Below are 144,179 nucleotides of genomic sequence, written 5' to 3'. Positions count from 1 at the left end.
CACATTAACAGGTTTTCTTTAAAAGATGGTTTTGGTTTTCTATCTCTCTCTCTATAAACAAAGAATGCAAAGAAAAAATATATATACTTTCAAGTGACCACATTTAAAGGGATCCGGTAACTTTGTCTTAGATCCTTTAGAAATAATCCTTGATTTAGCTCATGCTGCAATGATAATTATAAACCTTTAGGTCAGTCTGGAACTCCATGACTTTTACAAGCCGTTCGCCTGTCTGTTTATCAAGATATTAATGATTGGAATTACAAATTTTGCAAACTGTTCACCGAACGGTTTTCATAACACTACAGTCTATGGGGAAAAACGAGTATGGTAAAACCGGTCACTCAAAGATTTTTACTTTTTTGAGGCACTTCTTGATCATTTTTGAAGCGCGATCTTTTTAGGGCCTCAATATTACACCATATCACAGACACTGGTAACATGTAGGACCATGTATCTCAGATTTAACATTGTTAAACGATCCCTTTAATGTAATTATCATCAACACTACTAATCAAAGTACAGGGGAGTGTTTCACAAATATTAAGATCAACTTTAAGTTGGACTTAACAATGGCAGGCTGTTCATGCCACTGTTTGCTCTCACCATTATGATCTTTATGTAATATCTTTTCCTTCGATAATGAATTATCAAAAAATGTAAATTCTGTAGATAAATGACCATGAATTGTACGTCCCTTGAGAGACCAATGCCAGTAAATGTTGAAAGCAAACAGAGGCATGAACAGCCAGCCATAGTTAACTCCAACATAAAGTCGACTTTGTCTTTGTGAAACACTCCCCAGGTATATTTAAATCATGTACAATGTACATGCCTACTCTATTTGGTTAGATTGATTTTTGTAATTTAATATACTGCAGAAATCTAATGGGAGGAATGAACTCTGTGAGCATTTATCAATTATTTAGCTGATAAACGAGATTTTCATCAGCTATGATGTATTCTTTTCCTGAGAAAGATGGCAAAATTTTGCCAATAAAATTGTGATGGACATGATAGATGGGAACTCAAAACAGACTTTCAGTTAAAAAATATGCAAACTCGTGTGATACATTGCACTTCGCTTGTCAAAGCTAGAAACTAATATTCATTATTGATCTTTGGTTTCAATCCTTTTCAATCTTCTCAAATCCAACAAGCTCCTCTAACACAGTTTCTGTCGAACTTTCAAGTCTTTATTTCTGTAATCTGTTTCTCTGTTTCTCTTTCTCTCTTTCTTTCTCTCTCTCTCTCTCCTTTTTCCTGTTTTATATGTTTTATCTCTCTCTTTTTCTTCAGGGGATTTTCCCCCTACATGCACTGAGACTTTCAAAAACAAAGGAAATACAAGAGTGGGCAGGAGGGAAGAGTTTACAATAAATCATTTTGCCACACGCTGTATAGTACGCTTCTTACAGCATTTTTGAGACAAATTTATGCCAGTCACACAGAGAAACAAGACAGGAGACCGTCGAAAGACCCCAAATCAGAGTACATCATTCCAAATGGCCAGGATTTGTGACGTTTTGGTTGGTTTGTAGTCACTCTAGCGGAGTGACTATGATACTATGCACGATTCAACTAATTCAATTTTCTACTCAATACAGTAACATAAGATCAATAATAACGATAATAATAATGATGACAAGGACGAGGTCGGCGACAATAATAATAAAATTAATAATAATACTACTAATAATATAAGCTTCTTATACAGTGCATAGACATAACAAAATATACCCCAAATCTCTGAATAGGGCATCATTAGACAGAAAACAAGTTACTCTTTACCATGAAATAGATTTCAATTACACATTAATTATGACTTTTTAATTTTAAGCTTCCGAAGTTGGGAAAAACTTTTTTTGATAAGCACAGTATAGTGCTCATATGTGTAATGCTGTGATGCTCGTGACTCTTAGAAATCATTACCCAGGTTACAACAGAGCCCCCAAAGTAACTAGCACTCAAGCATATCAGGTACCCATTTACCTTATCTGGGTGGAGAGTGGCAAATGTACATTAATGTCTTGACGATGGATGTTAGAGCGGGGCTGGGATTTGAACCCAGTACCTTGTAATTCTACTAGTCTGGTGACTTATCCACTAGACCATAACACCTGAAATTAGGAAGAGAGGGTTGAGCATACATGTGTAACTTACATTTTTGGAGTCTGTTTCACACTGGAATATGACTGTTGTGACCACATCTTCTGTATTATCTTTTCCACAGCTCTTAGGTTTGGTGACTTCCATCTCCACTAATTCATCTAACATCAAAAAAACATTGGAAGAATTTTTTAAAATACTGCTGTCTTTAAAATTCATTTTCTCTTTCAACGAGTATTGTGTTTTGTGACATCAAATCCATGTCAACATCCATCATTTATCTACAATAAAACATCATGATCTTCTGAGTAATTGCATGCAAATTACCCTTTCCAGTAATCTAGGTTGATTAAGACACGTTCATAAGCTGACAGTCATTAGATACATGCGAAAAGTAATGCATCAATTTAATCTAGTGTGATCTGCATTGGTTCAAGAATCTTTGAGAAGATATATTGTATAAGTTTAAAAATTTAAAAATCTGAAGGAAGACACACTTCATTATGGTTTACTGGTTAATGATGAATTTGTGAAAGGAAAACTTGAGCTATGTACTTTTCATTTCAAAGCTCTAAATACTATAAATACACAAAATTAACATCCTTGCTTTTAAACCAATGTAGTCTTATGTTCCTAGGAGACTATATTTGCTAGCCAATACTAAACATTCAAAAATTCTGCAATTATCCTCAAATGATTTAGATCAAGAATCCTAGTCTACTTTGGTCTAAGACTTACCTTCTATGAAGAACTTCCTGCTGGATCTTGTTCCTACGTCCCTAAAGAACTGTTGGTCCGACTCTTTGGTCTGGCAGACGGCAGAGTCCTGACAGACGTGACTGACGTCGCCCGGGACATTGTCCTGGTTGTCGTTCATGTTGATGGAGTAGACGTACGATGAAGGATCTCCTGTGACCTCTTTGCGGTTATCACCTCGTGCTTCCCATGTTCTTCAAAAGAAAACAGGAAGATAAAAGAAAATGTGTTGTTTGACATGTGTGCAACTATGCACGCAATATCAGGTTTTATCTGGAGTGCGATTTTATTCAGCAGTGGTACTAAGTTTATTATTATTATTATAATTAATTTGGCGTCACCTGTGCCTGGGAGGCGAAAAGCAAACTGAATCACTGTAACCCTCAGGTCTCTCCTCCCAATATAACTGATTTGGGGTGTGCAGGTGGACCACTACACCGGGTTTCCCCCTTCTCTTATGCGAATAGTGCAGTGGGTTCTTAACGTGTAAAGGTGGTGCTTCTCCTCTACACAAACTGGTATCACAAATTACATTTTGTATGACAGGGATGGAATCACAATGCCACCTTCTCTCAATGTTTATCTTGAAAACATTGTATAATGATATCTCACTCCATATAAAACCAGATACTACATGCATAATCATTATAACCAGATCCTCAAAATCTGGACAAAATTGCCCAAAATTCAATACTGGATATTTGTTTGAACTTTTAAATCAATCTCAAACATAGTTCCTCAATACATCTCTTACAGCAGCAGAGAGCATCATATTCTTTTTTATCTACATCAGCTCATTCCTAAATCCCTCAACAGGCTGGTTTCAAATCTTTCAACCTGTTACGCCACGCTTATGGAACAAACTCCCTGCATTTTCGGACTACACATGACTTCTTCAAAAACATTTGAAAACATACCTCTATAATTCTTCTTAATAAGCCAGTTCACAGTTGCAGTCTGAGCATGAGCAGTTAAAGGTCATTGCAGAACAAATTGTGAAATACACGGAGACAAAATACTGGATACGTGCTCAGGAAAGTTATGTAATCATTATTCATTCATGCACAAGCAGTGCACTCCATGATACACAGGTGGAAGTATTCTTTGAAAAGGGGGAAACAAAGGCTATTCATGTGGCACCTCCATTGCTATAGAAGTGATTATTTCAAAATGTACAAAGTGGGACCTCTTCACGTTTTGAGGATCCGTGGATATTAGGGGTCATTGCAGCCATGTGCTAACCATGAACAGGTCTATGGTATCCTCAGGAACAGGTTATTTATAAATACAATTATTATAATCCTCAAAATTAACAAAATGATATCCTTGTAGTGGTCGAGGAGTTACTTACCCGTGGTCTATGATCTCAGTGAAATCCATGACGACGTTGGTCTCAGGGTCTGTGATCTTCTTTTCTACTAATGTTACAGGCACTCTAGATACAAGAACATATTAAGAAACAATGTCAACATCTGGGACCCGTTTCACAAAGCCTTTTTTCAGTGACTGCTGATAACCAATCAGAAGCAAGGATTTCAGTAGCTTATAACGAAAACTGTCATTTGTCACTGATGACAAGTTTTGTGAAACACCCCCCCTGGGCCCTGTTTCATAAAATTTGTTATAAAAAACAAATTCTTGGCCTTATTGAGATTAAAAAAAATAAAGAGCTATTTGCTCTTACATAGAAACATTTCAATCATGACAAATATTCCCTGCTACTGTATTTAGTATTTGTAACACAGAGAGTCATTCACGCTGTATGCGGTCTCCTCAAGAATACATGTAGGGGATAAATAGAGGCTGGGAAGAAGGAAGAAAAACAAAAACTAGATGGAATTTTGACTGCGCGCAGTCGAAAATGATGCCTCCGCCATAGAGCAATTTAAACAAGTTTGGAGTTTAAATCTCCAGTGGTTCTTGAGATATCATGATAACAATCTCAATGTATGGAATTTCATAAGTTGACCTCTGTGACCCTTGACCTTTGACCTACGTGCTCCAAAATCTAATCAGATTGTCTTCCTATGGTGATACACACTATCATTAAGTTTGAAGTTTAAATCTCCAGTGGTTCTTGAGATATTATGATATGGTGATACATACTATCATTAAGTTTGAAGTGAAAATTCTCCAGTGGTTCTTGAGATATCGCGATAACGATCTCAATGTATGGAATTTCATAAGTTGACCTCTGTGACCCTTGACCTTTGACCTACGTACTCCAAAATCTAATCAGATTGTCTTCCTATGATGATACACACTATCATTAAGTTTGAAGTTTAAATCTCCGGTGGTTCTTGAGATATTATGATAACAATCTCCATTGTTCACACTGTAATAGCGAGCAGGTCGAAGGGGTTGGGGTCATCTGGGTACAACTGAATTTTGTACGTCAATATATTCCAGATAATAATAGACGATAAACTTGCTCTATAAAATGTAATTGTCAAAGTAATTTTACAGCCTTGACATTCCTCTCCCTACCAATGTCAACCACTTACGTACTAAATGGCTACTAACTATAACTGCTTGCTTCAAAAATATTTGAGGACATGAATACTACATGCCTTTACCTGATACCTCCATTGTTCACACTGTAATAGCGGGCAGGGAAGTGGTTGGGGTCAGCTGGGTACAACTGAATCTTGTACGTCAATATATTCCAGATAATAACAGACGATAAACTGAAGCCGTTTATATTATGATTGTATAAATATCTATTGTATAACTTTTTTCTATGTACATTCCTAGGCACGGATTCTTCCATTCAACCTGTTTGTAGTGTTTTGCATGTGCGTAGGGCGAATGTTTTGCATACAAATTGTTGCAAACTGATACGCTCACAATTGTCTTTGCCCCTACAATTTTCTAAACATATGGGCCCGAGTTCGCAGAGGGGGTTTGTCGACAATCCAAGCCTCCTTTTGTTTCGACGCGTTTTTTGCAGATCAAGGTTTGTAAAGACGCGTCGAAACGCGTCATAATTATGACGCACATAAACATGGGTTTGTCGACGGGCCTCCTTTGTGAATTCGGGCCCAGGATTGGTGTCTGTTTGTTTACTTCGAGTGATAACACTCTGTCACGATTTTATGGTCACATTCAATACTCTAATCATAATTACATTTGGTGCTGGAAAAATTCACCTACTTTGGGGTACTTGCTTCAGTCAGTATGTTTGTATTATGTACATTTAATTCCTTGTTTCTTTTTTTTTTAATAAAACATTTTATTCATGAAAACCTGTTGTTTGGTCCTATGCATGGTGTACCCAATTATATATCTTTTCCTTAAGGGAGTAATGCCTTTTACGTGCTTCTTTTTTTTTTTTTTTGTTCTTTCTTTTCTTTCTTCTTCCTCTTGTTTACGTCATCATTAGTCAGTGCCCGTATAACAATTTTTTGTTTTGTCATGCCAAGATATTCTCATACTGTGCCCTTGTATGATTTGTCGTGTCTGTGTTTGTCAGTTGTCTCTATCTATCGTCCTGCTGCATACGTTTGTTCCGCTTTTATTTTTTTATTTTTTATTTTTTCCTTTCTTCTGCACCAACATACTAAGAGCGCCTCCAATGGCTTATTTTATTTTATACTTGATGCGCTTTCTCCATTTCAGGTACTGCTTCTGAACCCCGCATGGCTGATCTGGCTGATTTAGATCACAATTTACCTTTTGAGTCTGTGAGCGACGATGACCTTTTTGATTTATTGAGACCCAATCAAGCTAATAATCAACCCTTTGTTAATCTTCCAGGATCTTTTGATGAAATTGTTGTTGAAAAATTAAATTCATCATCCCAGGAGTTGAATTTGAATTTTGATCTCGAGGATCCAGCACAACATTCTTTTTCAAAGTATATAACAAATGCACAATTTCATGATATTATTAAAGATTTTAATAGTGATACATTATCTTTATTGCATTTCAACATACGAAGTTTAAATAAACATTTTGATGAATTGCAATCATTCTTAGATAACCCTTCCAATATACAGCTTTCTTTAATTGGACTGACAGAGACTTGGCTATCCCACGATTCTAATTTACCATTTTTTATCGAAAATTATGATTTTGTCTTTAAAAACAGGCAAGGTAGAGTCGGCGGTGGTGTTGCATTATATATGCTTAAAACTTTTAATTATGTTGTGCATGATAATATTTCAATAATTAATGATGTCTTTGAAACTCTTTTTATTGAAATTTTGAATCCTGGAGGTAAGAATATAATGGTTGGAGTAATTTATCGACCCCCCAACTCAAACCCAAGAGAATTTTTGCCGCAGTTATCTGACTTATTGAGAAGTCCAGTGTTAATTAATAAAGATTGTTTTTTAATGGGGGACTTTAATATAAATTTATTAGATCATGAACATAATAATGTGTCACAAGAGTTTCTTGAGACTCTATTTTCTGCCTCTTTTTTACCTCTTATTTCCAAGCCCACTCGCGTAACAAACTCCTCTGCCTCCTTAATAGATAATATTTTTTCAAATATAATTTCCCACCCTGATTCTTATATTGTTCTTTCTGACTTAACTGACCATTATCCCATTGTAACACATTATACTCTATCTAAATCAATTAACAATTATGACCCACGTTTATTTAAACGTAAAGTCACTCAGGCAAAGTTAACTAGCCTCGTTTCTAGTCTTGAACATGTAGATTGGTCTCCTGTTTATGGTGTTGATGATGCGAATTCCTCTTACGTCAATTTTTGTGATATTTTGAATAACCATTTAGATACTTGCATACCTAAACAAAGAGATAAAACTAATAATTATAAACAAACACCAAGGCTCCCTTGGATCACTAAATCAATATTACGTTCGATAAATAAGAAAAATAATCTTTTTTATAGATATAAATTAAAGGGCACTGAACGATCAAAAGTTAAATATACATCCTACAAAAATATTTTGACTAAGATTATTCGTTTGGAAAAGAAAAGATATTTTGAAAATATGTTGGTATTATACAAACATGATATGAAAAATACCTGGAAAATAATTAAACAGGCAATGAATGTTACTAAAAATAAATCTGACATAAACAAAATTTAATTTAATGATGAGATCGTTGAGGATCCTAGTGACATAGTTAATATTTTTAATAATTATTTTTCATCGATTGGTGAAAATCTTGCGGTTAACATTCCTCCATCAAACAAGCACTTTGTTGATTTTCTGGGCCAGCCCAATCAAAAGTCTATATTTTTTGTTCCTACTCACAGATGTGAAGTTTTAGATATTGTTTCGAAACTAAAGACTAAGAAAAGTTCAGGCCATGATGAAATAAACAATTTTATCTTAAAGGGCATTATATCTTCCGTTGTGGATCCTCTCGTCCATATTATTAATTTGTCTTTATTATATGGCCAGGTACCCACTTCAATGAAAGTTGCTAAGGTCCTTCCTTTGTTTAAAAAGGGTGATAAATTAGATATTAGTAATTATCGTCCCATTTCTTTATTATCCTCTTTTTCGAAAATTTTAGAAAAGATAATTTATATTCGGACAGTATGTTTTTTAAAAAATCATAATATTTTTTCTAATCTCCAATTTGGTTTCAGGGAAAAACATAATACTGTACACGCATTATTGTCTTTTATTGAAAAGGTAGCTCATTCCATCGACAAATCTTCCCATATGATTGGTATTTTCCTGGACTTCTCCAAGGCCTTCGACACGATTAACCACGATATTTTACTTTATAAACTTTCACATTATGGTGTACGTGGGAAGGCCTTGGAGTGGTTCAGGAGCTATCTTTCGGATAGAGAGCAATATGTTTTTTTAAATGACAACTCCTCAGATTTTCGTAAAATAAATTGCGGTGTTCCACAAGGTAGCATTTTAGGCCCGCTCTTATTTATTCTATATATTAATGACTTTTGTCGATCATCTGATATTTTGTCTTTCGTACTCTTTGCTGATGACACAAATTTATTTTTTTCTCACAAAGACCCTCATAGATTAGTTGAAATTATTAATATTGAAATGCGTAATATTTTATCGTGGATTAGAGCGAACAAATTATCTTTGAATATCCAGAAAACGAAGTATACGTTATTTAGTAAATCTATAAATTCATTGCCAGCAAACATAGTTTTTGAAAATACTCCATTGGAGTGTGTTTCATTTAATACATTTTTGGGTGTTACGGTTGACCAAAAGCTTTCTTGGAGAAATCACATCGACAATATTTGTAAAATTATTTCTCGAAATATTGGTATTATTTACAAAGTAAAGACATGTCTTCCTCTTAATTCCTTAATTATGCTTTATAGTTCTATGATACTCCCATACTTGAACTACGGTCTCTTAGTCTGGGGTAACACTCATCAAACGTTATTAGATAAAGTGTTTTTATTACAAAAGAAGATTATTCGTATTATTTGTAATTCCCCCTTTCGCTCCCATACAGACGCTCTATTCTTTAATAATAAAATACTTAAGGTAAAAGACTTATATTTTTTCCAACTTGGTCAATTTATGTATAATTATAATAATAATATGTTGCCATCTGTTTTTCAAGAAATGTTTTTTAAAAATAGCTCAGTTCATAATTACCCAACAAGACATTCAGATGATTTCCATTTACCTCTCTTGCGGACCCTCTCAGCTCAAAAAACATTTATATATGAAGGTCCAAAGTTTTGGAATTCATTAAGTGGTGAAATAAAAAATGCTCCATCGATTAATACTTTTAAGAAAAAATTGAAGTTGTTTTTATTAAAATCATATACACCTCATTGAATTATATGCCGTCATTGCTTTTTGCTTAATATACGATCATTCTCCGCTCACTGACTCAAGATGTAATTTGATATATTATATTGTTCCTTCTCATGCTTATTTCATTTCTAACGCGCACTTCTTTTTTCTTTTTCTTTTTTCTTTTTCCTTTCTCTTTCCTTATCTTCTTCTCAACCCCACATGCAGCTCATCTTTTAGTATTATTTTCTGTACCCTCGATCTCTCACTTCTTTTTTTCATTGTCTACTCTTTGTATTATGACCGTGTTCTTCTATCTTTGTCGTGTAAAGTATTGTTTTGTCCCTTTCTCGTCTCTGTTGGCATTCCCCTTTTTATTTCCCCTATTTTATAGTTCCTTTTGTAGTTACATATTAGATAATTTAATTACTCATTATTCCTAAGTTTCATTTGAGGTGTCCACACTTGTACAAGCATTGCTTTTTAGTGGACCCCTCTGTTTCCAACATGTATTTCTTAAATTTGTTTTAAATGCTTATAATTGATTTGTAATGTTTTGTTGGAAACATGAATAAATTTTGAATTTGAATTGAATTTGAATGTATGGAATTTCATAAGTTGACCTCTGTGACCCTTGACCTTTGACATACGTGCTCCAAAATGTAATCAGATCGTCTTCCTATGGTGATACATACTATCCTTAAGTTTGAAGTTTAAATCTCAAATGGTTCTTGAGATATCGCGCTAACAAACTCAATACAAGGAATTTCATAAGTTGACCTCTGTGACCTGTGACCTTTAACCTACGTACTCCAAAATCTAATCAGATCGTCTTCCTATGGTGATAAATACTATTCCCGAGTCTTAAGTTTAAATCTTAAATGGTTCTTGAGATATTGTGATAACGGTCAAATGGGACGGACGTACGGACGCACGGACGGACAACCCGAAAAGATGATGCCTCCGGCACCACCTTCGGTGGCGGAGGCATAAAAACAATGAAAAACTACCAAAAGACAGCAATGAAGGAGGAGGGAGATGTAAAAAGTATCGTACCTTTGTTCCTTGCAGGCTACCTTAGACTCCCATAGAAACTGGAATTGGCACTTGTTATCAATGAGCTCAGTCCTGTAGGAAAGCATTAAAAACACACCAAAATATATATATATATATATATGTTTCAGGCTGCATCATCATTCATATACACTGTATGTCACAAGTGGTATGCAAAAAACCTACTTGGTGCATTGTATTATGCTGGAGATATCTGTAATTGCCATTGTCTTTTTTTTTCCTTAATGTATGTATTTTATCTTTCACCACAATTAATCATTTTTATCTCCAGTAGTGTAAACAGTCATGACACTATTATCACATTGTATTGCTACTACCGTGTGAGTCAAAAAAAAGTTTACACCTGGAAAATTGCTAATTATTTTTAAAATCATCTATGAACAGTAAATTATTATACATCTGGTGAAAGAGTGTTATATCCCAAATCATTTGGTACCATTTTTGTGTGGTATGTGTTCACGCTTGGATGAACAGGTGGCATTGTTTGCGAGAGTGCAAAAATCGACTTGCGCCAAAGTGATGCCTTCAGTATGTATTATGTTGGGATTAGTGGAGTGAGAGAATGGATTGAATGTATCAAATGAAATGCATTGCATATATTTTTTGCAAAGGGCAAAGTCACACACACGCGCACAAATGTTCCTTGATATTTGATATTCGATATTTGATATGTGTGACATAATTGATTTTGTTAGGGGTGTTATTTGGATCTGCAAAGACCGAATTAACACCCAAATCCCAATTGTTTTATTAAAACATCACAAAGGCAACTTTGGCGCAAGTCGATTTTTGCACACTCGCAACAATGCCTCCTGTTCACCCAAGCGTGAACACATACCACACAAAAATGATACTGAATGATTCGGGATAAAACACTCTTTCATAAGATGTATAATAATTTACTGTCCATAGATGATTTATAAAATAATTAGCAATTTTCTAGGTGTAAACTTTTTTTTGACTCACTCTGTATATATCTATCTTGATCATCTTTGTATAAGCATATAGGATAGGGGTGTTTCACAGCGAGTTTGCAGCCCTCTTTCTATACCTCTTTAGATCTTTCTTTCCTGCTCTCTATCTCATATATTTTTGGATGTCAGTCTATCTGTTAGTCTGTTGTTTGTCTCTCCCCGTATCTGTAAGTCTGTCTGTCTGTTTATATCCCTCCCCTCTTCCTCCTTCCCTTTTTTTCTCTCTATCTCTAACTCTAAATCTCTCTCTCTCTCTCTAACACTCCATTCCCTTTCTCTCCCCTCCCCTTTCTCCTTCCCCCCCCCCCCCCCCCCCCTCTCTCTCTCTCTCTCTCTCTCTCTCTCATTTACCTTTGAAACAATGGGTTTCCCATTCCCTTTCTCTCCCCTCCCCCTTTCTCCTTCCCCTCTCTCTCTCTCTCTCTCTCTCTCTCTCATTTACCTTTGAAACAATGGGTTTCCCATTTTGTTGGCACACTTGAAAGTAATGGATGAAGAAGCTGGAATTGATGGAGAATCTGGCTGATCTGGACTACCGCAGTCATCAACCTGGGAACCTTCAAAAAAGGTCACTTCAATATCTGGAACATCTCCTGTAAAGCACAAAGGAAGATAAAATGGGAGAAAGAAGTAAGAAAATGGAGAATGTGAGGAAGAAGGAGAGAATGGAAGAGGGAGGAGAGAGAGAGAGAGAGAGAGAGAGAGGGGGGGGGGGGGTGGGAGAGAGAGAGAGAGGGGGGGGGAGAGAGAGAGGGGAGGGGAGCAAAGGAGTGGGGGGTGAGAGCAGGTTAGGGAGTGTCAGCAAATGAAAAAAAGAGCGGAGACAGGGACCAAAAAAAGATGTAAAAAATATTTAGGAAAGGAATGAAAGGGAGCATAACGGAGAGGAACAGAGTATTGTACATGAAAATATATGTCATTAATAGAAAATAAGAATATACAAAGAAATGCAAACATTCACACAATGGAAAGCAGTACAACAAAGTTATAACTGAACATAACCATCAGACAAACAGTATTTCTGACGTCTGTAAATATCATTTACAACTGTACTTTCATTACAATGCCTTAAAGGTGGTGTAGCATGACGAGACTATGTGTGTCTTTTGCGTGACCTGACTACGGACGACGCGACAACAGTAGGCCTACCCTGTTTTGCGAACGCTAGCACGCGCTGATCAAGTCTCTTCGTTTTCGCGCAGTTGTCCAAAAGAAGTCGTAGATGGATTTAACCAGTATTTGCCATGCTACACCTCCTTTTAACAGTCCCTTGTTAACCCCAAAGACCATCTCATACCTTTAGCGGTCAGCTGCTGAGTTCTGACCATTCCCAGGACGTCCACCTGACCATCGGGTCTCTGACGACACATGCTGGCCTCTGGAGGGCAGTCTTCAGGGGTCCCGTATGCTGGCTGACATAGATTCATGTAATACCTACAGAATGAAGATGGTGATGATTTTAATACAGCATTTTAATACACATGTGTATGGCACCATAATTCTTTTCAAAAAATTTCATTCAGATAATAATAATAATAATAATATAGAATATTTAGGAGCGCTAAAAACAATCAGTACCATAGGGCTTACAAATACATATCAAAAGAGGACAAAGATCACTGGGTAAAAAGGTCTTTTGAAGGTAGAAAAACAGATAGAGTAAAAACATGTTACAGAGATGAAAAAAAAGTGTTTGTCAATGATACTAAATTAAATATTTACATTTGATTTGAGCACAAATACTTATCGATTTAACAAAATCATTAAAATGATCGATGAGGATTTCTCTCTGTTTTGAGAAGACTTGACTCACATATTCTTACTGCTATCCTGGAACTGGAAGCTGCCGGTGATCTGAGAGAGAGGTGAAAGGTCATAGACGTTGCCCTGGTATGCAAGGTCACATGGTCTGGTATCAGCAGGGCACGCAGCAGCAGTCGCCCAGTGGAATGAGTAATGACAGTTTTCATCGGACTGAAAAAAAAAAACAATATTTTTCCAAGTCATCAATAAAAGAAATTGAAATGAAAACTTGAAATGAAGGTCAATGAATAGATAAAGTGATAAATTAAACCCGTCTTAATTGGAAAATAAAGTTGCGGTGACGTCCGGACGACTATTTACCCACTTCCAATTTAGACGAGCTAGGGGGATAGGAGGGTGACGTTGTCCGGACGACTTTCTGATAAATGGCCTATTAAGACGCTCGCGGAATGTTATCCGGGTAAATTTCGTCATTGCAGAGAAAAAATACATTTTTTCACGTCGATAAAGTAATTTACCCGTAATTTACGTGTCATGTACACAGCGCGCGCCAGCTGATTGCGATGAACAGGTGGCGGTTGTATGGTAACCTACCCGGGTGAGGTTTTTGCGGATAGCTGATTAAGACGGTGTCCAAAAGCTCACCACATGTTTTATGATCAGACCCCCCACTGTTTCTCATCCACATATCGCTCGTGTGAGATCGAAAAAGTTCTATTAAGACAGGCTTTACATATTATTACTTTAAAAAAGAGCAACAAACACTGATATACTAAAGCTTTTTGTCTTGCCCTCATTAGAGTAAATCGCAAAAATGAACAGAAAGCAAAAATCAGACAAAATAACCTACAACAACTGTAATAAGGAAAATTGTCCTCGACAACCGCCTCCTTAGATATCCTACCCTGCTCCCCCCCCCAAAAAAAAAAGAAAAAAGATATGTATATACATGTACATCTATATATATATATATATATATATATATATATATGTGTATAATAATAATATTAATATTGACAATAAGAATAATGATGAAATAAATAAATAAATATTAAATACAAATAATTCTAAAGAATAAACAAATGAAATAAAAAAATAAAAAATAATATAAAGATGACATCATAAGATAAAACAATAACAATAAATACCAATTACATGACAATGTATCTTCCCTCAGATGCGGTTTCTATACAAATGCACAAACTTATTGGGCAACTTACAGAAAAGAAGGTAGGCGATGTTTTACTAGGTTTCGGATCACAGCTAAGTATTATGGTGGTCTGCCTCTTCTTACCCTCAGCTGTAAGTATAAGAAAAGGAATACGGAATGGAGTATCATGGGCAAAATGATCCACTATATCTAGCAAACATATATTATTGATATAATGCATCATTAAACAAATTCCATTAGGAAAAAACATAGCATAATTCAATTCATATTGAATATTCTATTCATTATGAAATGTATATGATGGAATTTTCAAGAAAGATCACTGTATATTAAAATATTAACAAAGTTGCAGCATTTCTATGAATATTTCATTCTGAATAATTAAGAGAACATCTGAGAACATACCTCGATCTTCCAATAAAGATTTCTGTCCAATGGATATATTACTTTACAAATACAATCACTACAGTGTGTATTATAATTATTTCAGACTAGTTTCATAATCCCAAAATTAATATTTATGAGTTTGACAGTAATATGGTTTCCCTTTCAATATGTTAAAACCCCACTGCACTATTTATAGCTACTTGCGCCTTCTACATAGCAAAAATGCCTAATCGGTGACCATTGGTCCCCCATGGTCCCCTTTTTCTTATGTTAATTAAGAGCTGATTTGATGAGATACATGTAACCACCTGTCATTGAGGATGAAGGGAGGTCTAATCCCTTCTGGCCAAACTAGTCCAATAGGCTTTAACTTCAAAGTTGAGGGAGAAATATTACCATATGACTTACATTTAAAGTCTACACAATCTCATCACATTCATGAGTTAAATACAGGTTCCCTTCCAATTTCAGCCAAAGATTTTCAAAAAAAAGGAAGAAATTATTACATACATGAAGGGCACGTAGACCCGCCTGTGTATTCCACTTTGAAGATCTCTTCCTCCTGACTAATGGTCTGGGTGGACAGCTGCCCTAGGGAGTACTTGTCCTGCCCCGCCTGAAGACAGATGGCTGCCCCCTTGCACTCCCCTGATTGGTCTGATGACAGACCGCATAGCTTCAGCTTCATGGTCTTAGCCGATGAGGCAACAACCTGATGGAGATGAAGTTTAGGGGTCATCTTCAATATTTATGGGCTAAGCCTTTAAAGATATAATGTCACTTTTGCAGCCAACATCAAATTCTGTAGAACTTTGCAGAAATTATGAGTATGTCATGTATGTCCTATACATGAAATGTAAATGTTAGCAGTGTCCTAGTATTCATATTATACAAGAAAACCATTTTACTTTCTAGATTTCCCTGTCAGACACTATTGAGTGACTAACTGACATCTTTTTTTTCTTTGGTAATAACATTCATAAAATGAGCTGTAATAGGTACATGAGCATTTTTCTACATCAATAACCTACTACTTGTAATGGCCAAAATTAAACTGATTGAATCTTTGTGCAGCACAAAACTTACGACCATTCAGTACAAGGGTCTGAAAATCAGATTTTTTTTTTTTTTTTTTTTTTTGTAGTATTGTTTTATTGTATTCATTCAGTACAAAATATATAACAAACAAATATACAGCTTCATTGATTTACATATATCAAAATATAAAGAAAATTGTACATTTCTCCAAAAATACATAAGATAGTTTAATACACAGTACATAATGTTTACATTTAATTACACTGAACGAATATTATAAATCAAAGAGTTACCTACAGACAGACAGACACACCACACACGCTCACATACTCAGACACACATACAAACTGACATATCCCCCTTCCCCCCTTCATTCCAAAGCTTAACAAAATCCCCCCCTCCCTGCCCGAGCATTCACATCTACACATTTGTTGGAAATCCTGTCTCTTCCTTTTCCTTAAGACCAAAGTATATATTTAAACAAAAAAAAATGTCTGAGTCTGAAAAAGAAGTATTTGCCTCGCCGTCCTTAACTGTGGAAGTTGTCCCATTTTCTGAAGTGAAGTGTTAAAGTGCCTCTCTCCCCCGCTAATTCCTTTTCTTCTTGCCTATTTTCTATTATTCTTTTTTTAATTTCTTGAGGAATTGCTTAGAGGATTGCAATCACTTATGTCGATTTGACAGCTAATAATGGTCATTATTTTCCCACTTAAAGACATTTTCAAACCCTTATTTCAACGTAGTTCTAAATAAGTATTGTCTTTCAAATGCTGTTGGAATTTAACCGTTTCACTTTTTTGACCTGCAGACAGCACATACACAAAGACTGCCCAGGAGATACAAGAGAAGCAGTCTTTATCGGCAGGTGATGTCTACAATTGTACAGGTTCCTTTATAAATGTTTAAATCTAAAACTCTGTTCAGGGGATCTTTCCCAGCAGTTGGTCACTGTATAAAGTAGGTTCCACTGGATACATTTGAAAACAACATAACCATTAGGAAAAATTAAAACCAAGTGAAAATATTCCTCAAGAAATTAAAATTGCAAGGTACAATGGGCTTATATTTTACATGTACATGTAGGAGCATTTTGTGAAGATATTTGGAAGTCAAAGACACCCTGTAGTCATAGAATCTCTCTTAGAAAAAAGCAAATTACAACAGATCTATGCACAATAATAATAATAGGCATTTGTATAGCGCAGTCTATCTAGAAATTATATTCCGAGGCGCACTTATTATTACCCTGGCTTTAGCCTAGCTGCCATTACAGCGCTCCAGCATTTCAAGGAAATAATTCCTGCCAGGTACCCATTTACCTCACCTGGGTCGAGTGTGGCAAATGAAGATTAATGCCTTGCCAAAGGACATTAGTGCCAATACTTTAATGATTATTTGAAAAAGAAAAGACCATAGTTATTATGCTTACTGCTTGGTTTTCCTTAGAGAGAGCAGTGAAGTCAAATCTGTACTGGAGGGCCGTGTTGAAGAAGGTGCAGTCGTGGTCACTCTCCGGAGCGGTGGCTGGGCACACAACGTTGGTCCCCCAGGTGAACTGATAGATGCAGTCCTCAATGAACTCCAGGGTTGGGGTTCCCTGTGGGATAGAACAAGACAAAAGGTATGTCTTCATCAACTCGAGATTGCCAAATATTCCCGAAGTTACAAATCGCGTCTTCATCAGCTTGAGACTCAACCTCGAAACTTGAAACTCAAGCTCGAGCTCAAGATATTTTGCTCAGTGTTCACGCATAGTGCGAGTCTTCGGGCTGGTTGATCAAGACGCGCCGGACACATAACGGGATATTTTGCAAACTAGGCCAAGATATCTTGGGATGATTATCTCGACCACATATCCCGCTAATTGCAACTTCGGGCTGATGGAGACGCAAATTAACTAGATAATTTGTGATCAGGATAGTTATAATAGCGGGAAATTTGGCAATCGCGAGCTGATGAAGACAGGCCTAAAGAGGAGGGGTGATGGTTCAGTGGAGGAACAGTGGTCTCTCGAGCGGAAGGTCCAAGGTTCAAAGCCAAGATGATGCACTAGTATATTAATCCTCATTCCCAAGTCCTTTGGAGAGAACTTGGGGCATTAAAGTCAACCAGTTGCCTACATGCTAGCATTGTGTACTTTCTAAGCGGTCAGGTAAAATAAATAAATCATCAATCAAGGATATCACAAAGGGATTTGACCCTTTAATAAGCCCCACAACCTACAGAGTGTGTGCATTTCTCTAAAAAACCACAAAAAATGTATAGGTCCTTAACCACTTTTTACCAAAATGTACACGTACATCATCTCTCATATCAACATCACATTGCTAAATCCAAAATTACTAGTTTGTTTAATATAGAAAGAGCAATATCTGCAGTTTCATCTACACTTACACTGTAAAGGTACTTGATAAATAACAATTTGTCCAAATATGTAACGGTATGGGAAAAAAATATCAATGTTGTCAATTCTCGCTACCCCAAATAGCGATTCTGCCGAGATCCGGGGAAAATCCTGAAAACGCGCATTGCATTATGGGATAGCTTTTCGACATTACAGCTTCCTGTGCAGGCGCTATATTACTAGGCGCGATACCGCAAACGTAAAACGCCGTCGCCACACAACGTGTATGCACCGAATATGTCGTCTGCTCGGTCTTGTTTTTTTTTCGCAAATATTTCAACGTTTATTTGAACATTTCATTCGTTGTTTTTTGCGTCTTTTGACATCAGTGACGATGGTTTTCTTTTGTGAGGCTGCACAGTGCTGGGCTCATGATTCCAAGCGTAAGAACCCTGAAAAATGGGGGTGGATGAAGGCCGTGACTTGGGTGAAATTTCCCACCGAAGCTGGAACACGAGCGACATGGCTGCGCTTGATTCGCCGCAAGGACAAAGTGAATTTGACCAAAAAATCGCGGCTTTGTTCGAGACATTTCGATAAGGAGCAGATTGATCCAGATGGTTATGCCAAAGGCTATCCCAAATACTTTTTCTGGAATAATTTTGGTCTCATTGGAGAACACAGGCGCTAGCGCCAGCGGGATGGGACTCTATACCGGAAGTTGTAGTGACGACCCGAGAGAGTGAAAATTACCTCGTCTCGCGAATTTCGAGATTTTCGTACCTATTTAGGGTAGCGAGAATTTGTTGTTGATACTATTCAACTATATGTATAGTGACTTCCTACCTGAGTTACTCCTTGCTTGCAGAAGAACTTAATGACTGATGAGACGTTCTTTGTGCCGTCTGAGGAGCAATGATCTCCCTGTGTGTATGTGATGCTCAGTCTGCCGTCCGCTCCGATCTTAGGTCCCTCCGATACTCTGCCAAGATTCTAGAGGGGAGATACACGTATGTCAGGGTTATCTCATGCAGACTTAATGATGAAAATATTATTCAGTTACAGAAAATGACAGTAAAGGGGTTCTCTTATTCCCTATTCATGGTGAACTGTTTACCTCTCAAAAAAGAAACAGGCATGTACATGTACTTTGTGCTTAGAAAATTATGATGCTTGAAATGGAGTATCACAGGTTTTTAAGAGCAATCACCGTCTGGTAATTTTCTCAGATATTCAGTACAAAACAAAGTTTTTGAATAGAAATTTTAGTCACAGGATCCATTACAAGTACTGCTTATCCAGACCAAAGGTTGTTATATTTGCAGAACTGTGTTACACCTGCTCTACATATGAATTTTCCAGGTATTAATAACAAGGTTGTCATGTATAATTACGATCTGCAGCTAAATACCTGCTTGAGAGTCCTCAAACACACTCTCTTCTACGTGATCGATCATTTACAGCCTGTGCATCAAGATTGTCGAATGGTCTTCCCCAAATCCTTGAGCTCTTGTCACCAGTTATCCACTTTCAGAACACAACTAAAGACATACCTATTTCAGATGGCTTACAATTAGTCACTGCTTTTTTGTCTTTCCCAATTAGAATCATGAACAGACATTTTTGGTAGTTTTTCAGTCTGATCAGTACCTTTGATTCGGCAACTAGATATTGGCATTTTATAACTTCCTGGATTGGATTGGATGTACATGTATGTGGTGGCTATCTTTGAGATACTCACCACAGGGTCTCCTCCTTTGACCTGGCAAGCCGCCGAGTTGGGGTGACAGGTCAGGCCAGGGATAGGGTTCAAAGGTCGGCACAGGTTGATGTAGGTCAGGCTGCCGTCACCCAAGAGGGTAGTGGCAAGATGATAGCCCTGGTCGTTGATCAGGGGTGCCAAGCTGATGGTGTCTGACCCATTCACCACACTGCATTGGATCTATTAGACAAAGTCAAGGGAATAAACAATTCAGACACAGGATTCTTTTTATGTGGTCGTGAGTTCTATCTATATCACCATTATCAACATCGCCATCATCACTACCAGCACCGCTATCTTCATAGCCATTATCTTCACCATCACCACCATAATTATCATGATCATCATCACCATCAGCATCATAATCACTAACATCATTACCACCACCATCACCACAACTACCACCACCTTTACCATCAACACGAGAACCATCACCACCACCACCATCACCACTACCACCACCACCACCATCAACACCACCATTAAAAACACTACCACCACCATCACCAACACCAAAACCACTACCATCACCATTACCATCAACACCACCACCATCACCACTATCACCGCCACCATCAACACCACCACCACCACTACCACCTTCATCATCATCATCATCATCACTTCAAGGTTCCAAGGTGACTTACAAATTTCTCGCAGGCTAGGGAGGTGTGCCAGGAGAAGTAGTACGTGCAGTCGTCCGATTCTGCAATGAACACCGGCTCTCCCACCGTATCCTTCTGATGGGGACAAACAAAATTGATGACACTGCTCCTATTGAAGTGGTTGTTATGGCAGGCATGGCCAAAATCATAGCGCAGGAAGAGGATGCTGTCATCAAAGAAAAGATTCTTGTTGAAGACGCCGGCGTTGAAGTGGTTTCCCTGCACAACAAGTTCCTCTTGGCATGATCCTGTCATTGGTGAAATGGTTTACAAGTCTTTATTATTAACATTTAAAAACACAAATCAAAATGTACAAGAACAATGTATACGTCTGAACAGTTAAGATAAAGATGCATCATATCAGAATTTCTCTCTCTATCTTTCTCTCTCTTGTGATCATTCACAACAAAATGTTGTTATAGTAATGCCAGTGGGTTTTAACAACAAAATAATGAAGAAGAAAAACTATATTTCATATAGCCAATGAGATGTAAAACACATCTGTAAATCGTGCATTCAATTTACCATGTAAGGATGAACAAACTTTAATGCATCAGCGTAGAGACTACGTTTGAACACATTCTGAGCAAAACACATTTATCGTAAAGAAACACTACAATGCAAAATCTGCCAAGAGAAAATGTTCACAGTAAAAGTAATGGTACCAATGTTTGTCTCATACATGTAAGACAGATGTAATTGTTGGTCTACACAGATAGCAAACCTTGAAAATTAATTAACCAACAATAGCATAAAAATGGTTAAATTAGACAGAATGGATTAATATGAAACAGGAGGATCAGTGAGAGTTTTAAACGTACCGATATTGCTTCCATCACACACTGAGCTTGCAAGGGCATCACAAACATTGATCACGTATTTATGGCTGTCACTGCCCATCACGGTGTATCCAGCCTGCTTCTTCAAAGAGTTGAAGTCAAAACGGAACCCTGTGATACGGAAATTGAGAACCATCAAGACATTTCATTTTATTTCATATGTTAATTCCAGATAAAGATATAAATAATACTGTTTAATCTTCAAATTATGTATAATAAGATATCTGAATATACAGTAGGCTTGCGGTTGCACCCATTGAGAGAGGGGGGAAATTGGGGAGACCTAGAAAGGACTCTCGGTAATCTTTCTTTCTTGAGTGTATGTAGTCTTGAAAAGGACTCTCAGTAATCTTTCTTTCTTGAGTGTATGTAGTCTTGAAAAGGACTCTCGGTAATCTTTCTTTCTTGAGTGTATGTAGTCTTGAAAAGGACTCTCGATAATCTTTCTTTCTTGAGTGTATGTAGTCTTGAAAAGGACTCTCGGTAATCTTTCTTTCTTGAGTGTATGTAGTCTTGAAAAGGACTGTTGGTAATCTTTCTTTCTTGAGTGTATGTAGTCTTGAAAAGGACTCTCGATAATCTTTCTTTCTTGAGTGTATGTAGTCTTGAAAAGGACTCTCGGTAATCTTTCTTTCTTGAGTGTATGTAGTCTTGAAAAGGACTCTCGGTAATCTTTCTTTCTTGAGTGTATGTAGTCTTGAAAAGGACTGTTGGTAGTTTTCTGAAGTGGGAGGATCATTTAGATTGAGAGGAGTAAGGAGAGTGAAGGGAAAACAAGGGGGGGGGAGGAATAATAAATGAAGATCATGGTAGGAAGAATTGAAAGATATGTAGGAGAGAGAAAAGACAGAGGGGTTATAAACAGAATATACTGCAGCTTCCATCAACATTATCAACCTTTATGTTTACCCATTTATATCATCCAAAACTTGAAATCTCATGACATGACTATTGACTCTTGATTCTGTACTGGTATCACCAACATTATTGAGTCATCAAGACAATTTTCATTTTTAGATGAAATAATTGTTTTGATTTGATTTGATATGATTTATTGATAAAAACATACATTCAAATAGCAGCCAGTGGCTGAAACAAATTGAATTTACAAAAGATTTATACATACGAATGCATAACATTAAAAATCGAGTTGGTAAAATGCAATTATATTATATAACAACATATGAATGGCAATTCACAATGAATAATCAAGGATATAATGAAAGAAAAAAAAAGAGAGAAACAAGAGAAGAGATTGAAACGGATGACTAGAGGACAATATAAGGAGAACGAGTAACAGAAGGCAACAAGACAAATGTGGTAGAAGATTAGAAGGACTGATAAGCCAATAAAAGAGAGAGAGAGAGAGAGAGAGAGAGAAAGTGGAAAGAAATGAGTAAGGGAAACTGGAGAGGAGAAAAATGAAACAGGATACATTGTACAGAGTCTCCCTTTTTCATCCCACACTACATCCAGGCATCCATCTCTCACCTGATATGGGATTCATAGCAGTACAATCCCCTTTTGGTTTCACAATGTCTTCTGTAATGTCACATGCATAGTTGCTCAACCATAGGAAATGGTATTGACAGTCCCCGTCGACGTGGTCAAGCATTGGTGCGGTCCCCTGAAAAATAGGAAATATAAGACAGATTAAATGAAAACACCTAGATTTATTTCTTTGTTAGTCAATTGAAATACTGTTTTGTGTTATTGAGTCTAGAGTCTGATGCAAATTTACTGCAATGGCATAGTTAAAGGTCAATGGATGGGATTTTCGATGAGGGGATGTTGCAAATTCCTGAGATGAACAGTTTTACATGTACATACTTCCTCTTCGATCTAACAGAATATTGTTTGTAACACTTGAAATGGTGTTTTATCGATTAAATGTATTATTATCATTAATATTCATGAACAAGAATATTAAAGTCATTCTATTACCACTGATATAGTAATTATAAAATATGGCAGCTATGTGAAAGAGAAATCTTTCAATGACACTTGTTCAACTAATGGCTCTTTCGACACGATAAACTTTATCAGTATAGTGACCTATTATTTCTTTCAATTTTATCGATCCTCATCTATAAAATTGTTTCAATCGTGTTCATATATTTACAATGTAAAGAAGTATCTTTGTATTATCTAATTACCATGTACTTTTAACTACTGTGCGTGAATATTTATATAAATGTGAACCACAAACTTTCTCTTTTGAACCTTTTAAATGTATTTTAATGTTACATACACTCATTGTAGTGTATTTTTTAAAATTGTATTTCAATCAGGACCATGATGAAAAACAGCTTTTCTGATCATGTTTCTCCTGAATAAAGATGTTCAAATATATAAATAAATAAATGAATGAGTGTCATTCCATTTCTGTCGAATGGCATTGTGGAATCATATGTACAAACCCTAAAATAAATTTCTTCACATCAATCTGATCCTTAACACAAGCTATCAAACAATCAAACAAACAAGCGAAAAAGATTTCTTCTTCTGACCCTTACCCATCAAATGAATAGACAGACATTCAATTGACATATGGACAGACTGACATAGTGATCAATGCAGGACTCACCACAGAATTCTAATCAAACTGAATATTGGTCAATTAATTAACTGATCAATCAACCACTATATAAATAAACCAATCAATTAGTCAACTATAAAGTTATCATTATACTCACCAAAGAATTCTTTCCACACTGAATATTGATGACTGTAGTTCGTTTCCTGCCTGTCCCATACCGACAATTTCTCAATCATTCCACTGATCAATCAACTAATAAGTAAATTAATCAATCAATCTATCAGTCAAATATAGAGCTATCATTATACTCACCACTGAATTCTTATCACACTGGATGTTAATGACAGTGGTACGTTTCCTGCCTGTCTTATCGGGGCACGTAGCACCAGACTCATAGCGAAGAACAAGATGTCCATTCTCCATGGTCGGCCCTTGACCAACCTCACCTAAGCTGATGTAACTGTAGAATACAAAGAGAGAGAAGAAGCTTCCTTGAGTCACAGTAGGATTTTATGCCATGAGTCATTACCATTAATGTTACTGTCCGCAGCAAAATCTCTTCAAGAATTGCTACAACAACCTCTGTAACATCACGTGGAAATTTCATGATGTCATGTCGCTATTTATTCTGTGACTGTCAACAAAGTTTTGACAAGTTGTAGATATGATTTATAATAAAATGTTTAAGTTCTTTGTTTAAAATTTATGTCTTCATTATTCATAGGAGCAAAATCAAGATTGGCTAGCATTTTTTATTTCCAAAACTGATCACAATTAGTGGGAACAGACAACTGAAGTTTAGCATCCGCAATGTCACTTTTTGAATGATGATAGTGTTGAACATTGAACATTTTGGTGGAGGGTTGGGTGTCTTTTAGATTGTATTGTAAGATAGACTGTTACCTTTTCTTTCCAGTAGAATCAACAGTTTGGAGACAAGCAGCAGCATTGTTTGGACAAAACTCTCCTGAAATATTGAAAGAAATACATAATAGTAAGTCATTAACATAAATGCTGCAACTACCTTTGTCAGCACATCCATCATCATGATGATCCCCAGCACCTGTTTGGCATCATTTATCTGTTTTTCAGACATACAAACAATCATCATCGTCATCATCCCAATTACCATCAACAATATCATAATCACCATTGCCATCATCACTGTCACCATCACCACCACCCCCACCCCCACCACCACCACCACCACCACCACCACCACCACCACCACCACCACCACCACCACCACCACCACCACCACCACCACCACCACCACCACCACCACCACCACCACCACCACCACCACCACCACCACCACCACCACCACCACCATCGTCAATCCGTACCTTGTGCTCCTTGCCTGTGCCACAGCGACCTGCAGACATTGATGAAATAGGCATCACCATCTAGGTTATTCCCTGCTGCATTCACCCTGTAGTTATCGGTCATCTTGGAGAGCGGGGCCAGGTCGTACTGACTGGTTCCGTCCCGGTAGCTGCATTCCACCACCTTGAAAGGGGGGCAGGCAAGGGGCGTGGCCCACTCAAAGATATACGTACAGTCAGAGGTCTCCTGAATGTAGTGGGGTTCCCCCTTACCTGCGAGGAAAGAAAACAAGTTTGTTTTACATGATTTGCATAGTTACATTGAGATGATGATTTGGTTCACAGCCAATCACGATACTGCCCCTCTCCTGCACTCTAGAGCATCTACATGACTTATGACCTATAAGCTGAAGCCTAAAGTAAGCAATGTGAGTGCTTTCCAAAGTATTTTTTTTGATAATTCATCCATAATTTTCCCCATTTCTAAAAACTTGTTCTGAAAACTTCACCAACTGCTTTTAATAGCGACCATCTCCTTAGAAAGATCACCTGTCTATAGAGACCACATTATCTGTTCCCTTTTGGTATTGGAGCATGTCTTAAAAGAACCTGTACATAAAGACAACCTGCTTATAAAGACCGATTGAGTGGTCTTTATATACATGTTTCACTGTAGAATGATTTTCATATCAATCCTTGTAACTTGATATTGATAACTATTTCATCGTATAGGGCCGGGAAGTAGAGACTCACCAATCACATTTTCATCACAGTAGAAGTTGATGGCTGTTGATCTCTTATAGACAGTATGACATACTGAACCGGTCGTGTAGTTCAGCTTGAGTACTCCATTGGCGTATGTCAGGTTCTTGTTGAAAACACCTGCAAAAATAAAAGAAAATTGGTTATTGGTTTTATGTCCTTTGTTCAAATTCTGATCAAAAATCTTATCGATTTGGTATTGAGTGCTGTGGAAGTCTCATCCCTACATTAAAAAGCTGTGTTCAGAGCAGGAAAATAAGTTTTCTACTAACATATGGGGCACCTTACCCCTTCCCCTCAAAGTTAAATGCCTGCTCAAGATGTCATATTTCAGATTCTGTGCTATTGTCTGCACTACTTTAGCCAAGAGGGATAAGACCTCACTCGCAGCTCTCAATTAACATAAGATAAAGGGGACTATGGGGGACCAACAGGTACCGCTTAGGCACTGTTTGCTATATGGAGGGCGCAAGTAGCTATAAGTAGTGCAGTACCGCTTTTTTCCTATATATACATTGTGCATTTACGTTCTCACAATATATTTGATTTTGGATATTTCTAAATCAAATCTTCAAATTTGTATACTAGAAAAGCAAATAATTTCCTCAGTATCATTCTAAAAGAATTACTCAGAAATAGAGTCCTCGCGTTTCTTTTTACTACATGTTCATGTATAACCAAAAGGTATACATGAACAAGTATCAAAAACTTGAGCATTTATGGATCTATGACACGACACGTTTTCAGCCAAGAGGAGCAATCATCATCACCATCCACAGCTTTGAAAACTCACCTGCGTTCTTGTAGGTTCCATCTTGCAGCTTCTGACACGCCGCGACCCCATCGGACGAGGCACACTCTCCCATCGTGGTTGATAGAGGGCCGCAGACGTTGATGGTGTATTCATGCTCTGTGGAGGTCACTGTGTAGTCGTGGGTTTTGTTGTAGAGCGAGGACAAGTTGAACTGGAAACCAAATTCAGGTACCCGGACTGTGCAGTTCCCTTGACCGGTCACTCTCTGAAAAAGAAGAGATTAGTAGAACGAATTGTGACTGTGAGCCCTCTAATGTATTGTAACGAAACCAGAGCTCTGTCGAATACTCCCCAGCAGCTTATCTTGTCAGGATGCCTTCTGCTGGTATGTTTTCCTAGTCCGGTACCAATTTTGCCGTGGATCCGTTTGGCAGAGATATACTGCCCCGTTGACCTTGCACCACCTCTCGACCACCGTCCAGTCGAACCTACCAGACCGTTTACTGGTCTGTACTTCACCACCGTCTTCTACCAACCTTGTACCGTCGTGTACAACCAGCCGACTAAACCAGTCCGCTTCTGCACCTTTCAAACGTCTATACTAGTCTGCTTGTGCATGCAACTCCAATTGGCCGCACCAGTTTGCTTCATGCACCTTTCAGACGTCTATACCAGTCTGCTTGTGCATGCAACTTCCATTGGCCGCACCAGTTTGCTTCATGCATGCACCTTCAAACAACCAGACCGTCTGTCTTTGTACAGTCAGCTTACTCGACCATGCCACTGGCTCTGCTACGCAGTTAAGTCCCTACCAGCCGTCTACTCCAGACCACCGAAAGAGCAATCCCTGGTATCGTCTAATGCTAGAACGCAAAAGACCCAACAAACACAACCTAGATCCTAACCATGGTCGTCACCTAAGATCAGAAATCAATCTTAGGCTTCCTCATGGAAAGACATGCAAACGATCATCTCAATCATTTCGTTGCACGCAATACTTTATTGGGCAAATATCCAAACATAGCCTAATTGCCTTACAGTGTAAGTGTGCCCAGTGGGCGACGGCAATTATGTAGACTATGACAGGAAACTCGTCTGCACGAATGACACTTGATTTATATAGACATTTCTTAAATATTTGTTATTCTCGTTAGGTTTCCAAGAATTACATAAACATTGATATAACTTCACTTTCCAATATCAGATTGAAACAAACCATATATCAAATGAAAGCAATAGTTTTAATCTATAAAACTAAACAAAAGAAAATAAGTAATTACTCATGGTAGAAAAGTAATTAGACTAAAACTGTCGAAAACATGCACGATCAAACATTCTTGAAATTGACACGTGACCATAGCATCGTTTATTTAACTTGAATTACGCCATCTACGCCGAAAGAGCTATTTACGAAATGAAACCAATTTCGTGACAGTATTAATAGCATAACAAAAATATTCAATGAATCCTAATAGTAATTTCCTTGCATTTTTTTTCAATTTTGATGACATCTATTATTATATATGTCAACAAACTTTTCAATTCTTATCTGTTGCAGTATGAAACATATCAAACTAGATGGAACTTCGACTGCACGCAGTCGAAAATGATGCCTCCGTCATAGAGCAATTTTACAAACCAAAACAGAAGAAATTTTTCAAATTCAAGTTCAATTGTAATCCATTAAGAGGTTCTCAGAATATCGTGATTACAAGCAATTTCTCATATACATATATGACCCTTTGATCTTTGACCTGATGACCCTAAAATCTACTCAGTTCATTGGCTCTGCAAGATGTCCTGAGTTAAATAGTAATCCATCTGTCAGTTCTAATGAGAATGCGTTCACAAGTTTTTTTTGGATACATAATGAGCCCATGACCTTTGACCTCATGACCCATGAATCTACTCAGTTCATTGGCTCTGCAAGATACATACATGATCGAAATTTGGCAGGAATCCATCAATCTGTTCTAATGAGAATGCGATCACAAGCTATTTTTGCATACATAATGAGCCCTGTGACCCTTGACCTTTGACCTCGTGACCCCAAAATCTATTCAGTTCATCGGCTCTGCAAGATACATACATGACCAAAGTTTGGCAGGAATCCATCGATCGGTTCTTGAGATAATGTGATCACGAGCTCTTTTTGCATACCTAATGAGCCCTGTGACCTGTGACCTTTGACCTTGTGACCCCAAAATCTAATCAGTTCATCGGCTCTGCAAGATACATACAAGACCAAAGTTTGGCAGGAATCCATCAATCGGTTCTTCAGATAACGCGATCACGAGCTGTTTTTGCATACATAATGAGCCCTGTGACCTTTGACCTTTGACCTCGTGACCCCAAAATCTAATCAGTTCATCGGCTCTGCAAGTAACATACATGACCAAAGTTTGGCAGGAATCCATCAATCGGTTCTTCAGATAACGCGATCACGAGAACGGGACGTACGGACGGACGGACGGACGTACGGACGTACGGACGGACGGACGGACAACCCGAAAACATAATGCCTCCGGCTACTTCGTAACGGAGGCATAATAACATTCAAATTATTCAAACAATTATTCAAAAGAGTCATTAAATACACAAAGTTTAATAGTATGGCAAGCCTTGATTGTAAGACAACTGTCTAGAGAAATGTCAGTATTCTTGAAGTTTTGACACACTAGTACCTCTCTCTGTCATGTATCATTGTTTCCACAGCAAGAAAATCTTTGATCTTCATTCATAAAACATCCCCGTCCCCTCCCCTTCCACCCCACCATAACCAAAGTTCACATGGAGAGTGGTGATAATTTCTTCACTGTAATAACGTACTCACTTTCAATGGACAGGCTGCTGGTGTTTCCCATGAGAAGAGGTACTCACACTCTGCAGACTCAGTCTGGAACACAGGTGACCCCTGCAACACAAAGAGTTTGAGATAACGGTGTGAGGAGGAATGAACCATGTGACTATGAAAATATTGAGGGTTTAGACACACAAAGACGTAACTCCATATTTTGCCAAAATGAGTATTTGATATCAAAATGTTCAGAAAAATGTGTGCTTTCCAGGAAACACAAAGACTTAACTCCACCCAACACTCCATTGTAGTCAATGGCTAGTGAAAATGGCTAGTGAAACATAGACTTAACTCCTTAATAAGGCCCAAGTGCTCTGTGACACATGAACCACTGTTTCTCAAAATGGCCAAAATGGAGTTACGTCTTTGTGTCACTGACCCCTTGATATGACATTCAGGTGTAATATGTGTAAGGTGGAGATGTTTTCTTTGATGTTTACTTTGATGTTGAAGCGTAAAGATAAACTTATTTGCCCCTCCAGGTAATGCTATCTCTCTGGTATGGACTGTACTTAAGGGGGTGGCTGTACCAATATTTCCCAAGGATGGATTTGAACTGATTTACACTCGTTGCTCTGACTGCTGAGTCTGGTAAGGAATTCCAGTTGTTGCAACTTCGCACAGAGAAGTTTGCTGAAGTCAATAATCAGGTGACACAGGTAAACCAATACCAAAAAACTTTGTGAGCAACAAGACAAGTAAATACTTTCTGCTTGCAGCTGAACATGGATTTGTTCCTTCAACTCTTTATTCCTACAAGCCCACAACATGAATCTACTTCATCTTCCTAAAGTAATTACAAGAAATTATTGAACAGGGGGACATTTCACAAAGCCTTTTTTCAATGACAAATGACAAAAATCAGTGACAAATCTGCTGATAACCAATCAGAAGCAGGGATTTCAGTAGCTTTTAACAAAAGACTGTCATTTGTCACTGATGACAAGTCTTGTGAAATGGGTCCCAGGTGTTTCCTGTTGCTTTAGAAAAATGTAGTTTTTTTTAACAAAATATGCATGTACATTATACATGTGTATGTATGATGTACTTACTGGAGTATCGGAGCATTCAAAGTTGATACGAGTGCTGCGGTGGAACTTGGCGTGGCAGATGTCCCCGTTCACGTAACGCAGGCTGAGAGCGCCATCTGTGGCGGCTTCGGGCATAGCTTGAACGTAGCCCAGGTTGTATGCACTGTTGTCACTTTCACTGATCTGGCATGCACCAATCGGTCCACCTTGGAAATGAGAGAATTAGAATTGAGAGAGTTTGGAAAAAATGTAATGATTTTAAATGCCCATTTCTGCTGGAATGCTGGTAAAAGCAAATGTTATTCTAGATAGCAGCACATTCATACCTTACCAATATAGGACGAATAATATATATAAGTATATATTATCATACAACATGAATACTGTGATTTACAATCTATCCTAAACATCATCAATTACTTTATTAGGCCTAACAAAAAGATGTTTTATTGCCCTTAAGGTGCCAAAACATGGGTTGGTCGGTCAGAATTTTTTTTTTTTTTTTTTTTCTCCCTTTTTAGGTTGATATTTCTTATTTTTTGCTTCCATACATATATTTTTATTTATTATTTTTTCAACAAAAACAAACTTTTTTTTTAAAAGCCGACCGTAAATTGCAAGATTTTTGGGTCGGTCGCAAAGTGCAATACAACATCTTTTTTTTTATGCCTTACCTGGGCATGAACTAGTAGCTGGATCCCCTTTGTTAATCGGCCTGCACACATTGATATGGTAGCTCAACCCGTTGTAGTTTTGCCTCGTGTCTACCGCCTCCCAGTTCCCAGAATCCTTTGCCAGGGGTGAAAGGTCGTACTGGTTTCCATTGCTGTCAGAGATAAGGCAGTCCACAGACTCAGGGAGACAAGCGAGCGGAGTCTCAAAGTTGAAGATGTAGCGCGACCCCTCCTGACGGACGAAGACGGGACTGGGGGAGGTCTGGGAGGCATTGCGTCGACAGAGGAAGGATATCACCGTCGAGGGATATTGAGCTGAAATCAATGGAGTTGGAGAAATATTCAATGACAAATCACCATCAATGTTGCAAATTTAGTAAGGCTATTTCTTTTGTCATAACAAATTTGTAATTTTATTATATACAGATGGTACAACATTCCATTTCATAATAAAAGTTTTAGGATTTATTTTGAATCTTATTGTCTGTGCATAATGTACCAAAAATCTTGAAATACTAGACAGTACTGTTTATGTATATATACATATATGCATTACAATTTTTTTTAAAGATGTAAATATCGAGTCAGGGCATTTTCTAATTCTCCAATCAATGCCCAACCATTATAATGAGAATAATGACCTAACCACAACCTACAACATACATGCACTGGGTAGCCATTTACACCCGGCTGGAGAGTAGCATGTGTAGCAGATCGAATCCATGACCTCTGCATCTCTTGTCACATGATTAAACAACTCAACTACAAACATTTTTTTTCCTGTAACAAGAACTCAGAGTCTGAAAATGGTAAACTGACCTGTCTGTGGGTTAAAGGTCCCTCCTGTATACTCCAGGGTCAAGAGACCTTCGTCTGAGAAGATGAGCGTGGACGATGCGCTGCCTAGCGACAAGGTGGGCGACAGACATGAACCTGAACCAGCAGGGCATGATGGGACTGGGACTGCTCCACACACATTGAGCTGTCAAGATTTCAATGTTATTGGTTAGAAGGAAGAATAACAGGAATACTGATAGATGGAAGAAAAATAAGCGTTAATTTCAATGTTGCTGTTTAAAAGGACAACAGGAGAACTGATGATGGAATAAACTTTGGAATGATATTTGTCGCAATCCCAATCATGTCCATAGACGAATAACCAATTCCCCAATCTGGAATTCCTATTGAATTAGTGATTGCAACATTCAAACATTCATTACTTCTAAGTATTTCTTTAATTTCTTTTAAATTTCACCAATATGTTTGTAATTTGCTTCTTCACATACATTTGCAGAAGGCGCCATGGCTCAGTCTGTAGAGCAGTGGTCTCGGGTTCAAAACCAAGTGGATGCACTAGTGCCCTTTGGTAACGCATCAATCTTTATTACCAAGTCCCTTGGAGAGGACTTAAAAGCCGGTGGTTCCCTGGTTAGTTACTTACAAGCAAACATCTGCTTCCATAGCAGTCACGTAAAACAAACAAACATGAATTTAGAGTGTAATGCACTTGGAGAGCATATAATTATTTTGTTTTTATTTACTAATGTAAAGCGCCTTGAGCACGTTTATGTAAAGGCGCTATATAAATATCAATATGTATGTATGTATGTAATTCACCTTGTTACAAAGGTTGGATTGCTGTTGACCGCAAGAGGAGCCTTGAATGAAGTTCACTTTCTCTTTGAATTTGAAACAAATTACAAACCAATTTATACCATGGCTTCGGAGTGTAGAATACATAAACTTTAGATAACATACCTTGAATACTTCATTGGTTGGGCCAAACACTTGATATCCTTCTTGTTTAATGAGGGGCTGCAGGTTGAAGACATAATCTGAATTGGAGTCCCTCACTGTGCAATTCTCCCCCGTTGACACACCAATGGGACAGGCCGCCTCTGTCTCCCATAGGAAACTGTATGTGCAGGAATCTACCACTTCTAGCAATCGAGGGGTGCTGGCCTGTATAGAATCATAATGTGAATATTTTTTTTTTAAAGAAGACAAAATAATGACTGGCTTCTTAACTTTCGTTTATTAAGTTAACTTAAGATGTGGGGAACATATTAAATTTGCTTTTGGCAATAAATTTACACTATGTGAGAAACAGTATATAGAACTATTCATTACATCAAATAAGATTATTTACAATGTACATGTAAAATATAGTTGTCAGATGGGCACACTTATAAAGTTGTCAGATGGGCACACTTATAAAGTTGTCAGATGGGCACACTAATAAACTTGCGACTCCGCTTAGGACGAAAAAGGCCAAATACAGAAAGACACAAATGAGTCTACATTATAGCATTCAGGGGCGGATCTAGCTTTTTGCCAAGGGGGTGGTTTGACCCAGTGGCGGATCCAGGATTTTCCAAAAATCATGCCGTTTTACTATTTTACTTTTTTTTCTTCTTCTTTTTTCCTCTTTTTTCTACCTTTTTTCTTCTTCACTTAGCCGCCCAGGGGGGGGGGGGGGGGGGGGGGGGGGGTAAACCCCTGAAACCCCCCCCCCCCCTAGATCCGCCCCAGGCATTATTATTATGCTTCATATCTCATTATGGGAAACTATTGATGTTTGATATGTGTGCTGTCAAACAAGGAAAAAAATATCTTTATGTGCATGAGGAAAATGTAAAGAAAATATAAGGTCACATGTGTTTAACGTGAAATTAAAGGAATCTTTAAAATCTTGTTATCAAGCAAAACTAAGACTGCCAACTTACAAGTGTTCCTTTGTTACAGGCAAAGTGTATGTGGCTGGTAATCTGTTTGTTTTCCCCACAATCGCTGCCATTCTGGTACGTCAACAAAAGATGGCCGCTGCTTTCTATCGTGGGAGGTGATTTGGGGACACCTAAGTTTGGTATCAAGGCAGTCTCTGATGTTTGTTGCTATAAAAGATAAAATATATGCAATTAATGATATATAGCATAACCTATGAAGGAATGTTTTGGTTGTGAAGGGTTCAAGAGGTAACTCTTAATCACCCCTTAAAACTGACAATGTTTATTATAATTCATTTCTAGTTTCATTCTTTGTCAGAGCAAAATAGATGATGAAATAAATCTTGTTGTTCACATCAGTAAATATCACAAGATATGTACCTATATATATATATATATATATATATATATATATATATATATACATGTATATATATATGTAGCTATATATTTTTCATTAGCAAGACTTCACATGATATTTTTTAGAACTGATGACATTATTATCATAAATGTAATAACCCTATTCAATAAGAAAAACAGATTAAGAATACACCAACTGTTTTTCAGTGCTGTTTCTCAGTGCTCAGTAAATATACTAACATTAGTTTATCACAATTGTGTGTTATCTTGCAGTAGCACAGTATAACTTTTGCTGGTGCAGCAAGAGTATGTAATGTTCAAAGCTTCACACAGATTAAAGTCTGTCAACACTAGTTTGGCCAGGAGGGATTAGACCTCCCAGAGAGGTCACTGACAGGTGGTTATGGGAGACCAATGGTCACCGCTTAGGCATTGTTTGCTATATAGAAGGCACAAGTAGCTACAAATAGTGCAGTCCTGCTTTAAGAGAAACATTGGTCCTTGTCTTCATACTCACATCGCTTGTTGTAAATCCTGTTTGGCAGACCCCAGCAAAGGCTCCACAGTCAGCATGAGGATTGATGGGCCGGCAGACATTGATGTAGTACTTCTTACGATTTGCCACGTCCCTCTCATCCACGAAAGACCAGTTCTCCTCCTCTAAAGCTTTTGAAAGACTGTAAAATGGCAAAATTTGAAAATTTCATACAGTATTTCTTTTGGTTTTCAGTACAAATTTCAATTCATTTCTGAATAAAAAATATGCAGAAACAATCATTTTTTCATAAATTATCAAAATGGGTGTATTAAGAAACCAGAAATTTTCACAGGGTGGAAACTTCCCAAATTCACCAAAATAATTAAATAATTGAACCACAACACAATTGTTTACAATTAGCAAAGTTTCTTGCAGAAACACAACTTTATTCACGAAAGTTTCATGTCATAAGCATCCCGGTAGTGGCAGTCGGACTGACTTAAAATGGTTGTATTTCTCTGTCTGCTTCGTCAATGCATGGGCTGCCATTTGGAAAGCATATTTGGTGTTCCATAAGCAGAAGGATTTTGCAATTCACAAACGCTTTGGGGTTTTTTGCTGCGGAAAAGCCGTTCAACAATTTGCAAAAGCTTCTGTTTCTGAAGTCATGTTACCCTGGAAAGGTAAGATTGTTCCCTATCAGCTTCTTCAGCCGCCACACACTCAAAGCGTATGTGGTGTTCAACCGGCAAAAGTATTTTGCGGTATGCAGAAGTAGTTTTCCTACAAAATAGACCAGTTCGTAGTTAGCACATGGCTCGGATGACCCCAAATATCTACAGATTTTTTAAACATAGATAAAACCCACTTTGTGCCTTTCGGAATAATCACAGCTAAAGTCATGGAGGTGATTCTTTATTTGCCCTCTTAAAAGGATTACTTCCACCTGTGTTCAACAGAATGCATCACAGGTGCATGCATGGATAATGATTACGGAACTTTCGCGAGCATGTATCCAGTATTAGTCTCAGTGGGTTTTATAATTTTGTACAAGTGACCTTTATCTGCGAATGGGCAGATTGTATCTACGAACAGGGGGGTGTTTCACAAAGATCTTAAGTAGAACTTAACACTAATTTGGACTTTGAAATTATGGACAGCCATTGGAGCCTTAAAATGAAATATATTCAAAAGCAGAAATTCAAGTATTTTAGACTTTTTATAAATTCCACATCCAGAATATTAAATCTCCTTGATGATAGAAAATATGAATGATTTGAATCAACATTTTATGCCTTTCAAAATAACTTTTACAAAATATTTTCAAAGAAGCTAACGGCTTTCCATAATTTCTAAGTCCAACTTAGAGATAAGTTCAACTTAAGATCTTTGTGAAACACCCCCTGGTCTATTAGCAAAGGCTTCTCTTTCTATGGTCATACCCACCTTGAGAGGTCATACTGTTCACTGTTAGCTTCGTCAGTCACTACACACTCGATGGGGGGCTGTGGGCAAGCGTACTTGGTGTTCCATCGGAAGAAATAGGTGGCGTTGTTCTCCTGGAAGAATTGCGGGGTGCCGACGCCCGCTTCCGGGTCACACAAAAAGGCGATCTCAGTCTGGAGGTGTAACAAATTAAAACTTCATAGAAAAAATGGCCTGTTAAGCATACAGATAACATCTGCGATTACCTTTTTCATTAAGTTCTGAATTCGCTGGATAGAATTCAAACATATCCCTTTTCCTGAAATCTTTATGATATAACAAAAGTATCTTATGCTTCATAACACAATCTACTCTTATGAAGATATTATTTCGAATTGGTATAATAATGATAATATATATGAGATTTGTAAGGCACCAAATCCACTTGAAATCAAATACTAAAGGCACACTTGTACCGGTAAACAAAAATGAATTAAAACACTAAAGCATCTGCATTGTAATCAAAAGAATTAGGAGTAAGATAGAACATATGAAAATGAAAGAGAACAATTACTAATAAATGCAGAATTAAACAGATATGTTTTAAAATTCTTTTTTTAACACTTCAACTGATACGTTATTTTGAATTTCTTAAGGGAGAGCATTCAACAGCGAAGGCACTGCATGAGCAAATGTTCTCTTTCCCAAATAGTATTAAGCTCAGGAAAAACAAGAAATCCATAGTTTCTACAGCGAAAAGATCTAGATGGAATGTAAGAATTTATAAAATTAAGATTATACTGTAGAGCATTTAAACAGGATGTAGAAATATCCTATACAACATACTTCCAATCGTACATGTGCAAGTATGCAATTATACCAACAGTTTCATCACTCACACATCTTTAAACTGGTAATATAAATGTACAGTCAAACCTGCTTTAGTGACCCCTGTCTACAAAGAGTAAGACCACCTGTCTACAAAGACCACATTTCCCCCCCCCCTGAAATTGGTTTCTCATTGATACATGTACTATAGGCACCTGTATATAAAGACCACCTGCCTATAAAAGCCACTTCTCTTGTCTCCTTTTGGTGGTCTTTATAGATAGGTTTCACTGTATAAACTTCCATACCATTCTTGCTGTGACAGTTCCACCATTTGAGTTGTATGGTTTGCCGTTGAGGTAGGTCAGCTTGATGATACCGTCAAAGTAACCTAGGGATGTGTTGGTCTGCCCAAGGACGTACGATACACCACTCCTGAAACAAAAATTAAAATTTGTGTTACAATAAATGCTTTTTTTAAATGCTCCCACCCCCCCCCCCCCCCCCCACCCCCACTCAAGAATTCAGTGGTTGGACAATGTGTTGAGACTTTTCTTCTTAAACGGCAACAGGTCACAACCAACAATGAACAGTAAATCAACTTTTGTTCACCAAATATCTATGAAAGTATATTATCCAATGCATTAAACTATATCTAGAGCTCAAAGAATACAAATTATTTCTGACTACATCAGGGTTAAGAAAAACAAAATATGAAATAAAATGCCTTGTCCAATTTCTCTTCTAAGCATAAAATGAAGATTTTGTTATAGGATCAATAACAGGTGGGATATAGACTACTCAATGCATGCTCCAGGAATCTTCTTCTTTTTTTTTTTTTCTTAAGATCAGACTAGTATCAAGCACAATATGGTTTTCTTTCCCTGTTGATCCTTCCTAGCCTGTTCATTAGGATATGGATTTGCTGGATAGTAAATATAGGGCTGAGACACGCACTCAAAATCATATACAGTCAAACCTGCTTTAGAGACCCCCTGTTTACAAAGACCACATTTTGTTGTTTCCCTTGAAAATGGTTTCTCATTGAAACATGTACCAAAGGAACCTGTCTACAAAGACCACTTTATGTATTTCCCTTGGGTGGTGATTACAGACAGCTTTGACTGTAGTTAAGAGTCACAAGGAAAAACCACTACACCAGACAAACTTACGCATCTTTTCTGGCCTGGCAGGCTGCGGGATGTGGCAGGGTATGGCTCGCATCGTTACATGGACTCAGTTTGATATCACTGCAGACGTTGATGTAGTAATCATATTCTCCAACAGAAACTTTGTAATGTCCGTCTGCTTTCTTCAGAGGACTCAGATCAAATGACACGCCTGAAAGAAAAATGAAGTGATTGGAAGATTTCCTTTTACGACAGCCATCCAAATTATAAAAAAAAATATGAATATGGGTACAGCTAAGAATGATATATCTAATAATAATATGATACATAAAACATGATAAAATAGGGTTATGGATAGGGTTAGGGTTTGGGTAAGGGTTAGATTTTAGGTGGCTGTCGCAAAAGGAAATCTTTCCGAAGTGAAATATAGAAAGTTACAAAAGAGATCAAGTTACTACTAATAAGGGGCAGAAGCAAAATAGTATTGAAAATAGTCAAGGAGGGGGTGGGGCTAATAGTAATACAACATTTTTCTCTTTAAAGATCTATCAAAACAAAGCAAGAATAACCATGGCAAGTACAGAAAGAAGTAAATTGAATGTAGGGAAGTGCATTCATGAAAAGAGAGATGTGGGGAGGGGTAGCAGGACAGAGACAAACAGAGAGAATCAGAGAGAAAAGGTGAATTCATGTAGAAAACAGAGAACAAAGAGAAATAAATAATGGGGGACAGAGGTAGAGATGACAGACTGGAGAACTGGGCAAAAAATTGGAACAGACTACTGGTTTCTAGAAGAAGAAAACAACATAACATTCCTGGGGCCCCCTCTTACAAAGAGTTGATATCAATCGTAGCTTATTTGCGATTGACATCAATCGCAACTACATGTATGTACATACGAGAAAGGATACTACACATTTGCGATTAATTGGAGGACTTGCAATTGATTTGGATCAATTGTAACTGTTTGTATTGGAGACGGGGCCCTGGATTCAAGAAGTAACATTGAATGGAGGATGTGAGAAAAGGTATGAAGAGGTATAAACTGTGAGACCAACCTGCATCATCATCAAACACCCTACAGTCTGTTCCCCATTTACTGGCCAGAGGACAAGCTGCCGCTGTATGCCACTCCATATCATACTGACAGCCATCGTCTGATTTCCGCACAAGGATGGGAGCGCTCTCCAAGTCACCTGACAGAAATTGAGTAAGCAGTCAAAAATAATTTTGATCAAGGCCGCGTCTTATAAACACTTGTGATTAATATCAGTCGCAACTAGGTACATAAGAGATGGGAGAGTGCAATTTTGCAATTGATTAGAGGACTTGCAGTATATGAGTTATTCTAAAATTGTCCTGTACCATTGTATAGTCATCCTTTCGTTCATAGTCCCACATGTTCAAATGGACGTGCTGTTTTGACCGCTGCATTTTGTGTTGTAGCGTAAAAGGCCGCACCCCGACTTTTTTATATTTTTTCTTCCAAAAACACAGCGGCATTATCGCCGGCAAATACGGTATATATAATATTTAGATGAGTAAACAGAACATTTTTGTGCCCAATTTCAGGCCATTTTTGTTGTTTTTCAAAACTTTTTCTAATCCCCAGAGAGAATTAAGATCTTTAAATTGGCTTCGCATTTAACATTTAAAAATCCTTCTATGATCTTGTTGTCACTGATTGAAGTTTTTTCCTAAACGATATCTGGCAAACGACAACAACAAAATAAACAAGAAAAGAAGGGACTTTACATATCATTAGAAAAAGATTGTTCAGATATGACACAACAAAACCACAGCATTTATTTTATGACGCGACGTGTAATAAGCTTCACAATTCTGTATCTTGTAACACAGGGCTCAGTGATGAAGCTAAGTTCTTCGCGCGCCCACTTGCAATTTATTTACGCGTACAAAAAATTGGGTGGCTTTTTCGCAGCGGTTTATATGAACAAGCCTACATAAATCGACACCAAAGAAAGACACTGTATCATGTATATCTTCACTGCAGTTTGAAAGGGATTGACTACACTTTTGATACTCACCTGGACTACATAGAAAGGTGATATCAGTTCGTTTTTTGGTGGTGCCTTTGCATACATCTCCCTCGGTGTAACTCATGGTGATAAGATTATTCTGCAAGACTGGAGATGTCAAATATTTACCAAGGCTTTTCCCTGTCTTTGTGGTGCCAACAGTATCTAAGAAAAACAAACAAACAATGGTATAATTCTTGAATATTTCCCTTAAATGAAAACAAAACTCCTTCTCTTTCCGCTGGTTGAGCAAAAAAATCCTCTGTTCCAATGCAGCCCCAGCACTCGGGCCTCCAAGAGGTACAGAAGACTTCACAAGAAAATAAGAGCATTGTAAAAGGAAATTAGCACAGGGCTCTAAGTGCCTCAAGATCTTTAAACTGACTTGTATGTTCATATTGCGAGTCTAATCTAAGGATAATGTAAAAAAATATTGAAAAAGTAAAGATGACATTACTAACACAAGGGGTTCTGCTTGATCTCTTGATGAAAGGGTTATTAAAATATGCAGGTTATTCTGAATTTCAGAGATTCTGAATTTCAGTGGGTCATTAACACACCAACGCCTGTTAGTCAAACCCAGCAGCTAGCTGAGCAGATGAAGCAGAATGAACAGAGCAAAGGCCTCACCTACAACGCAGGCCGAAGATCCTTGAGGACATCCCTCTGAGGCCGCATCCCCTTGTACGACTTCAGAGCAGACATTGATGAAGTACTCGCTCTCGGTTGTCTCTGAGTGAGAGTGCCTCCCATCCAGTACAAGCCAGTTAGAACCGGTTTTCCTAGCCAGGGATGAAAGGTCATAGCGCTGTTTGCCGTTGGCCAGCCTGCAGGATGTGGGCGAGGGAGCGTCTGCCATGCAGGCGTACTTGGTCTGCCATTGGAAGAAGTAGGTACACTCTGTCTCGGTTACAAACTCTGGCTGACCAAGATCTGAAACATAAAAAAGAATTGAATAATTGCAAGTAAATGGCGTTCTATAGTTAATTAGAAAAATAATCATAAGGTAATCAATTTACTGCTTGCATTTGTGTTTGAAGATTCTGAACTACCCAATGAGTGGGAAAGATGGGTTTTCAAAGACAGGTCGATAATGGCTTTACAGTGCATGAAAAGGTTAACAATAGTTGCTAAAATCCAAATTATCTCTTAACTCTTATCGTGCCACAGGGCTAATCCCCACTGTGCCAGGTTGTTTTGGAGATAATCTGATTAACGCGATGGTTCTATGAAAGGCGAGTGCAAAACACACAGCACAGCCCAACGAACATGAACAATAACTACTATTACGAAAGCGCCCTTGCACGCACATGGCACTCAATAGGTAGCGTGCATGCAGCCTCATGGCAGGCTATGAGTTAAAGCCCCTCTAAAGTGTTGGGAGCCCCAAATTCACCAACAATTTGATGGCAAAATTTCACTTAAGTTGTATCATAATGTGAAAAAGGATGTCATTTAAGAAATACTTCTGCAAAGATTCCCCCCCCCCCCAAAAAAAAAAAAATGTGTTTGAAGACAAATATTGATAAAAGAATACATACCGGTAATTTGTGTTTTCTGCTGCATGCAGAAAACCTAAATTTGGTGTTCTTTCATCAATATTTGACTTCAAACACATTTGTTTTGAAAATCCTTGCAGAAATGTGTCTTAAATGACTTATTATGATACAATTTAAGTGAAATTTAGCCATCAAATTTTGGCAGGCTCCCAACACTTTTAGAGGGACTTTAATGAAATGAATAAAAAAAACAATATAGGAAACAGAAAAGAGATATCTTTACTGGCAGTATTGAACACGGCTGCATTAAGGGCACTGTACTAACCTTTGGTTTTATTGCATTGAAAAGAGATCACAGAGGTCCTCTGAAACTTGTTATGATTACACACATCCCCACCTTTGTAGATAAGGGACAGTTCTCCATCGGAATACCTGAGTGAAAGATAAGGTACATGAAAGTAAATTGTTTTGCTGGTAACTTCTCTATTACTTACCGGTATACACCCATCAACTTTTCATTAGGAAATGGAATGCAAGATGTTATACCATCGATCTGCCCATCCACTCACCAATCAATCCATTCATTCGGCCTTCCATCTTGTTATCAATCGATCCATCCATTCACTCATCCATCCATCCATCCTTCCATCCATTTCTCCATCTATTCATCCACCAACCCATCCATCCAACCATCCATTATTCTGCCTGTCAGTTAGTCTGTCATCCTTCTGTCCATGTATTCATCCATCTATCTATCCTTCAATCTAATCATTCTTCCATCTATTCATCCATATATATTCCTTCCATCCATCCATCCATCCATCCATCCATCCATCCATCCATTCATCCATCCATCCATCCATTCATCCATCCATCCATCCACCCACCCATCCATCCATCCATCCACCCACCCACCCACCCATCCACCCATCCATCCATCCCCCTATATCTCATAGCATACCTTAATTCATGATTACTGTTGCGCCCTGCTGAAGTACCCACTACAGTATTAAGCCTGGCTACCTGGCAAACTGCCATACCCTCACAATTAGCAAAGGCAGTCATATCAGCGCATATATTGATGTAGAAGTAGTAGTCTGGATCACTTTCTATTAGGTAGAATTCCCCATCTGTACCAAGAAATTGAGAGAGAGAGAGAGAGAGAATGTCAATATTACACTCATTGAAACTTTGTATCTACAAATGAACTTGTCTCCAAACTTCCGTTATTGACACCTTCACGTGTATGGAGAGGCAGGGGAAGACCAGTACAAACCTACATTGATGTGCTCAGAGAGGACACTGGACTGGAAGTTGAAGACCTAAGAAAGCCATGTTAAAGTGACTCGGTAACATTGTCGAAGGTTGATGAAAACAAATGCTTAATTTTTGTATAAAATGTTACTTACTATATTCCTTCTACTATACTAACCCTCTGACATGCAAAAAATCCTGAACAAATTCTCAAACCACAAAAGATATCTATGGTTTTCTTTTAAGGTGCCGACGTGAGGCACCCTCTAACAGTGATTAACAGTAAATTCTCCCAACCATTTTTGAATTTTCTCAAACGTTTTTCCATGAGAAAAATACATAAAACAGGCTATAAAAATCTGTCAACACTTAACTGTCTGGAATGGAATGTAGAGCCATTTTATTGCTTTGTGACGATTTACATTCACCTAAAATGTAATTAAATTGTCCTTGTCTTGATGCTGAACAGGCTTTGACAAGTAGCAGAATAGAATTAGAATAATATAGTTGGGAGAATTAAGGAATCGATCAGATCAGTTTTTCCCAATTTGTACCATGAATAATGATCCGTTGTCACTCAAATTTTCAGATTATCTTTAATTGTACATCTAGCATTGAAGTCACTACCTTAGCACCACTATCTCTCATCTGGACAATGTTACGAAGTCCCTTTAATAGACAGGAAGTACTGGACCATCACATCATGAGAAATTTTGCAAGGAGTTGGCTATTTAAAGTATCGAGTACAAATTTCTTCTATTGGGAATATGCACTACATTTGAAAGGAAAGAACTTGCATACATCGTATTACCAACTGAAGACAAAGCTCAGTAAGAACTGTGCCATATATATATATATATATATATATATATATATATATATAGGTGTGTAAGATAATTTTGGTTTAAAAAATAACTCATATGAAATAAAATTAAATCGACTCCAATTAAAAAGATAATGTTTTCTCCACCGACCTGGTTTGGTGAGAGGTGAAAGGTCAAAGTCGATGCCATGCGTTGGCGAGTTGAAGGCACACGTGTCTGTACTAAGCATATCTACCTCACAAGCATACTCTGTCTGCCACTGTATCTGGTACTGGCAATTTGTGCTGGACAGCTGAATTGGGCCACGGGTCTGTGCAGGAGAATGGAAAGAAAGCGAGTTTGAATGCTAAGATCTACAATGTACTACTAAATGTATACAAATGAGAGAAGAAACTTTTGAAAAACACATTTTATCAGTTTGCTAGGCACTTTGAACTGATCAATTGTATTAGCACTTCAGTTTGTGTTCGACAAAAAAATTGGGCTACATTTATTATTTTGTTATACATTTATAATTTGTTACTATGAGATTCATTAGAGCAAAGATATATCTGCCAAATTTACAGGAGAAAAATACAAACTGGAAAGTCTTACAGTGATTTGCCATAGACTGTTAGATGTACAGTGTATAGGCATGTCATAATGGCTGATATTCTAAAGCACAGTATCATCCATTCAAGGTATGAGATTAAAGATAAAGATCAGTTATGGTCATGCGATTGCATTGTGAAAGAAACGTTGTGGAATCGATCAGAAAAGGTTGATTATCTAGCATATAAGTATTGGTATGTACTGCAAGGTTGTGGAATCATCAAAATGATAAGAAATTTGGCCCAGTCTTCGTAAAGTTACAAGCACTGTACACAGAAAGATGTATGCACACGTGCACGACACGTGCGTTTATCTCTCACAGGCCAATAGATAAAATAATTTACCAAATATATCAATAAGTAGGGGGTTTCCCTGCAAAATTGTTATCATCATGTATTAGTCAAAACATCTTCTTTCAAATGATTGGTAATAAGAGCTTCCATTTCATTTTTTGAACTTGGGGCGTTTCCAATACTGGTCTTTGCCTTTAAGGTAGCAAGTATTCATTATAGTTTATATCCTGCAAGGAAGCAATTAATTTCTTTAGAGACACTTAAAGAGAAAGTTGAGTTCTGGGAAGAGGTGAACAAAAAATTGGGAGTGTTATCATTGTTATTATGCAAGTGTGGAAGAACATCAGATTAAACATGTTCCCTAAAAAGAATGGCTCTTCAAATGCCTTCATATTCTAAATATGGCTTGTAACAGCATAAACATGAGGACAGATTTTTATGCTGCATGTTTGTGTAGTCCCATATACATCTTTCTGTGTATGGTGCTTGTAACTATACCAAGACTGGGCCAAATTTCTTATCATTTTGATGATTCCAAAACCTTGCAGTACACATCAACATTTACATATATATGCTACATGTACTGTAGATGATCAACCTTTTCTGATCGATTCCACAACGCTTCTTTCTCAATCAATCACATGACCAGAACTCAACTTCACCTTTAAGGAGCTATCCATATAAAATTACTTTGTTGGAAATGATATTAGATAGATAGAATACTGTGTAATCTAGACTCTGTCTATTTTTGCTTCCTTGTGAAACTATCTTCTGCATTTACACACAGATGTGAAAGTAAATTAAGATAAATGATCACATCTGAAACCGACACAAACCTGTAGAAATACCCATGAAGCTCTACATAAAACTGATTCATATGTTCTTCACTTTGACTCAAGGCAAAGCAAAAATGACTAGACTTGCAAAAAACATAAACAATATAAAGACTGCTTGCCAATTATCTGTATATAGGTTAAACACTATTCTCTATACACCTTAAACACAATGTAAATATCTTGCTCTCTGTGACACATGAAAGACTGCTATATAGTGTCATCCCTTCAACATAGAATGCTAGTCTTCCTAGCTTCCCTTCAGCAGTTTTTATGTAAAAGTTTGACATCATCCTGTTATTGTAACAAATCTCCCTTCCTCTTTGGATAACACAGATAGAACCTGAATATTGAAACCACCAGTCTAGACCACTATTCTCATTTTCCTTCACGTGGTCCTTATATAACGGCTCGCTATTATCCTGTAATATATGTTCATTGGCCATGCCAAATCTTTTCCTGCTCCCTTAGACATAAGAGTAGAACCAAAAACACCTGTCTTTAAAGACGGCTATGCTTGTTTTCCCTAATATGGTCTTGTAACAGTTTAACTTTATTCCGTGAAATATTCCCTCATCGTGGCAAATTTCCCCCGCTCTCTGGAGCAACAGAATAGAAACCTGCAAATTGAAAATACATGTCTATAAAGACTACTGACCATCTTTCTTACACATGAGGCCGAATTCACAAAGGAGGTTTGTAAACAAACCAAGGTTTATGAGCATCATATGATGCGTTTCAGATCAAGGTTTGTCTGCACCTTGGTCTAAAACGCATTGAAACGCGTCATATGACGCACATAAACATAGGTTCGTTGACAAACCTCCTTTGTGAATTCGGGCCATGGTCTTTATATGAAGGTTTAACATTATTCTGTAAAATATTGACTCACCGCAGCAAACCTGCCCTGCTCCCGAGGACACATAAACACCACAGTCACGGAGGGAACAAAACCGTTGCACGAGTCCAGGACCCCCGCTCCCCCATAGTGAAGCTTGAGCTCATCATCGGAGAGGCTCTCCAGTTTAAGGTGGGGTGTACCCATTCCCACTGACAGACCCTTCTTGACCAGACAGCCTGCAGATCCAGCTGGACACCCGGCGGTTGGACCACTGGTATCTGATACAAAGTAGAAAAGCATTTGTGATTTTATGTCAAGTAGATCTGATTCTTGTCTTGTCAAGAATTGTGATTCAAATCGATCATAAACTTCAATTTGATAACAAAGGTAAGTGCTGTACAAGAGACAGGCAACTGTAAGTGTAAGTTTGCAAATGAATTGTGATAGATTAAGATAAATCACAAATTTTTAGAAGACGGATCCAAAGTCTTTCAGACAGTAAGAATATGTAAGGGAAAAAAACTCACATAGTGCATATATTTAAATGAGATTTGTTGAAAGTAACAGCCATGTTGTCTACGTAATGGGCCAGGATTTAAACTCATAAAGTCAAGACTGAAATCCTATAGTGTAGGATAAAGAACCATTTTTCCACATTGCCCTTAAAGCTTATCTGTACTAGTTTATAGGAGAGTTTTCAACTCAGCTCTCAATTAACATAAGAAAAAGAGGATCATGGGGGACCCATGGTCACCGATTAGGCATTGTTTTCTATATAGAGGGAGCAAGTAGCTACCAGTAGGACAGTGTGGCTTTAAACGTTGCACTGGTGTTGTTCTCTCTACAACTTGACTAAAGATGTGTACTGTAGGTCAATGTTTGATCTCCAGCATGGAAATTCTGTGGTTAAGCCAGGCATCTCAACTAAAATGCCTCTCTCCACCCAGGTGTAAATTGGGTACCCGATGGAATGTGAATATCATTGTGGTTTGTTCAGCATCATGTTAATATGCTATTTCGTGCCTCAATGAAATGCCTCCACAGGACTTTAGAATGTACGCACATTGTATGTGGTAAAGTCTGAATCTGATGAATGGGGCGAGTACAATTACATTCAAGAATTTAGGCACATGGTAAAAGTATTAAAGCCATACTAAGCTGATGAACTAACTCCCACGTCGCTGACAGACGACTCTATGCTAGAACAAACAGCGCAGCTAGGGATGCAGCAAGCTATAGGACCATGCTGCTACTGCTGACCCGAAATGGCGCTAGCAGGGATTTGGTGGTAATGCAGTATGGCGGTAATAAGTGCTACATGTACATAAATCCAGCATAATATCAGTATTTGCAACTTCTGGCTTACCTGCAGTGATGTCCCTGCATACATTGATGTAAAGATCATCAGCATCAGGAGACTCCACCAGGTAGCCCCCCTTCAGTTTGATCAGGGGTGAAAGGTCACGCTCCTTTCCTTTCGAATCATAGATGGAGCACGGGACCTCGTTGAGCGCTGGACCATTAACGCTGCTGCATGCCACTGTGCTGTACCATTCAAAGAAATAGGTGCAGCCAGACTTCTCCAAGAAATTTGGTGAGCCCTGCAGAACGATACAACATCTTTCATTGTTAATTATGATGACTTAAATTCAGCGTTCTATGGCTGTAAAATCGAAGAGTTACACTCATGTCTGTGCCTGTTACTCGTACATGAAAAGCCTGCTAAACTTTAAAAAAAACTCTGTGTCATTTCACCAGCCTTCTGAGAGCCTTCACCAGAGGAGACTTATTTTATATAAAAACAGTGGTACAAAACCAGAATGATGATTAAATAAATAGTAAAAAGAATTAGAGCAAGATAATTGAAGATCATTAAAACTTTACGATATCATGAATAAGTTCCGAAAGGGCCAGTTTATGAGGGAATTTATTGCAAAAATTACACTGTTCTGATCAAGTTTTTAGGGAAAAAGAGAAGTACAGTCAAACCTGTGTTAACAACCACCTGTCTATAACAACCACTTAAAACCCCCTGTGAGATTTCAAGTAGTTAAGAACCTGTACACAACAACCACCTGTCAAAGTCTACCTGTCCAGCGCAACATTTTGCTTAAAATCTTTATCCAGATGACTTGAAAATTTTAGTAATTTTATGATCTTATGTTTGTAAGTTCTAATGGATTGAGTGCCCTGGGTCTAACGGCAACTTCAATACCACACATGGTCTCTAGCAAAATAAGACAAACCAATTATTCTCTCAGTAACAAAACAGAAGGCCTTAATTTTTTCATTTTTTGAGTACCTTTATTATCAGTACACTCAGCTGACATGCTAGCAATATTTTATATTTTGTATTTTTGGGGTATTTTGTTTTGTTTGTTGTTGTACTGCTTTGATGTTTTGATGTGAACATTTATTTATTTTGAAACATATTTCTTCCCCTTTTGCTATGTTTTTGAATGCTTTTTCATATGATTGTATGTTTGATGTAAACTTGCATTTTTAGTCTTTGGACTTTTTGACAAGTCTTGAATAAAACCTAATTTGAATTAAATTGAAAAGAAAAAGAATCCTAAAAATAGTCATTTATGACATGCAATTGTACATATATATAAATAATTCATAAAATAGTGTGTGGCAAAAATAGTCAACTGTGACTGATTGCCAAACAAAATCAAATCAAGAAAGAAAGAATTGAAACCTACCAATGTGGTGCCACATTTGAAATCTATGGTTGTCTGGTACTTTTCCGTCACGTTGCAAACGCTTCCCCTGTAGTCCAGACGAAATCCTCCTGTGTTTTCGTTAATTGTAAGCTGCAGGGTGTCATTGTGGTTTCCGACATTTGTAAAAGCATCTCCCTGCTTCAAGCAAGACGAGACAGTCGTGTCGCAGCCCGGAGAGCCAGGGCTTGAGGCAACATTCTCACACAGGTTCAGATAGAATGTACTTGCTGTGCCGTCCACTGTGGTTTGAGCTGTCCATGTGCCCCTAAAAGATTGTTTTTTTAATACAGAAAAGAGAGTACATTCATAGAGAAAGAAACAATGCAAAGTTTGCAGTTCTACAACACATGCTCAAGCAATTAATTCTATGATTTTCTTTTTTTTTAAATATGATTAAAATACACAAATAATTATATTATTTGTATTTATCGTTAGATCAGTTGATTGCATATGTTTTGAGTTCATTCATTTTGTAATGAGGCAGAAAATTCATAGGCTATTATAGGCACAGTACGACAATACATCTGACGTTGGCCAGTACTGCAACTGAATATATTTCCAGTAATTTTTAATTTACATTTTGCTGGTAGGCCTACATGTACCTCATTCATTTACATTTAGATTTTCTAGATCTAATCTAGATCTAATCTAGATCTAATCTGAGTCTGATATTAAGTATTTTTAATTTTCTATGCTTGTTTATTTTTTTCTTTTGAAGAGCTATTCGTGGGAATATTTAAGAAAAATAACCAAGTTCATAGTTATTCCACACGACAGGCGCAAGCATATCACTTACCTCTTGTTAGAACGCAATTTGCCCTTACTACTTTGGGGTCCACTGGACCTAGGTTTTGGAATTCCCTTGAACCAAGAATAGCGCAATCGGTCAGTATTTATGTATTTAAGCGCAAACTGAAGTTACTTTATTTGAGTTGATATCGTCTAGATTTATAGTTGTGATCAATATTTAAGAAAATTATTTGCTATAAAGGTCAGCATAATTCTACTCCTGTTTCTCACATCTATTCATATGTCTGTCTTGTTTAGTTTTTGTCTGTGTTTCAGTCCTGTTGCTCATAGTTTATTCCTGTTCCTGTTGTTTATAGCCATTATTTAGTAGTCAGTAGATTTTATTGTACTTATTTATGTTTAATATTTTCTCAGTTGTTTAGTTAGTTTAGTTTGTAAGCATATAAATGTACGCATTATTCTTATCTGACAAGTTTTTTCTTTTAGGACATACTCATAAACTACTCATGAGGGACCTTAAATCCACAAGCCTTGCTTTCAACCAAGGTCACCTCATCTTTTTATTGTAACGCCATATTCTGTTCACTTGTTATATTCATGTCATATTTGTAATGTGTGTTATGAAAGAAAGACTCGGATAATGCCTTGAAACCAAAGAAGACGACTGCTGCAAAGAAATAAACCTGGCTCTTCCAAGACAGCTAAGAAAGTTGTAAAATCTTGGACCACCTCAGACTCGGATGATGCCTTGAAACCAAAGAAGACGACTGCTGCAAAGAAATAAACCTGGCTCTTCCAAGACAGCTAAGAAAGTTGTGAAATCTTGGACCACCTCAGACTCAGATGATGCCTTGAAACCAAAAAAGAAGACTGCTGCAAAGAAATAAACCTGGCTCTTCTAAGACAGCTAAGAAAGTTGTGAAATCTTGGACCACCTCAGACTCGGATGATGCCTTGAAACCAAAGAAGACGACTGCTGCAAAGAAATAAACCTGGCTCTTCCAAGACAGCTAAGAAAGTTGTGAAATCATCATCTTAGATATGCACTTGAAACGTTTTGTTGTGAACAAAGCAGTTCCTGCATAAGTTGTCATTTGCACATCTTGTGATCTCTGATATTATGTAGGCCTACCCACTCCAGCAAAGCATAGAGAGTCAATGTTAATGCGTATTGACCTCTAGCACTGCACTACGTGTTAATAGGAAGTATTTGAATACATGAATAGTTGATACACTCACAACACGCAAATGCACACAGTCACGCCGATGCGGCTGATCGGAAAAGTTGACAGTAGACTCACGATTTGAATTTTTAAATTATTCTTTCTAACATCGGAAAGTTAAAAAAAAGTATTTTACTGCTATTTAGGTGTCATCAATTGTCACTAAAGTACCGATTTTGGGTGAAATTAGTTGAGTTTTGTACAGTGGTGTTTGAAATGTTGAAAATCAAAAGCACAGCTTTTAATACACAGCCAGGATAGTAGGTCTAATGCACCTATGTGTGGGCCTACCCAGTTTTGTATCATCTGTCTAGAGTAGACTATTATTAGGGTGTCTGATCGCGCACCCGATGTTGTGTGCTAAAATTCTTCCCATAGAGATTACACGCATCCCTATGCAGTCTACGTGCATTGCGCGACCATGCAAAAAAAGTCAATTTTTTTTTTTCAATTCGAGATTCAAACTTTTATCTGTTGTGATCCTGAAGGTGATACTCAATAAATGAGGTGTCATATGAAAGAGCAGGTAAATTCCAATATTTCCAAAGGGGCGTAGCCCCCGAAATTCTAAAAATATCTTGGTCAAAACAGCAATTGAAACATTGTGTCCTGGCTAACTCTGAGGTTTGTCACTTTTGAGATATGACGCCCCGATCGATAAGTAGTCCCAGTCCTAAGGAACAATTCTATGTGATTATTTTTTCGCTAGCCCCCAGGGATCACAACTGATTAACAGTTTAAAAATACCCTTCTCGCTATTTGGTGGATCAGCTAATTAGGGGGCGTGCGCTCCGCTCAGTCCAAACCATGGTTACATCGCGTAACATCTCCGCGTACGTACGAAACCCCAAATTCAATTACACATTAGAGTGAAAGAAAGTATGGGTGGCCATTCGCGGCATAGAACCCGGAAGTGAATACACGTTATAGTCAATGGCAATATCGCGGAGACATCTCCGCGATATTGCCATTGACTATAACGTGCATTCACTTCCGGGTTTATTGTGCGACGAACGCCAACCATACTAGTCAATGGCACATGTCGCGGAGACAGCGTAGCTCAAGCTGCAAGTCGCGGATTGGCTTAGCAGCATGCGTACGATATGCATACGCTTGCATATCGCGCGATACAGCTGTTTGGCTAAATTTAGCAAAACAACATCACTCTGCGTGGACGTCTTTTTCGTCGATTTTGACCAATATGATATGAATATACCAGCGTTTTGGAGGGGCTGTAACTTTTGATAGAAACATCGGTGAGACTTGAAATTTGAAATGTATTATTCTGATAACATTTTTTATTCAAATATCAAACAAAAATGGTGAAAAACGATCCCAAATTGAAAATTGAAAAATCGTTCAGACACCCTACTATTATCTAGAGTAAAGGAGCCCGTAATCGGCCAGCTCCAGTTTTCGGCCGATTGGTTGGATGCAAGGTAAAATCACTCTAAAATACATCGCATAATAGCATAACACATATCCCACACATACCATACCATGCCAGTGTCACTGAAGAACCACATTTGCAATGGAAAATATATCCTAAAATATCACATTTTAGCGATGTCATCGCCGGTCCCGCTACCCAAATCTGAAAAATCGAGTATCTTACGCGTGTCTGTAAGAAATATGGGTACCATAAAATGAGCTTTATTTCAAGTATTTTTCAGATTTAAAGCCCGATTTTGTGCTAGTCGCAAGCTCAAAAGTATGTCATCGCATGTATTAAATCAATGCAGCCGCACACCGCGACGCACACACGATATCTCTGTCTAATTCAGATTCGAACTTCCGATCACCGCTGTGCCTGTCTTCGGCCAGGCGAGCACCAGGGAGCTCCGGCGTGGGATACCTGCTCCGCCCGCTTGTGCTGTACATCAGCGCGGAAACGCACGGCGCGCGCGAGCGCTTCCTATTGACTTTGTACATGCGGCCGTAAACTGAAACGCTCGGCCGATAACGGGCTCCAAAACAGTGAAAATTGAAATGAATATTGTCATGGCAATTCGTGATTTTTTTCTGGGATTCTTTTTTTGTTTAAATAATAATAATATTTGCTTCATGATTTGAACAAGAAATGATAATAAATAGGAAGTAAAGAGTCCTAAAAATAGGATTTTGTCTTAAGTGGCCGAAAACGGGCTCCTTTACTCTATTTAGGTCTAGATCTACTCGATCTGCGAAGGATACACTCCGCAGTTCTCCAAACCTGGAGGTAACCAAGAAGAAGAAGAAGAAGAAGAAGAAGAAGAAGATGATATTAAAACCTCAAATGTCTAAGAACATAAAGACGACCGACAGAAAAATGCAATTTTACCACTTATTCTAATAGAAATAAGAACATGCGACATCATTTGTCTACGTATGGGACCACACTATAATTCTGAGGTTGAGATTATACAGTCATAACAAAGACATATATTTTCGTCACATACCAAGTCTGGATATTGGTTAAATCAAAGCTTCCAACGGTGCACGCAGATGAATTCCTTCCATTGAATATTAGCAAGATAAAACTCTGTATTAGTAGCAGTTTCGACAGATTTATAGGTGAGTGTTTCTTCGCCATGTTGACAAAATTCGTCAATGCTTACCCACAGCGCATGCGCTAGCTAAGGATCGATGAAAATAGCAAATATAATTATCATGTGACTATTCAATATCATGTGATTTAAAGGGATCACGGTCATTGCTCAATATTTGTTTTTAGACAATTGTCTTGAATTTTCACTGTCTTTTGTTCTTATATTTAGCCAGTATAGGCCCAGTTGGGGGCAAGGGTATGAATATATAGAATAAATGGGCCTAGTTGATCAAGATAATGGATAAATTCTATTTCCATGGGTATAACAACACGTAACTATTTCTTTTGATAATTAACTATACTCTGTTCACATTGATGTGTATTTCATATGCATTGTAATTTGTAGGTTTTTGCACTATTTTGTTTTGTTTAATATTTAATTGTTTATCACTGTATTGTGTATGTTATAGTGCTTAGAGACTTCGGTGGTAAGCGCTCTATAATCTCCGTTTTTATTATTTATTATTGTTATATTATATCTTAGACACAAACACGTACTTTGAGAGCAAACTATGAGTCAAATGCGTGTAGTAATCGTCATCTTGAAATACTTCTTAAAATTAAAACATTAATTCAGATTTTAGTGAGGCATGCAGCCTTTACGGGTAGGCGATCGTCTCGTCATTGGAAGGTATACGGGTTCAATGCCCAGGTAGATCTTTTCTTTTTTCTTTTTTTCCTTTTTTCATATCTCTCAAAAATACACTGATGTATAATTATGTTGAACCCCTTTTTATTTCACTGAAAATATACATTTCCATGTCATTGTTAAAATAACAAAGTGAACGTAGTATCCAAAGAACACGAAGGACAGCAATACTGTTTTCTTACAAGTTACTAAAAATAAGATTTTACGGGCAATCTTACGGACTATAAAAAATAATCATCATTACCAAGACTAAGAAAGATTACCGACAGTCCCCTTCAGGACTCCTCAATCCTCCCCCTCTCTCAAACGGTGCAACCGTAAGCCTATTGTAAAGTGTAAAATCAGTAAATCTGCATTTTTGAGGTAAATTCATCGACATTGAATTAAAAAGTGTTAACAAGAAATTAAAAAAATATAAGCGATATCAGTGAGGCATAGTGGTCTTAATTGTGGATAAGTGAACGCTCACAATGCAAAGAATAGATTTGATTCTGTCCTACTCCTTTTTCATATTTTTAAAAGTGCTTAATATTGACATGCCAATTTTCTTTTTTATTGGACCCCCCCCCCCCCCCCCCATAAGAGCGATTGAAACAAATTATCATCTTTCTTTCACCAGTGATTCTCTGAGTTGATTGATTGATCAATTTTATTTCATTTCCTATCACAATTGTTTGCACAATAAAGAATATTAATACATCTCCTTATTAAAAAAAAAATAATGTCTAAATTTACGTCTTTCCAGCTGTGACATTACAGTCAGGCATGATGCCGCCCTTCCCTCTTTTTCTCTCTCCCAGCTCAACCTCGTCATTTCTAATTTCTTTTAGTTGTTTCCATTTTTATCGATCTAGCCAACGACACACTCCCTCTCTCTCTCTCTCTCTCTCTCTGTCTCTATGTCTCTTGTATTTATCCTTTTTATTGTTGTATATGCATATTTATCTCTTCGTTAATTTTCACAAGTCTTATAAGTTTCGTTAAGATACGTGTTTTTTCCCTTCTAATTTTCGTTTTTTTTTTGTCTCTATCATTCTACCTCCTGTTAATCCCGTTGGTGAAATAATCATGATGACGATTCAAAAATAGCTTTCATGCACAGTACACCATTAGCTGGACAAACTTACACAAAAGGCAATGAAAGCTAGAACGTTTGTAATTTTACCGCATGTATTAATACCAATACAACATAATTAGTATATTAATCCCGTACTTGACAACAGTCCGCGGTCTAATGACAAACGTCAACTTATTATAAACGATTATTTTACTCGGGAAATCTGTTGGCTTTAATAGCGAAGGTCGGGCAATCAGCAGTATAGAGTTGTAGAGCCAGCCAGTGGCGTTGCCTTAAACTGCGGGAAAAGATCATTCGAGAATACTTTGATTGTTATCTGTGTGTGAGTGCGTGTGTGGATGTGTGGTTGTTTCTGCCCAGGAGGAAGGGGGGGGGGGGGGGTAAATGATAAAGTCATTTAAGTAGACATATCTTGCATTAACTTAGGTTCTTCATTAATTAAAAAAAAAAAAAAAACAATAGGAAAATTATCCAAAATCATGACACGATAGCGGTTTCGAAAAGTAGAATATAACCGGTGAACTTAACAGAGCGTAACATTCCATCGCATGTCTATATTAGGAGAAAAGTGCTGTGTCTTTTTTTTGTGGTTTCAAATATTGTTTAATGAGTTTACATTAAATTTAATTTTGATTAGAACTATACAGCGGTATGTTTGTTCGCCTGTTCGCTTCACTGCAGTAGTCAATTTCGAATTTACAATTTGAGACTATAGACAGAGAAGATATATGGAGAGTCTACGGCAGATAATGTAATACAGATTAAACGAGACGGAGAGAGGGGGAGAAAACCGTGTTGAAGACAAGGTGTGAGATATGAGGAAAGTAATAGAGAGAGAGAGAGAGAGAGAGAGGAGTAAAGAAAGAGAGAGAGAGAGAAAGAAAGAAAGATAGACAGAGAGGGGGAGGGAATAAGAAATAGAGAGAGAGAGAATAAGAATGAGAGAGAGAGGGGAGAGAGAGAGAGAAAGAGAGAGAGAGAGAGAGAGAGGGATATATAGAGGGAGCGGGATGGGCGCTTCTGGAGACCTATGTAGAATATTCCAGAGATTTACTGAGATCGACTAAAACAAAATAGCCAGGGAAATACATAATTATAAAGAGGCAAAAAGGATTCAGAATACATGAAGAGTCATTACAAAAATCCAACGGTGGAAATCCACATTTGGTAATACTAGGGAACACTTCGTAAAAGGTTTTTAATTGAATGTTATCACCACTTTCATACAATCATACAAAGCCAAAGTATTCAATCATGACAATAAAATATTTCTTATAAATACGGATAAGACAATAGAATGGAAAATACACCAGAGGAATTACGAAGTGGTTTGATCAGCAAGAAGTTACATAAACTACACGATCCCACACCAAATACAAACACTATACACAAAAAGAGGCAAATAAATGATAAAATGGTAATTACAAACCTAACAAGAGGGGTTCTCAGATTCAAAGCTTGAATTCACTATAATTATATGATGGAAGATTATTTCAACCGCAACTATGGAATGGATGTCTCTGTGATTTGGAACCCCTCATAATAACTCCTAAACTAGCCAATTTCCACTCCCGTACAGTGTAAGGATACCTTTAATCACCGATGGACAATAGCCACTAAACCACCACCATGCAACAACAACAACACGAAGAAGATATCGTAAACATAATTTAAAGGTATTACAAAGTTTTTTGGAAATTTCGAAAAAATGGTGGATAGTGATTCTTTACAATTTTAATATATTTGGATGCAATAGTTCCTACGGCCGTACAATGGTAGCTGCGACCATTAAAATCTCAGAGTATGTAGTTGTGGTATATAATTTCCGAACGAGAATAGCTAATCGGTCGATTTTAGTCAATGAACATTGTTTTATATGTGTGTGTGTGTGTATTGGGTTTTTACAGACGTGTATCAATCAGATATGATTATTTACGTCTGGGACCGACCTTTAAACGTCACCATCCGAAAGACGTGACTCAGTTTCGAACCTGCGTCCTCGGCTGAATCAGTTTGTAACTTCCACTTTTTAGCTGGATTACAGGCGCACGCCACAACGCCTAGTTTATAGCTTAATTAATATCTTGACCTTGAGAGGGAGCTATTCAACATAAAGTGTTTATTATTTACAATTTCATAACTTCAGAGTCGATTTCGACCCCGACAACGATTACTGAATATTGTAGGATCGCATATGCTTCCAATATCTTCATTTGAACCAAATTCATGACCCCATACCAAAACTTTGTATTACCTTTAACCTTATGCATATTATACAAAGTACAAGTCAATACAGGAAGTCTACATTAGCCATTTGTCGTGTTTTTGCCAATTAAGCCAATTCCATGGTTGACAATATGTCATAAGCTAATACATTTTACTTCCTCTGTTTTTCAGTTTGATTTTGATGGTTAATCTAGTCTTCACAGGCCAGGCCAATGTTGTTGACGGATAGTTGAGGATTTTGTCGTAGATGGCGCTGTGTTTGATGTTGATGAATCCTTAGTTGGTGGATTGAGGTCTAGAATGCCTATATTGGGAACAGTGATAGCACAAAATAAAGTTAGCATATTTCAGGTACATTTTTGGTAGACAATTGAAAGTGGATAGACCTATTTCTTCTGGAGGGAGTAGGGGTCGGTATGGGCAGGTAAAATGTAAGAGGTAAAAATGTCAGAGATGTCGAATTATATACATGTAATATATATTCTCAAACCTCGCATGGCTGTATAATGTGCTAATTTACTTAGCATTCATGAAGCAGAATAATTTGATCTGGGAAAAGAAAAGTTGAAACCGAAATGGGGACATATCTATATGTTTAAAGTTCTCCCTTAACTCTGACAAACTGACATCTGACACCCTGACCCCTATCCCCTGCTCTACAAACAAGAGGAAGCCTGGAAAACCGAAATACATAGATCGTTCATAAGAAGATGTCCCCTTTCCGAAACCATCTTGATACGCCAGTGATTGGGACTTTTTAAGGCCACTGATTGGGACGTGTTTCTTTTTTAAAATACGAAATCACTTTTCAGTCTCAACAGCGGGGCAAAGTTGGTTCATGACCAGCCACCAGGGATATATTGAACTTACCTGGTTACTTCTCAATAACTGTGTAGGTCAAAGTGACATACTCGGTCAGGCCAGGACAGGGGTCCCCAAACAAACTATTCGAGGCAGCCACCATGCACTGACTCCTGCCATTGCAAATGTCCGTGATCAGGCTGGCAGCAGCTGTACTTTTACATGGGATAGAGGCGACGGCGTCCGTGGTGGTGGCGGTGGTGGTGGTGGCGGCGGTGGTGGGGGCGGCGGTGGTGGTTGGTTCAGTTAGTGGTGGGGGTTGGGGTAGTGTTGTGGTGATTGAGGCGGTGGAGCCAATGGTGGATGAGCCTGTGGTGATGGAGTCAGTGGTGGTGGCGGCGGCGGTGGTGGCGGCGGTGGTGGTGGCGGCGGTGGTGGTGGCGGCGGTGGTGGGGGCGGCGGTGGTGGTTGGTTCAGTTACTGGTGGGGGTTGGGGTAGTGTTGTGGTGGTGTTGCAGGTGGTGGTGGAGTCAGTGGATGCGGTGGTGGTGGTGGTGGTGGTGGTGGTGGTCCAGGAGGGTGGTCGTGGAGGTAGTGGTGGGGGATCCTGAGCATATGTGCATGTAGGTGTAGATGGGGAAGCCTGTGCATATATGCATACTGATTGAGGTGATACTAGTGTTATGGTGGTTGAGGCGGTGGAGCCGATGGTGGTTGATCCTGTGATGGTGGAGTCAGTGGTTATGGAGTCAGTGGTGGGGGAGCCTGTGGTGGTAGTGCTAGTAGTGGTGGTGCCTGTGGTGGTGGGGTCAGTGCTGGTGGAGTCAGTGGTTGTGGAGTCAGTGTTGGTGGATCCAGTGGTGGGGGAGGCTGTGTTGGTGGTGGTGGTAGTGGTGGTAGTGGTAGAAAGACAGAGAGATGGATCGATGCGACCATAAAGCGCAGACATGACCTGAATCTTTCCTCCCATGCCGTCTATCATTCGGATGTCGCCTTCACAAAGCAATATAGTCGTCACAACTGGTTGTAGCAATGAAATGTGTAGGGGGAAAAAAGATCATTTAAACAGGCAGGTAAAAATTCATGATCTCACTTAGCACTCTTGTTCATTCAAACTCAAACTATGAGCAGTTGACAACACACGCTATTTACTTACATGTAATTAAAGGTAATACAAAGTTTTGGTATGTTTAAATGAACATATTGGAAACATATGAGATCCTACAATATTCAGTGATCATTTTCGCGGTTGAAATCGAGTCTAAAGTGATGAAATTGTAAATAATAAACCCTTTATGTTGTATAGCGCTCTCTCATGGTCAAGATATTAATACAGCTATAAAACAATGTTATTTGACTAAAATTGACCGATTTGCTATTACCGTTTGGAATATATATATCACCACTGCATATTCTGAGCTTTTCATGGTCGCAGCTACCATCGTATGGCCGTAGGCGTTATTTGAAATTTATTAAAATTTACCGGGAGCACGGTAAATTTTTATATTCAATTTTTCTCGAAAGCAGGGTTGTGTTTCAGAGGCTAAATTTTGTGCTTATAATGCATCCATAGGGGCATCCAAATATATCAAAATTGTAAAGAATCACTGTCCAGCCAATTTTCCAAATTTACCAAAACTTTGTAATACATTTAAAGTAAAACTGAGAAGGCGTGTCTTTGTAAATCATAAGGAGGGTGGATATACACAGTGCGTATCAAAAATTGTACCCAACTTTGGTAGCTCCTTATTCAAAACTTATAGACCTTGAATTATCTTTCATTGTAAAGGAAAACTAATATATTATCTAATGATATCATATTCATAGTTGTGCTGCCACGGATGGCTGAACAGCACTGAACTACACTTTTGTAGAACTGAGAAGGAGTGTCTTTGTAAATCATAAGGAGGGTGGATACACAGTGCGTATCAAAAATTGTACGCAACTTTGGTAGCTCCCTATTCAAAACTTATAGACCTTGAATTATATTTCATTGTAAAGGAAAACTAATATAATTATCTTATGATACCATATTCATAGTTGTGCTGCCACGGATGGATGAAGAGCAGGCTTTCAAACAAGTATTGTCAATATCCAACTGTTCAACCGTGACTAAGGTAATGTCTACCAATCACTATGTTGAATAGAAAATGATGTCCTGAAAAATGTTTCAAATCAGGATGTGGTCAAGCTTTGTTTATATTTTCAGGGGGGCGTTTCACAAACTTGTCATCAGTGACAAATGACAGTTGTTGTTATAAGATACTGAAATCCTTGCTTCTGATTGGTTATCAACAGATTTGTCACTGATTTTTGTCATTTGTCATTGAAAAAGGGCTTTGTGAAACGGGTCCCAGATCTTTTAAAGAGAACCATCAATCTGTGTATGAAAGGTAGCAATAACCAACAATATATGAAGTTAGTTTTTTTTAAATTCTTTAGAGAGGAGCGACTGTTCATTCAATGCATTGCGATGCTGATTTTTGTATAGATTTTGCTGGAATAATAAGGATAGAGCTATCTTATAACCATGATAATATATTCATATTAGGCTGTGCAAAGCACGGAAGCCATCGTACAGTTGGTTGCTTTACTTCGTTTATGTTTCGAATAACATAAATAACATCAATATGTAAAAGCGGTCTTATGAGGCTGGAGGGGGGGGGGGGGGCTACTGCTGCTGCCCTCCTGAAATTTTGAAAATACCAATAAGCCTTTTCGGATAATCATCATCTCACAATTATTTGAGTAATCGTCAATATTCGGGCAGTGTCGTGGTCTGTTTATAAATGTTACCACTTACCAGTATATGTTTTAATGACAGAATTACATTTACATTTATAGGAAAGTGTCCAAATTTTAGTTGCTCACATAATATTATAAGAAAAACTTGAACTTTGATATCAACTTCGGGCATTAAAAACGTCAGACACTGGACTGGGGTGATGTTTGTCCCTGGTGCGTATACGTGTAAAGCTAATAGCGGATATAAAACTAACATTAAAAACAATATCACGGGGTCGAGTCTGTACTAGTTTGGCTAGGAGGGATTAGACCACCCAGGGTGGTCACTGACAGGTGGCTATCTCATCAACTCAGCTCAGCTCAGCTCTCAAATAACATAAGAAAAAGAGGATCATGGGGACCAATGGTCACCGATTAGGCATTGTTTTCTATATAGAGGGAGCAAGTAGCTACAAGTAGTACAGTGGGGCCTTAACAATCTCCGACAAGCTTAAGCAAAACTAAATTGGGGGCATACCTGTATACATGTATGTGAGTAAAGATGCGTATGGAAATTTGGGTATGGCGAAGGCCGAAGGGGGAAGGGGATGGGGTGGACGTGATACCTGCACTCCCATGGATCCCTACTATTTATAATACTCTATATCGTTGAAACATTGTGAGTTGTGTTCACCGGAATTGGTCCTGCTATACTGAAGGAGCATCCAAAACTCATATGGAGCTCTGACCCATGATTTGTCTGTATTATTTATTTTCCTACTTATCAGTGGCGGATCCAGGGGGGGCCGAAACGGCCGCGGCCCTCCCCCCTATTGGCGGCGCAAAAAAAAAGAGAAAAAAAGAAAGGAGAAGAGAAGAAAAAAGGAGAAGAGAAAAGAAAGGAGAAGAGAAAAGAAAGAAGAGAGAGAAAAAAAAGGAGAAAAGAAAAAGAAGATACCCCCCCCCCCCCCCCCCCCCCACCTCACTCCCACTCCGGGGTCGGAGGGATCGAATTTGTGTTCCCAAAATCTCCGATAAAGGGTTACTTTTCACGCAACAAAGTCCGGCCCGTAATACACAAAAATCCGGCCCGCACTGACTTTACACACCGAAGATAAAGGGGTGCTTTCAAAGAGAGGGAACATACATGTACATGCGCGTACCCTAAACAACACTGAGTGGGTGGGGGGGGGGGGGAGAGAAAAGTCGGGTGAGAAAGGGGGAAAGACATGGAAATGGCGCTAGGTGACAGTAACGACGAATAAGGGAAAAACTGTAATCGGAAGATTTGGGGTCATTCCAGAAGGCTTGGAAAACGTTATTGCATAGAGGGGGTCGGGCCGGCCGCATAAAATCTCGAGCCACGGATTCAAAGTAAAACGTTAAAAACAGCCCCTGCTTTTGAAAAAAAAATTGAAAAGGGCACAATATTTTGGATGTCTTTCAAATAGAAGCTATATACTCAACAGTCAAATTTTAAATTAAAGGTAGGGCCGCTTCACAACTCTTATGTTGCTCTTCAATTGGATTCAGCTCATACAAACTCGCTTGCGCTTATATATCATGTTGGTAGTAATCATGGACAGGGGCGGCGATCCTGGGCCCGATAGAGGGACACGTCCCCCTGGAAATTTAGATATATAGCTAGAAAGAAATGAAGGAACGTACATATTGGGCTGAGGGATTTTCTAGAATGCATAATTTCAGCATTCTACATTGCAAAATCACGCTTGGTTGCTACGCCCCGGCCCTCGCCCGATAACACGAAACTATGACATGGATAGTGATCCCGGTCGGGTCGGGATTATTCCATGGTTGGTGTAATAATTTTTTTCCCCTTTCATTTCTACTGACCTAATTGTGTGCTATCACAATCATGATTGTTTCATTTTCCCTTTAAAGCATGCGTAGCTAGGGCGGTAGGGGCATTAAAAGGACATAGGAGCAGACAAAGAAACAATTTTGAAAATTCTTACAAGTCGAGAACGGTACAACAAATCGTCTTCTTTCTCTAATAATTTAATGAAACGTTAAGCTTCTGCGCTTTCCGCTAGAGAGGGAAACTGAATTCAGAGAAGGATTAAGATTCGAGAATGAAACAATGAATTATCTTCTTTCTTTAATAATTTCATTACACTATAAAAGGTCAAAGCTTCCGCGCCTCGCGCGGAAGGGGGAAAATGAATTCAAACAAGGATTAAGAATCGAGAATGGAACAACGAATCATCTTCTTTCTCTAATAATTCAATGAAACGTCAAAGCTTCTGCGCGGGGGAAAAAAAAACTCAATTCAGACAAGGATTAAGAGTCGAGAATGGTACAAAGAATTGTCTTCTTTCTCTAATAATTCAATGAAACGTCAAAGCTTCCGCGCGTCGCGTGGAGGGGGGGGGGGGAACTGAATTCAGACAATGATTAAGTATCGAGAACGGTACAACGCATCGTCTTCTTTCTCTAATAATTTGATGAAACTTCAAAGCTTCCGCGCTTCGCGCGGAGGGGGCTAACTTAATTCAGACAATGATAAAGAATCGAGAACGGTACAACGAATCGTCTTCTTTCTCTAATGATTTAATGAAACGTCACAGCTTCTGAGCTTCGCGCGGGAGGGGTGGGGAAACTGAATTCAGACAATGATTAAAAATCGAGAACGGTACAACGAATCGTCTTCTTACTCTAATAATTTAATGAAACGTCAATCTTCGTGCGGGAGGGGGGGGGGGGACTCAATTCAGACAATGATTAAGAATCGAGAACGGAACAACGAATCTTCTTCTTTCTCTAATAATTTAATGAAACGTCAAAGCTTCTGCGCGGGGGGAGGAAACTCAATTCAGACAAGGATTGAGAGTCGAGAATGGAACAAAGAATCGTCTTCTTTCTCTAATAATTCAATGAAACGTCAAAGCTTCCGCGCTTTGCGCGTGGAGGGGGGGGGGGGGAACTAAATTCAGACAATGATTAAGACAGTATCGAGAACGGTACAACGCATCGTCTTCTTTCTCTAATAATTTGATGAAACTTCAAAGCTTCCGCGCTTCGCGCGGAGGGGGCTAACTTAATTCAGACAATGATAAAGAATCGAGAACGGTACAACGAATCGTCTTCTTTCTCTAATGATTTAATGAAACGTCACAGCTTCTGAGCTTCGCGCGGGACGGGTGGGGAAACTGAATTCAGACAATGATTAAAAATCGAGAACGGTACAACGAATCGTCTTCTTACTCTAATAATTTAATGAAACGTCAAAGCTTCTGCGCGGGGGGAGGAAACTCAATTCAGACAAGGATTGAGAGTCGAGAATGGAACATAGAATCGTCTTCTTTCTCTAATAATTTAATGAAACGTCAAAGCTTCCGCGCTTTGCGCGGGAGGGGGCTTACTTAATTCAGACAATGATAAAGAATCGAGAACGGTACAACGAATCGTCTTCTTTCTCTAATGATTTAATGAAACGTCACAGCTTCTGAGCTTCGCGCGGGAGGGGTGGGGAAACTGAATTCAGACAATGAATAAAATCGAGAACGGTACAACGAATCGTCTTCTTACTCTAATAATTTAATGAAACGTCAATCTTCGTGCGGGAGGGGGGGGGGACTCAATTCAGACAATGATTAAGAATCGAGAACGGAACAACGAATCTTCTTCTTTCTCTAATAATTTAATGAAACGTCAAAGCTTCTGCGCGGGGGGAGGAAACTCAATTCAGACAAGGATTGAGAGTCGAGAATGGAACAAAGAATCGTCTTCTTTCTCTAATTATTCAATGAAACGTCAAAGCTTCCGCGCTTTGCGCGTGGAGGGGGGGGGGAACTGAATTCAGACAATGATTAAGTATCGAGAACGGTACAACGCATCGTCTTCTTTCTCTAATAATTTGATGAAACTTCAAAGCTTCCGCGCTTCGCGCGGAGGGGGCTAACTTAATTCAGACAATGATAAAGAATCGAGAACGGTACAACGAATCGTCTTCTTTCTCTAATGATTTAATGAAACGTCACAGCTTCTGAGCTTCGCGCGGGAGGGGTGGGGAAACTGAATTCAGACAATGATTAAAAATCGAGAACGGTACAACGAATCGTCTTCTTACTCTAATAATTTAATGAAACGTCAAAGCTTCTGCGCGGGGGGAGGAAATTCAATTCAGACAAGGATTGAGAGTCGAGAATGGAACAAAGAATCGTCTTCTTTCTCTAATAATTTAATGAAACGTCAAAGCTTCCGCGCTTTGCGCGGGAGGGGGAGGAAATCAATTCAGACAAGGATTAAGAGTTGAGAACAGTACAACGAATCGTCTTCTTTCTCTAATGATTTAATGAAACGTCACAGCTTCCGCGCTTCGCGTGGGAGGGGGTGGGAAAACTGTATTCAGACAATGATTAGGAATCGAGAACGGTACAACGAATTGCTTCTTTCTCTAATAATTGAATGAAACGTCAAAGCTTCCGCGCTTCGCGCGGGAGGGGGTCTAATTCAGACAAGGATTAAGAGTCGAGACCGGTACAACGTATCGTCTTCCTTCTCTAATAATTTATTGAAACGTCAAAGCTTCCGCGCTTCGCGCGGAGGGGGCAAACTTAATTCAGACAATGATTAAGAATCGAGAACGGTACAAAGAATCGTCTTCTTTCTCTAATAATTTAATGAAACGTCAAAGCTTCCGCGCTTTGCGCGGGAGGGAGGAACTCAATTCAGACAAGGATTAAGAGTCGAGAACGGTACAACGAATCGTCTTCTTTCTCTAATGATTAAATGAAATGTCACAGCTTCCGCGCTTCGCGCGAGAGGGGGTGGGGAAACTGAATTCAGACAATGATAAAGAATCGAGAACGGAACAACGAATCGTCTTCTTTCTCTAATAATTTCATGAAACAACAAAGCTTCTGCGCTTCGCGCGTAAAGGGGGGGGGGGGGGACGAACAGCGACCTGCCCGAATATGATTTTTTTAAAATCTTTTCTCGTATATTTTGGAGATAAATAACACTTTCACAAAAAATATATTATCCTCAAATTTGTGCTCGCTCGCTTCGCTCACTAGCCGAATTGTGAAACCAGAAAATTACTTTTTCAGGAAAGAGGCTTCAGCCCCCCCCCCCCCCCTCGATGAAAATGTAAAAAAATTGTACCGGTATGGTGCTTCTAAAATGACCTAGTCAGTATTGGTATGTTGAGTTGAAAAACGGTCTGCCGTTTTTCAAATCTCCGGCCCCCCCCCCCCCCTATTGGAAAATCCTGGATCCGCGCCTGCTTATTATATAGTTAATTTGTAGTACAGGGTTATGTGTAGTTGTATTAAATGCACTAGACTAAACTAGAGATAGAAAAATGCGAACGAGAAAATGGAGGAGGGTAGGAAGGGATGGAGAGAGAGAGATCGATCCAGGGAGTGAAAGAAGGAAAGAAAGAAAAAAGAAAGACTGAATGAAAGAGAGAGAGAGAGAGTTAGAATGATGAGAGGTGGGGCTTAAAAACGAGAGACTGTGTAATTATAATGGAATGAAATCAGAAATAGAGAGTGTGTGTGTGTGTGAGAGAGAGAGAGAGAGAGAGAGAGAGAGAGAGAGGGGGGAGAAAGAGAGAGCAGAAGAAGAATCGGATTTGTGTATGGGAGGGGGGATTAAACCCTAACGTAAAATCATGTTTTTAGAACATATTTCATAACTTTCCTATACTTACTGCCTTGACCCTTTGCGAGCATTGATCCATTACCAGCAAGCAGACAAAAAAACAAAAGGAATTTAGATAACGTCCTGGACAAATCCATCTAAAAAGAAAGAATTAAGTAAGAAAGAATGAATGAAAGACAGAAAGAAGGAACAATGAAGGAAAAAGTAAAAAAGAAAAAGAAAGAAAGAAAGAAAAGAAAGAAGGAAAAAAATCAAGAGAAAAGGCCATTCACTAGTTATTTCAAAGCATTTCAATACTGAAGCACAACATGAATCATATCCGATGTTAGAATACGCCACAATGGTCAGTATGAATAGTGTTATAATAATACATTCAAGCTTCGAATTTGTTGCAGTTCTCACTATAATTATAGTAACGTTATGAACCATAATGTTAAGTTTGCAATGTTATTTACTTCTTCTGATAATATATCCATTATGTTCGCTGATGATTATGTTATTATTCTGTAAAGTAAGTGGAAAAATGATAATGAAGAGAACTGAATAAATTAAATTAATGAATTACTCGAATAAACTAAATAAGATTATGAATTACTGGGTAATATGCATGCCCGGCGCACAGCACTACACAATTCTCATTGTATCCGATTTTCGTATAAAGGGCGGTTATTTTAGATACGGAAATATAAACAACCACCGTCCCCCTGATTTATGTTCTCAATAATGATAAGAATAATATTTAAAAAAAAAAAATAAAAAAAAAAAACGGAATTTGAGTTACTTTAACTCTTCTAGTCAGAATAAAAACGGAATCAGCTTCAAATCGTAGACGATCGCACTTACTTGCCTGACGATACTACGATTCTGAGCCGATTCAGCTTTCCCCCCCCCCCCCCCCCCAATGAAGGGAGCATGAAATCCCTTGAAATCGAGATTGTATTCGTTCATATGATTATTCAGATCCTCGGTCACTAATGTTTTACATGTTTTAAATGTTGATATAAAAATGCTAGCACCAATTATTCCAAAATCGGATCGTAGGCGGTCAGACAGAGACAGACAGACAGAGACAGACAGACGGGGTAGAGAAAGAAATATATAGACATACAGATATAGACAAACAGGCACAGAGAGAGAGAGAGAGAGAGAACAAGAGAGAGAGAAAAAAACGTGTACAGAATTATCGATCAGCATAAATGAAATAAATTCCAGTAAAACTGTTTTACCTTCCTGTCGATGTTCCGTGACGAAGTTCAAAGACAAGAAAACTGATGCTCTCCTATAACTCGACAAAATGAAGCTTTCCACTTTACAATGATGATTACAAAGAGTGAAACACGCAGACCACTTCCTTATCTAGCATTTCGATCATTTGTGATATGACAAGTAGCTAATTTTGTTTGTCACATATATTAATGAGTGGACCATTCAGGGTCACCAGTTGATTACCACAAAAAGCGGTTGTATAATTAACTTTGTGTGTATCAAAGGCCCCCGAGTATAATATTGTTTTACTCACTGATGGTTTTACCCTGGGTAAATAAAACAAAATAAATACAAACATGAATACAATTTCGATTTCTTCTATTCCTTATAAACATTGTTTGCATGACTTGTGTAGATGGAGGCGAATATGTGTACATATTTACATCTGTGTTAATTTATTATGGGCGTTCCCAACTCAAGCTATGCTTTCCGGGTTTTCGCCTCCTTCCGTATCTGAATTATTTACTGTATACTCTATGTTGAAATAATTGTTACATATATCATGTATATATATATATTGTGTTTCATATTGTACTGTTGAGAAGGAAATAAATGCACAATGTTAATCTGAATGAGTAAATTATAAACAGAATTGATAATTAAATACACACACTTTTACCACATAATATTCATCGATAGGGACTTTTAGATTTGCACGACGAGAACGTGGACTGCAACGTGTGGCATTCTTTTAAGGCAATGTCACGTCCTTTTAAGGCACTGGCAATGCAATTAGTCAATAAAATGCGGTTCTTATGAACTTAGAACAAAGAAAAGATTGAAAAATAATCGTTTTGTCCCAATATTTGGCAGTTATGTATTAATCATTGTTGTTTTGATGGGAAAGGGAAAGGGGTCTAAAACACTATCAATTACACTCGTTTAAAGAGATAACAAGGGCCATTGGTGTCGTCTTATTAACTCACTATACAGTCCCATCCTATCCTTCTCCAGTCTGTAAACAACCTAGCAACATGCACACAATGATGGACAGGGTTTTACTTGTCATAATCCTAAACTTGCACGAGGTGATACAAAGGGGGCTTTCACTCTGAAGTCTATTGAAAGCACCCCCCCCCCCCTCCGATGATTTTAATGAAAATTAAAGACCTTCTAATAGGGGCGTACATGTACACCTCACCTGCATCCCAGAGCAGAATCATAATGTTCAACAAAGACCCACAGGCTTCGGGAAAGAGCTCCATTAAAGGACCAGTTTTGGAAGCGCCCTCCTCTCAAATAATGAAATGGAATCTCTTATTACTAATCATGTGAAAGAATATGTTTTGACTAATACGTGACGATTCAAATTTTGCTGGGAAACCGCCTACTAATTGATATATTTGGTAAATTATCATATCGATCCGGCCTGGTTAGATATCACGAATACGCTTCAACATTGAACATTTGGGCATATATTTCTGCTTTTTTACGAATATATGTTGAAGTATTGCCATCTAAACATCTGAAGGCAATATTTAAACAATGTTAAATGGATATTTTGCACCCATAACCCTTAAGCCGCAATTTTACCACTGTACCTTTAAGTTATATGTTTGTTTATTTTGTTATTTGTTTTCATTTACAGTGTATACCTTTAGATATCAGGTAATCCTGCGCAGTGACAAAAGTATTCCTTCCTGAAATAGGGAGCTGACCCAGCTCCGCTTTTATAAATTAATTGATTTTTTAAAATTTTCTTAAGTTCTTGGAGCTATGTCGAAAACACACTGCATACTGATTCTTTCTGGTCACAACGATTCCACGACACATTTTGTGCCACGACACGACTGCAAATTTGGGGAAATCGTGGGTCATCGAGGGTCGTCGCAAGACAGTCCTACGAGATTTTGAGCTTCGTGGCATCGACCTGCCGTCGTGAGGCAAAATTGGACATGCACCTTTTTTGTTCGACGATTTTTTTTTTTTTTTTTTTTTGTGGTTTCTATGTCTTGTGGCTGTCGAGAGTCTGTCCCACGATAGTCCTGCGACATATTTGCGACTGTCGTGCGTTAAATATTTTGCCATCGATACGTAAATTTAATTTGTCCACGAATATTATATTTCGTAAGAGGCTCGCACAACATTGATTTGCCAATTTTTTAATAGAACCCCCTCTCCCATAAAAAAGAGCAATTACAACAACAAAAAAAATCATATTTCTTTGTGACTCTCCGAGTTAGGAATATCCAAACATCTCATTACTTTATTGAATAAATTGACTAAAAGAGATAAATAGCTATGTAACATTATTCGTATAGTAATTCCGTACGTGACAACAGTCCGCGGTCCAATGACGAGATAAACGTCAACTTATTTATAGTACAGTACAAATACTTGGACAATCCACAGTAAACAAGTTGCCGAGCCAGGGACATTGCTCTTTAACTTCGGGAAGAGATTATTCGAGAAAACTAAGTAATTAGATTTGTATCTGTGTAACTATATATAGTGGTGTGAGTGAATGTGTATGTGTGTGTGTGTGTGCAGTGGCGTACGCAGGATTTTTTCAAGGGGAGGGTTTTCAAATCGGGCCCAAAATTTCGCAACGACTCAGCCAGCCGCTGAATAAGCGGGGGGGGGGGGGGGGGGGGGGTGGGGGGAGGGGGGGGGGGTAAGACGACACCTTTTTTTTGGGGGGGGGGGGGGGTCTCGAAATTTGAAAATTTGACATATTGTCCAGTTGGGGGAGCCGGGGGAAGGTCACCTTTTAAGGTCACCTCTTTAAGGTCACCTATTGGCAATTAAAAAAAAAAAAATTATTTAAAAAAAAAAAATTAAAAAAACTCGAGGGGGGTTTAACCCCCAAACCACCCCCCTGCGTACGCGCCTGTGTGTGTGTGGGGTGTTGTTGTTTCTGCTAAGGAGGGGAGGGTAAAATGGAAAAGTCATTCAAACAGATATTCTGCATCACTTAGGCTCTTAATTAATTTTCGATTTAACCTAATCAGAAAAATAATAGGAAAACTTTTCAAAAGCATGACACGATAACGATTTCAAATAAAAATTTAGAAATAGAATATTTATTAAGAAGATAACCATAGAACCTAAAAGAGTGTTACATTCCATCTCATGTCTAAATCATAGGTAAAATAGAGGAACAGTGCTGTGTCCCTTTTTTATGGTTACAATCAGAAATATTGTTTAATGAGTTAACATTGAATTAAATTTTGCTTAGTACTTAACAGCGGTATGTTTGTTCGTCTGTGCACTTTACTACTCTATTTTGAAATTACAATTTGAGACAATAGACAGAGAATTTAGACTAAATGGAGAGTATTGGAATATTACGGTAAATAATGGAATAATAAGATTGAACGAGAGAGAGAGAGAGAGAGAGAGAGAGAGAGAGAGAGAGGGAGAGGGAGGGAATTAAATTCGCGGTGAAGACAAAGAAAAGGGGTGAGATTATTAAGATATCTATACATAGAGAGAGAGAGAGAGAGAGAGAGAGAAATGGAGACAGAGACGGAATGAAAAGAAAAAAGAGAGAGAGGGAGGGAGAGAGAGAGGGGGGAGAGAGATTGGGAGAGAGAGAGGGAGAGAAAGGGAGAGAGAGAGAGGGGGGGAGGGGGCGCTTCTGGAGACCTATATAGAATATTCCAGAGATATACTGAGATAGACTAAAACAAATTAAGAGAGATACATTATACAGAGGGAAAGGGGTGCACAATACATCAAGAGTCATTACATCAAATGGTGGAAATCCACCTTAGGTATAGTTATTATTAGGGAACACTTCTAAATAGGTTTTAAATTGAATGTTATCACCACTTTCATAAAATCATTCAAACCCAATGTATACAATCATTGGAATAAAATCTTTCTTACCGTAATAATTATGGATGAGACAATAAAATGGAAAATGGAAAATACACCAACGGAATTATAAAGTGGTTTGATCATCAAATAGTTACAGGTACATGATCCTACACAAAATAGGCTACAAACACTAACACAAACAGAGGCAAATGAATGATAGAGTGGTAATTACAAACCTGAAAAGAGCGGTTGTCAAAATCAAAACTTGAATCCACTATATTAATGAAAAGTATTTCAACTACGGAATGGATTCCACTATGATTTGGAATGGATTAAAGCTTTCAACGTATACCCCTCATATAATTATTACTCCTCAAAAAGAGCCCATTTCCACTCCCGCACAGTTAATGGGTAGCTTTAATCACCTATGGACAATAGCCATTAAACCATCACCAACAACAACATGAAGAAGATATCGTAAACATAATTTAACCTTAGGCCTAAAAAAAGATGTTGTATTGCCCTTTTAGGTGCCAGAACCTGGGTCGGTCGGTAAGGTTTATTTCTTCCCCCTCAAAACAGCGACCGTCGCCCATAAAAACTCAAAACCGGGAACGTCGCCCAAATCTCGCTGGCTTCATAGAGTGCATGGTGTATACACGTAGGCTAGAAAGATTTCGAAACTAGAGCAGAAGACAAGTGAGAATTTGGGAATAATTTGATGGTTTCATGCATTTGTATCCCATTTAAACGAACAAAATACATTTTTTAAATTTCATTAAACATTTAGTTTCTAAAAATCGGTTTAAAAAAATGTAATAAAAAGCCGACCGCAGATTTTAAGATTTTCGGGTCAGTCGCAAAGCAATACAACATCTTCTTTTTTTTTTAGCCTTATGCATCTTATACAAAGTAAAAAATCTACACAGGAGGTCTACATTAGGAATTTGTCGTGTTTTTGCCAATTCAGCCGATTTCATGTTGACATGTCTTGAGCTAATAAATGTTACTTCCTCTGATTTTCAGTTTGATTTTAATGATAAGGCCAACATAAGACTATACAAACATTATGGAGGGAAATAGCATATACAATTTTATCTGACATTTAAGCACAGCAGGGCGTACCATCGAACTGTTTACACCAGATCTCAAACATAGATATTTACTGTAATCATAATGAGTTGAAATTCAGTTTAAATACACATTACTATGTTAAAGAATACATCCTATATAATGTCTGTTTGAAATACTTACAACAGCTTTGAATTTGCAATGCCTCACGTTAACTTAATGGTAAGGTTCCCTACTTCCGTATGTTTAAAAAAACGGTGTCTCAACTTAGCAGTTTTTCGTTCTAAAAGCTCTAATAAGAAATAGATGAACAACAAGATTAAGCACATTTACAGACTAGAGAAAAAACACAGCTAACTACTTGGGGACTTTAAATATTATATCAATATCCCATTGTGTCGGGTGTGGAATCAACGAAGTTTGAAGGGACGCAATCCAGAAAAAATATATATTTTCAAAGAAATAAAGATGCCTTTTTTCATCTTTCCGGTGTTAATATTGACCCCAAGAAGAAGGAAAGAGAGAAAGAGAAGAAGAAGAATAAAAACAATAAAAGAAAATAGAAAACAACCCGTACTGAATTACTGTGATCAGCGAGATTCCGGGGGGGGGGGGTACTCAGATTTGGTTTTGACGGGGTGTGCCGCTAAAGCCTCGAAACCCAAACCAATTTTAAGGGTCATTTTCGTTTTTTCTCGAAATAAAGTCATCTTCTTTTTTTTAATTTTAATTTTTTTGAAAAAGCGGAGGGGCAGATTTCATAGAATTTTGGTCCCCTTCAAATGACATTTTTTCAAGCGTAAGTTGTACATGACTGTATGTTAATTAATCCAGTTTTCACAGCCAATGTCTTTTGTTGACGGGTAGTTGAGGATCTTTCTCGTAGATGGCGCTGTGTTTGATGTTGACGAATCCTTGGTTGGTGGATGAGTTCTAGAATTGGCCTGCCTGGGGAACAGTGATAGTACCAGTCAGTGGCGTACGCAGGATTTTTTCAAGGGGAGGGTTTTCAAATCGGGCCCAAAATTTCGCAACGACTCAGCCAGCCGCTGAATAACCGGGGGGGGGGGGGGGTATACACTTTTTTTTTTTTTTTTAGAGTCCCCCCAAAAATCGCAACGACTCAGCCAGCCGCTGAATGAGCGGGGGGGGGGGGGGGGGGTTAAGAGGACACTTTTTTTTTTTAGGTCTCAAAATTTGAAAATTTTGACATATTGTCCAGTTGGGGGGGGGGGGGTAAGGTCACCTTTTTAAGGTCAGCCATTGGCAATTTTTTTGTTTGTTGTTGTTGTTAATTTAAAAAAAAAAAAAAAAAAAAATCTCAAAAGGGGAGGGTTTTCCAAAATAACATACATTAAACATACACATAAGAAACTCGAGGGGAGGGGGGGGGGGTTTAACCCCAAAACCACCCCCTGCGTACGCGCCTGGTACCAGTTAACATATTTCAGGTATTTGGTAGACATTTGAAAGTCGATAGACCTATTTCTTCCGGAGGAATGCAAATGCAAACATTTCAGAGATAATTGTTGTACCTACAGAAATTATCTTCTGAATTTTTGTTTTATTGAAAACAAATAATTATTGCATTCAGTAATCAAACTGGTGTACCTGTGGATTTCGTAACGTGTGGTAAACCATCTTTTTAAGCAGAATATAACCCCCAACCCAGTCTGCCTCCCTTATATTTTCTTTAAAACGCGCACAGAATGATGTAGGCTCATTTACTAAGCATTCATAAAGCTGAATAAGGTGATCGCGGTAAAGAAAAGTTGAAACCGTAATGATGGAAACATCTATTGTTAAGAGTTCTCCCTTTCCTCTGACATTTTTACCTCTGACAAATTTACATCTGACACACGACCTCTATCCCCTGCTCTATTACGACATATGGGGATGTGCCACTCTAATAGGTCACCTTTTCACTATAAATCCCTAAACATGAGCCCAATCTTTAACAAAACTATCTCCAAACATGGGTCCGTTTTTTCAAAATCTAATCGTGAAAAAAGGGGCCTTTATTCCGAGAAAAATCCTCCCTTAACGACTCTTAAAAATGGGTAGGGGTTTCGAGGCTCCTGCGGCACACCCCCGTCCAAGCCAAATATGAGTACCCCCCCCCCCCCCCGGCTCTATAAACACAAGGAATCCTGAAAAGTCGATAACCATGCCAAAGGAGATCGTTTAAAAGAAGATGTCCCCTCCCCGAAACCATCTTGATACTCAATACGCCAGCGAGTGGGACTTTAAGATTCCATATTGATTGAGACGTGTTTACTTTTTTAATACGAAATCACTTTCCTGTCTCATCATTTTTTTAATAATTTTTTTGTATAAATATATTCAAATTTGTTATGTCAAGCGCATAGAGAAATTTACAATTTATTATGCGCTTCATAAATATTCTATATAATTATTATTATTATCAACAGCGGGGCAAAGGTGGTTCATGACCAGGGATATAATACCTGGTTACTACTCAATAATTATTGTGTAGGTCATAGTGACATACTCGGTCAGGCCAGGACAGGGGTCCCCAAACAAACTATTCGAGGCAGCCATTATGCACTGACACCTTCCATTGCAAATGTCCGTGATCAGGCTGGCAGTAGCGGTACTTTTACATGGGATCGAGGCCACGGCGGCGGTGGTGGGGGCGGCGATGGTTTGTTCAGGTGGTAGTGTTGGTTGTGGTAGAGCACCTCCGCCGACGGGGTCTGCATTTGTTATTATAGGGATTTCTGTTGTGGTGGAGTCAGTGGTGGTAGTGGTGGTAGTGGTAGAAAGACAGAGAGATGGATCGATGCGACCATAAAGCGCAGACAAGACCTGAATCTTTCCTCCCATGCCGTCTATCAGTCGGATGTCGCCTTCACAAAGCAATATAGTCGTCACAACTGGTTGTAGCAATGAAATGTATAGGATAAAAAAAGGTCATTCATACAGGCAGGTAAAAATTCATGATCTCACATAATTATAGCACTCTTGTTTATTCAAGCCCAAACTATGAGCAGGAATTTTTTTGCAATTTGAGAACCACATTTGGCGCATTGATGCCCATCGGCACTTCCCGAAAAAAACGAGGCCTACTGATTGGTTAGAAGTTATCTGTCACGTCGCCGTTGTTTATGCTTCGCTGCTGCACAATGCACAAACACGGTGGTCTGGTACAAAAATTATCTCGAGTGTATGAACTGTGTTATCAGGGGCGTCACTAGACCTTTTTCAGTGGGGGGGGGGGGGGGTGTAGAGGCCACCGATTACCGACAAGTATTATTTTTGCCAATGTCTACAAATTTAACCCTAAAAACTCGGGGCCAGGAACTAAGTTATTTTTCCAGAAAAAAAATTCTGTGTGCCCTTGCCTTGAGCCATAATGCATGGCCGTACAGGGGATTTTTTATGTTGGGGACCGGGGTAAAATGCAATGGATTATTGATAATTGATTGCATTTTCTTTTTTCTTTTGTTTAATTTGTGGGAACTGCCCCCTGCCCTAACCCCCGCTGCGTACAGTCATTTTCAGTGGCAAAGCAATAGCCTCGTAACTGTGAGGCCCCAGGATCAAAACCGTGTCGATGTGCTATATTAGTGCCCTTTTGTGGGCATTAATCCTCATTATTGTCATTTATGACTTAAGGGCGTAGATCCCCTAGTTGATAAGCATAGTAGCATACACATGCTTTAGCAATCACGCAAAACAAACACTGGCAAATTAGTAAAATCTGAGAATGTATACTATAATTATCTAAATGTATTAGGAATAAATCATTGTCAAAATAATTCCATAAATTGGGGTAAAATAAAATATTCCAACTTTATGAGCAACAGTGTATATACAGAGAGAAGGGTGAGAGATGGGGCATAACAGTGAGAGACTGTGTAATCATAATGGAACGAAATCAGAAATTGAGAGAGAGAGCAGGGGTGTCGCCAAATGGGGGGGGGGGGGGGGTGTGGGGGTGCGACACCCCCCCCCCCCATCTGTCAGGATATTGTCGGTAAAATTGCGCTGCCGTCGGTTAAAAGAGAAAAGGGGGAGGGAAAAAAGAGAGGAAAAAAAGAGAGGGGAAAAAAGAGAGGGAAAAAAGAGAGGGAAAGGAAAAGAAAAGAAAAAAAAGAAAAGGAAAATAAAAGAAAGAAAGGAAAAGAAAGGAAAGAAAGGAAAAGAAAGGAAAGAAAAGAGAAGAAGAAAGAGAAAAAAGAAAAGAGGGAGGAGAGGAAAGAAAGGAAAAGAAAGAAAAGAAAGAAAAGAAAGAAAAAAAGAAGAAAAAAGAGTGAAAGGGAAACAATAGAAACGGGAGATGAAAGAGAGGAGAGAGATGGGAGGTAAGAGTCTGAGAGAGAGGAGGAATGGGAGTAAATGAGAGAAGGGGGTTATTGGGTGGAGTCGTGTCGTCGGGAGAGCAAGAAAGACACGGGTAAATATGTTGCTGTGTCGGGTCAGCTTTGTCGGTATTCTTGCCCGATCCTCGTGTACTATTTCAATGCAGATGTACTATTTCAATGAGATGTATATTGTCGGTCGACCGACAATATACATCTCTCCCTACGAACTGTGACTTCTTATCCGCTGTGACGACTTCGAGAGTGACTACAACTATACAAAACTTGTATTTTCTCGAAGTTTCACTTTCCTATAATATCAGCTAAAGAAATCAGAGGTTTAACATTTTCGGGGAAACTAAATTCAAACAAATTTTAAGAGTCAACAACGGTACGACGAATTGTCTTCCTTTCTTTATATTGTGATGAAACGCCAAAAATTCCGCGCTTGGCGCGGAAGGGGAAACTTCATTTAGACGAGTCGAGAACGGTACAACGAATCGTCTTCTTTCTCTAACAATTTAAGGAAACATCAAAGCTTCCGCGCTTCGCGCGAAGGGGAAAAACCGAATTCAGACAAAATTAATAGGGCTTATTTGGAGTCGAAAACGGTACAACGAATCGTGTTCTTTCTCTAATAATATGAGGAAACGTCAAAGCTTTCGCGCTTCGTGCGAGAGGGGGGGGGGGGGGGAACTGAATTCAGATGAATAGGGCTTATTAACCCGTTGGCTACTGAATTAATTAATTCCCATAGGCTAAGCACAGGGACCACCAGGTTCCAGTAAGCAATGGGTTAAGAGTCGAAAACGGTACGACGAATCGTCTTCTTTCTCTAATAATTCAATGAAACGTCAAAACTTCATTCAAATAAGGATTAAGAGTCAAGAACAGTACACCGAATCGTCTGCTTTTTCTCATAATTTAATGAAACGTCAAAGCTTCCGCGCTTTGCGCAGGAGGGGGGAGGGGGAACTGAATTTAGACAAGGATTAACAGTCGAAAACGGTACAATAATTAATCGTCTTCTTTGCTAATAATTGAAGGAAACGTCTAAGCTTCCGCGCTTCGCGCGGGAGGCCCATCACCCACACCCCCTAATGAGCGGGCTTTTAAGTGATTCTCTTGCTCACTACCGCCCCTCCCTAAAATAAGATCCTAGCTCCGCGCCTGCATTAAAATATAGAGCTATGAAGCTGACTGAATTTTTATTGAAGAAATAATTCGTATATTTATGTCGTCGAGGAAAATGACCATTTTGCGCATATGCAAGTACTATAGATAGTCCATAGGAAAAACAATTTAGCCTTCGGCCCCAGGTTTATAGGGTTGAATTTGTAGATATTGGACATTTAATTTTGTCGGTAATTGGTGGCTAGTTTTGTCGGTAATCGTTGGCCTCTACACCACCCCCCCCCCCCCCACTGAAAAAGGTCTAGCGACGCCCCTGAGAGAGAGAGAGAGAGAGAGAGAGAGAGAGAGAGAGAGAGAGAGGGAGAGAAAGAAATAATAAGAAGAAGAATCTGGTTAGTATGGGGGGGGGGGTAATTACACTCTTAACACAAACAAATATTTCCATATGTTTAACCTTTCTACTTACTCTGACTCTTTGCGAGCATTGGTCCAATGCCAACAAGCAGACATATAAACAAAACGAACTTCGATGACGTCGTTGACAAATCCATCTAAAAAAAAAAAGTATGTATAAAAAGGAAAGAAATTGAAGTTCACCATCGTAACATCATATGAACTATAATGTTAACTTTGCAATATAATCTACTTCATCTGATGATGGCCATTGCTGATTTTGTCGTTATCAATTTGTAAAGTAAATGTGAAAAATGATAATAAAGAGAAGTTAATAAATAAATCAAACAAAAGAAATCAGATTACTGTGTAATGCCTGGTGCACACTAAACGATTCACCTCTAATACGATATTCGTATAAAAGGCGGTTATTATAGATATGGACATCTAAACAACCACCATCCTCCTGATTTAGATTCTAAATAATGATAAGAATATTAACAACCGGAATTTCATTGCATTAAGCTCAAGATAAACTTGAGTTCTGGTAATGCGATTGCATTGTGAAAGAAAAGGTGTGGAATGGATCAGAAAAGTTGATCATATAGCATGTAAGTAATGGTGTGTAATGCAAGGTTCTGGAGTCATCAAAATCGTCATAAATTTGGTAAAGTAGCAATCACTTACACAGAAAGATGTATATGGGACAACACACATGGTGTCGGGGCTAGTACTACCCTGATTTCCTTATCTTTCTATGCTCATTACTCAGCCAGTATACATTTTCTTCCAAAATTGTTTGGCACATGACATTTATTTGTAATCTTGAACATTCAGTGTAAGTTTCGTTGGATTCTGTGAGAATTCATTTTATTTTTTTTACCAGAACTCAAGTTTATCTTTAAGCTCATCTAAAATAAAAGCCAAGTCTGCTTCGAATCATAGACAATCGCACTAGTACAGGCCTGACGTCACAACGATTCTCAATCAGATCGTAGACAGATCGTAGAGTAATACGCCGGGCTTAAATGTGTACACCACGTGAACTTATAAAAAAGCAAAATAAATGTGTGATTATTTTTCTGAACGTGTTGAAGAGGAACGGAACAGCGATCGATTACAGTTGTATGGATATTCGAGAGATGGATCATCTGGATAGATGACAGTCTGTATTGCCCTGATTACACCAAAATAATTAATAGCGAGTGAGTTATCGAGTCTGGTAGACAGAAAGAAAAAAAATTAAGAGCCGTCCGATAAAGAGAGGGGGAGAGAGGGTGAGAGAAAGAGAGAGAGAGAGAGAGAGAGAGAGAGAGACTGAGAGAGCGAGAGAAAAATGAGAGAGAGGGAGACGGAGGAAGAGAGAGAGAGAGAGAGAGAGAAAGAAAGAGAGAAGAAGAAGAGAGAGAGAACGTTTACAGAATATCAGTAAAATACACTCCAGTAATATTAAAACTGTTTTACCTTACCGTTCGTTGGTGTGCAGCACGATTTTCCGTGACGAAGTTCAGTGACAAGAAAACTGATGCTCTCCTATTAACTCGACAAAATAAAACTTTGTAATGATGACTAAAGTGAAACACGCAACAGACCACTCCCTTTTCTAGCAGTTTGATCATTAGTAATATGATTTGTTATTGTTCGTCACAAAAATAAATTAGTGGACTATTCAGGGTCACCAGTTGATTACAGAAAATGCGGATGTATAATTAAACTATATCAATACGTTTTCTTTTCTTTATCTGATAAACATTGTATGCATGAGTTGTGTAGATGGGGGCGGATATGTGTACATATTTACATCTGAATGAGTAAAGTATAAAGAGAATTGATGATTAGATTTACACACTTTCACCACATAATATAGGAGGAGCCATATAATTAATATCCGGTCCCCCCCCCCCCCTTTGAATAGTAAAAAGCCAATGGCTGAGTTGAGGAAGATTTGCCGAGTAGCGCTTCTAGATAAATAATCTTGTGGGGTTTAGGGGCTCGGGATCTCGGATTCCTTGCATTCATTTCCTTCTCATGCCTCACTTAAATGCATGTATAATCAAGAATAATTGGGGGCTTCAGGGAATTATTAGAGGGTAGAGCTTCAGCACTAATGAAATGTGAATGAATAAAATATGCTTTAACCACTCTATGCAGGAAATAAATGTTGTTGCCTGCTCATTGCTCATGCCTGACAAGCCACAGACACGACCAAGGTTACATGGCTTGTTTAAAGAAGTATGTCTATATGGATATATATACAAAAGGATAATAATATTTCTGAATTTTGTGGTGTGACCACGGTGTTACACACTGGGATGTTGCTATAGGCCATAACAACATTTTCGGCAAATTAGCTCGGAAATTTTTCAAGCAACTAAACAAAAACAAAACTGATGCTAGTGCTGGAAACTACTGGTGACCGGTGCCTGAAGAGCACAGAATGAGCATTTTGGGCTGAAAGAAAAAATATCAGAGCAGAGAAGCAGACTCGAGAAACTGGAATGAAATCGGACAAACAATAAATAAGTTATGATTTAAACAAAAAAGTTGTAATCCGATTTATACGTATGGGCACTACAAATTGGCAGAATCGGTAATTTCACTGTGACGTAGAGTACGGACAACTTTCCCATTCGTTACAGTACACAAAATGACTAAAATTTCATTAACCAAAAATAGGTAGGTAGATAGACCTATGATAATATGCTGTCCTTAATTTTTGGGGCCGATTTTCAAAATTTTTAAAGGCCGTGTTCAACGAATACAAGAACAATACACGAATAAATGGCTCGGTGTAAAAATGTCAGAGGAAAAAATGTCAGAGGTAAAAATGTCAGAGGTAAAAATGTCAGAGGAAAAAATGTCAGAGGTAAAAATGTCAGAGGTAAAAATGTCAGAGGTAAAAATGTCAGAGGTAAAAATGTCAGAGGTATAAAATAAAAACAAACGCATGTGACAAGTTTGTTATGGTTACACCCTGGTTATATATTAGGCTTATCGAAAAAGAACAGCGAGGGATATTCTGCAGTCGTTATTTCACCGCTGCTTTATTTTCCACTTTCCCAGTTTAAATTTATTTACCTTTCGGCCCTAAATTGTGACTTTTTTGCCCGAATATTGCCGAAGGAAGACGGGAGGGGAGGGGGGGGGGGGGAGGGTATTCTTCTTCTGGGGCACTGTGACCCGGCTGCTATCCCCTTCCTATTATATTATATGCTTTGCTTTTTATCCTTCCGAACAGTGGTCAATGCCTAGGCAGAGCAGGCAGACTATAATGGGACATGGTTTCTACTCTGAGTTTCGCGCCTTGCAAGCAATCATTAGGCAACTGCACTGTGAAAAATTTGGGCAATATTATTTCAACACTTTGCCCAACGTTGTGCCAATAGTCAACCCAACCATCTATTGGGCAATATTTTGCCTAGTGGTATTGGTAAACGTAAGTACTCTACTTCACACGTGCATAATTCTTTCGTATTTTGACCAAAATTTGGGCAAATATATGACCCTTCAACTGCCCGACTACGGTAGCCCACTTGTTGGGAAAATCGTGACCAGCTGTTGGGAAAAATACAAAAATATTGCCCAATAGATGGTTGGGTTGACTATTGGCACAACGTTAGGCAAAGTGTTGAAAAATATTGCCCATTTTTTTCACAGTGTGATAGCATTCTTAAAAGTTCATGATTATCCTACAACCTTGGTACAAATACCCCTACAATAAGACTTACTCAAGTCATGAGTAATTCTTATTGTATTGTATTCAGGTATTGTATTAGTCTTATTGTATTGTATTAGTTCAGTCTTATTTTGAGCATATTTGTACCAAGGTTGTAGGAATCATGTACTTTGAAGAATGCTATCAGTTGTCTGATGATTTCTTGCAAGGCGTAAAACTCGAAGATGCAACCATGCATGTCCCATTAGTCTGCCTTATTCAATATTTATATACCGATATAATTATTATGCTTTTGTATAAGCAAATGGTACTGGTACACTGAGCAAACTTCTGGGGAAAAATATTTCTAAAATCGAGAAGTTTGGCCATGTTTTATAGGCTGAGTTGTCGCTCCATGGTGTAATCATTAAATAAAAAGAAAAGTCAGTACAGCCCCCACAATAGGGTCAGATATATATGAACCTCCCCCCCCCCCCCCCACTTCTCCTTCACTTTTGAAGGATTGTTGGACATTTCAACTGCGTGGCAATGACTATTATTATATGTAATTCCCAATAAATACATATTTCCGACAATTCCACTTTCTTGTGGGCTTGGTATTTAAATACTCTGAAACAAAGCAGAAAGCCATGTTTTAAATGCTAACCGCACCATCACATTCCCGAAGTGCGCGCGTTGCAATAAAATATTGTCGATTACTATTGCGGTATAAAATAGTCTGGGAGAAAATCAATAAGCAGCTTTGTTACTCCGATACAAAACAGAAAGCCGCCCATGTTACATCAATTAAAGAGAAGGTTGAGTTCTGGGGAAAGGTGAACAATAATGTGTAAGCGTTTGTTATCATTCTTATTATGCAAGTATGGAAGAACATCAAAGAAACAAGTTATTCCCTTAAAATCTATTTCAAATTACTTCATATCCCATATATGACAAGTAACAGCTTTAAAATGAGGCCCGATTTGTATGCCATATGTTTGTTTAGTCCCATATCAATATCTTTCTGTGTACAGTGCTTGTTACTTTACCAAGACTTGGCCAATTTTTTTTTCATTTTGTTGACTACAAAACCTTGCACTACACACCAATACTTACAAGTTTATGCTAGATGATCAACCTTTTCTGAATGCTTCCACACCGTTTCTTTCACAATGCAATCGCAAAACAAGACTCAACTTTATCTTTAAATGCATTATGGAAGAAAGGAATATAATAGACTAGCCCATGCAGTAGCTGTACGTCTCGACATTCTGTGTGATAAAAGTGCTAAGATATTATGACGGCACTCATTTATTTTGTTTGTACCTCTGACATTTTTACCTCTGACATTTTTACCTCTGACATTTTTACCTCTGACATTTTTACCTCTGACATTTTTACCTCTGACATTTTTACCTCTGACATTTTTACCTCTGACATTTTTTCCTCTGACATTTTTACCTCTGACATTTTTACCTGGCACCGAATAAATTGTAGTAATAGGCCTACTAGAAGTATAGTAAAGATGATAATAATGGTAAAAATACTATACTTATAATAATGATGACAATAATAAGATAATAATGATGATGATAATAATAATAATGAGGAGGGGGATTATTATGATCATCATTATGATGACGAAATTATTAGACGGTGATGATGGTGATTATGATGATAACAATATCAACATGAGTTTTTATTTCTTTATCTGAAGCAATTTCTGAGAATAAAATAATAGAAGAGAATATCAGATGCATATATATATCTTAGAAAACAGAGATATTTTTTTGTATCACAGTAGCATAAAGATGCAATGATAAATCCAGTTTGTCCTTTTTGGTCGCCAACTATGTAAAAGCACTTTGAATAGGAAGTTGGCCTTCTAATAACTAGTCTAATTCAAAGCCCATCAAATCATACATATTGACGTTGATCAGATTTTGCCAACCAAATCGTCCCAAAATGATTATTAGAAAGACTTTAATGTTCAAATTATATTTTGTATAATTATTTTAACACAAATAACATATTTTCTATATTTGAGGAATTTTTAATAATTTTACTAGTCATAGATATATATTTGGTCTGGAAAAATATACTAATCTGCTAATTGATTGATGGAATTTTATTCGCCCCCTTTTAGGCTCCTCCCATATCTAGCTATGATGGTTGCTCCATAAACAATATACGCAAACCGCATAGATACCAAAAGAGTGTGAGCGAATGGAAACTCGTCTAAATGGGGAAAAAGTTTCATTCGATTTCTCACCGTTTATTCAGGTATTAACAGGATAAATTACTTGGAAGTCATTAAAAGGTGAAAATAGAATATGTTTGTTATTATTTTATGTCATAATTCGATGCATTTCGGAATAAAAATTGTAATATTATCCCATGCAAAGAAGTTAAACAAATATGTCCCACACGCTAGTTTCTGTGTATGGTCAACAGTTTTATCCGCAGTTTTTCTTTGCGCACACGCGCTAATAAGGATTGACACATATTGCATTGGTCATTGCATTGCTGCTGCTATAATGAAGTAAATAGTCAAATTATTTTACCTGTTTTTTTGTTAAGAATGGATTAATTTCACCTGCATTTTGTTATGAATGGATTTATTTAAATGTCAACATTCTGAGTTATCTCGGATCAGAGAACAAATTTTGGCGCTAGACCCTAGTCTGATCTAGTTACTGATTACTGGCGCTAGACTCTATAGACTCTAGGCCTAATTCAGAATCATAATCATTTTGATAATCCATACTTGACCCATAACTCTGGCGTGGAGATACCCTACTTAAACATACCAATCAACTAAATCTTAATCGATTGTTCAAATAATGGTCATGATTTAAAACTTGTTCGGTTTTATTACCTGTTTTGTTTCAATTTTCTTATCTTTTTTGGAGTATTTTTCCTAAAAACAAAGACTTATAATACACACTTTCTCACAGGATTCACGACAAACTGCTGCACAATACAATTGCATACAGTACCGACAGTGGGGTGCGGGCGCGCATGTGCGCGTGATGTTAGCGACCGTAGAATTACTCACATGAATTTAATGAGGCTCTGAGATTACGACAGTCGATAAGTTCAGTCCAGCTAGGCACATTCATGGGGCACTAGAGGGCGCTTCGGTCGCGTACGAAAATCTGAATGGCCTTGCTGCGGTGGGTCGGCAATAATCAGCCCAAAACTTGGATATGGGAGGTTGGAAGGATATATCTTTTTTTATAATGTTATCCGTTCTTACCCTTAACCATCCTAGATCTATGTTTAATCTATGTAGAAATAACATGCGAGTATGATGAAAGAAACATCGGGACCATTACTGAAGTAACTTTTAAAATATTAGCCTAGAAATGACCACCAAACGGAAAAAATTGACATTTTTTCCCGACAAATCTTCATAAAATCTGAGTTATAAACAAGTCACATCTAGGTACACTAGATACAAATACGATTTTCTGAAAATTCAGGTATGATTTTTTAAGTTTCTTTCAAGTATATTTCTGCGCATTGCAGCGCCAATATTCTTCACTGCTTCAAAATCACCCTTGAATTTTTTTTTGCAACGAATTTGATATGAGGTCCGCGAGTGTTCCCCGTTCCTTGCGTGTTGAAAGTTTGGTAATACATAGTTTGCATTGACTCGCGCACGAAAAAATGGTCGAAAACAAAATGTCAAATGAAGAAATAAACAAGCTTTTGTACAGTTATAAGAGTTCTACCGAGGTTTCTTTGTCGATTTAATTTATTATATAGTCTCAATTAGAATTCAGAATTATCTCACTGAAAAGTTAAGAAACCGACGATGTTCTCGATCGTAGTTATTTTCATTTTGCCAGCAGCCGATCTAGCGTTGTTTGGGCAAAAAGTTAGGCCGCTGCCTTCCCACCACGAACCTTTCCGAGTCCCGCTAATATGGCGCGCTGCAGAGCTCCGAAGCTGCGTTGGTATCGCTGCAAACTCTCAGCCGGCTAGCTCCCCACGACGGACCATTCGCGGTTATGGCGAGAGTGTGTGTGTGTGAGGTATGATTTTGGATTCGAGAACGCACGTAACGCAACCGTGCGCGTCATTTTCAGCTGTCGAATGTGTACGACCAATTTTACATGTACGATTTTTAGTACAGATACTTGGTCAGTTTTCTTCTTAAATCTTTGGTTTTACAACATTTAAAAATATAATTTCTTCAAATCTGCTCCTGACTCAGTTCAGACTAATTGTCTGATGTGTTTTCAAGTCAATTTTTTTAATATATTTTTTTGCATGAATTTGCCTAGTCCAGCCCGCACCCCACCATCGGTATGCAACTGTATTGTGCAGCGACTAATGGTCATTATTTTCCCACTGAAGACCCTTTTCAAGCCCTTTCATTCTGAGTAAAGTTCTAAATTAGTATTGTCTTTCAAATGCCGTTGGAATTTAACATTTTCATTTTTTGGGCCTAGCTGCAAATGGGACATACGCATGTATAAAACCTTTAATAGCAGTTATTTTTAGATTTTTCTATGGTCTGTCTTCATTTGCTGAATTGATGAGCTAATGTGCGATATTTACAATGTACTGTAGCAATCATAGCAGGATTGTTTTGGCTTTATTCAATGCTCTTATACAAAACTACATGTCATACATGTACAACTGCACATGTACAGTGTAAATGTACATGTATGTACTGTACATGTATACTTGTACGTACACAATACATATAAATCTCTACTACAAATAGGTGCATGTACATGTTACAGTAGTTAAAAGATGTCAAATGTATTTGAAAAAATATTTTTTTTAAATGTGTTTCTTCAGATTATGCTTTTAATTTTGATTTCCTTAGATTTTCTCAGGTTGTCAAGTACGACCTTTGTTTACTGGTGCATCAAATATAGTACACCGGTCTATTGTGGTTCTGAATTAATAACTGGTATTGATACAAACACATTTTATGGCCTTGATTTCAGAAAGTCTGATAAAAAAAATCCAACTTTGTCTTACTAAGGAGCCCGAAAAGACAGGTGAATACAGGTGAAAGCAATATTTTGAGGACAAAAATATAGGAAGAAATGTCATAAAACTCACATGTAATAAGTTTGATATTCTTTTACTTTGCGACTGCCAATGTGCAAGCTTCAGGCTGGATTTTAAGAATCAATAAATATTGATCCAGAGTGTCGAGTTACTTGTATCAACTAGAATTGTTGTGCGAGTGGAATATTATATATTATTAACCGTATCAGACATCTGAGCAGGGCAATTTTTAAATGTTATATTGCCCTCAAGGTTTGATGGATAAGCCAACAAAATTACAATATTTTAGCCCGCTCAGAAAAGTCAATGGGATTTTGTGTGTAATTTGCCGGTCAATATAGTTATACAGTAAACCAATGAACAAATATTTGAGCCCGCTCAGAAAAGTCAATGGGATTTGTGTGTAATTTGCCGGTCAATATAGTTATACAGTAAACCAATGAACAAATATTTTAGCCGCTCTGAAAAGTCAAAGGCAAAATGCGTGTTTAACTAGTGAGCAATAATATAGAGCCAGTTGTAATTTACATCGCGCATCAGCTACTGTAATTTACATCGCGCATCGTGTATAAGAAAATGCGCACTTTGCGCGAACTCTATTGTGACGTGACAATCACACCCTAGGCAAACTGTTTGCAGTGTATCGAAAATCTGTCAAACACTGGATGAACAGTGCTGGTTTGACAATGTTTTTGCAACTTCTAATTCTAGGAAGCCCTGTGTAGCCTACATAATTTAAGAGTATAACATAGTAAAAGTTTCTTGTTTGCTCAGCTAGATGTCTGATGTGGTTAATAATAGTAATATTGACTGCCTACATGTAATTCAGGGCAATACGACTTGTCGTAATTCACGTATATGTCGTATTGCCCAGAAGGCAGTCAATATTACTTAAATATTGACTGGCCTTGAGGGATATTGTCCAGACTAGACTCATATTGCCCCGAGTCAAAGACGAGGGCAATATGGGTCTTGTGAGGGCAATATAATGGTATCTACCGAAAGTTAAGCCAGTCAATATTTGTATTGTTATCCAAACTATCAGACATCTAGAGCAAATACATAAATCAACCATGACTGTCTCAAAGAACTGAACAAACTTTGTCAACCAGCAGTGCTTGACGAAATTTTCGATACACTACAAACAGTGTGCCTTTAGTGTGATTTTTACGTCACAATAGAGTGTGCGCAAAGTGCGCAGGTTTAATAGATGCGCAATGTAAATGACACAATACGGCCCGGTCAATACGAGACTATATTTTCACTCGTCTCTACACGCAAAGTCTATACGGGCAGGGAGACCAAGGAAAATACAAAGAATATACCCCTCCGTTCCCACTGCAAGTGAAAACTAGGGCAATACGGTTTTGTAAATGACCAGCTCAGATGTCTGATACGGGTAATAATGTAAAATATCTTGAAACTCTCATACCCCCTCCCCCCAAAACAATTCTCATTACAGACCTATACTATACTGCGATGATTTATAGTACATGTTGTCATTAAACGTGTAAATGTATCATGTCTACTTGTAAATGTATATAGGCTTTATTTCTGATTTATTTTACTTTCATTTTCTTTCCCAGAATCTAATAGTATACTGTACATTTATACATGGTATTAAATGGACATCTATACCGATCACTTTTCTCGTTTGCTGAAGGATGGTCAAATTCTATAATATTTGAATGCTTGACTGTAGCTGCATGCATAATAAATAATGGATGAAACCGGAGAGGAGAGATCTGGGACTCCTAGCGTACCAGGATCCAACGATGATCTGATGGATGCTGAGTCGAGTCGTCCAGGAGAGCCACAGACCGAGGAAGAGCTGGAACGACTGATAGACAAGGAGTTGGAAGATGTCGGAAAAGGAGAGGTGAGAATCAGTCCTTCATTCACTCATGTATTTTTCCACTCAGTCTGTGCATTGAACCTTCTCAAAAACAAGCTGTTATTTTCAAAGGGGTCTGCTTTTCAAAATCAAGATGATAAAATACATTTTGCGACTTAAGTTTAGAATAGGAACATGAACGTCCAACACCTAGAGTAATAGAGATACAGTAGGGGTAGGGCTAGATTTAGGGTTAGGATTAGGGTACCGTAAGTGTAAACCTACATGTACAAAACTTACAAGTCTTTAGATTTGTACATGTAGCTTCATTGGTGTAGTGTCGGTTAATCTATGAATGTCTGGTCAACTTCTGTGCTGGGGTGTTTTAAAGTTGCTCTCCAGCATTTTTCTTGTAGCTTTGATGGATCGATTTACCCATTCAGGATACAAATTTTCTTTATATTAATAATATATGTCTTGTTTACCCAGGGTAGCCTCGATTCACACTGTTCTCCCTGAGGGCCCTACAATCATATTATTACCCCCATTATCGGATTCAGGCTTACCCGTACACAATGTTTGCACATTTTCCACTCCCTGGGGAGCATTCCAGCCAGTGCATCATTTTTACAAGCGCACACTTGCTAGTCTAAGCACATTAGCTTTCGCATCCTACCGGGTACCCATACACCTGGTTGGATGGCAAATGTAGATCAATGTCTTGCCAATTGACATTAGTGCCGCGGTGGGACTTGAACCGCGGACCTTGGGATCCACAGTCCGATGACATATCCACTCGTCCACGACACCTCTATAATGTACGTCCGTATTGCAGTCTTCAAATTGGCAGCACTGGTATGCTTAGTGATATGAACATGACTTAACTTGACTTATTAATATAAAGTGAAGTATTATACATGTACATGTATATGGACAAACAATACCGGTATATAAGAAAGTTTATAAAATGCCCCTGCATACAGTGTACCATATACATGTAACAATCAATGACTTCAGAAATTGTCACATATTGAATGCTTATTTTCCATATTACTGGCAGAAAAGTAGTTTAGAAGTTACATTTAGTTGATGCATGGTTGTAGAATGAATTCCATGGCATATATCATGCAAGGGTTCGACACTAATTGGTACCCAGGTCACCATCCCAGTATAGCTTCCTGAGTGAGCTGCCAAAGGGGTAACCCAAACAAGTACCAAGTATGTGCGCCCAAAATCTAAGTCTGGACCCTGAAATTGTCAAAACTTTGATGTAGGGTTTATGCAGACAAACTTTAACTTTTTTAATCCTGTGTTGGTCTAGTATACGGTCACATATGAAGTCACTTTAATAACTCAGTGTACATGCAGATCAGTATTAGACCAATTATTATTGAGTATAAAGTAAGTTAGTAGGAAGTAGAATGCAGATCGACCTCAGCCTAGTGATTTTCTTAGAAAATGGTACTGCATGGATGCATGCAACCTTACTGTATAATATATGACTCAGCATTGTGTCATGCATGTAAATTAGTCGTCAACTTTGTCTAGTATTAGTAAACTGTAATAGCTAGTATTTGAGGAAGAACCACAAGCGATCACCATGCTTCTAAAAGCCCCCCTTTGTATAGCGTCTGCAAACAGGCTTTTAATCCCACACTCAATAGTTGCGTCAGACAATGAATGATTTTGAATTATTTGTATTGACTCTGAGGTACTGTAGCTCTGTTGGTTTATGGAGGCAGCTAGGGGAAATATATAACTCATGTATGTAAATAGTCAAGGACATTTACTGAGTTTTATTTCAGTTGAGAAACATGTTATAGTGCAGCAAAACCTGCTTTAGCGACCACCTGTCTCTATAAAGACCACACTTTTTGTTTCCCTTGAATATGGTTTCTCATTGAAACATGTACTAAAGCAACCTGTATACATAAAGACCACCTGCCTATAAAGACCACTTCTTAATTTTTCCCTCAAAGCCAGCTAGTTTTCACTGTACTTGATATTGTTGCCGTAGGAACTGTTAGTACACTCAAAGTTCATGGTTCATTTTCAAAATGCGAGGATAGAATGTTGATGATTGTTTTTCTCTCCAATGGTTTAAAAAACAGGTATAAAATTAAGCTACTACAATTATGATTCTGTTGCTAATACATTACAGAGGACATGCATATGTAATTATTAATGATTCAATATCAATTTAGTTTTATTTGGGTATTGTACTCTAAGCATTGTCATACTCAGAATAATCAGACACTTGTACAATGTTAATTTACACAAATACAGTACACAAAAACATACAGCAATTAAGTTAATCAATGTTGCAATGTAGATTGTACAATGTATAGAGGCATGCTAAATAATCAAAAGATATTTGGATATATTTTTATTTGGTTCTATGGCATATAGTATCATTCATAATTTGAATTCTTACTTTTTAACTCAACACATACATTGTAGAATGGTAGCCAACTAGCCATGATATTATTGTGTTTTTCAAATGTACAAAGCGCATATAGCTGTCTGAAAATAGAAAGAAAGGGTATTGACTTTGTTCTAACTGACTGGCTCAAAAGCTTCCTGAATATGAAGCACTTAACACACCTATTAGCCAACACCAACAGCTGGTGAAGAGAGTATTTTCCTTCACGCTGTCATGACTGAAAACACGTACCAAAATATGTCTGCTTCATATTTGCTCTCTCCGACGGTGCATGCTCCCATGCAGGTTGCCATAGCAATGCCATGACAGCATTAGGGTATATTAATTTAGATCCCAGATATGGTTTAATGCCTACAGTGTAATGGCGAGCAATTTCATCGTCACCCCACCATCCCTCATCCATGGTGGATACAATAGTGCAATATCAATCAAGCTTTGTATAGTGAAGAGATCCCTTTTCTTGATTAGGAACTGTTCTGGAGCGTAGGCCAAATCGATTTTAAATTCATATTTTTTCTTCATCTCGATTAGTGCATGGACACATTAATTTTGATGAATTAACAGCCTCTCTTTTGCTTCAGTATCACTGCTTACAATCTCAATTCTGTATGCTGTATTTTGTGTATGTATTTTGGGAGCTTTATAAGGACAGTGAAAAAGATAAACAAAATTATGTAGAGTGTTCATGAGTTGATATGACAACACCCTTGCAAGAAGGTAAATTGATGTTTTTTTTTTACTCTTGTGGAATTTTATTCTAGAAGGTGAAATGCGTTAAAAGAGGAAGTTTACTGTAATCTCTGACATTTAATTGATCACGCTTGAAGTTTTAATTAATAGTAACACGTTTGAACGTTATGTGTGCCTTTGCATTAGATTTTCCTTAAAGGGATCCGGTAACTTTGTCTCAGATTCTGAAACAAAATTCTGGATTTAGCTCATGATGCAATGATAATTATAAACCTTTAGGTCAGTCAGGAACCCCATGACTTTTACAAGCCGATCGCCTGTCTGATTATCAAGATATTTATGATTGGAATTACAAATTTTGAAAACCGTTCGCCTGACGGTTTTCATAACACTACAGTCTATTGGGGAAAACGAGTATGGTAAAACCGGTCACTCAAAGATTTTTACTTTTTTGAGGCACTTCTTGATCATTTTGAAGCGCAATTTTTTTAGGGCTTCAATATTACACCATATTAAAGACACTAAACACGTATGGCCGTGTATCTCAGATTTAACATTGTTAAACGATCCCTTTAAAGGGGAAGAAAAACCCTGGCATAGAAGTAGAAAATGAGCGGATTAGGTCAGTGGAAGTATGACAAAAATAAGGATAAGAAATGTTGTAATGCTAATGACTTTTTACACGTGTATTGCATTAAAAAAAAACAGTTATGAAGTTACCATACATGTCTTATGTCATGAATTTGTATAATGTTGTTAAAGGTAAAGACCAGTTATGGTCATGCGATTGCATTGTGAAAGAAACGTTGTGGAATCGATCAGAAAAGGTTGATCATCTAGCATCTAGCATCTGCAAGGTTCTGGAATCATCAAAATGATAAGAAATTTGGCCCATTCTTCGTAAAGTTACAAGCACTATACACAGAAAGATGTATATGGGACTACCCTATATCTCTCACAGACCATGAGAGAAACAAATTTACCAAATATATGAATTAGTAGGCGGTTTCCCGGCAAATTTTTTATCATCATGTATTAGTCAAAACATATTCTTTCACATGATCGGTAATGAGAACTTCCATTTCATTTTTTGAAATTGGGGCGTTTCCAATACTGGTCTTTACCTTTAAGTAGTTGATTAAACTCAAATTGACAACTGTATTCTTTTAAATATTTGAACAGAAACCTGATGATAAAGAGGACAGACTGGATGCTCAGCAGAGACAAATTGATGAAGAGCTGAGGAAACTCAGAGAGGAACTGGAGATGGACTCCACCTCTCCAGACGACATGACTCCGGAATACGACATCGCTGCTCGTGTCAAGAAACTCAACGAGGAGTTAGCCAAGGAGGGTCCCATCGAGGAGAAGAAAAACAGGAAGGTCCAATTTCCAGAGAATGTGATCAGCATGGCTGTACCACCTGCGGATTATCCGGAGGAGGAGGAGACGAGAGAGGGAGAGGAAGTGGAAGGAGGAGAAGGCAAAGAGGGTGGAGAAGCAGTGCCTGGGAAGGGTATTGGGGTGGATGCTCCGCCCCAACAAGGGGTGAGGGAAGGCTGGGGTAACCCAGAAAATGGGGTGAAAGGGGGTGCAGGAACTGAGCAGGGGCAAGAAGGAAGTGATGTCCAGAAGCGCCATGGTAGTAGTAGTGGGCAAGAGGATGTAGAGTTGGTGTCGCCTAGTCCTTCAGAGTCTCTCCCTAATAGGACTGAGGTTGGTTCAGGCAAGCCAAGTGATACAAACACTGTTACTGAACAAAGTAAGGTTGTTCCTAGTAATGAAAGCTCAGAGGATGGTGCCGCTCCTCGGGACAATCACAAGGATGCATCCTCATCGGATGCGGTTGATGGTTCCGTCAACTTTTCTGGAAGTGGAGGTGTTAATGCCAGTAGCAGCAGTGATCCTAATGATTTGGAAGTGGAGAGATTAACTCTGAGGCCTAAGGTGCAGAATGATAGGTTGTTAAGCCGAAATTCTGGCCAGGGAGAAGAAACAAGCGCAACAAATGGAGAAGGGGAAGATGAATATGTGCTTGTTGAACGCGGTGGGAAATTTGATCAAGTGCATGTCAATGATCTCAGTGCGGAGGAGAGGCAGATGTTCCTTGGACTACAGGAGAGCCAGTCACAATCAAACAGGAGTGGTTCCGAGCTACCGCTAGTACAGCCCAAGCCCCCTCAGAAACCACGCCCAGCAACGGCTACCGGAGGCGGGGCAAGGGCCGGTAACCAGAAGCCATCACCCCGACGAGCCATGTCTGCCAAAACTCATAAGGAGTACGATAGACAGGATCGACCTGGAGCCATCTACGACGAGCCATTTGGGAACTCTCGCTCCAAGTATGGAATGACGCCGGAGCAGAAGGAGTTCAGACGGGAGCAGGCTCGCCTAAAGACGCAGAGGATGAGGGAGGAGAAGGAGAGAGAGGAGCAGGAGAAGAGGGAGAAAGAGGAGATGTCCGAAGCTGTCTTCAAGGCATGGGTGGAGAGAAAGAAGGAAGAGGTTGCTCAACAGAAAAGGGAGGAGAGGGAGAGGAAAAAGGCAGAACATGAAAATACGGTAAGCTTCCAATCAACCAGCAACTTTCTATTCTTCAAATATCTTTCTCCATTTGTAGTTTTATGCAGAACAAGTTGTATCCAGTCGAAGATTTTTAATCAGATGAAATAGTTACTGTACTCAGGAAAATGGTGCATGGAAAGTCTAATACTGTACTGTCAGAATAGAATGTTTGAAAAACGTAATGACCCACATTTGATGTGCATGTACATGATAACTGAATAAAATATATATATATAATATAGGAAGGCTTTTGACACGCAGCAAACATATCTTCATAAGTTGAAATGAACCAAATGTGTATTGATGTGTATTTTTGCACATATAGTTAAGTATAATCATCACAACAATCCTGAATACTATGAGTCATAACAATGGTGACCACATTGAATCAATATGGAAAGACCATTTAAGTGTAAACAGTTACATCATATTGTTTAAATAGTGTGATTATTAGTTGACTGCTTTAGAGTTTTTTTTTCATTTTGTTGACTCTTTCTACTTGCTTTATTTTTCAACAGGAGGAGAAGTTGTCAGAAGAGGCCTTTAAATCTTGGCTGGACAGGAAGAAAGAGCAGAAAAAATCAGAAGCGAGTGTCAAACAGCAGTTGTCCGAGGAACAGAAACAGGCGTACTTTATGCGTAGCAGGGAAGATTGTGAGAGAGCTTTCAAAGAGTAAGTAATATTGGTTGATGGATTCAAACCTGTCTGTAATAATAATGCTAGACAAACTGAGTATAGCGCATATACATGTATATCACATTAAAGAACGTCCCTATGCGCTTCCAAAGAGCTTTGGAAATTATTCCCTTTAATTAACTGAGCTCCTGCAGCCGTTATCAGCGCACAGTGCATTTCAAGGAAGAATCCTACCAGGAACCCATTTATCTCACTTGGGTTGAGTGTGGCAAATGTAGATTAATGTCTTGCCAAAGGACTCTAGTGGCGCCCCAGGACTTGAACCATGAACCCTGTGATTCACAGTCCGATGACATATCCTTTCGACCACAATACCTCTACAAGGCCACTTAAAGGCCACTTATAATTGTGATGATCTGATTATATTTGTTTTGTCAAGGGTATGGTGTAGGTTGTTAACTAGAATTGGGTTGGGTCTAGGAATGAGGTTTAGAGTTTGTTAGTATAATTAGGAATTGGCTGCGTAACAATCGCCCTTGAAAGTTTTCCCCACATAGACAAATATTTAGGAAAGAGGAATAGTTGCATCATATGAGGGATCTGTAATAAACATAACCTTGAGAATGGGGAGGGGAGGGGGTAGGGGAGGGTGATGAATAGCCAAAGGAACATCTGTAGACTGGTTCTATGACACAAGTTTCTCTTTGTTGAAATAGGACGTAGCCTTCCACAGCCTTAAGAGAGAGTTTCTTGCTATATTGTGAACACTTACCATAAGAATAATGCGGTATCCAACATACTCTGTGGATTGGATTGTATATTTGACTTTTTGACCAATTGAAATGGAATGAAAAAAGTTTTTCTGGAAGTGCCAGTGTGAAACAAATGATGTTTTTCCCCCTTGAAATTTAAAAAAAATATATATATACATTGATAAACATAAAGTTAATCTCAGCTATATGTTTTCAGTTTGCCTTTGTCAATAATATCAGGTGTTCAGTTGATAACAAAGATGTGTCAAAAATCTACTTCTAATATTGCACCAAAAGGAATAATGTAATCTAAACTAATCTAGAGAGTATTACTCTTTACTGACTTTGGTTGATTGATGGAACAAACAGGACTGCCAGTGTCAAGTTTTGTCACACTTACAGTGCATATGTGTAATGTACTCAAAATATTTGGTTTCATTTTATAGAGCCTGTGAAAAACAAGAATCATTTTAATTTCATTTTAATTAATGCACATGAATTTGTTTAGTTTTGTATATTTGTAACTAAACAGGCTCCTGTGGTTAAAGATTTTACATAAATTAATACAAAAATACATGAATAAATAAGTAAATACAAAATATAATGTGGCAGGCCAGGGTATATATGGAGAATGAAGAGTTCATAGCACTATACCAAATCAGGGGTATATTAATGATGTTTTGATTTTGTTTTCTTTTTAGATGGAAGAAGTCCAAGAATGCCACTCTGCGCGAGACCCGATCCATGAGTCGTGCCGGGGCCCTGGAGACCAGGAAGAGGGCCCGCCAATCCCGCAAGTCACGCAACCTGTCCAAAGCCCTAGAGGTAGCGCAGAACTACCGTTACACAGAGTACTACGGCTACAGGTTTTAGATGTCAGGCTTATGCAGCTCTGTACTGTCCGGTATGATGGATCATTCGTACAGTTGCTCCTATGTTGTTCTTTGAACCTTTGATTTATAAAAAAAAGCCATTCAAAGGATCAGTATTAAACCAATGGCTTGTCCTGATTTGTGTTTGTTATGACAATTAATATCTTTTACAAAAAACTAACATAAGATATAACATCATTTTCAGAATTCCAACCCTGAATTGTATAGTACTTGTACATTAATGTCTGTCACCTTGAGACTCTATTTTTATTGTATATTTGTATTTATATGTGTAATCTAATTCAACGGCATAGTCTGATACACTGTAGGATCAAATTTGATATTGTATTCAATATTTATGTTTATAACTCCTCATTAATGAGCCTATTTGAATGATTTCTATGCATGAGGAATAATTTTGTAGTAAAATTGTGTCAATTTTTAGTGTGTCTAAAATGTGGGATGAAAAGATAATTAGTGCATTAAATATAGCCTTGAAATCAGTTATTATAGTGCACTGGAGGTGAAATTTCACAGAGAAAGTATAATCACCCAGAAAATGATGTTGGTTCCACCTTGTCAGTCAATTATAAATTATCCCTGCTTTCACAAACATGATTTAAAATGATGTGTATAAAAGAAAAGAACTCTATACGTATATGTAATGATGTTTAAATAATATAAAAAGGGAATTTAGTTACTAATGAAGATTTTATCTCATGATAAAAACTCTGGCTCATATTCTTGAAAGCAAGCTAACTCATTGGTAAACCAATTTGTGGAGCGCAAGTCAAGGCATGCATCGTCAGACTATGGTTTTATCGCCACTAGTTGGGGTAGTACGATAGTCCAAGAGAATGGGAATGCATGTACAGTAATGACCCGGCCCCCCCACTCAGTGTTATTTAGGGTACGCATATGCGTGTTCCAACCGACCCCCCCTTTTCAGCAAAAGTCCGGTGTGTAAAGTCAATACGGCTCGACCTTTTTCTTTTGTATACGAGCCTTTTTCAGCATCCCCCCCTTTTCAGCAAAAGTCCGGTGTGTAAAGTCAATACGGCTCGACCTTTTTCTTTTGTTACGAAAAGGACATTTTGGCAACACGCATGCGGTCATTTTGAAACCTGAGTGGGGGGGCCGGGAGTAATGATAGGCTAAACTGGCCAATGTCACGGTTCATGGCATAATAATAATAATAATAATAATAATCTTTAAAAGTCCACTCCAAATTTTATTAAGTTAAACCAAAAATGGAAATTCTTTTTTTTTTTTCATGTTCAGCCACTGACACTATGAACATGACAGACAAAGAAAGCGGACAAAATATACAGTTCCTCAGGTAGACAAAGGAACATCCCTTCACTGCTATTATGTAAAAAGGTGAATATGTATGTGACACCTGTTCTACACATTTTTACATAATAGCAGTGAAGGGATGGTCCTTTGTGTAACTGAGGAACTGTATATTTTGTCCGCTTTCTTTGTCTGTCATGTTCATAGTGTGAGCAGCGCCAGATCGACATTGCTCTATCCCTTATTGTTGAACGCCAAACAAGGTAGCAGCAACTCCCGTCTTTTAACGTCTTTTGGTATGACGCGGCCGGGTTTTGAACCCACGACCTCCCGGTTGTGAGGCGGACGCTCTACTGACTGAGCCAACACACCGGTTAGAGCCAACACACATGGTCGCATTCCTTCTGGATATATATGCACTGCCTCCCTCCCTGATCCATCTGCTTAATTTGAACCGCGGCATGGGCCATGCAGTTCAACCTATCATCACTGTTCATTCCCATTCTCTCTGACTATCGTACTACCCCATCTAGTGGCGATAAAACGTCAGTCTGACAATGCCTGCAGCAACGAGTAGGCGAAAGTCTCACAGGTAAAACAATGAAAATTTTTGATTGTGAAACAATGAAAATTCAATTTATGTTAATGTCCTTCTGATTCTTAGCTCAGTATGTACCCCCCTATAAATATATGTATATACTGTTGTATACATCATGATGTAGAGTTATAGAACAGTATACCGGTAGTTGTTTATAGATGACAATATTATGATTAAAATAGATTAAAACAGTATAGAGTTTAATTGCCAAATAGGTGGATGTTTGATAAAAGTACTGGAGGAATCTTGTGCCTGTCTTTTGACCACACCCTTCGTGTCAAGGGTGCAAATGAGCATACGTGTAGATGTACAGTGTACATGTAACTGAAGGTAATTACAATCATTTCAAAAAATGAACACAAAAACAAAACAACTTGTAGTACTATGTACTTTTCACGTTGTTATTTTCTAAATTTTCTTTTAGTATATGGCCCTCAACATATTGTTCACATGTACATCGACGCCAAGCATTGAGGATTATCTGTAGATAGATGTTAGTTGGTAACGGTGTATTTTTTTTTGGGGGGGGGGGCTGGTGGGAGCTAGGTTCTTGTAGGATGCAAACAGATGAAGAAAAAAATAATATCATATAATTTGAAATATTTCTGAAATCCAGTAGTCTTCCAGGGAAAGTATGCAATGCATGTTTGCTCTTTCTCTTAAATCAATTTAAAGAGTAATATTATTTTATTATTTTTTGATGGATCATGCACATGGTATTTGTTTTGTTGAATCGTTGTATGGTACATACATATATTAGTGTAAATACTACTTGTGATAACATTTCTTTGTGATGACATTAACCTAGTTATGTTAACTTGTGTAGAAAGAGAACTGGAAAACTTTACCACCAAATTTAAATGTTACCATCTATAGTAGGATTACTTTAACGAGTATTTTATTTTGAAGTTTAAAAAAAAAGATTTATTTGTAGGGCAGTAATGAGAGTACTGTTGAGGTATTGTTTTTATATTGAATGACATGTAGCCTTTATTGTGTTGGAACATATAGGGGTATCAAAATGTATAGCAATGAAACCAGTTAGCTTGCAAGTACCTAATTCCAATATTTGGATGTTCCATTTCATAATACCAGGGGATAAATTACACTGTATGTATAATGACATCACTATGGTTAAAAATCCTCTTAATATGTATGTGTTGATAAGTATGGCAATCCTCAGGAAAACTTCAGGCCACCAAAGCATTTTTTTTTAAAAAGAAGTATAAAAGCTGTAGGCATACACTAGTAACCTGATCTATTCTGTTGCACATGATAGCTCAAACAACTAGCTATATACAGTTCAAGACAAGAACCTTTTGAAGGCCTTTTCTTATCTACCCGATGACTTGATTAAAGATACTTCATAATTTGGGGGACTTTGCTATGACAACATAACTATTCTAAGTTCCAAAGTGTTTGTGATATCAAGATAACAAATGAAACAAACACTTGAGTGATATATATATGTTTCTTCCAAAATGTCATACATACCAACTTATCCATTAGATAATTTTGGCATTTCCCTGATATTTATCTATGATCACAAGAGACAAATAAATGTATTTATACAGATGATTTGGGTGCTTTTCTCGTCATTTGTATATGCATTTATAAAAATGCACTAAAAAGTAAAAATGAAAGGAATCATACTTAGGTAGATGGGAGTCGGCCCTAAAACTCATAGAGGAATCTTAAATCCAGCTCGAGACTGATATTTTTTTAATTCATGCACAAATATTTGTGTCTGGTTTCAAAGGTTGAGGCCAAGATTCTGGAATATGACATTCCTGAGATCGATAACCAGAATATTATCACATTGTCAAACCTGACTTCCATATCTTTAATTGTTCACAGGTAAATATGATCCCTTATCAGCATTGAATAATTTAGAGTAATAATAATAAATAAGAGTACCGAGCCATTTATACAACATTTTTGCCTGTCAATCGATTTAAAGGGGGAGTCTATCCTGATCTTATGTTGATTTTAATAGAAGCAGAAAGGTTAGAGAAACAGGTTAAATACTGAAACGGACTCTGTGAAGTATCGTGCGATGTCTCCTCCCATTTGCCCTGTACTAAAAATCTTCAAAGATGTATATTTTCCCTTTATTATTAAGGAAATATTCAATCGAACATTCACCCTAAATATAATTTGTAAATATGTTTTTATACAACTGCTGTATAATACAAGCCTCTGCTGCCATCAATAACTAAGAAAATCAAATTGTAAACAACTTTCTGTAGAGGAGCTGGCAAGTGTTGCAAATTTGTGTTTCTCTGATGACAACTTCAAAATTTCATAACTTTTAATATGATTTTGCCCCAAATTTCACTAATTTGTTTCTTTCAATTTTCTGCTTTTATGGAAACCAATTTGATATCAGAATGGACTTTCACTTTCAAGATAATGTAATTTGTTCTGTTTTATTTATCATATTGACTGATATATTGCTGTATCTTAAGCCAAAGTTAGTGAGTTAACCCAGACCAGTTTCATTTCAAGTATTTCCCTTTATCGATAATGCATTTGTTTTAGTTTTTACTCCGGGCTCTTGAAATGAAGGTGGCCAACAGGTGTAAGTGAATATTTATTACCTATTCTTAAATCAATATTTGAATAAGAATATAATGCTAGTTGTTTGAGGTATCAAAAGAAAAAAAATTATTTAAAAAAGAAAGAAAAAAACATGTTTAGAAAAGGAAGTATACAACTCCATTATTTGTATGATTAGTTTTATACTTTGTTATGTACAGACATGAGTGCAGTGGTTCTAGAAATTATAGATTATTTACCTTCTCACTTTGCTCCTGTAAGTCCTAGGCCCCATTTTACAAAAGTTATCATCAGTGACAAATGACAGTTTTTGTTATAAGCTAGTGGAATTCTTGCTTCTGATTGGTTATCAGCAAAAATTGTCACTCATTTTTGTCATTTGTTTTTGAAAAAAGGCTTTGTGAAACCGGTCCCTGATGTGGAATTTTCTTAAAGAAGAAAAAGCAGTGATTTAGCAAGACCATGCAGTCTCGATCTTGGGTGTGTGGTATCTAAAATAGAACTACGTATCAACCTGATGGTGTTGCGTAGAGGTGTCTTGGTGTATAGTCATTCACTTGAATCTCAATCCAAGGGATGAGGAGGGTCTGAATCCAAGCCTTGCACTAACATCCTTTAATTGCAAAGTCATTAATCCACATTTGCCACTCTCCACCCAGGTGTAAATGGGTACTTGGCAATTGCTTGGGTAATTGCAGCTAGGGCCTTTAGGAAGAAGCAGCACTTAATGATGCTGATGAGGCTTTCCTGGATAAAACAAAATTATTATGATTATTTTTATATGAAACACTAACATGGACATGGCCTTAACTTTTTCTTTTGGTCTTGATCTTGGGACCCAAGAACCCAGTCTTATAAAGACCGAGTTGGGATTGATCCAAATCAATCGCAAGTCCTCCAATCAATCGCAATTTTGCAGTCTCCTATGAGTCCTATCCATAGTTGCGATTGATATCAATCAAACATAAGTTGTGATTAATATCAACTGTTTATAAGACGGGCCCAGGTCTGAACTCCATCTCTAACTATGATCGATTGCAATGAAGAGGAAAGCAATTGCAGGTCTTTACATCAGAAATAGGTGATTACAACTTAGGATTGAGACCTGCAATCAAGTCAGATTTAGGCCTATTAAATCAAAAATATTTGTAGACTTGGCCTTGGTTGCTTGCATTTTTCCCTATCCCTTTCTATTTATACAGTACATTTCTTTCAATCATTTTGCCTTAAGTTTGATTCTTTATTTGAAAAACAAATGCATAAAATTGCCTTGGTAGAATATTATAAAAATCATTCCATTTTACATGATATTTATAAGTGTGTGTATAATAGTGTGTGGTCATTGTAGATTTGTTTGCAAATTTCACTCACATAATAATCAATTATTGATTGAGCATATGATTTGTCCTTTTCTGTTGTCTGTAGAAAGAAAATTGCATTAATAGTTTGTAAATAGAACTGATGATTTCTTTTGTAGGAAAAAAAAAGACTTCTTGTCCTCTTTGCATTGTTTTATGAAGGTGCATCTGACTGTATGAAGACTTCTTTTCAAGAAGAATTTTGCCGAAAGAGGAGGAAAGAGAGAAAGAGAGAGAGAGAGAGAGATAGAAATAGAAAGAAAGAGAGGAAGAGGGGGAGGGGATGGGAGATAGAGAGAGAGAGAAAGAGGGGGAGGGAGATGGAGATAGAGAGAGAGAGAGAGGAAGAGGGGATGGGAGATAGAGAGAGAGAGAAAGAGGGGGAGGGAGATGGAGAGAGAGAGGAAGAGGGGATGGGAGAGAGAGAGAGAGAGAGAGAGAAATAGAAACGAAGAGCGAAGAGAGGAAGAGGGGATGGGAGAGGGAGAGACAGACAGAGGGAGAGAGAAATATAAAGAAAGTGAGGAAGAGGGGGAGGGGATGGGAGATGGAGAGAGAGAAAGAGGGGAGGGAGATAGAGAGAGAGAGAGAGAGAGAGAGAGAGAGAGAAAGAAAGAAAGAGAGGAAGAGGGGGAGATGGAGAGACAGAAAGAGTGGAGGGAGATGGAGAGAGAGAGAGAAATAGAAAGAGAGAGAGGAAGAGGGGGAGGGGATGGGAGATGGAGAGAGAGAGAGAGATAGAGAAATTGAAAGAGAGAGAGAAATAGAAAGAGAGGAATGGGAGACGGAGAGAGAGGGAGGAAGAGAGATAGAGAAAAAGAAAGAAAGAGAGGAAGAGGGAGAGGGGATGGGAGAGGGAGAGAGAGAAAGAGGGGGAGGGAGATGGAGGGAGATGGAGGGAGATGGAGAGAGAGAGAAAGAGAGAGAGAGAGAGAGAGAGAGAGAGAGAGAGATGTGAATACAAAATAATGGATGAAGCAAGAATAGATAATGAGTGATCGAGATGCAGGGCCTGGAGAAAGAAGATAAGAGACTTGGAAGCGCGCAGCTAGCTCATATGATTGATGATCGTATATCACATTAGGAATGCATAACTAGTATTTTATACACAATTGAAATTTAGGGGAGAACAGAGAGGAATTGAGAAAAGATAATTTTTGAAAGCTCCCTAAGATAATGGTTTCATCCGGTTTCATGCAGTCAGCCTCGGGGATCTACCTTTTTTTTTGGGGGGGGGGGGGGGGCGGGGTCGCACTCGACTCGGATAACATACACGGCACGTCTGCAATGTGCTCTGCTGCATATGCATAGAGTATAGTTTGCTCAGACTAGCGGGGGAAGTTCCACTTCTAAAAATAGATAAACAGCTTCATTTGAAAAAATTAACATACACATAGGCTGACCTAGGGGCCGTTATTTATTACAATCTTCGAGCAGGTGCGTGTCGCCATGTTTATTCCAGGAATGTAGATCATTAGCCGAAATTATCGCTTTATTTCACTTTGTAACGGAAACGCGGATCACAGCTTCTTCGCCATCGAGAACTGGAGCCAGGAAACCGCCAGGAGTTCCCCGACCGGTCTCGGATTCGTTCTGGTAGAAGGTACGTACACGTTGTTTATGTTGTTATGAACAACGCGTCAGTGAATGAACTGTTTACTCGAATGAAATGGGCATGAGCAGGGATATGAGTAAGTGCAATTATGCATCCAAAGTCAGTGCGAGTCGGGTCTTCATGTGTTGATATAACATGCTACTTCAGGTCTTTTAGTGTGTTAGTAGGCCCCATATATATATATATACAGGTATATGAAAAGAGGCACAGCCACTAAAAATTGTTGGGGAGAGGGGGGGGGGGGGGGGGGGGGGGGGGGGGGAGGCAGGATCCTCCCCCCCCCAACTTACCTGGAAAATAAAAATTTTATTTATCTAAATAAGGCTACTGATTGGGGGAGGAGTGCGGGATCGACGTTCCCGTCCTTCCCCTTCTCCTTTCTTTCTTTTCTTGCCATTTTAATATTTTCCATTACACAATTGGGGGGGGGGGGGGGGGGATATGGGGCTTGTGCATCCTCGGTGCCTCTGCACTACTTATTTATGGTCTACATCTATTGTGTCGGGTTGATGACCGTTGATCTGAAGAATTGAATTGAATTGAATTGAACTTTATTTTATTCATCATAAAAACATCATAACAAACATATAAAATACAAAACATAGCGTACAAGTTAAAGAGAAACATTTACAATAAACAACAAAAATATATATGAATGTGGAGACAGCTAGGAAAGCCAAAGGCTTTATTGGTGCTGCCACCAAAACAGTAATAAAGTATAATACAGTATTATATTGTTGTTTGAGAGGGTGATTAAAAAAACAAAAAACAAAACAAAACAAAACAAAAACAACAACAAAAAAACAAGCCTACTAGAGGGGGGGGGGGAACAAAAACAAACCAAAAACCAAAAAACAGACCGTTTACATAATCAATCTTTATTTATTTTGTTGGATTAAAAATGATTTATATCTCCTTTTAAAAATGTTAATTGATGGACTAGATTTTATATCTTGAGGTATATTATTCCACAATTGTGGCCCTTTAAAAAAAATTGATTTCTTAGTTATAGTCTTATTTTATTTAAATGAATATTAGATGAACTTCGAGTATTATATGAATGTAATGCAGAATTAAGACAAAATTTGCTGGAAAGACTAATGGCAATTGAAGACTGAAGACAGCAATAATAACCGCTGGAATAATCCCCCCTTTTTATTCTTACAACTACAAGTTCCCCTTTCACCTCTTATGAGTGCCCCCTTGAAAATGTGATAATTTCCCCTTGTACCTTTACCTTTGATGGGTGTCCTTCTATGTCCATGTAATAATTGCCATTTGATAAGTATCCCTTTATAAGTGTTATTTTCCATTATTTGTAAACAGGTACCCTACTTATAAGGCAGTTGGGCAGAGGACAGGGGTATACTTATGCTCCTTCTTTAGATTTAAGTCGTTATAATATGAGAAATGGGCCCTTTTTACACTATAATCAACATGTGCCCCACCGGCCTTGAAACTACCATGGCATATATTCTCCTTCATTTCTATAGAAGCATCTTCTAACGGTTTTTATTATCATATAAAGTTTAACCCATGCCCTGTTTTGGAATTTCATATACAGTACAGCTAAGGTTACCATTTTCCATTTGTTCAAGAATATATATAAAGATTGGAACTACAAGTATGAAGGAGGTATCTACGAAGAATGTAATCTAATATTAATAATGTTAAAAGCAGACAAGATGTCTTTAGCAGCCCTAGACCTCTTCCCTGATACAACAGATTTCTCAGTGCCTGCCTCATGTTCCCTTAAAGGGCTAGTCCACTCCAATTGGCAACTCACGGGTCTGTGACGTCAATGTCTTTGATTATCCACTAATTGTTTTCTTTATATCGATAATATAAACTTACAATTTTCCCCCTAAAAATCTTATTTCCTCACACCAGCATCCAAGTTATATTGATAGTAATATTTTTGTGTGTGGACGCACTATAGAGCAATTCTGTTCCCAGTTCAATCATGAAAAATTTGAATTTTGGTAAACTATTTATATAAAAATCAATGATTATTAATATATTCAGAAAATAGTATCAACTCTTCAAAGTTCATAAAAGATTTTGTCAAGTGTCTTGCAGGCAATATGATACAAATCATATAACCTGGGCAAAGGCATGTGGAAATCAAGTTTTTTGGGGGATAAAAAGGGAAATTAATGGAATAAAAATATATGAAGCAATTGTTAAGTTCCATAGTTTTAAAAAAATTCATAACTTCATTATCAGTTTCTTTTGCTCTGTTTCTCTTGTTTTTCTGCATCTATTTAAAGCAAATGCTTTTTGGAATGGACTAAGCCTTTAAAACCTCATCAGGATAGGTTGATTCTCTAATATGACCTCACAGATATCAATTTGGTATTTAAATATATGAGATTTGATGCAGCCCTTGCATCAATCATCCAGGAATGGTAAATAATTTAATCGTGATGACATACATTTACATTTAGAAAGAGAGAGAGAGAAAGAGTGAGAAAAAGAGAGATAGACATAGATGAAGATACAGAACAAACCAACATCTGAAGCTTATTCAGATTAATATCTTAAAGGTAAAGATCAGTTCTGGTCATGCGATTGCATTGTGAAAGAAACGTTGTGGAATATTAATCAGAAAAGGTTGATCATCTAGCTGGCATACAGTGTATAAGTATTGGTGCGTACTGCAAGGTTCTGGAATCATCAAATGATAAGAAATTTGGCCCAGTCTTGGTAAAGTTACAAGCACTGTACACAGAAAGATGTATATGGGACTACGCGACACGTGCACGATATCTATCAGGTCCAAATAGATATTTACCAAATATATCAATTAGTAGGCGGTTTTTCGGTAAAATTTGTATCATCACGTATTAGTCAAAACATATTCTTTCACATGATTTGTAATAAGAGCTTCCATTTCATTTTTGAGAGGGGGCGTTTCCAAAACTGGTCTTTACCTTTATGAATTTGATTGAAATTAAAATTAAAATCGAGTACTGTAAAAACTCAAAACTTTAGCGAATTCTTACTCAAGACCATTTTTACAGTATGAAAACTTTGCGAATTCCAAATATTTTTTGTTTTGTGAGTTGCATTTCTAAATTTTCACATCATGAAACTCTTCCAAGTGAGAACCACCTCAGAAATTTGCAAATATCTTGCACATGAGAATGTGTTTGATTTTAAAGTATATTTTTGTGTGACCACAGTAAGACATATTTCTTTTTATGTACAAATAAATCAACATCTTGCTTTATCATTTCTCATCTTTCCCACACTCTTGGTATTGGTGGGATGTTGTTTTCCCTTGTTCCTCTTGGTCCAGTTTCTGGTATTTACATTGTTTAACAATTAGGTTTAGCAGTGAAATAAATTACCAGTATTATATTGAGACAGAGAGGGAGAGAGAGAGAGAGAGAGAGAGAGAGAGAGAGAGAGAGAGAGAGAGAGAGAGAGAGGGAGGGGAAGGAGAAAAGAGATAAATTTACATTACCAAGTAATACCCTGAGATTTCGTGGAATGGGGTCATATTAAAGTCAACATTGTTATTTCAAGTCCAATTTTGGCTAAAACGACATCAGATTTCCTTATCAAAAAGTCCCAATACTTCCTCATGAATGTTGTTGGAAATATTGAATTGCCTTTTAAAGGTAAAATGTGTGTGTATTGTACACTACAAAACTTGCACTCATCTATATTTATTATATAAGCCATGTAATCAAATATTTTGTAAGAATAAGTCTTCAATTTACTTCTTTCAGTTTTTCAAGATTAGCTGTATCCATTATGTACTAAATTTGATGATACACTGTATCTTAGTCCCTTTGATAAGTATAAGTATAATAATTTATTATTCATATTAGGAAATTTGGTTCCACTGGTTACAAAGTAATATAATACAAAATCAAATATATAAATAAAATATAAATAAAATATTTTAGGACAGTGATAAACACACATAATATGATAAACATACATATTGAAAGAGGTAATAAATGAGTAAGCCAAGGGTGGTTATAGAGATAATATCAGATTCCATTTTACAAACTATGAAGCTAAATTATTTAATATGATTATTAAGGAAGTTTGAACTACTAGGTATTAACATTGGCTGTTACTCATGTTACAGTGGAACTTTAATTTAACGAGGTCCTTCGGACCATGGCAATTGCCTTGTTATATCAGGGTAAAAAACAAAAGAATATAAAGAGCTGGGGCCAGCAAAATCACCTTGTTATATCAGAGCTCTTTGTAATGAGGTTCCACTGTACATACTTATGTTTCACACAGTATTTTACAGCAACTCCCCAAAGTTTTTAACTGGGAGCATGCTCTCTTCAGAACTCAACCTTCTCTTTAAAGTTGAAATTGAGGGTTCAGTGACATAAAGACGAAACTCCATATTTTGCCAAAATGAGTATTTGGTATCAAAATGTTCAGAAAAGTATGGGCTTTCCAGGAAACACAAAGACTTAACTCCACCCAACACCCCATCGAAGTCAATGGCTAGTGACACATAAACCACTTTTTCTCAAAATGGCCAAAATGGAGTTTCATGTACGTCTTTGTGTCACTGACCCCTAGAAATTTACTTTGTGAAGATCGAGGTCAGGTTTAACTTAACACTTATTGATTAATACATGTAAGTCCATTTGGATTGCCTTATTATGCATCCTCCCTATTCCTGGAATTAGCATTGATAACATGAAAGAAACCACAATTTAGGCCATGTAAAAAAATATTCATGTTTAGCATCCCCGCCTGCTTCCTTTTTGGGGGCCGCCTACTTTAAAAAAAAATTTTTTGTCAAACTACAAAGCCTGTTCACATTGTCCTGCTAAACTGTAGTTCAAACCAAGGGCTAAACATGAATATTGTAGGCCTTTTTTGTGATTATTGTTGCAAACGGAAATTAACATCTGCCTAAGAATTGCAAAATTCCTTTGAGTAACCTTGAAATGAAATCCATTTACGATTTATGACATTAGAGATTAAAGAGAAGAGAGGGAGGGAAGGAGAGAGAGAGAGAGGGAGAGATAAAGAGAGAGAGAGAAAGGGAGAGAGAGAGAGAGAGAGAGAAAAGAGAGAGAGAGAGAGAGGGAGAGAGAGAAGGAAAATAAGAAGAAATAGTATACAGGACAAACAGCAAAGTATACAGCCAAAATATGACAGAAAAGAATGAAAGTTTTTTTAAAAACATTTTCACTTTGTACTCATGTTTTTTTAAAAATTCTTTATACATAACGGCCACCTTCTGCCCTTTTCAGTTCAGCCATTCATAAGGGGAAAGCAAGAAGGGGAAAAACTAGCTGTGGGGAAAACCCAGGACAGAAAAAAAAGAAAGGCTTTGATTTTCTCACACACTAAACAGGAAGGAAAAATCAAACTTTGTTCAATCATGAGTGCAATATGATACTTGATTAAAGATGTTAACTTTATTCAATTGTAACTTCCTGATGTGAGGTAAACAATAGAAACAGTCTTAGGTTGTGATTTCCGTTTAAAAAGGGGGGAAGAGAACCACTTCAAACTGAATGGTGCACCATGGTATGAACAAAATCAAGTTTTAGGCTTTACTGACTTTTATTTCATAAGAGGCTGCAAGTCTTACAATGGACCGATTAAAATACAAACATTTGAAGGAAATGAGATCATTTCATTAGGTGAGTGGTATGCTTCCATTGTTTGAATATATGTAGGATCACAATTCTTTTCAGTTTGTCGAGGAATGAAAAGGAAAGAATGAGCAAAATACATCATACATGTATTTTAATAATGCTCTACTTGGTCACATGTAGACAAATTAAGCCCAATTGCAGGAAAATTTGATGCTCTATTTGAGTGTTGAAGTTGAAGCTAAAAGCGTTTCAACAAGTTTTTCTTTGTTATTAGTGGAAGTAGTTTTGAGTAGAAAGCCTAATCAGAATATCAAATGATAAAATCAGAACAATTGCAGAACAATATAATGAAAACTTTAGAGAAGTCGATAAATAAGAGAGTCATGAACTTAAGGGGTTTTAGATATCACTTCTCGAGTAAGTACAAGATTATCTATTTTAGGGGCAATTTAAAACTTGTTTCAATTCAAAGGAGTTTACAGTGCTTCATATTTGTTTCTTTATCAAGAACTACCTTTTGGAGCCCCCTACCCCTTCAAGCCCCATTTAACTTAGTCTCCTTGCTGCTGTTGGTTTTCTCAATGGGTTTTTGTAATATTTCATGAATCAGAATGTCAAGGCCGCTGGCTTGTTTCCTTTCATTTTGATTTTATTGTACTATAAATTCATTGCCATACAAAGTCGTGGGAAAACCCAGGTTCATGTAAGTATTAAAGAAAGAAAGAAAGAGAAAATCTTTGAAAACAGGAAAGGGAAACAAATAAATATTGTGTCTGGGCACAATCATCAAAGCGAAACTTCCATGAGGAACAGAGTACAGTGCAGATAACCCGAGTAGGAAAGTGGAAAGTGGCATGTATATGAACAGAATAGGAGCATTTACACCGCTAGCTAAAACAATCGGTTATTCTCAGTCTGGAGTTTAGTTTGGTCAGAAGTTGCTAGGCAACCCCCCATAAACACAGCGAAAGACCCACCTCTGCATGGTGTACGGTTTTATGAAATTCCAGAGAAAAGTCAACAATTTGTTTCCAGTGTAAATACTTGCTCTCAAAACACCAGTGAATTTGTCTGGTTTCTGGTCACATAACTCCTTGCTTCCATGTTGTCGCATGCAGAACAGCAATAAGTGGTGCATGCATACAATTCACCATAACACCAGCATTATCAAACACCTACATGTGTACAATTTGTTATGGTTTTTTTCCAGTACTTTAAATGGTAGTTTGAAAGAAAAAAAATGGTTGATTTTCATATAATTTTTCTGTAATGTAAATTTTTTTTTTTTATTGTGATTTGAATATTTCTATAACAGAAAGACTCTCTCTCTCTACCTCTATGGTTTTTTTTCCAGTACTTTAAATGGTAGTTTGAAAGAAAAAAAATGGTTGATTTTCATATAATTTTTCTGTAATGTAAATGTTTTTTTTTATTGTGATTTGAATATTTCTATAACAGAAAGACTCTGTCTCTCTACCTCTAAGTTATGAATATTGTTTATAATACATTGACAGCATGAACAAGTATGTTCCGGTCCCTGTATCTGAGATGGCATTAGGTGTCAGGCCGCTTGACTCCATCACCTCAAGTTCATACTAGGTCACAGCTGTATTTTGTTTACAATATTCTATGGTACGAACCAGCCGCTTCTGGAGACCATGTATATAAAAGCTGCCCCCCCCCCTCCATGTTTTATAAACAGTTGATTTTAATCGCAACTTATTTGCGATTGACATAGAGATAGGAGACTGCCAACTTGTGATTGATTGGAGGACTTGCAATTGAATTAATCAATCGCAACTACTACAGTGTACAAAGCATGATGAGAGATGAACTACTACAAAGCATATTTTACAAAACTTGTAGGCCTACATGTTTCTGCAATATATTTAGAATGTAGAATGATATTAAATAATGTAATAATTGTTCAAAAGTGAATCCATTAATATGTTAGCTCTTACATGTACAAAGCACCTGAATTTGAAATTAAAAACAAATCCTAATTGATCTGAATTGTCTTGGATTTATCATGCCCATATCTTATCAGTATATCACCACAAATATTTATATGCTACCATATACCGGTATATATGCGAGTTTTATTGGACTGACAGGATTAAAGGCCTTTGTACCCATTATATTAGATTCAAAATTTTGTAAAGGGGAAACCCCCTCCTATTATACATGCATGCCGGACAATAGACATGGTGTTACACGCCGACTGCCAAACCGACTCAATTATCTTGGCCATTCAGGTTTGGCCATTCAGGTTTAATATTATTTTTAGTATGATATATTATTGCCACCTGTTGTACAGGAATAGAGTAACAATATACTCTATTGTTACTCTGTTCCTGTTGATGTGACTGGGTTATTATGTTGTGCCTACCTAAATTAACAGGTTCAAAGTTTGCCCTAGTTTACTCATTATTATTATTCTGCTGCTATTGGCCTCATTTAAAGGTAAAGACCAGTTCTGGTCATGCGATTGCATTGTGAAAGAAACGTTGTGGAATCGATCAGAAAAGGTTGATCATCTAGCATATAAGTATTGGTTTTTATTGCAAGGTTCTGGAATCATCAAAATGATAAGAAATATGGCCCAGTCTTCGTAAAGTTACAAGCGCTGTACACAGAAAGATGTATATGGGACTAAACGCACATGTGCGCGACACGTGCGTTTATCTCTCACAGACCATGTAGATAAACTAATTTACCAAATATATCAATTAGTAGGCGGTTTCCCGGCAAAATTGTTATCATCATGTATTAGTCAAAACAATTCTTTCACATGATTGGTAATAAGATCGAGCTTCCATTTCATTTTTTGAAATTGGGGCGTTTCCAATACTGGTCTTTACCTTTAATAACAGTAAAGTAATCAATACTACTATTATCACGATCAATTTTCTTAGCAAGTGATGTGTGCTATAATATTTATGTATATTATCCATAAACAAAATAGCAAAGTTCCATGATATCTTCATCATTGTTCTGATGTTGAAATGAGTAGTGACTAGCTGCATCCATTTATTCATGATTATGCTTTGAACTGCTTTTGAGCCAATTGGAATGATTTTGATGAAATCCTCAAGTGCATAATTTGGGAGTTGGAGCAATATTAAACATTCTTTGCAATGTATTTTATTTGCCCTAATGTCATCGCTGAGTCAGCGGATATTGTAGCCACGTTGTACGTAGACACTCCCGGAATCCTTTGTACAACATTCATGTACTTTGTTGCCATAGTTTTCAGAACAAAAGCTCATACCTGTGGTTTTGGTAGTTCCTGAAATGCTGGTGTGACCCCACCAGCATTTTTGTTTTCTCTCATATTTCTTTTTGGTCTTCACTCTTTGATATTGTATTCAAGTATTAATATCGTCGCTGTTTTCACGAAGTGACGGTAGTGAAAAAAAATTGCATTGACTTTGCGTTACAATTTTTCTCACTACCGTCACTTCGTGAAAACAAGGACGATATGTACCATGTCTTCCATTCATTGATAATGGCATCACATGATATCCACTTATAAATTAACACCCCCAAAATGAGACATGTTAAATATCTGACAGTGTTGTAACTTGTAACCAATTTGCCCTTTTAATATTGATTAAAACTTCAGTTTTTATTCATTATTTATAGTGTAGAAATCTATACAAAATGAAAAATATGGATTGATCCAAAGTGAAGTATATAGGCTACCAACTAACAAATTGTCAGTATTATTACTCGTGATCTTCATTAGATAAATCATCAACAGATATGCATGCATGATTGCTTTTTTCACAGAGGAAGGCGGAAACTGTGATTGCTTAAAATAAAGTAGACACCCTAGCACCAAGTCACACCAGATTATATGGAATAATACATGCAGTCATGCGTTATACAGTGTGAGAGAGTCTACCTTATTTCAAGCAATTGATCTGTACGTATTGTACATTGCATACTGCAGCATTATACGATGTAGATCTTTGTGTAGCTCCAAAAACAAGTATTTTCTATTTGAATAGAACTGAAAAGCAAATACACGTCACATGTTTGGACAGTCAATGTCACTGAGATCTACAGTGTACAATCCATTCATACAAACTGTAAAAGATGAATTACACATTTGAAGCATGTATTTTCCACTTCATGTTTATCTCATTGTGGTATTTTCCACATTTTCCACTTTATGTTAGCCACTTGCCAAAAAATGTATTGTTTGTTATTCATAGAGATCTATATCATAGATGAATTATTTGAGAGAGAGAGAGAAAGAGAGAGAAAGAGAGAGAGAGAGAGAGAGAGAGAGATTGGAGAATATAGAGGGGGGAGTCTGGTTAGAAATTGAAATTAGAGAGAAAAGTGAAGAGTATGTTTTCAGAGAGAGGGATTGAAGTGAATTGAATGGGAGTAATACATGTACATGTAAAGTTGAGAAAGTTCAGAGAAGAGTGAATATAGAGAAATTATGAGGAAAGGAGCTACTTACCCGGTACTTGCGAGCAAAATAGAGAGAGAGAAGGAGGAGAGAGAGAGAGAGAGAGAAGGAGAGACAGAAGGAGAGACAGAAGGAGAGAGACAGAGGAGAGAGAGAGAGACAGAAGGAGAGAGAGAGAGAGACAGAAGGAGAGAGAGAGACAGAAGAGAGAGAGACAGAAGGAGAGAGAGGAGAGAGAGAGAGAGAGAGAGAGAGAGAGAGGAGAGAGAGAGAGAGAAGGAGAGAGAAAAAAGAAGACAGGAACTGAGAAGTAGGGAAGGAAATAATATAATGTGATTATAAATGGATTTTGCATGGAAAGAGAGATTTAGAAAATTTAAAACATGTATATTTTTGGTACCTGAATACAACGCAAAGTGGAGGGTGGGAAGAAAGAGAAAGAAGAATGATGGTGGTGGTGGGGGGGGGGGGGGGGAAGACAGAATGAAAAGTCATCAACCTTCATGATCTTTTATTCATTGAATATTCCTTGCTTGATCAATGAGTGGTCTTATGTATTTCTAGAAGTTGTGGGATTCCCCGCTGAGAATGTGCCCGCTGAAAATGAAAATGCAGTGGTCTGCATATGCACATGTTACATTTAATCAGTTCATAACATGATACTCTGTACATGTTGTTTGTGCCTGGAAACATCTTTTATGAGCTTGAATTCAGATATTACCACGTGAGTCTTTTAGTGATACTTGTTTTGCAATACCGGTACATGTTTAACGTTCATTACTTTACATCTTTTTGTTAAGCTGTGCACAATGTGTTACTTATTGCTTATGATACAGAATTTTTTATTGAAACAGTCATTCACGAAGAATTTCTATTGAAATTGAATTTTCTATTACTAGATAAGGTGAAGTCCTTTAATGTATTGTTCAAACAAAATATATTTGAACTCTGGAGAATAGAGTGTGCACATGCACACACAAACTTTTTATTGTCGTCTATGAACTGTAAAATACTGTGTGGTTTTTTAAGCTGATGAAGTTTACCAGCGTACATTTCTATTATAAATTCTAAAAATATGTTTTTCATGTTAGAAAAATATGAAATGCATGTTGTAATGTGTTTGAGACAACTTTGAGACATTTTAGAAATTTGATATTTACAAGTTTGCAATTGCTTTAGTTAGTGAATCTTACATTTATGACAATTAATGTTCTGCTATGTCTTTATTGTTTGAGAATTATTATTTATTCCTGGATTTTCATCAATTTCTTGCTTTTTTCTTCTCTCTATATTCATACAGGTTTATGTCCAATAACGGGAAGCTACCATGCATATAAAGTGCTGAAGAGACTCGATCAGTCTACACTTTGGATGATCAGTTGTGATTTGACCAATGTTGTAGTTGGGCTTAATTTGACCTTGGAGACAGGAATCACTTCCAGGTTACAGGATGCTTCTAAATATAATCTTTGACTTCAGAGTTACATTCATGGATTCCATGGAGCGCTACGGTGCGACGGCCATGTGCGCTGTATAAGAAGCCACCGCTATTATTATTGTTATATAATGTAGCCTGATTTAGGAAGGTATTTTAGATCAGGATTGAACATTAGGTCGATGTGCCATGGATCGACCACACTCAAATAACAGCAATAACATACATGTCACAGGGGCAGATTTATACAACCATTCTCCTCAGGTGCCGGATAAAAGCAGCTGCAATGGCGACACTGGGAGCGGATGTTTATCTCTTGACATAGGATATAGTTCCTTCAACCCTGAAGACTCGCAGCCGAATCATTCCACGTGCAATCTAAAATCTGAGCAACATATGGGTCATTTTCAAACGCCAGGATCAGTTCCAAATGGACCATTCACGAGAGAGCCTTGTCACAAAGTGGGTCCCATGCAAAGTCCACTGCAGAATGGACTTATGGACCCACAACCATCTCAGAGTTATTCAGGACAAGGTGGTCCCAGAAATTTTTCATATTCTAGGGAAGCTGTAGATGAATATCAAAGACCAGGACCTTTCCCCAGTGGACCCCCGTTGACCCCTTACCCTCATAACGGTTACCAGAGTCATATACAGAATGGTTATACTAACACACCATCACCCCAGAGATGCTCGACACAAGGTGGTCCCATGCATTTTTCATATTCTGGGGAAGCTGTAGATGAATATCAAAGGCAAATATCTATTCCCAGTGGACCCCCTTTGACGCCCTACTCTCAGAATGGTTACCAGAGTCAGGTGCTGGATGGGCCCATAAGCTCAAGACCACCACCTGTTGTCAGAAAACACTCATCGTTTATGCGACAGAATGCCATCGAAGAGGAGATTGATGATGATATCGATGAGCTTAATGATTCAGGTTTTAGCTCCATGCGCAGAACGACCAGTCAGGAAGGGATACGGAGAAGCCGCTCAAAGGATGTGAGCGATGCTCCCACTGATGATGTTAACAACAACCTGGCCCCTAGGAAGCTGGAGAGGGCCCATTCAAGCCAGGATAGGACTGACAATGATCTGGCCCAGTACCAGGGCGAGAAGCGGCGATGTTCCTCGGAGCAGTTGCAACGGAGCAACAGGAGCAGCGGCTATCATTCAGCCGGCAATTTACAGGGAGAACTCCCCACAGGCGATGGAACCAAGCCTTGTGATATAGCGACACCAACATCTGCAAAGTCAGCCGCATCTGCAGAAGCTTCAGCAGCAGCCTCGGCAACGTCCTCGGCAACGTCCTCAGCAGAAGATGAAGAATATATGAAATTTGATTTTAATGGATTAATGGATAAAGCTGGACTCGATTCTTGCAAGCCAGAGGTATGGAAAGTAGAAGACCTTCACGAGGAAATTTTGTCTCATCCTGACCCTACTGTTCAACAAGAACTTAACAGTGAGATGCATTCTCAGCTAATGAGAGCGTGGTCAGTGGAGCGGTTTTCCCGAAGTCTACTACGTAAGTTTGAGATACAATTATAAAACTATACATACATGTACTGTAAACATTATTCTGTTTCTACAATAAATATACATACATGGAGGTAGAACTGTTCTATGATTCACACTCTCACCAGTAATAGATATTAAGCTTAATAGAATAATTATTTTCTGGTTTGGCTAACTGATTTTTTTAAAATCAGAGTTCTAAAGGTATATACCACACATACATGTACAGGAGCAGACAAAATGATAATGTTTGCACATGTGGTATCAATTGTTGCATATATATATATATGCTTTTTTTTTTTTTTTTTTTTTTAAATTGTAAATAAGCATCAATTGCAACACATTGGGGGAAAAATTCTCTCTCATTCAAAAGGCCTGTCTTTACTATCTCGAGATTGCCAATATCCAGCTATTTGAACTATCCCGATCGCAAACTATCCAGCTAATTTGCGTCTTCATCAGACCAAAGTATCAATTAGCAGGATATTTGGTTGGGATTGTCATCCCAAGATATCTTGGGATAGTTTTGCAAAATATCCAGCTATTTGTCCGGTGCGTCTTCACCATACCGAAGACTCGCACTAGGCGCTAACGCTGAGCAAAATATCTCGAGCTAATTTCTCAAGGTCAAGTTTCAAGTTTCGAGGTCGAAATTCGAGCTGATGAAGACGCGATTTGTAATTCCGGGATTATTTCCCAAATCAGAAATAGCGGGCTATTTTGAGATGATGAAGACGCGCCTAAAAAGGCAAAATTTTAAAATTTCAACTTTTCAATATATTTCTAGTCAAGTACATACATGTTCATTTGTGGGTATTATATTATTTTCAAACAGGTGACTTTTTACTGGGAAAATAAGTTATAAATTAAAGCATAAGTGTTGTCATTGTGAAGAAGAAAAGCTCTTTAATGCAGGTGTTACAAAAAATACCTGTCCTTTCATTCAACAGCTTGATTTGAATTTCCTTGTAATACAAGTTCTTTAATTATATTTATGTTCCTACTTATAAATTGTATTGTTTGAACAGATGTCAAATATGTTGTCAAATTGAATGGAAGAAAATAAATGTTCATTTGAATTGAATTGAATTGAATTGACAATTGTGAAAGTTGTGTTAGAGGTTATTCACCTTCAGATATCAATAATGACTGACAGGTGAAAGCAACTATTACATGTCATTCATCATTTTCTTTAACCTATCTTATATGATAAGGGTAATGAGAAGTCTGACCCCCCCCCCCCCCCATAGAGGGGACCCACAGTGGTGTATGATGATGAAGATTATGATGATGATGATGATGATGATGATGATCATTTATCTATTAATGTTTTTTACTAACGGATTCATACACAGTCATCCCCAGCAACCAAGGCCATGTGAATAAACATGTAGATGAAGATGTTCACATGCCTAACACATCAGGCGATCTTCTCATTAGCCCAAATGGTAAGTTCATGAGGATTGTCATGTTTATTTAACCACAATTTAGGTACTAATTTGTCAAGAGACCACATTCATTTGCTCATTCACATGTTTTCCTGTACGTTTCAATGTATCCTACATACTAATATGAGGGATCAGTGACACAAAGACGTAAATCCATTTTGGCCATTTTGAGAACAAATGGATTATGTGTCACTGAGCACTTGGGCCTTAAGGAGTTAAGTCTATGTTTCACTAGCCATTCACTTCAATGGGGTTCTGGGTGGAGTTAAGTCTTTGTGTTTCCTGGAAAGCCCTCATTTTTCTGAACATTTTGATATAAAATACTCATGTTGGCACAATATGGAGTTACATCTTTGTGTCACTGAACCCTTGAATTATTATACTTTGTGTTTAGGCAGAAGGGTATTTTTATATTGTTGCTGCTTTATAGGAAATACATCTGTTATTTTTCATAATCAATGTTATTACATGATTATGTTGCTGGGTATTTTTTATATTTAGAATCAGCTCAGGATGACCAGCAAGGCAACGATGTTAGAGGCAATGGTACAGCAACAAGAAAGGTCTGGTTTGTTAAGCAATATATTCTTTTTTATCATTTGTAAGACAGTATGGATAGATAACAGATAATCGTTATTAACATTAAGAAGTATAAGATATAAATGCATGAAGTACATTTTTTATACTGAAAAAAGGGCATCAAGACAGGTCAACTACCATTAGGAGTACCCCCCTACCCCCAAGTCAACTGGTATTTTCCCTAAAGGATACAGTAATTTATTACCCCCTCCCCCCCCCCCCCCCCCCCCCCCAAAAAAAAAAAAAAAAAAAAAAAAAAAAAATCCCCCTAATTACCTTGCAGATAACCACCCCTCCCATGCATTACCCATATCATCCATAGACTTCCTTTAATAGAAAAATGCAGATTGGTAAAGACCACGTTTTACTTTTCATCAGAATAAAATGACAATGTTTTGCTTGGCATTGCTGTAGTTTAAACATTTAATTAGTAAAATCTCAACATTTTAAACTATGACACTAACATTGGTTTACACGGGACACAGGTTACATGAGAGAGTAACAAGTGTTCATCGTTTTAAAGTAACAGCTGTATGAGCAGTATTTGTAACAACAAGCTGGCAAAACCATGCATCTTAATGTCACATAAGTTCAAGTGAAGACCATGGCTCATATTTATTGTAATAACCCTAAGATCACTCATGGTTTAAAACTTCAAGTTTTAACTTTAACTTGAACATTTTCAAAAAATGAGAGTGTGTCCACACGGTTGTTAACTACAAGATAATCTTGAAGTTAAAAACCGATGAGCTTAACTTTAAGGTTAAGGTATAAGTATTTGAGTTCATCTATTGACTGTTTCAAATCACTATACCAGGTTTCAGGAGAGGAGGTATCAAAGGCTCATGGGGACTTTTTGGATCAAGCAACAAAGGACGATCTGCAGACACTCCTTGAGAAACGGGCATACTGTGAGGCTATGGAACAAAACATGTGCGATTGTTCGAAGTGCAACATGGTAAGTGATAATAAGAACGATGATGATGATGAGGATGGGCTTGATGATGATGATGGTTATGATGATGGCCCTGTATTCATATTGTTACTGCAGTTTTAGCTGATTGAGCTACCATGATAAGGTGATCAAGCATTCACAAAATTTCTTCCTGCACTTTGTTTGTACGTGCATGTATTCTATACTTGTACCAATTTTAGTGCTTCCATCATTCAAAGTATTTTTTCTGTCAGGTGTCCATGGGCTATTCCTGTAAAATGTAGACCATAGCTAATTGGGAGGTATAGTTGCACAAAAGGAAGTTCACCTGATTGGTCAACCAATGTATGGTGTCTCTTCTAGTTTCATTGGGGGAAAATATTAACCCGTTCAACTCGGGACCCGAGATTTCTCGGGTCCCGAGGTACGTACTCACAAACGGGAACCGAGATTTCTCGGGTCCGAGCAAGGGCTTCTTTTATTGCAGAAAAGTACATCTATTCACCTTCTAAATACAATATAAACTACCTGTATACAAACCTTGAACCTTTGGCTACATGCATCTCATTTTTTACCGACTGTAGATGCGTAATTTTTGTTTTATTACAAGTTTAGCATGAGAATGCACGAGTCCTCTTTCAGGATATTCGTATAGAACACATGCAAGTCAGTTTACGTTATTTTCATAGATTTTCGGATTCGCTGCTGCTAGCTAGCTGGGTCTACTATGCCTAGGACTGTGTAAGCCGGACATAATGATTTTGCAAGCAGCGAATTCCACACTCGCTCTGGATACTTTTGTACTCGGCACGCGCGGATACACCGTTCAATGCATGAGCCTTGGCCTTATATGGTCATTGACGCCTATTCATGGTAACGGGCCGATTATTGAAAAGCTTATAGTATATTACAGTCTCGTTCGACCTAGCGCTCTCAGTTCAGTTTACTCATGCGTACGTATACAGGGTACCGGGCCGACCTATTATTGGGGAGATTAGCTAGTCTCGATATAGTCCATCCCATTGTTTCGTTTCAAGGTTGTCGGCTATTATTTACTTATCGTGCTATAAAGTGTCGGAGTTTTACTATTTAGTTCAGCTTTTTTATTTTCATGATAGTTGGTTGCACAAATTAGTTCTCAATTATTTGCTTATAACTGCTCTTTATCTATGTAAGATAGTTTCTCAAAATGTCTCGTCATCGGAGAAAGCCTATTTTTAGCGTTGAAGATGCTCGAGAAGCGATCCTTGACTCGGACTCAGAAAATGAATATGATACAAATGGACTTATCAAGCGAAGAAGAGTATTCATCGGACGTAGAAATGAAGAATATGAAACAACGACATTCGATGATATTTTCATAAGTTATCTATAAAGCCTGTCGTCTCAAAAGTTTTGACTCCACAGCTATCTTTTACGTCATTGTATTTACATGACAATACGCTTTTCATGTTATCAACTTGACCAATTTAGCGAATCATTCATGTATGGACCTCCTCTTTTATGAAAGGCTTATCCAGGCTCCCTCAGCTGCCCCACGCTAAGGCGGAACAAAAGAATGTAAAGAAGTAACTACTCTGGAAGATTGCCGTTTTGAAAGAAGAGGATGTAGGCGTAAATAGGTCAATTTACATTACAATACAAACAACCACTCTAAATTATACACCTTTACGAGGGCATGTAACAGTTTTAGAGCAGGTTGAAGTAAAATATCTTGATCAACCTAAAGCCGGTCTTGGCTTGAGCGGGCATATGAAATATTCAAATGTTATGTTCTGAAAAACGACCCCTTACTCTTCCTCTCTCTCCCTACGGAATATTACTCTTGTCTTGAGCAACTCCGGGGGTAAAGCCACGAATATGAGACTTTTCCCGGGCAAAGATGCTACCATTGTTGAAAAAAATGCAAGGCAACATAAAACAAGTTTTCTGGCAATGAAGAAAAGCGAGTGCAAGATGAAGAAAATAATTGTTATTATTATTATTACTATTTTATTACAATATTGTAAGCATCATCTTCATCATCATCATCATCATCATTATCATTATCATGTATGCATGTACATGCCATCTACAGAACTGATCATGAAATGAGGAAATCTAAGTTTTATTGACACGATAGGTTGAACAAGGACACAGATGGAGACGAAGACAAATAACGTGAATTATCACGTTGTTTGCACTTCTTTCTTTATTGTTCCGTAATATAATGAATTACTATATTTTCAATATCATTTATTTTCGAATAAATAAAAGACCACCAATACTACTGCGATTAACTCCTTATTAGCCGCACCATTTCAAAAAACAAAAAACAAACACAACAACGCGATACGGAAATAAAATACACTGAAGCACAATTCCAATTTCACGAAATTCCTGACGTATTCAGAGAGGGAAGGGGAGGATAGAGACAGACAGACAGAGACAGACAGAGAAAGATAGATAAATAGATAGAAAGAGAGAGAGAGAGAGAGAGAGAGAGATGATTGTGATGAATTATGATTTTGTTCTAATCTCTGTCATTTATTTATCTCTTTCCATTACATACAAAACAAATAAAATATGCGTACAATGATATTTAATGATATTTGTCTCTCCGGTCACCCCCCCCCCCCCCCCAACTCTGATTTTTTTTTCTTCTTTATTTTGTCTCCTTTTTGTTTGATTATATCTTTTTGCTAAAGTATAATGTCCGACGTATAACATCAAGGATATGTTATAATAATTAATCTCAAGGAAGGGATGATGTCGGCATACATGCAAATGGCGGAATAGACAACATTATGAAGATGAAGATGGAAAACGACATAGACAGAGAGACAGACGGACAGGGAGAGAGAGAGAGAGAGAGAGAGAGGGGGGGGGGGGGGGGGGGAGATAGAAAGTTGGACGTAGTCTGTACTGTATTTATTACTATGATATTTTTCTCACCGCCCCCCCCCCCCCCCCCCCTCAAGCTCACATTTTTCTTTCCATTTTTTTGTTTTGTTGTGTTTATATCTTTGGGCTAAAGTATAATATCCGACGTATAATAGTACCGTCAATATAGCATAATAAATAATTTGTGTATCAATCAGTTTGATGCAACAGGGATTTACAATCAAAAGTTTTACTTGGTATAATTGTTGTTCGGTAATGTTCTTCTCATTTCGACATTATCAGCCGCTCGTTCTCTATTTCGTTTCCTATAATAAATATAAGATATAATGTGTACATCATCAGGGATATTTACGTTATAATAATTAATCTCAAGGAAGAGATGCTGCCGGCGTACAGGCAAATGGAGGAATAGAAAACATTATAAAAAGATGAAGATGGAAAACGACATTGCCAGATAGACAGAAAGACAGAGAGAGAGAGAGAGAGGGGCAAAGAGAGAGAGAGAGAGAACAAGGGAGAGAGAGAGAGAAAGGGGAGGGGAAAGCTAGGGGGCGGGAGAGATAGAAAGTTGGACGTAGTCCGTACTGTATTTTTTATATAATATTTGTCTCTCTGATCACCCCCCCCCCCAGCTCCGATTTTTTTTTTACCCTTTATAGTTTGCCCTTTTTTTTCTTCATCATATAGATATATTTTCACTGAAGTATAATGTCCGACGTATAATAGTATTGTAAATATAGCATTTTAAACATTTTTTTTATATCAATAAATTTGATGCAACAGAAATTTTCATTCAAAAGTTTTACTTTGGAAATATAATTATTGTTCAGTAATATTCTTCGCATTTCGACATTATCAGCCGCTCGTTCTCTATTTCGTTTCCTATAATAAATATAAGGTATAATGTGTACATCATCAGGGATAATTACGTTATAATAATTAATCTCAAGGAAGAGATGATGTCGGCATACAAGCAAACGGAGGAATAGAAAACATTTAATAAAAAAAAGATGAAGATGAAAAACGACATTGCCAGATAAACAGAGAGACATATAGAGGGAGAGAGAGAGAGAGAGGGGGGAATAGAAAGAGAAAGAGAGAACGAGCGAGAGAGAGAGAGAGAGAGAGAAAGGGGAGGGGGAAGGGGCGAGAGAGATAGAAAGTTGGACGTAGTCCGTACTGTATTTATTTATATGATATTTGTCTCTCCGATCATCCTCCCCCCCCCCCCCCCCCCCACCCCAGCTCCGATTTTTGTCGCCTTTAGTCTGTCCTTTTTGTTATCATAATTATAGATATCTTTTCGCTGAAGTATAATGTCCGACGTATAATAGTATAGTCAATATAGCATAATAAACAGTGTTTATATCAATTTGTTGCAACAGAGATTTTCATTCAAAAGTTTTACTTTGGAAATATAATTATTCGCATTTAGACATTATCAGCCGCTCGTTTTTCACTTCGCTCGCTATAATAAATATAAGGTATAATAAAGTGTGTACATCATCATTATTTTATAATAATCTATCTCAAAAAAGGAATGTTGCCGGCATACAAGCAAACGGCGGAACAAAATTGGCAGATAGACAGAGAAAGCGACCGAGTGAGAGATAGAGGGAGAGAGAGAGACACATAAGCAGAGAGAAAGAGAGAGAGAAACAATCATTTCTTATAATTATCTATTTGTCTGTGACATTTTATCTTTATCACATATTCTTGTCCATTCCTTTATCGTGCATGATTGTTGTCTTTGAATGAGTGTTTCAGATAGGGTAAAGTCTGGCTTTACGTTATATGATTTTTATTTATGAGAATGTCGGAACGTGATCCCATTTAAAAATTAAAAAAACAGCAACGACAACTGCAATAACAACAAGACCCTTCCCTCCCCAAAAACAACATAAAGCAGCGTTATACATGAATACAAAGTCAGTTCATTGTTGTTGTTGTTGTTATTTGGTATTATCGGCGTTTCATTCTTTTTTTTAGAATATTTACGCCTTTCACTTTATTTATTTTTTTCTTCTATTTTTTGGTACTATTTGTAAATTCATACTCTTCTCTTTTTTTTTTAATAATATAATCTCAGATCTGTCATCCAATTATTCAATTATACCCTTACCTTACTTCCGCTCTTTAGAGTTTATAGCCATGACAACGACCCGTACCCTCAGCAACGTTCATTGTTCCTCTTACGTAACTCAGCTGTGGGAACATGCATGGGCCAAAGACAAAGACAAAGCTCTTTTCGCACATTCTATATAGGTCCCAAATACTTGCAGACATTTCTGTGTCGGTTTTATTTGTATTTATACTTTGTCAATACATATACTTACAAACTACAATTGTCAAAATTTGGCAATATATTCATACATATTGATATTTATATGGCATAAACATGCTCAAAGCGCTTTACATTAGTAAATAAAACAAACTAATTATTTTGCTCTCCAAATGGCACATCGGTATAGCTAGTACTGTATTTATTTATTATTATTCTATTTTGTCTCTCCTTTCACCCCAACCCTCCCCCATTCTGGATTCTTCTTTAGTTTCATTTTATCATGTCTATATCTTTTCGCTATAGTATAATGTCCGACAAAATAATATATATTTAGGCTGGTAAATTATTTCATATGAATATGATGCAACAGAGATTTACATTCAAATCCTTAATTTCTTATAAATTGTGTATTTTTCTCATAAAATTGAGTATCTAAATAAAAGAGAAAAAAGAAGAACAAAATCAGAATGAGGCGAAGAAGAAGAAGAAAAGATAACGAAGAAGAAAACCCTACAAAAGAGCTGAAAGAACTGAGAGGCTTGGAGCACAGCAGAGAACGGCCGTGCAACGTGTTCTCGACATGACAAGACCAGATTGGCAAATGATCTGCGCATGCGCTAGGTTCCCGTTAGTCGAAGCCTCTGGCCGCTTGAACGCACACGCATTGTGGCGCGCGCTGAGCAGTCTCACGGTACGGCGTGTTCGATTTTTAATCTCGTTTGTGAGGTGGCTATCAGGCTGAATAATGCCGAGCTGAACGGGTTAAGAGCATGTCACAACTGTCTCTCTCAATACACTATGATGTAGACAATTGTCATCTGACTTGCTGTAAATATCTTCTCTATTAAGATTATCAATGTTTTTCTTATCATTATGACTTCAATTTAATGACTTCAATTTAAATTTGATCATTTTCCACTGTGTAGACAGAATTACTCATTGAGAAAAAATTCAAGCTGTGCTATCGCCGTGGCAAACTTGACCAGTGCATGGGCTGCAGGGAGATGGTCAAAGCATACTGGGATCACAGCAGGAGCTGCCGGTCAGTTCGATGTGTGCTGCCATACTGTGGCTACTTCAAGGATTTGTGCAGGTAAGTTTTTTTGCTACAACTTGAAAACGGCATTCTCTATTCTCTAACATTATTCTTTCAAAATATTTGAAAGGTAGATCTATCGTAGATTTAGAATGCTTCTGGTTGAAGTTTTTGTTTAACAGGTCCTTTTATGCCATTTGTCCACTGACGCAGGAGCTACGGCTAGAGTTATCTTTAATTTTTTTTGTCCACTATGGTCAACTTAAAGGTAATGCAAAGTTTGGGGAAATTTTGAAATTTGGATTGAAAGTAGTAATTTTTTTAAATGTATTTGGATGCATGAATGAGTAGAAACAGAGAAATAAGTTAAGGAATGAATAAATAGAATGAAACTTGTAGATGGAATGTTTTACCAGCATAGTGTCAATACGATTGGATATGATCGATTTATATTTTTTTTAGTGAGAAGGGACTACTTCATGACCCTGAGATGCATTTCTTTGAGGAAGCTTTAGGGTGCTTGATAAAGGTGAAAGAGATTGATGTCTTAGAGAGACTGCATGAACTGCAACAGTTACAACAACCCGCTGCTGATGGGAAGAAAGCATGGGTAAGTCGACTTTCATGGCCAGAAAGCAAATGAGTGTTTCCGTGCAACGTGTCCCTCACGTCACGTCTTTTTTCATCTCAAATTGAAAAACCATTGATGACCATTTTGAATACTGGTGCTTTCTCATATCACTCATTCATGGATGAAATACAGTCAAACCTGAACAGAAAGACACCTGTCTATAAAAACCACATTTTTTTGTTTCTCTTGAATATGGTTTTTCATTGAACCATGTATTAAAGTAACCTGTACATAAAGACGATCTGAATATAAAGACCACTTTTCTTGACTTCTTTGAGCAGTCTTTCTATACAGGTTCGACTGTACATGAATTAATGTCATATGTAGTATCATACACATTACAGGGGTTTGACTGTATGAAATAATGTCATACGCCGTATCAGACACATTGCAGCTGTCTTTCCACACAGATTTGACTGTATATGAATTAATGTCATATGCAGTATCATACACATTACAGGGGTTTGACTGTGTATTAAATAATGTCATATGCCGTATCAGACACATTGCAGCTGTCTTTCTATACAGGCTCAAATGTACATCAGGCCTGATAAAAACCCGATTTAAATCGGTTTTCCGATTTTTTATATTTTTCCCGATTTTTTCCCGATTTAAAAAAAAAAAAAAAAAAAAAAAATCCAGATTTTTTTTTTTTTTTTTTTTTTGATTTTTTTTACCAGATTTTTTTTCTTCTTCGCTATTAATTTTATCCTGATTTTCCTGATTTCCACCTGATTTTCTGTGTTCTACCCTATTTTTTTCCCAAATTTCCCTATTTTTTCCCAATTTTCTCACTCGAAAGGGGGGAATGTTGTTAGATGCCATTTTTTCCCCGCGAATCCTCTTCTTTTTTTTTTACTCAAAGGGGGGCGTGGTTGAGGGGAAAACAAAAAACCTATTTTTTTTTTTAGTGCTCACTATCACCCCTGGTACATGGATTAATGTCATATGTCGTATCAGACACATTGCAGCGGTCTAGCGTTCTATACAGGTTTGATTGTATATGGATTAATGTCATATGCTATATCAGACATATAACAGCAGTCTTGCTATACAGGTTTGACTGTATAAGGATAAATTGAATATGCCGTAAGACACATTGCAGCGGTTTTTGTATACAGGTTTGACTCTAGGTTTGACTGTATATGGAATAGTGTCATATGCCGTTTCAGACACATTGCAGTGGTCTTTCTATACAGGCTTGACTGTATATGGATTAATGTCATATGCTGTATCAGACACATTACAGAGGTCTTTCTCTACAGGCTCGACTGTATATGGATTAATGTCATATGCCGTATCAGACACATTACAGCGATCTTTCTATGCAGGCTCGACTATATATGGATGAATGTCATATGCCGTTTCAGACACATTGCACCGGTCTTTCTATACAGACTCGACTGTATATGGATTAATGTCATAATCCGTTTCAGACACATTACAGCGGTCTTTCTATGCAGGCTCGACTATATATGCATGAATGTCATATGCCGTTTCAGACACATTACAGCGGTCGTTCTATACAGGCTCGACTATATATGGATTCATGTCATATGCCATATTACATCGGTCCTTCTATACAGGTTTTACTGTATATGGAATAATGTCATATGCGGAGCGCAAGGAGTGTCGAGTCTGACAGACGTAAGCGCTTTACAAGAACCCACTATTATAATGTAATCACGTTTATTTTTGTTTTCCCCCTGATTACCTTTTTTGGCATCAGAGTGCTGATGCAAATGCAGAAAGCTCTCTCAAAAAGGGACAGCACTACACTGATCTGAGAACAGAGGCCAAGCTTTGCAAGTTAGGACACTTTTCACCTATCCGTTGCAAAGCCAGACAATATAAAGTAGCACCGATCAGTGTCATCATCAAAAAGGTAACTTCTATACTTGTTCCTTTGGATATGATAGGCATAGGGATGTTATATTTGCCAACTAAAAAATTTGCGTAGGTCACCTCCCTTCCCCTTCCATTCAACTTTCTAATGGACAATTTGTACTACATGTATATATTTCTTTTTAAAATTTTGTTGAAATTTGTTTAAAACATGACGATTTTTTTCTATTTTGTTAGTTACTTTGTTTGCAAAATTTTCTTGATGCTTATCGGTAAATTGATGAGGTGTGAGGACCTGTCGTTATAGTGCTCTGATATGTGCCCCAGCAACAATTGTTTTAGCTTTATTTCATTAAATTGGGTTAGGTTTAGGGTTGGAATTAGATTTAAGTACAGTGCTAGGCTTGGTCCTGGGTTGAAGTTATGAACTTAGTTTGTGGTAGTGCTGTAAGTCAGGCGCCATGTTTGGGTTCTGTTCGGCAGAGTTAGGCAATTTTTTACACGAACTTGGTTCAGTCCAGGGTTCGGTAATATAATAGCAAGCAGCGTTAAAGTTACGGTGCGGTAGTCGGCACTGGGTAGCCAGGCCGGGCGAGCCGGCCAGCACAGAGCTCATTCTGCCCATCACTCCTGGTGAAAAACAATGCTTCCGATCAGCACGAATTTCACATAAATAAACTGCTTTAAAGAAAAGTAGTACTTACATTCATATTTCCGTCTTTAGTTATGTTTTATTTGCAATTTTACAAGATTCATTTTTTCAATTTGAAAATAAATGATATTTTTAAAAGATTTGCTGAGACAGTAATGTTACAATTCATGGAAGCTGCCATATTGAATTTACGCCCAGGCCCGTTTGTTTTCTGTTCTTTGAAATGTTTATTTTTAATAAGGTAAATAACAAAGTTCCTAAGTTTCCTGGATAAAGAAATAAAAATCTAGTTTGTGGAGGATATGTATGTAGACCACGGAGCATATGTCGTACAAGCGTTTTCCTTTTCTTACTCATCTATGCTTCTTAGGTCCGGTGCTATCCAAGTCTCACCGCTACTCTCCAGATGCTCCATTCTAAGAGTCAACCGTTCCTCGAAGGCATCATCTCAAGCTGTCTTTGGTACAGGCAGATCAAAGAAGAAAAGCTACTTGTCTGTTCTACATACCTCTCAGGTACTGCCCACTCTCCACTTCTTAATTCTTCTTCTGGTGATCTTCAAAGGGCTATTCAGCCTATCACAATATATTAAAACTAAAGATTGCATGAGGTATGAGGAAGAAAAAAGTAGTTTAATGGGATCAGGGCATTAGATGCCTCAGGAGTAGTCCTTGGAAGTTCTCTGGACTGTCAGGGTGCGCTAAATTTACTGGTAGGCAGTCCCATTGATTGGTCTGTTGCCAGATTTCAGACCCTGTCACCCTCTGTTTCAGGCCTTTGCAGGTTTTTATTGTACAGAATATATGGGGATACTTTATTTCTGGGTCACTTTACAAGCTGTAGAGGTGAAACCAACTGGTATCCCTGCCTTTGGCTAGTTTTTAGCTCATCCGGCCCGAAGGGCCCGATGAGCTTATGCCATGGCGTGTTGTCCATCCGTCCTTCTGTCCGTCCATCCGTCCTTCTGTCCGTCCATCCGTCCGTAGTTTTCAAAATGCTTCTTCTTCGTTATTTTTCAACCGATTTTGATTCTGATTGTTTCATATGATAGGGCTAGGAGGGGGATTTATAACTTCTACACAGAATCGTGAAATTCATTATCTATGCTAATTAATGCAAATTTATTCGAAATCACAAAAAATGCTTCTTTTCCTTCATTTCTCAACCGATTTTGATTTGGTGTGCTGTATCTGGTAGAGCTAACTTTGGTACACTAAACTTCACAGAATTTTGAAATTGTTCTCCATTAATTAATTATGGTAATTTATGCAAATTTATTCCAAAAATAACCAAAAAAAATTCTCCCTCATTTCTTGACCGATTTTGATTTGGTTTGCCTTATCTGGTAGAGCTAAATTTGGTACACTAAAATTCTACACAGAAATTTGAGATTTTGCTCCATTGATTAATTATGGTAATTTATGCAAATTTATTCCAAAAATAATTTAAAAATCACAAAAAATGCTTCTTCTCCTTCATATTTCCACCGATTTTGATTTGGTTTGCTTTATCTGGTAGAGCTAAATTTGGTTTACTAAAATTCTACACAGAATTTTGAGATTTTGCTCCATTGATTACTTATGGTAATTTATGCAAATTTATTCCAAAAATAATTTAAAAATCACAAAAAATGCTTCTTCTCCTTCATATTTCCACCGATTTTGATTTGGTTTGCTTTATCTGGTAGAGCTAAATTTGGTTTACTAAAATTCTACACAGAATTTTGAGATTTTGCTCCATTGATTACTTATGGTAATTTATGCAAATTTATTCCAAAAATAATTTAAAAATCACAAAAAATGCTTCTTCTCCTTCATATTTCCACCGATTTTGATTTGGTTTGCTTTATCTGGTAGAGCTAAATTTGGTTACTAAAATTCTACACAGAATTTTGAGATTTTGCTCCATTGATTAATTATGGTAATTTATTCAAATTTATTCCAAGAAATAACAAAAAATGCTTCTTCACCTTCATTTCATTTTTAAAGTTTTTTGCAAAATATTAAGATGATAAAAAGAGGAGAAAAGAGAGGTTAAAAATTAAATGTTCAGAATGCATTTTGTTTTCAGCAAAGTTCAAAAGTGTACCACATAAAATTTACGATATTTGTTGTTGCGAGATGCAGATGAGCGCTACGTCATTGACGTTCTGGTTCATAAAGAAATCCAGTATTGTCTGTATAATCCACTGATTTATGGAATGCAAAATGCTAGATTTAGGTGTCATGACTCACCACTGCACTCTGATGAATTATTTATTCATGTTTAATTAATTAAATCTCATCTCATCGGTTCTTCTAATTCTTCTAGAAAAGAGTCTGTCGTCCTATTTGGACGGCTATGAAGAAGACACTCTTGAGAAGTACTGGATTGAAGCATGCGAAGCTGCAGTTACGCTTCATGAGTCTGGAATACTCTACCTCAATTGGAAAGGTAATTCATCTGCTTCATTTGGGACTTAAATCCGTTTCATTGACAATCAGCCATGCATCAAGTCTTTCATCTACTTTGTGCATCTGATGGCTGATCATTACTGAAACGGAGTTTAGTCTTTTGTCAACTCTGTTTGTTGATACGGCAGGCAGCCAGTGAAAATGAATTCGTTTAATTAAATTATGGAAATGCAAGCATTACTTTATACCAACAGCACTTTGTTATTCCTGGCTCATTTTTCCTGATTGAGGTGTCATATGAAAGGGCAGAAAATGAGCTTTCCAGAAATGTGATTTTCTCTTTGAAATTCCGATACCGCCCACCAAATGACTTTTTGAAACCCTCTCTTCAAATTGTTTTTAATCACTGATGTATGAAATTTGCATCATTTGAGTGGCATCAACTGAAAGAGTAGGATCTAAAGCTTTACAAATATGTGTCATTTATCAATTGTAATTGTGATTAAGTTATGATAAAAGTTTAGGGGAAATTTCCAATTTGGTTGCCCACAGCATAGCAATTTTGATGCAGCATATGGTACCTGATTGTTAAAAAAATTAAAACTGTACGAATACATCATTACACAAAATGTGTGTAATACTCCAGTTTATAACGTCATAAGAATTTGTGGGGGCGGGGGGCTGTAAAAATATCCAATATTATAATTAATATTGTTTTAATCATTATTATTATTATTTTCATTATAAATGTTATCATTATTAATATTATTAGTAGTATTGATGTTATAATTACTATTATGTTTTTTCTCATAGTGGATCATTTAGTGGTGACTGATGAAGATCGTGTGAAGCTGTGCAACTTTGACTACGCCGTCGATATCCGTTCCTCCCGTCGGGGGCTGAGAGGATCATGCTCTGAGGAGTGGAGAGGAACGGAGGTTCCGGAGCACGTGAAAACTGGGCTGGATCCCAGGATAGCTCCTCCAGAGGTAAGAGCAGGGTTGACTTTCACTGAATAATTGACTTCTGAATTTTCTCTTTCCTGCAGATTCGATACAGGGATCACCCGTTTCCAGTAGGCAAAATGAAGTTTAGCTGGATAGATAGAATCACAAGTTATCATTTGTAACAGAATGTACATGGCCTACATGTATTATTATGTAGAAATCATTGTTTATAATAGGTTATTACTCCATTTTGTAGAGGCTAAATGAAAAAGCACTGTTGCCCAAGTCAGATACAAATGTATATGTACCTAGGTCATTGGATGCATATTACATGTAGTTTACATTGATGGATAACTTCAATGTCAAGCGATACATAGAAATGACTTTAAAGACGCAAAGTGGTGGGCTCTCGTGGGGAATTTGACACCATTCTGTGTTTTCCCAATAACAGGTGATGTCGATCACCAGGATTAGCCTTCACTTTTATGACAAACAGGCCTTATGAAATGTTCTGCATTTTCCACCCCTCCCCCCCCCCCCCCTCTCTCTATATGGCAAAAGTAAAAGATCTTACTTTTCCCTGACTCGAAAAACTCTCTGAGATTCTTGATAGGGCTACAGGTTTGCTGTGTGCAAGACTTGTACGCCCTTTTACGGTATTTCCACCAAGTCTGGTGTCAGTGAATTATGACCTCTCACACATCGAAACTGAAAACCATCTCCCTTTAAAATTTTAATGATCAATATCTCCTTTTCTTGCTTTATGAAGGTGCTTAATGGGAAAGGACTGACGCCGGAGTCAGATTCCTGGGGTCTTGGATGCCTATTATATCAGCTTTACAATGGTGGATGCCTCCCATATCCTGATCTCAGGCACTTGAGTGATGATGCAATCAGGGAGAAGGTAAGATTTAGTCTCGTCAGTTTTATTTTAATTCTGATTTTACCCCTGGTCTGAATCATGATTGAAGTCTTTATTCATCATAGATGGGAACCTTGACTGCCATTTTGTTTGGAGTATATATTATTATACAAATAATGAATGGTTATGAGTTCAATAGTGCGAATATTTTCATGAGTTGAAAGATTAACATTCTATTCAACGAGGCGTCAGCCGAGTTGAATAGAATTAACGTTAATCTTTCAACGAATGAAATGCATTCATTATTTGTACTCCTTATATTAAAGATAAATTAAAGTTGGAGTCAAGCCTTCTCAATTACATTCAGATTGCCTTCGCGTCAGATACACGCAGGGATACGCGCACGGCAGAGAGGTACGCAGTCTGCATATAACCAAAAATGCATGGCGCATATAACCAAAAATGCACGCCCGTGCAATATAACATCTATTGAATATCATGTGACCAACAATCCTCCAATCAAATGACAAGGATCCACGTAGGTGTTGTATAAATTATTATAATATTGTAGAGGTGTCATGGTCCTCACTACTAACATGACGGACAAAGAAAGAGGACAAAATATACAGTTCCTCATTCTACCCTCAACAATTGCTGTGGTAGACAAAGGAACATCCCTTCACTGCTATTATGTGAAAATGTGTAGAACAGGTGTCACATGCATTTTCACCTGTTCTACTTATTTTTACATAATAGCAGTGAAGGGATGTTCTTTTGTCTACCAAAGCAATTGTTGAGGGTAGAATGAGGAACTGTATATTTTGTCCTCTTTCTTTGTCCATCATGTTCATAGTGCCTGTTGATATGCCCTTGGACTATGGATCACTCGGTTCACGGTTCAAATCCCCCTGCGACACTAATGTCCTTTGGCAAGATATAAGTTTATATTTGCCACTCTCCACCCAGATGTTAAACGGGTACCAATAGGGAGGAATTCCTTGAATGCTGTAAGCACCAAAATCGGTAGCCCAGCGGGGGCAGGGATAATATTGGATCCCCTTGTAAGGTGGATATGTATGCTATAAAAATATCCATTATTACTATATTCTTCTGTACACTGTAAGTGTGCCAAAAGTTGATTCAGGCAGTCTGATGTGTGTTCCACTGGTCAATCAGAGCCAGTAAAGAGTTAAACCTCTAATTTGGACTAAAATAATGTAAGTAAGCGTGTATAAAACACTTGGCAAGATTCCAAACCCTCTGCCAAGAATCAATGTAGATGTAGATAAGCATCTTATTTCCCACCCCTTAGACATGAGGACACACATGTGTTACACTATAATATGGGGAATAAGCCATGTGTTGAAATACAACTTTTTGTTGAATGCATGCCATACAGTGTCAATTATTTCCTCAAATTTGTTTACGAAGAATTAAATTTTGCTGAATCCATTCCTATTCCTGTTTCTATTCCTGTATCTATCCTATCCCTATTCCCATTCTGACTTAAGTTTCAACTGAGACTCTTCTTTAAAAACAATTTTTTGTTTGTTTCACCATGTAGAGGTTGACTGAAAAACATTCCAAGCTTGTCCCTGCTTCACCAAAGATCCAGTTGCTGTCTGAGATGTGCTGGAAGAAAGATCAGATGGACAGAAAGTCACCAGCAGAGTTGGTAACATCGTTAAATGTGTACAAGAAGAAAATGGCAGAAACGAGGTACAGATCACATGAAACTGCTCAGCAGGAACAGTGATTTTTGATGTGTTTATGGAGATGGAAAAGAAACTTGAAAACAGTTCAGTTTCGCCGTCATAAAACTTGATATCAATGAGAAGTTACATTGGCTATTATGCACTGAAGCCGTTGTATTTGATTGGCCGTGAGCAAGTTTTGAAACAAAATAGAAATGGGGCACTTGTTATTGATGAGAAAGTTTGATTAAATAGAGCCTTGGAGTGTGGGGAATACTTCTGCTTGCTGGAAGATATTCTTGATAAAAGTCTTGAAGTTACTTCAGTGACTAATGGAAGGCCAGGGACCAGTTTCACAAAGCCTTTTTTCAATGACAAATGACAAAAATTAGTGACAAACCTGCTGATAACTAATCAGAAGCAAGGATTTCATTAGCTTAATTATAAAAAAGCTGTCATTAGTGGCTGATGACAAGTTTTGTGAAATGGGACCCTGAAGTTATGTACTGTAATTACGTGAGAAAATTCAATTATGTAAATTTGATCTTGGAAGTTTTGATATTAGTGATATCTTTGGTGCCCATATTAGTTCACAGTGACAGCTAGTATAGATTTGGCACTGTAAACAAATACATTCCCATTACCTCATTTTTGTGTTTAATGAATGTGCATTCAAATCTGAAAGAAAATATTTCTATAGAAATAGAGGAAAGATTTGCGGCAAAAATAGTCAATTCTGACTACTTGCTGGAATTTTTTTTTTTTTAAAACACTACATATTATTTCATGTAGTATTATATGATCAGGGTATTTCACAATTTATTTTTTACTTCACAAAAGTTTTATGTCAGATTTTTGTTCTGATTTCTTGCCATGAGGAACTGCTTACATTTGATTAGTTTTTCTTTTACATTCTTGTCAGCACAAACGCAAACATTCTTGACTGTGTACCTCTTATATGGGGAAGTGCTGTAGTCATCCTGAATGTAAACCATTCAAAATCTATGTTTTCCCCCACTTTTTAAAAGTACAGGGAAACCTGCTTTAGTGACCAATGATTGTTTATAAAGACCATCTCTATTGAGGCACTCTATGGAGCTGGTCATTACGTCTAAAATGATTAATTTTGATTTGATGTCCTGGAGGGTGTTTCACAAAGATCCTAAGTCAAACTTAACTCTAAGTTGGACTTAAAAATTATGGAGAGCCATTTGTAGCCTTAAAATAAAATATATTCAAAAGCCAAAATTAAAGTATTTTAGACTTTTCATAAATTCCACATCAAGAACATGAAATCTCCTTGATAGTAGAAAGTATGAATGATTTGAATCAACATTTTATGCCTTTTAAAATAACTTTAAAAAAATATTTTCAAAGATGCTAATGGCTTTCCATAACTGTTAAGTCCAACTTAGAGATAAGTTCAACTTAAGATCTTTGCGAAACACCCCTCTGATTTGTTTTCCTGTAGCAAATCTACATGGTCTCTAGTATTACCCTTGATAGTACTCATGCAATCATTTTACCTCTTTTTTAAAAATTCAACTCTACTAAATCTACTCATGATTGACCATTGTAATGCAAAATAAGACATTGGGATTTTATTGTAAGTACAGCTTGTAAAGTTTTGTTCAGTACTCTTTTTTCTTGTTTGGTATTTTTGATATCAAAAGATATATAACTATTCTATCTAACAGTTTAAGCACTTATAGGTGTCAGTACTGATCTCCATCTCCATCATGCAAAAAAGTTTCACAGTAATTTCACTCAAAACCGTCTCTAAGAGGCTGTTCACACCGGCAGAGATAGCGTGCGCTAGACCGCGCTATCTCTGCGGTGTGGGAGGTACAACGTCGTTTCGGTCCGCCCAACAGCGAGCCACGGCGAGCCAAAACGGGGTGGTCCACGAGAGATAGTGCGGTCTAGCGCGCGCTAGAAAAAAGGGGGTGCTACGATAGACCGCTCATTGCGGTGTGAACAGCCTCTAAGGGGAACAATCATTCAGCGAAAAATGGTGCTTACTCTCTACTAAGAGAATTATAGTGCCATAAAGTAACAAAATTTGCTGGCATTTCCAGTGGGCCCCAATCAGAAATGAGAGGGCTGCTCATCGGATCCCGTCGTAGACAAATAAATAGCCTTTACTGGTCAATGTTCCAGTCATTCCCCTGAAAACAATCAAAGCATACTGGTCAAAATATAAAGAATCAAGATCTCTTTAATAGGAGAGCTCTCATTAACCCTTGTGAGGACTGTGCTTCTTTTGAAAGAATTAATAGAATTAATAACTACATGAGCAAAATGTTGCCCCATTTCTCATACTATTACAAATTTAAATAGATAATAAAATTCTCTTTCACTCCCTGTGAAACTTCCCCTTTCTTCCATCATGTGTCTGTATTGCTTCCATGCTATTCCTTCATTTTTTACTCGCTTCTCTCATTTTGACTTTGATATCTTCTTCCAAGTGCATCTTCCTATGCCCCCTCCCTCCATCCTCAAGTCTTTCATTTACATTTTTTTGACATTTTGAAATATTTTTGTTCATCGTTCCTTCATCATTACTGTCCAAGCAACTCTCATCATTAACATAATTTTGCTAAGTACTATTTTGTAAATTTTACCTGAATCCATTTTTATATAGATATCATAAGCGATTCATCTCTCAAAGTCTTGCTTTTTGTATAGGCTTTTGTAGATATAAGAAATATTATCTTACATCTCAGTAATAATTATATAATGATTACTGCCAAATTTAGCAGTATTACACATTGTGTATATTTTTGTAGCATGAAATAGTCTCCATTTCTTTTGTAATATTGTAAAGACAGTTAAATACTTGCCCTGAAACTATACATTTTTTTTTAAATTAAAAAACAAAAAACAAGACATGTGCACATGTTTTTCAGTCGATTTTGATCTGGTACAATAAAACGTGTTAAGGTTTATACGAAGAAATGTATTTTTTGCTGTCATATAGACTACAATATGTACATTACCTGGTGTTCCTAATTGGACGTTCTCCAATGAATTATTGCATTGAAAATCATTCGATGCCAGATGGCACTTGTGCATATAGGGTGAAATGATAGCATAGTGTTTTGGTGACATGAAATTTAGAAGAAAAATTCTAGAAGATATATTCCTTCTACAACATCATTTTTAATATACTGGAAATATATAAATGATATTTGTATCATAGAATATGTTTGATGGGTGTGAATACGACATGCATTCCTATTTATTCAATGCACAATTTAATGTAAGATATGTACATGTAGATACTATTTTGATACAAAGTGAGATAAAACTGTACAATTAATTCATCATTGGATAGTTTACTTTGCAATTACACAGAAATGTACATCTTAGGGATGTATATGATTTCTCATAGAATGGAATACAGATATTACAGGTGTACAAATGCACATTTCTGGTGCCTAACAGAAGGGTATGTTTGTCAAATTTCTATATATAAAATAACCTACTTGTAGTTTTAATTGCTGAGTCATATATTACTGTAAATGATTTTGATGATCTATGGGCTAAAATAATGTGTGTAATTGTAGTGGTTGGATGTTTAAAACTTTGGAATTCTTCTTCTTAAAATGTAGGCCTACTAAAATAATGTTGTGTGTAATTTTAGTCATAGGATGGTTGGAAAAACGGTGTAATTCTTCTTCTTGAAATGTACAAGATCATTTTGTTGTGGCTCCATTTGTCATATTATTCCAGTATTTTTGTGTGGAATTTGTTAGTAATGTGTTAAGTTAATTATGTATAAATGATGTGAATGAAATGTAAATAACATTGTCATGTTAAATAATCTGTATTGAATTCGGCAAATAACTGGTCTGCTGTGGCAGTAGTTTAAGTAATCATTTAGATAATTGGAGTTTTATTCATGTACATGTTGCTGCAATTGCTGCATTTAAATGTACTTGTAAGTTAAATTTGATATGTATGTAACAGATGTTTTATTTGGTTCAAAGAGCACTTGTATTATTGTTTAAAAAGGATATTAATTATCAGACATTTTGTACAGGACGCTAATTTCACGAAAAATGGAAAATCATTTCCATAGGAATAATAAGTCCATAAATCAGTTCAGAGTAAAGCAATTCAAATTGAATATATACATTTAATTTACATATCCACATTTTTGTTTGTGTTAAAAACTATTATATAGATATTTGATTTTGGTTTAGAAAACTTAACAAGTTTCTTGCCAGACTTTATAAACACCATCTCTGGGTATCAATGTAGTCAAAGGAATTTATTCAACTTTAATTTAGAATATATAATTTCCAGCAATAACTATTTAATAGTGTCCCATCCTTGCAATCCTACCTATACTTTGGCAAGACATTAATCTGAATTTGCTACTCTCCACCCAGATGTTAAATGGGTACCGGTAGGAAGGAATTCCTTGAATGATGTGAGCAATGAAAGTCGGTAAGAGCCAGGGTAATATTAGAGCGTTTGGAGCACCTTTCATGGTGCGTATATGTGCACTATAAAAGTGAAAAATATTGTTATTATTATAATTATTCACTTAATATGAATTTATCTTTGTTATTTTGATTATGATTTTCATTTCTGAAATGGATATGTATCATCATTGCTGATAATAACATCCACAACTATTCTCTGTTATGATTCATTTAAGAAGGTTATTAGTATTCTCTTTAATATTTGTAATTCAATAAGTACTACTACCAGTGTATCATAGGATGACTGCAAGGAGGCAGGAATATTTATTGTCAATGGCACTTACCACCTTCTTACAGGGATCCTATGGTATCATTTTAAACCGTTTTCTTGTAATTATCCTACTTGTATTCAGTACTACGTGCTAGCCTTGATTCAACCAATCATATTTTTGTCTGTTTGGAGCCAGAAGGGCAATAACTCTGTGTTGAAATATATGAGTTTAAAACTTCATGACTCCAAACAGCTTCTTTTTTTTTTGCTCTTGGGGGACCATCATTCGTAATATTTTTAATGACCCCTCATGAAAAAAATTAGGTTTTTTTGCTGAATGGATGACAGTGACAATATCTGCCAACAATCAGTTGTTGGCAGTTTGAAATTTGCAATTTTTTAAACCATTTTTACTTTAGTCTGCATATTTCATACCTAGATTTTGTTGTTGCTTGCAACAATGTTTTGGAGTGGTTACTTTTCTGTCAGTAAGTTTAATCCATCACTTCCATTCTACATAATCCTGCTTTACATAATCATGTAAATCTTACTTTGGAATATGATAAAATATGTAGTAACTTTGTCGATCTTAATGAAATTCATGCCATTTACAATTATCATCCCAGTCACTGGTTTGATTTGAAGCATACAGTGTCTGTCCAATCTCCCACTTCCTGTTTTCTATCGTAGAATATATATTTTACCATAGTTCAGTACTTTTCAGGACATGTACATGTAGAGGTGTCGTAGTCCAGTTGTCTACACACTCGACTGCAGATGCAAAGGTCCTGGGTTTCAAACTTTCATATTCATAAAAGAAAAATGTGATATTGTGGATCAAAATTTGCATATCGAGATTATCTAGTTTATATACATATCGTATTGGTTTCATGAGCTTTGAGGATACATATACCACATAGGTTTTCAGTGTATGATTTGTAGATAGCTGAAATATATATTTTTTAGGTTATTATAGAGCAATATTAATTGCATTGGTACTTGCCACTCATTAAAAGTATATACAACTCAAATATAGATTATATTTTTATCTCATTTAAATCGTTGAACAGTTTGTTACTTCTTGTTTTTTCAGGGAGGCAGTATAGGACATTTTTGTGGCCTTTTTAGCCGTAGTTACAAATCATGAGATACTATTGATTATTTAAAAAAAAAATTGACCCTGAAAATGATAATATTTCATTGATCAATAAAGCACTCTGATTCAATGTAGTACTCTATGATTGCCTTAAATGAAACTTTTATCTATAACATTATTCATATGGCTTGGAAATTCCTCTGAAGTGCTTGTATTCTTATCTTGGCTAGTGTTTTCCTAATATTTTAGCACAAAACAATTCATTGCACTATAATATTGTAATTAACAGTGCCAATGATAGTTTTGTATGCTTGTACTGAAATCATGATGATGTAAATAACAATTGAATGTAATTATGTAGTACATCATTAAAATCATGTGCTCCTTTCGTCATGATTTTGGCGTAATAATCAACTCATATTATTTTCATGTCGTATGTGTACATTTTACTTAAGGAGAGGAGAATATCAAGATTGAATGTAAATTTCTGTCGTAGTGTTTATGTAATCATTATACTTTTACTTTCCAAATGCTGTTATCATATATGTTCTATATATTTTATATTTTCATTTATCAATATGTGAAATTTTGAACTTACTTTTTATTTTTTAGAAGAAAACTTGAGGATATTCTTTTGTTGGATTGTCATTTCGTCGAACTATTTTTTGATGTACAGCGTTGTTGTGGAATTTGATTGGAAATTGTTTGTCTTTTGAGATATGATTTATTAAATAGGCCTTATTTGGCACCAAAAATGTTGTATATTGAACATTTGTTTTCGAAGTGCCCCCAAAACACGATCACAACTAATTTCGAAAAATCTACACAAGGGCAATTTTGATGCCCTATCAATCCCACAGAAATCATCATGTTCGGACTATTAATACGTCATTGTCATGTTTGCACATTTCAATGGGTGACGCTAATTAAAGGCTATTGAAATTGTCTAAGGTTGATTTTCGAAGGCAGTTGCGATCGTTTTCCCATATTTCTTTCTTCAAATCTATGTATGTACATGTATGTTGTTGCGTTGTGCTATAAATGGATATTCTGATTGATATGTCGTCTTAGATCTCGTGCAGAATGATCGCTTTGAAACCTGAAAGAGAGCTTGAAAATGCAAGATCTTCTTGATTTTGAAGTACATGAAGCCATATCTAATTTTTTTCTTTTTTAATTCAAGAATAATGAATAGTTTCCCAGCACGACATGTGCTTTGCCATTTTTCTTGGACGTAGTATGTGAAGGCGTTTTATCAAGTAAATGTCTTCGTATTTGTGGATGCTTCCTTCCAAGGTGTGTATAGGTCATGCGTAATGTATACGTTATAGCTGCAATAGTTATGGTGAACATAATGGCGAGGGTGACGACGATGAAAGAGAGACGACGATGAAAGAGAGAGAGAGAGAGGGGGAGAGAGAGGGAGAGAGGGGGAGAGAGAGATGAGATGGAAGAGAGTGAGATGTCCATACAGTATATGACAATCGGATCATTTTCAAGTTTGGTGACAAGATCGTCAAGTATCAGGTTATAAGTCGGGGTTTTCATGTTGATATCGAAGCAAGAAGACCTACATCATGAAAAAGATTCCCTTAATCAGGAGATGACGAAAGGAGCTTCTTTTTTAGTAGGCCTACCTATATTGTTCGATATTCCCTAATAATTATTTCTTCACCCGATCTTAACTTTCTCCTCAAACGAGTTGTATTTGTCTCCCAAAGACATTTTTTTTAATATATGAGAAAACTTTTAGTATATTTGATTGGATAGGAAGTCAGAATTCCTGTTACGCCACTAACGTCCTTTGGCAAGACATTAATCTACATTTGCCCCCGGTAAAAGAGATGGAAAAGGGAAAAAAGAAGTCGAGGAGTGAGTCAGTGAGGGCCTTTATACAAATCATTAATTCACACTCTGAAAAAAAGCTCAATCCAGGAGCGCCATGTCGGTCCACCGCGGTTCTGCTCGGTGATAGATTTCGTGATCGTGAGAAGAAGGTCCGCTAGCATTTACATGACAGAATATTTCCTGGATCTTTCGTCTGTTGAGAGCCAAAAGAGCATTAAATGAAACCTGATCCCAAGAAATAATTTTACTTATTTTGAGAGATTTATTATAGTCTTGCCCATTCAGATTCCCCACCAATAAAGCAAGAATAATGAACAGTTTCCCAGCACGACATGTGCTTTGCCATTTTTCTTGGACGTAGTATGTGAAGGCGTTTTATCAAGTAAATGTCTTCATATTTATGGATGATTCCTTCCAAGGTGTGTGTGGTGATGAAGCATGTCATTCACCTGCTTT

At 37.5% G+C, this 144,179-nt stretch overlaps 4 protein-coding genes across 6 annotated transcripts in view; 2 read left to right on the top strand and 2 right to left on the bottom strand.

The window, feature by feature from the left end:
* LOC590679 (cation-independent mannose-6-phosphate receptor) overlaps positions 1–53,990 on the bottom strand; it is a 61,093-nt gene extending 7,103 nt beyond the window's left edge. Inside the window, exons 1-40 of the mRNA XM_030994953.1 lie at positions 53,804–53,990; positions 49,372–49,657; positions 48,033–48,267; positions 46,718–46,944; positions 44,259–44,418; positions 42,992–43,160; positions 42,356–42,462; positions 41,162–41,464; positions 40,541–40,696; positions 39,551–39,688; positions 38,534–38,702; positions 37,670–37,796; positions 36,555–36,727; positions 35,148–35,307; positions 34,271–34,438; positions 33,303–33,506; positions 32,364–32,526; positions 31,545–31,859; positions 30,892–31,076; positions 29,816–29,896; positions 27,022–27,247; positions 26,220–26,348; positions 25,488–25,739; positions 25,045–25,108; positions 24,454–24,601; positions 23,094–23,229; positions 21,585–21,713; positions 20,746–21,011; positions 20,078–20,278; positions 19,183–19,329; positions 17,422–17,589; positions 15,465–15,666; positions 14,617–14,696; positions 13,446–13,606; positions 12,930–13,066; positions 12,075–12,225; positions 10,641–10,712; positions 4,217–4,300; positions 2,848–3,059; positions 2,164–2,270 (exon numbers count right to left, since the gene is read on the bottom strand). Coding sequence (XP_030850813.1) covers positions 2,164–2,270; positions 2,848–3,059; positions 4,217–4,300; positions 10,641–10,712; positions 12,075–12,225; positions 12,930–13,066; positions 13,446–13,606; positions 14,617–14,696; positions 15,465–15,666; positions 17,422–17,589; positions 19,183–19,329; positions 20,078–20,278; positions 20,746–21,011; positions 21,585–21,713; positions 23,094–23,229; positions 24,454–24,601; positions 25,045–25,108; positions 25,488–25,739; positions 26,220–26,348; positions 27,022–27,247; positions 29,816–29,896; positions 30,892–31,076; positions 31,545–31,859; positions 32,364–32,526; positions 33,303–33,506; positions 34,271–34,438; positions 35,148–35,307; positions 36,555–36,727; positions 37,670–37,796; positions 38,534–38,702; positions 39,551–39,688; positions 40,541–40,696; positions 41,162–41,464; positions 42,356–42,462; positions 42,992–43,160; positions 44,259–44,418; positions 46,718–46,944; positions 48,033–48,267; positions 49,372–49,657; positions 53,804–53,937 — 6,732 coding nt within the window. The 5' untranslated portion in view covers positions 53,938–53,990. The remainder of the gene's footprint in view (positions 1–2,163; positions 2,271–2,847; positions 3,060–4,216; positions 4,301–10,640; positions 10,713–12,074; positions 12,226–12,929; positions 13,067–13,445; positions 13,607–14,616; positions 14,697–15,464; positions 15,667–17,421; positions 17,590–19,182; positions 19,330–20,077; positions 20,279–20,745; positions 21,012–21,584; positions 21,714–23,093; positions 23,230–24,453; positions 24,602–25,044; positions 25,109–25,487; positions 25,740–26,219; positions 26,349–27,021; positions 27,248–29,815; positions 29,897–30,891; positions 31,077–31,544; positions 31,860–32,363; positions 32,527–33,302; positions 33,507–34,270; positions 34,439–35,147; positions 35,308–36,554; positions 36,728–37,669; positions 37,797–38,533; positions 38,703–39,550; positions 39,689–40,540; positions 40,697–41,161; positions 41,465–42,355; positions 42,463–42,991; positions 43,161–44,258; positions 44,419–46,717; positions 46,945–48,032; positions 48,268–49,371; positions 49,658–53,803) is intronic.
* A 17,878-nt stretch (positions 53,991–71,868) lies between these two features.
* On the bottom strand, positions 71,869–80,662 carry LOC105436610. 2 transcript variants are annotated; one of them, XR_004066018.1, is made up of 4 exons: positions 80,479–80,652; positions 79,083–79,167; positions 75,626–76,054; positions 71,869–74,105 (listed from the first exon to the last, which is right to left on the bottom strand). XR_004066018.1 is itself a non-coding variant. In XM_011662306.2 (3 exons), exons 1-3 carry the CDS (start codon positions 80,626–80,628, stop codon positions 75,633–75,635), a joined length of 657 nt encoding a protein of 218 aa, XP_011660608.2. In that variant the 5' UTR covers positions 80,629–80,662; the 3' UTR covers positions 75,551–75,632. The 2 variants fall into 2 exon arrangements, 1 of the variants encoding a protein (XP_011660608.2); XM_011662306.2 differs by lacking the exon at positions 71,869–74,105 and having other exon boundaries at positions 75,551–76,054; positions 80,479–80,662.
* A 4,175-nt stretch (positions 80,663–84,837) lies between these two features.
* Positions 84,838–98,364, top strand: LOC576738 (coiled-coil domain-containing protein 181). 2 transcript variants are annotated; one of them, XM_030994952.1, is made up of 5 exons: positions 84,838–84,984; positions 89,362–89,577; positions 93,848–95,227; positions 95,749–95,903; positions 97,321–98,364. In XM_030994952.1, exons 2-5 carry the CDS (start codon positions 89,419–89,421, stop codon positions 97,490–97,492), a joined length of 1,866 nt encoding a protein of 621 aa, XP_030850812.1. In that variant the 5' UTR covers positions 84,838–84,984; positions 89,362–89,418; the 3' UTR covers positions 97,493–98,364. The 2 variants fall into 2 exon arrangements, with proteins under 2 accessions (XP_030850812.1, XP_030850811.1); XM_030994951.1 differs by having other exon boundaries at positions 89,285–89,577.
* A 6,233-nt stretch (positions 98,365–104,597) lies between these two features.
* Positions 104,598–136,825, top strand: LOC589042. Its single transcript, XM_030994155.1, has 13 exons — positions 104,598–104,902; positions 116,235–117,897; positions 119,243–119,335; positions 119,837–119,898; positions 120,732–120,872; positions 126,942–127,108; positions 127,514–127,661; positions 129,412–129,567; positions 130,550–130,694; positions 132,490–132,612; positions 133,386–133,561; positions 134,289–134,423; positions 135,946–136,825. The coding sequence occupies exons 2-13, from the start codon at positions 116,559–116,561 to the stop codon at positions 136,135–136,137; spliced, it is 2,877 nt and encodes a 958-aa protein (XP_030850015.1). The 5' UTR covers positions 104,598–104,902; positions 116,235–116,558; the 3' UTR covers positions 136,138–136,825.
* Positions 136,826–144,179: the final 7,354 nt, after the last annotated feature.

This window comes from Strongylocentrotus purpuratus, unplaced genomic scaffold, assembly GCF_000002235.5.
Source record: "Strongylocentrotus purpuratus isolate Spur 01 unplaced genomic scaffold, Spur_5.0 spur5_scaffold_21, whole genome shotgun sequence".
In the NCBI taxonomy this organism is placed as follows: Eukaryota; Metazoa; Echinodermata; class Echinoidea; order Camarodonta; family Strongylocentrotidae; genus Strongylocentrotus; species Strongylocentrotus purpuratus.
Note: the sequence above shows the minus strand (reverse complement) of the source record. Positions and strands in the feature narration are given on the sequence as shown.

Coding starts and splice junctions, on each gene's coding strand:
- LOC589042 (XM_030994155.1), top strand. CDS start 116,559: ATGGATCGACCACACTCAAATAACAGCAATAACATACATGTCACAGGG. Junction 119,899..120,731: donor ATGGTACAGCAACAAGAAAG/GTCTGGTTTGTT, acceptor TCACTATACCAG/GTTTCAGGAGAGGAGGTATC. Junction 134,424..135,945: donor ATGATGCAATCAGGGAGAAG/GTAAGATTTAGT, acceptor TTCACCATGTAG/AGGTTGACTGAAAAACATTC.
- LOC105436610 (XM_011662306.2), bottom strand. CDS start 80,628: ATGATCAAACTGCTAGAAAAGGGAGTGGTCTGTTGCGTGTTTCACTTT. Junction 79,168..80,478: donor GTGCTGCACACCAACGAACG/GTAAGGTAAAAC, acceptor TTTTTTTTTTAG/ATGGATTTGTCAACGACGTC. Junction 76,055..79,082: donor AATGCTCGCAAAGAGTCAGA/GTAAGTAGAAAG, acceptor TGCTACAACCAG/TTGTGACGACTATATTGCTT.
- LOC576738 (XM_030994952.1), top strand. CDS start 89,419: ATGGATGAAACCGGAGAGGAGAGATCTGGGACTCCTAGCGTACCAGGA. Junction 95,228..95,748: donor AGGCAGAACATGAAAATACG/GTAAGCTTCCAA, acceptor ATTTTTCAACAG/GAGGAGAAGTTGTCAGAAGA. Junction 95,904..97,320: donor TGTGAGAGAGCTTTCAAAGA/GTAAGTAATATT, acceptor TTTTCTTTTTAG/ATGGAAGAAGTCCAAGAATG.